Here is a 142,008-nt window from a genome sequence, read left to right as displayed (position 1 = left end):
GAGGTGGCCTGTAGGAGGGTGGCAGCTGGGCCAACTTGGGGACATCAGGAGCCCAAAGAAGAGGACATCTATTATTCGTGCTGGGATCCTAGCCAGCCGTAGGAGTTGGGGAGTTCAGATAAACTCTGGTTATTGAGACCTTTGAGAGCAGCCACGTTGGTGCCGCTGCCTTTGGGAACATTGTGACATGGTATCGAAAGTGACAGGATTTTGGCTTTGGCTGTGGAGACTCCTGTCCAGAAATCCAGGGCAAACCCTTCCTCATCTCTTCCCTCTGCCCCATCACCGTAAGGTCCTGGAAGCTTCACCGGAGCCAGTCTTACACCTGTCAGTTGAGTGAGGCACTGGGCCAGGCTCTATTTGACCTGGTTGTCCTTCTTATTGACTTAAAAGGGTTGGTGTCTCTAGAGACTTTGGGTAAGGGAGGGCCACTCGGCTCTGTGCAGGGCGGAGTGCTCACTTTAACTCAGCAGATGGTGTAGGACTCTTTTTTTTTTTTTGAGACAGGGTTTCTCTGTATAGCCCTGGCTGTCCTGGAGCTCACTTTGTAGACCAGGCTGGCCTCGACCTCAGAGATCCACCTGCCTCTGCCTCCGGAGTACTGGGATTAAAGGTGTGAGCCATCACACCCGGTGGTGTAGGACTCTTAGGTGCTCTAGGCCAGGCAGTAATAAGAAAGTCCAGGCCCAAGGTCTTTTCTGCTTGTCTCCTTGGGGTGCACCTTCTGGTAAACAAACACCAGGGGGCGCCACATGAAACCATGAGTTATGTTAGCTAGGCAGCAGTGCCCCCTGCAACTCATCTCCCCGATCCTGTGAGTCAGAACGGAGGACTTACACTATCTAGAGAAAGCCCTCAGCAGCCTGAGTGTTTGGTTTCAGACGGGGACAAGGGACTGAGGTGCATACTTTACACATCAAAGCAGCCCTGCCCTCCAGGTTCTCCCTGCATCCCTTAGTCCCTACCTGGCATACCCTGCCCCCACCTTAAACTTTCCTGCCCAGAGGCTGGGCTGTCCTTGCCCCAGAGGCTCCTCCCTATATAATCCAGACATTTTGGTCTCTTCTTCTCCTCTTCTCTCTCTCTCCCCTCCATCCCTTTTCCATGGCGACTTCCCTAGCCTCAATCCTTGGGGCCAGTGAACTTGCCCACCTGAGAGCAGCTTCCCAATAAACCTGCCTTTAATAGAATCTAATCTGGTTTAAATTGGCTCATTTCAGTGGCAGAGAAATAACTTATCACTGAGATTCCTCAAAAAATTAGAAAAAACACTACCCCATGAAGCGTCCCACCACAGGGAATGCACTCAAAGGAAATTATACCAGTATGTAAAAATGATGGATGCACTCCGAATGCACTGCCACCCTAGGGTTTTCATTTTTTTGTTTGTTTGTTTGTTTTGTTTTTCTTTTTGAGACAGGGTCTCTCTGTGCAATAGTCCTACCTGTCCTGGAACTCACTCTGCAGATCAGGCTGGTCTCGAACTCACAGAGATCCTCCTGCCTCTGCCTCCCGAGCGCTGGGATTAAAGGTATATGCCACCACTACCTGGCCAGCCCTATTCTTGATAGCTAAGAGAAATTAAATAAACCCACAGCACTGGAGGGTGAAAAGCTAGGCAGCAGGACTCTGCAACCAGAACAGAGCGAAACCTATCATTAGTAACAAGATGCACAGAACTGGAGATTTTTTATGTTAAGTAAGATGAGCCAGGCACAGAGAAATGAGCACAGCACTAGCCAACTCATACATGGCAGCTGAGATGTTGATCTCAGAGAAGGTGAAAGTAGAATGCTGTGGAACAGAGTTTGGGACCAAAGGGGTTGATCGATGGATGCTGAGGTAAGTGTTAAATAGCAAGAAGTGGTGATCTGCTAACACAGAGGATCTGTACTGACTACAGAGCATCTGTATTGATCACAGAGCATCTGTACTGATCACAGGAGATCTGTACTGATACAGAGGATCTATACTGATCACAGGGGATCTGTCCTGATCACAGAGGATCTGTCCTGATCACAGAGGATCTGTCCTGATCACAGAGGGTCTGTACTGACTACAGAGCATCTATATTGATCACAGAGCACCTGTACTGATCACAGAGGGTCTGTACAAGATTAGACAGGAACAGTAGGACAGGGCTGGAGAGATGGGCCAGTGGCTCAGAGTACTTGCTGCTCTTCTAGAGGATTCATGAAAGGTTCCTAGAACACACAGTGGGCAGCTGTCCCACCTGATTTAGATATTACACACCTGTACATTATCACTCCAGGGCTATCCCATAGTTATGTATAATCTTAATATACCAGTTAAAAATGAATTCATTTTATCATTTATTTAAAGTTATTTTCAAAAAAGGTTTCCTGATCCTTCAGCTTCTACCTCTCAAATGCCGGGACTTTAAGGGGTCTGCTGTCTGGGATACTTCCCCCAGACCCACGGGAGACTGAGTCAGAGTGTGCCCTCTTTTATTATTGGCTCAGGCCTGAGTGCATTACTCTAACCACGGTGGTGCATGGTCCAGAGGGTCCAGCTGGGAGCCAAAGAGATACTCAGCCACGTGCCTCAGCGGTAAGCACAAACGGCGAGGGCTAGTTAGGGATTCAGCTAAGATGAGTAGTAATGGAGGGGATGGAAATGGGTGTGGAACGATGGGGTTGCATAATGGTTTTGAGGCCTTATTTTAAGGCACTGAGTTTATTTTCAGATTTGATATAGGTGCTAGTTGAAAAACATTTGTGAATGTCTTAAGTGCCAATGTGGTTTGTTTTATGCTGTGTGAATTTAGCTTCAACAAAAAGAAAAAGAAAAAAAAAAAGGAAAAGAGGAGGTGAGGTGAAAAGTGGTACACGCCACCCTCTCGGAATGAAATTAATAAAAATTAACAGCAAACCGAAGGTTAAATTTCGCTTAGTGGCGTTTCTAGCTCTTGGCGCCCTCTGCAGGAGTTTATGTGTCACTACATCTGTATGTCTTTAGAGGTGTTTTGTTTGTTTGTTGTTTTTCCTTCCTTCCCTGGGGCGGAACCAGGGAGTTTATTTGCACAAAGTTCCCGTTGGCTCTCCCCATTTCCACTTGCAGCAGGTTTGCTCCTAAGCCCCTAAGCAGGGGCCTCTGAAGTCTCTTCAAGGTCCTCTGAAAGCGGTCCCCAGGCTCCTGGGTCTCACCAAAGAGCTCCACCTCGGCAGGCACAACGTCCACTGCACTGGCTTTCGCCATGTTTGTAGCAACTACAGGGTTGTGTCCTGAGCTCACCACTCACGCTGTGCTGAGAGCCCCAGGACTGTAGCTGCTCCTGCCGTGGGAACCTTGCTCTGCCAGATGGGTCGGTGAACAGAAGGAAGGGGAGTGGCGTGGTGTAGCTTCGTAGAAGTAGAACAGCCTCTTCACCGGGGAAAGTGTCCCGTTCCTAAGGTCCTCAGATGTTGCCCCTGGTCCTTGCCACTTTCCCTTTAGAGGACCTCCAGAGCAGGCCCTTCTCAGCTCACAAGAGTCTCAGTAAGCTGCTGCCTTCGTACATCGCAAAGATTCCCACCCCGCGCCCCCGGGTCTTCAGGGCCCTGCTGCCATGGGCTCACAGGTCCACAGCAGAAAGTACTGATGTCATCTGGGGATGCAGGAAAGAAGTTATTTTGTCCACCTAGGAAAGAATTAAAAGGAAGGACAGGCAGCAAGTGTTACCAGACACCTGGGGGAGTTCAGGAGGAGCCAATTATGATACCCAGGAAATCAAGGTCCCTTCTTGGGGTTCTTAATTTCATTAATAAAAGAATGGGCTCAAATGGCAGCTGGGAGACAGTTTAGGAGGTGAAGAAAAACCTCAGAATAGGCAAGCTGTAAGTCTAACAGCAGCCTAGAGGATAAGGGTGGAGCAGGGGAGAAAGGGCATGTGGTCTGAGATAAGCCGACCCCATGAGAAAAGAAAAAAAGTCTATCAAAGGTAGCTAGCCTACCAAGGGTCTATATTCCATAAACCTCTTCTCCTTTAACACCCCACCCCTCACCCCCAGCAGGGAAAACCCTTATTTCTCTAAGGTCTTGTGCTTTCTCAGTCTCTTTTGGACATTCAGCTCTGGACGACTGAAGGACAGATGGCAGGAAGCTAAGAGTTCACCACGGAGGAGTTACTAAGCTCCATGTCAGGCTTCAAGCCGGAGAAAATATTGTCAATGATTAGGCCTAGCACTGGATCTTTTAAATCCAAGGATGGCCAGGGTGGCCGGCTTAAACCAGAAAAGTCCCTCCATGCTCCCTAATAACTAAGGAACCATATGATGATAATAAACTTGCAAACAGCCGTTTGGTGGCACAGGCCTTTGTAAAACTGTTTGTGGAATTTCCTATGTTATGAATGATCCTGGAGGTCTAGACTCCTCTTGTAGTGGCTCCATCCCAGCCTAGTGGGCAGTGACCAGGAAAAGACTGGCAAATAGAGCACACACAACTAACTCTTCCTTTAAGGGATTCAAATGTTTGTGGACACTCTCAAATGATGGCTAGGTGCCTTCCCAACTGGATCTTCGAAGACTGGGTTTCTAGTGCCTTCCTTCAGGAATCTCATGCTTGGAGACATGGCTCTGAAAGAATCTGCCTGCACTGGGCAAGCTGTCACAACCGGCAATGCAAGCGACGTCAAAACACTTGGACTTGAAACTGAGACGATCAACTGTTGGGAATTGCAGCCTTTGTACTGTAAATAAAAAGTTTTACACTCTTACAGGCATAGTGGAAGCTTAATAGCAGAAAATACCTTTGGTGGGGCTTTTTGTTTTGTTTTGTTTTTTTGTTTCTGTTTTTTGTTCTTGTTTTTTTTTTTTTTTTCCCAGGGTCTTTCTCTGTTGCCTTGGCTGTCCTGGAACTCACTCTGTAGGCCATGTTGGCCTCCAACTCATAAATATCTGTCTCCTTCTGCCTCCTGAGTGCTGAATCTAAAGGCACGTAAAGATTGTGTTGTGAAACACAAACAAGTCCATCACTTCATTAGTATTTAGTATTAGTCTTTAATAATGGTAAAACTATTTGTATAATAAAGGACTTTGATTTTTTGTTTGTTTGTATTTTTGAAACAGAGTCTCATGTAGCCTAGAATGGTCTTGAATTCACAATGGAGCAAATGAGGCAGGGAGTCAGATACACTCCAACAGCCTATTGAGATTGACTTTGTCTGCCTCTCTGCCGCAGTTTTCTTTAGGGCGTGATCAGGAACTTAACGTTATCCTTCGCTCCATCCAGAGCAAACTTCTGTGGTAAATCTAATCAATTTAGAAACTCTTGAGATGCAGTCAGAGGTTTATCTCCTAGAGATGACTCTAGATCTGTCTAGTTGACAGACAAGATTAACCACTGGCCAGATGTGGTGGTGCATGTCTTTAAGACCAGCATATGGGGCTGGGGAGATGGCTCAGTGGTTAAGATCACTGACTGCTCTTCCAGAGGTCCTGAGTTCAATTTCCAGCAACCACATGGTGGCTCACAACCATCTGTAAAGGGATCTGTTGCCCTCTTCTGGTGTGTCTGGAAACAGCTACAGTGTACTCATACATAATCAATCAATCAATCTTTAAAAGGGACAAAATCCTTTAAACAAACAAACAAACAACAACAACAACGACGACGATGACAACAACCAGCATATGGGAGGCAGAGGCAAGTGGGTTTCTGTGAGTTCCTGGCCAGCCAGAGTCACATTGTAAGATCCTGTTTCAAAATAAACCAAAACCAAGACGAGATAAAACAAAAAGATTAAGGCAAGTTAATTCATTGTAGGAGGAAGCCATATCTCAGTGGCCTTTTGGCTCCTCTACAAGTTCTCTCTCGTCTCAGTCCATCTCTAAGTCATGCCCTTGACATACTACTGGCAGGCCAAGAGGGTATCTGCCTGGCCCTGGGAGAAGATTACTGTCTCTGTCAGCCAATTAAGGATAACGCTGGACAAAGCTAAGAAACATAAGAGAAAGTGCCCTCAAGGAATGGCTGCATTGGGAAGACACTTGAAGCTGACTTTCTTGGCTACTCCCTCTCCTGGGCTCACTTACTGCTATAATTCTTCTTTGTGTTTTTCAGCCCTGTTTGCTAAACCTCTTGGTAATATTGGTAACTTCCAGACTATAGGCCCCTAAGCTCCATATGATATTGTCTTGGGGACATCAGCCATGACCATTGGTACTGACAGCTCTCTCCCATCAGTGAGGGCCTCTCAGTGTCCACAGGATGTCAGCACCCAGTGTTCAATCTCTTCCAACCGTCGTTTTCTGCACCTCCTATGACAGTGTGACAGATCACTATCAATTAAATGCCAACTAGTGTCACCTGGTGCCCACGTCTCAGCTCTAAGGCTCTAGAAGACAATCTTTGTTCCTTATCAGTGGTTTGGTCTTGCTGATCTGTCAGAGGGAAGTGTAAAAACAAATGACCCAAAATAGAAGCAGAGGTTCCCACATTGTAACATCATCAGATCCTGGCTACCTGGAGCCTAACATCAGTGACTGTGAAGTCTCATGTGAACCTCTAGTGGTCCATGGTGCCTCCCCTGGAACAGCCAGTCTCAAGAAAGTACTTAACAATGTATCCACTCAGATTCAGGAGCCACACAAGTTACATAGAAGACTGAGTAACTTCTCTTATTCTAAAAGACTTCTCAGTCCTCGGAATCATCTGAGGATTTGCCTGCTGAGTCTCTCCTGGCAATGTATGAAGACAAAACAAACTTCTTCAGTAAATCTGTTTAACATTTGCTCTGACCCCTTAAATCATGCTTTGGCTTACATGCTCTTGGCTTCTTTGTCATCCCTGAAGAACAGTAGATACGTTGATTTACGACTTCCTTTAAAAAGTTACTACATTTATGTGTGCACATATTATGCATGTGTGTGTGTGCCACGTCACATGTAGAGATCAGAGGAAACATTCAGGAGTCACTTTTCTCACCCCACCACTTGGGTCCTGGGGATCAAAATTCCGTACTCTGGCCTGGAGGCAGGTGCCTTGGCCCATTGAGCCATCTCACCGGCCCCTAGGACTTTCTTTTTCCTTTGTGATGATAAAAGAATCATTTAAAAAGTTCCACAGTGCTCGGTGTCATTGGAGACAACATGAAGATGTGTTCCTGGACCACGATGCATTCATATTTGGCTCAAAATAAATGATCTCTTGCAGGTTTGTTGGTGTCCACTATACTTTCTGCCCTTAGAGGTAGTCAGGAGGATTAAAGAGTTCAAGGTTATCCTAGACTATAGGGGACCCCGTCACAAACACAGAGTGGGAGGAAGAAGGGAACACCCCGTCCCTTTATAGTGAGAGCTGTGTGCTGTGTTTTCATGGGTAATTTTCACTTCCTTTGTGTTGCTGGCATTAGATTCTTAGGGGATGCTCACAGGAATGGCGTAGCTGAATCACACGGTCTGTTTTCAGTTTTGTGAGGAATCACCACGGGCATTTCCACAGTGGTTGTGCTAATCCACATTCCTGCCGGACTGTGCCTAGCAGTCACTCCTTGGTCTCCCTCACATTTGCTTTCTTGATGGTAGCTAGTTGTTCTGCACTGGGTGAGATTAAATCCCAACATAGCTTGGATTTGTGTTTTTTTCTGAGGACTAAGGATTTTGAATATATTTTTCTGGTTTGTTTGTTTGTTTGTTTTTGCCATTATTTGTACTTCTTTTAAATATGGTTGGACCTGAGTGTTAGGAGTCAAGTTCTTCATATATTGTGGCTATTCATTCCCTGTTGGCTCTATAGCTGGTGAGCGTTTTCTCTCATGCCACACTGCTCACTCTGTTAGTGGTCTCTTGTGCTATGCAGTAGCTGTCGAATCCCATGCAACTGCATGAGTCAGCACTTGCTATAAATTCTCTGGTCCATTCTAGGACTTTCCACAAAGTCCTGGAAGTCAGCGGAGTCATGGATCTCCAAGCTAGTATGGGCTGCCATTAACACAAAGGCACAGCTTTTACCTCAAAGGGAAAGAAAATAGTTTATTCTGGAGCCAAATATCAGTGACCATGGGCCTAGGAACAGGGATTCGGTTTACTCCAAACTCTGTATTCTGGTACAGTAACAGAGCAAGAACAATCAAATCATGAATCAAGTTCTTTTTGTTTTCCTCACTGAGGAATACGGAGTCTACGGCTGAGAGTTTAGAGGGGGAGTCTCTGCTGTGGTCTTCAGAGGTTACCTGGTGACACCTCTAGTCTCTAATTGATGGAAACTAGAGAACAGTTAGTATATCCCCTAACGACCTACCTGACAGTCACAAAGATGCTGGTGTGGATTGAGGGTGACAGAGTCTTTCTCAGCTCTTGCTGAGCTTAACCCAGAGTGTCAGAGTGCCCATCCATCAACACTCATCAAAAGCTAGCGTGGGCCTGGCTTCTAGGTTTGAGTCATTGCCTCACACCTAAGAGTAATGAGATGCAGGTATGGAGGGAGCAGAGGGAACACAGATTTAAGGAGCTGTGAAATGGATTCCTGAGAGTGCTGGTGGTGCTTGGAGGGACTCTGTCCTGACCTGCCAACTGGCCTCTTAAGACTTATGGCAGGGACTGGATGGGGACATGGGGACTGAAGTCATCTTTATTGAGACTGGCCATTCTCATATGGGGGGGGGCTGAAGAGGGAAGAAGTGGGACCCAGAGGATTCTCAAGAGGTCAGAGATGAGTGGCTTAAGCCCCATAAGGCTTTGGAGGGAGAGGGAGTAGGTGAGGAAGAGGGAGAGGGAGAGGGAGAGGGAGAGGGAGAGGGAGAGGGAGAGGGAGAGGGAGAGGGAGAGGGAGAGGGAGAGGGAAGGTATATAGCCTAGGTGATATAATCAGTGGGCTTTGGATGTTTGGCTATAAAGGGGTTTTGGGTGCTCCATCTCCAGGGATCCATCTGAGAAGTTGATAAGGGAAAAGGTGTGTCAGGCTGTGTGGTTTAGAGGAGGAGAAAGCAGAGGAGGAGGAGGAAGAGGAAGAGGAGGAGGAAGAAGAGGCAAGTCTGGGGTCAGGTGCATTGGGAGGGAAGAAACTAGAGGCTCCGACTTTGGCTTAGAGGTCTCTTCCCAGTAAGGAGGCAGAACAGGTTGGTACCACTAGGAAGGAGTGGGTAAGGGGACTACCCCTTAAAGATACAACTAAGTGGTGGGGTTTGGAGAGGTTAGTAAGACTTTCCTTCTAACCCTGACAATAGGAGAGCAAGAGAGGTGGGTTCCCCAAACTCAGGACTGAGTAGGTGACCCTGGTGTCCAGGAGGAAGGAGATGTGTTGCCCTAATTCTATGATGACTACCCGGGGCTTCCTGCAGAAGATGATGGTGATTCAGCCAAGGGAGTCCAGGCCTCCTCCTTCATCAGGTCTAAGAGGTCAGCTAGAGGGCGATTTAGACCTGATGTCCTCATGATGTGAGGGACATGGGGGCAGTCAACAGCCCAATATCCCTTTTAATGGCACCTTGGCCATGGTCAAGGTGGTTTACAAGAGCTCAGGCAGGCCTAGGCCCCTTGACCTTTCTCACCACATTTGAAACAGGGACCTGGAGGTTTCCGGGCTTTTGAAAGTGAGGAGGCAGCTGCTATGGCTGGCTGAAAGGCCTTAGCTGCCCTCAGGTAGTTTTGTTTTGGGGCTTTAAAAAAATTTTTTTTCTTGTGGTACACCTTAAAGGGCATGGCTAAAACTTCTGTCTGTGGAGTCTAGGTTTTTTTTGTTTTGTTTTGTTTTTGTTTTTGTTTTTGTTTTTTGTTTTTTTTTTTTGGTTTTTCGAGACAGGGTTTCTCTTTATAGCTCTGGCTGTCCTGGAGCTCACTTTGTAGACCAGGTTGGCCTCGAACTCAGAAATCCGCCTGCCTCTGCCTCCCAAGTGCTGGGATTAAAGGCGTGTGCCACCACGCCCGGCTATGAGTCTAGGTTTTTAAGTTTGTCCCTAATGTCAGGGAAACTCTGAGAGAAGTAGGTCATAAGGAGTAGTTCCCCACTGGGGGTCTCAGGGTCCAGATTTGTGTATTGTAGGAGGTCCTCTGTAAGGCGGTCCAGGAATTGAGGTGGGCGTTTGTGTTAGTGCTGGATGACTTCTTGGGTTTTCTCAGAATTTACCCCTTTTAGGATAGCCTTATGGAGACCAGCCAGGAGGCAAGTTATAAACTGCCCTCTAGCTCAAATGCCCCCTGGAGTGTTATAGTTTTATTTGGGATTCTGGTCAGGAACTGGCCCCAGCCCCATTTGGGTGGTTAGTGTTAGTTTGATGGCTTTTGTCGAGCAGTAGCCGGTTCCCAGACTTGCCTAAGCTCTTCAAGGAGAGGGCTGCTGGTCAGAATATTGTGAATGTCTTCGAAGGTGAGACTGTAAAATTGGGTGATATAGTGGAAGTCTTTAATCAAAGTGGAAGAGTTAGTAGTATAAGACCCAAGCCTCTTTTCTGAGAGATCACTTAAGAAAGGGATGGGTACAACCCTGGCGACCTCACCCTGGAAGGAGAACTGTGGCCAGGTTAGGGTGGGAAGATGAACATAGAGGGAGTGCCGTGGTGGAGCAGGAACGAGCAGCGGGAGGACTTGGGGCTGCTGGTGGCCTGAAAGTGGTGCCAGGAAAGGTTGATTTGGGTGACCTTGTGGGCCTGAGTACCAGAGGTTTTTTTTTTTTTTTTAAATTTTATTTATTGATTTACTTATTATATGTAGGTACACTGTAGCTGACTTCAGACACACCAGAAGAGGGAGTCAGATCTTGTTACGGATGGTTGTGAGCCACCATGTGGTTGCTGGGATTTGAACTTCGGACCTTCGGAAGAGCAGACAGGTGCTCTTACCCACTGAGCCATCTCACCAGCACCACCAGAGGTTTTCAATGGAGACCTCTGGCCAGGCCTGGTGCGAGGGTTCTGGCGAAGGGAAGCAAGTGCAGGCAGGGAGACGAAGTCTCAGCCATGCCTCCAGGCCACTCAGTAACCCCGAGCCGCCCTGCACTGAGTCAGGTCAGGCTGGACCGATGAGAAGCCGAATATCCAGTGAGGAGTGCGTTGGAACCTCAGGCAGCACTTCCGGAGAGCAGATCTCTTCCCAAGTGTTGCAGCACACCTTTAATTCCCTGGATAAATTTATATACAGTTGGGGGTGATTCAGGGTTCGACCATAGGTACCTCTCATTGGCTTGGACTGAAGTTTGGGGGAAACTTATTTGCACGTGGGAAGGCTTGGTGCTGTTCCTATGTGACTGATGGCCACACACCTCTCATGAGTGGGGTTGCTGGGGCGGTAACTTCTACGGGAGCCAGGGGCGCAGGAGACATGATCGAACATCTTCTGTCCCATGTAGGTAGAAATCACCACCCATAGGGTTCCTGGGTTCCAGACCTTTGGAGACCAGGCTGTCTGTGAGCAGCCCACTGCCCCAAATGACCTGTCACTGGGAGAGGAGAAAGGGAAACCGAAAGGGATGAAGGAGAGGGAGCTGTGGGTAGAGACTGATTGCGGGCAGGCACATTAGCTGCATCAAAAGTAGTTAAGGCATCATCTTGTCCAGACTTCATAGCTAGAAGGAGCTGAGTTGGGGAACCGGAAGAACAGAGAGAAGGCTTGGAGTGGAGGCGAGAGAAATCTTGGACAGAGAGAATCTCTCTCTCTATTTCCTTGATTGCTCACAGCAGTTGTGGATATCGAATAATATCGGCATCTGGGGTGCTATCAGGTGACCATTTTGATAGATTATAGATAGGGTATCGAGGTCAAGTTTTACTGCAAAGGTGCACAAGTTTAGGGCTTTTCAGTTCGGGTGCTGAGGGGGAATGAGAGGGTACGAACGATACTGCTCCCATGGATAAGAGAGGGGGTAGGAAGGAAAAATGTCACCGTAGTCTGTAGTCACAAGCATCCCCAGGATTCAGGGAGGACCAGAGGAAGACACAAGCCAGGAGGACCAAGTCGTTAAGTGGGTTGTCAGCACATCCAACAGGGGCCAGGGGCTTAGCCTGGCGAAACCTGAGGAGAGACTTAGTACCAGGGCTGTTGTAGCAGCCCAAAGGTGAGGATGAGAACTAAACTCTAGAGGGAGGGGAGGGGAGTTGTCTCATCCACAGGGAAGAATCAGAAGCAGGGTCACAAAAGCTACGAGGCCCTAGAGGGGCTGTGTATTTATGATCAGCTCTGAAGGAAAGGTAGGGAAAGAAGACAGGAAGGGGCCCAATAGCTCCTGTGGGCCTAAACACTGCAAGATTGTAGCTCTCAGGAGGAGGGGGCAGGTGAAGAGAGCCAGCCGTAGCCTCAAAGACCGTGGCTGGGGGTGTGGGGGGGTACCTCTGCCTCCAAGAGTACCAGAGGGGCGCCAAATAACTCAATAGCCACTTCCGCAGACTCAGGGAAGTGTTTGAACTGACCGAATGGGAAATTTACCTAATGCCGCTGGTGGATGGGGCCTGGGGGGCTGAGAGGGGAGGCGCTGAGCTATCCGTGAGTCAGAACGCCAGTCTGCTGCAGATGGACTGGAGGTGAAGGATGGGTCCCAATATGGCTCAGACCCCAAGGGGGTGCACAGACAGGAGGAGGAGCCTCTTCAGGTCAGGACACCATAAATGTTACAGTTCCGAGGGGAAAAGTGTCCTGGCAGATGGGAGCCAAAGAACAGCACAAAGTCACACCACACAACAAACCTCACAACAAGAGATTTATTCGGACAAAACACAAGTAGGTAGCTGCCTCTGCTCTGGAAAGAAGTAGCAAGGAGCAACGGAGCTGGAGGTGGACTTTTTAAGGGGTTTCTTGGGGAAGGGGGCGGGCACAGAGCTTTCCAGGATGAGGATTGGTGGGATTTGAAGTCCGGATCTTGGGGCAAGCTCAGGGGTTGGTGAGATTTGAAGTTCTGAGCTTAAGGGTTTTTTTTTTTTTTCTTATGGGGCGGAGCTTAACCTGCAGTTTTGGCCTATAGAACGTTTTGTAGGTGGAGCCTAGTGGTTGGAGGGCCTCAGGGGCAGGGCCTGGCCACTGGGTGCTCTTTGAGGGGCTTATATTTCCTATTAATACAGTCAGATTAATTTTTCAATGTGAATTCCAGGAAAATTTAAATGACAATGTGTGTCACATTTTATTTGTACTTGACATTCTCGTTAACAGATAGTTTCTATTTGATTTCTGTCAGCTTCTCTATTCAAAAGTTCTGGGGCCAAAGATCAAAGACAAAACACACACACACACACACACACACACACACACACATACATACACAAGAAAACGTTATTTGAAATTTAAAAATAATTGTCATCGTTTTCTTTACATTTGTGAATAATATATTCCTATGTACAGTTCATAATTCACATGACATAATTCACATAATGAACTAAATGCTAATCTCGTCATCCACCTGGAGTGAGCTTTACCTTCGGACAAGGGGAGCATAGCGGTCAACTCATGTAATCTCAGCGCTTTGGAGCCCAGGCAGAGGGACTGCCATGAGTTCGAGGCCAGCGTGGGTTTGTCTTGAAAAACAAAATACAAAACAAAACTGAAAATATTTCGCAGCAGCCACTTTTTGGGGTAGTCTGCCTTTCTCAAGTCATCGATTGGTGCTATCTGTGGCCAATCAAGGCACGATGATGGGGCGGGGACTGAGGGGCGGTCCAATCAGGAGCGCAGCCCGGGCACAGGGGCGGGCCTTGGCGGGTTCGCTAGTTCGCGGGGGCTTTGTCTCGCGCCATCTTTACATTTGATCGGTCAGTTGAGCTGGGGTGTCCGGGTGCCTCAGGCCAGTCAGCTGCCGGAGGCGGACGGGGGCGCCATGGTGAGTGCTGCCCGCAGGAACCGGCAGGGTTCCGGTTTCCTCCGCTTTGCCCTGTGCAGGCGGTTCGGCTCTGCGAGGCCTATGCAGGGCTGAGCCCACAGGCTGTCTCCCTAGGTCTTGACGTGGCTGAGCCGCCACACTCCCTGACTCTGCAGGGACACTTGTCCTCAGCCGCACTCTTCTCTTGGTCCAGACTCCGGTGCCACAGCTGCTGTGTCCGGTGTCTCACTGTCAAGCAGTGACAGCCCTGGATGCTGGAGCAGCCTGAGGTGTGGCGTGAGCCTGGGCTGGGGCATCTCCTGGCCTCCGCATTATCAGCAAGGCTCTTACTGTACTGGCTTGTGTGGAGAGTGTAGTGAGAGAGCACGTGCAGCGTCTCTCTCTTCCACACTGGATTCACGTCCTTTGCCGTAATGATGTATCTGCTCCCTATGGCTCTGGAGACACCTATTTGTGAAGTGTATGTACTTGGTAACCAACTGTCAGCTCGATGGGATTGACTGCTGCCTACATTAAAAACACACTCTTGGCTGTGTGAGGGCCGTTCCAAAGGTGACATTCCAATGACTCTGGCCTCATGAGTAGATTAACCCCTGCATTACTGGTGGGGCAGAGTTGTAGGAAGTTAGTCCTAAGTGTGGCTGTGGGTATCAAAAGAATCTGTGCCCTTCTTTACAATGGGGCACAGAAAAATTTCAAACTCCATTTAAAATCCCCATTTCCCCTAACATCGTAAAATCTCAAATAGAACTCAAAACAGTTAGTAGAACAAGTCAGAATTCCTGCCTCTTTGACTGGTCTGTAGCTATAATTTACATTATATACCACGGAATCTATAAGTTTCAAGTTGATACTCTTGGAAGTGTCTTTCTAATACTATGTCATGTGGAAGGAAGAAACTTAAGTTTTTATAAATACTGTAAATGGTATAGCAAAGCTTGTGTCAGTACTTGGTGTGTTGTGATATTGTCTAACAATTGTTTTGAAGCATTTTCCAGCATTTACTTTTATGACAGCAGAAAGTTTGAATTGTGTACTGGGGGCACTGCATTTGCCAAGAGCACAAGATGACAGTGACTCCTTTGCTGGAGACGAGAGTGGGGTGTTGTTCCTTTGAATTTTGCTTTAGTTCATGTGTGGTTGCAGTGTGTCCGGCACAGAGGTGGCTCTAAGTCACTCACATGGCATCTCCAACATTGCTTTATAGAGGAACTTGCAGCCTGACAGTGTGGAGAACTCCTTGAGTCAACTCCCCAGTCGATGTCTTGAAACTAGAAAGCGTAAGAGAAGCTACAAGAAGAGGCCAGTCACCTACAGTTACTGGAGACGGACCCAGCGGAATAGAGCAAGAAAACACAAGGCACCAGTAAAGGTAAATGGGGAACTAGAGAAGGTCATGTATGTGCGTGTTATCTTCCTTATTCCCTTGCCTTATCTAGAAACAGTGGTATGAAATTATAAGTATGCAATGTACTCTTTATTTAAACATGATTTAGTGTAACACACCATAGCAATCAACAATTGAAAATCCACAAGAGTGCCGTCCAGATGGATCAGTGGGTAAAGGACTCAGTCCTGACGACCTGAGTTAGATCTCCAGGACCCTTATGGTGAGAGGAAAGAACCAGGTCCCACAATTTGTCCTTAGACCTCTGTATGTGATGGAGAGATACAACATTGTGCTTGTAATTAATGTCACACTTGATTAAAATAATCAGCATTTCTATTTCCTGAGACTAGAAATAAGACATCTCCATCCTCACCGCCTCTGTTGTCACTGTCCTAGAGGTACTTTCCACAACCTTTGGCAGCAGCCTAGGCAGCACGACTAAGGGTCATGTAAATTGGAAGGAAGAGGGTCATAACCGCATGCGTTTGGAGATGAGCTGGCACTCCGTTCATTACAAATAGGACCCATGAAAAAGTTGAGCAAAATAACAGGGGTCAGAAATAAAATCAACTGTGTTTCTCTACACAAAGGAACAGTCCAGAAATGAAGCTGAACAATTCCAGTAGTTGATATCAAAAGCAGAATATTCAAAAATATTAAAAAAAAATCCAAATCTTAAGAAAGATGTTACGTCTTGATTGTGGAAGACTAGACTATATGGTTTGTTTTGGGGTTGTCAGATGTGGCCTCTTCAGATTCCCTCTTGGCTCAGGGGGGCCTGCACTTGCGTAGGAGGAGGTAGGGATTGTGTTTTTGTCGTTTACGTCATTACAGATTTCCTCAGAATGAGCCCTACACACTCAGATGTGTGTTAGTGTCTCCACTGCTATAGTTAGAAGAACGAAGTCCACAGAGGGGGCATCTGAAAGTGGAGCGGCAGGTACTGACCTCCCACTGTCCTTACTCCAGGACCCCATCTGCTGGACCAATGGGTATTTAAAGAGGGGGATCTGGGATCTGAGGCCCTGAGCAAGGAGGCTGGGGATTCCCTGGTGTGAGGGAAGGCGGCTCTGAGGAGTTGTATCTGAGCCTCTCCTGTGGTCCCCATGCACACGCTCTTTGGTCAAGCCAAGCTAAGTGGGAGATTGTAAATCCGATCATTTGGATTGACTACAAGTAGGTATTTGACTTTTTCCATCAGAGGTAGGGATGGCAAGCTTGCTGTGGACAGATTTATATGGCCAGGCTGACCACTAAAAGCAAATGCCACTTTATCTAAGATAGGGCTCATTGAAGGTAACTGGTTAAAAGGATGCTAATCCCTGACCTGATGGGACTAATGGCCTTTAAAAGAAGAGGGAGGGAGATCTTCCTCACTCACTGCACTGTGTGAGGACACCTCAGGGAGGTTGCCTGTATAAGCAAGCTGGGAGGAGCCTTGGCAGGCACTGAGTCAGCTGCTATCTGGATCCTGCAGAACAGAAAATGTAGTGTATATTATAGAAACCCAGAGCTGCCAATGCAGGGAGGGACCTGCACTGGGGCAAACAGAGCCAGAACTAATCACACCCTATTTTTGCTTCTTCAGTTCTCTATAAGAATTCTGAGATACATTTATGAATTTGATGCTTCCATTGCACCAAATTAGTTTATTTATCTCCAGAGAGTCAGTGTCTTTATGATTATAAAGTTATATTCCATGAATATGGTACTCTCTTTACTGATTTTTTTTTAGAATATCCCTCACCTTTTATAAATATTTTCACATGTGGAGTTTAATATTTGTACAGTTTTAATTCATTAAGATTTCTATTGGAAATGCTTTACTGGAGAGTCTCAGGTGTTTTTACTTCTAAATGATAAGGACATCAGAACCCTCATCTTTCTCTTGACATTTAACTTGGTTGGCACATCTTATATGGTGCTGGTGCTCAGAGATGTGGCTCTTTCTGAGGATGTTTGAGTTTTGTAGACAGGGTCTTGTCTTTTGCTAGGCTCAAAATTTTGAGTTGAGGAGAAATGTCTCATTACAGGGGTTGGTGTCATTTGAGGATGTGTCTGTGGACTTCACCTGGGATGAGTGGCAGGACCTGGATGACAGTCAGAGGAAGCTCTACAGGGACGTGATGCTGGAGACCTACAGCAGCCTGGAGTCCTTGGGTGAGTGAAGTCCCCAGCAGTATTACAAACACTTCCTTTGTTAGTAAGAACAGTAACCACATCTGAAGTTTGTTTAGCTACACATTGTGTGTGTGTGTGTGTATAAACCTACCTCCAGAAATTGGCAGGTCTATGCAGACATCTCACATCTTTATATTGCAAGCATTTAAATCCTCTATTAGCTATTTTGTGGCACGGGATCATTTTAAGCATGGTCATGCTTCTGTGCTGTAGAAAACTGAAAGTTACAGGGCTATCCAGCTGCACCCCTGCGTGCATCAACCGTCTTCTCTCTGTCCCTCCCTCACACACTCTCATCGGCATTGTCACCCGCTCTTGCTTCTATTTCTGTGAGTGCCAGTTTGTCTTCCACATATAAACAAGGATGTGCAATGTTTGTCCTTCCATGCCTGACTTAGTTAACTTAGCAAAAACGTCCTTCAGTTCCAACCCGAGATAAGTTTGGGCTTGTTAGTAAATAATATTCCCTTATACATTTTTTTAACAAAAAGATTTATTTATTTATATATTTTATGTATATGGGTACTTTGTCTGCATATATAACAGAAGATAGCACCAGACTGTTGGGAGTTGCCACGTGTTTGCTGGGAATTGAACTCAGGTCCTTTGGAAGAGCAATGAGTGCTCTTAACCACTGAGCCATCTCTCCAGCCCATAAATAAATATATATATATTAAATATATATATATTTAAAAAGACAAGAGCTCATATAGCTCAATATTACCTTGAACTCATGACCTTTCAAACTACTGATTTCATTTTCTTTTAATATATTCAGTGATAGCCGAACCATAAAGGTGGTTCTATTTCTAGTTTTTAAAGGAACTTTTATACAGTTTTTCATGGTAGTGATTTTATATTTCCAGCAACAGTGAAGGATAATGTGTCTTTCTTTGTGTCCTCATTAGTGCTTGTTGCTCATGGTTTCTGGAATATTCCAGCTGCAAGTATAGTTACGCTTGGCTGTGGTTCTCATTCGCATTTTCTGACGTTTACAGTACTGACCACTTATTGGTGGGTTTCTGTGTTATCTGTATGCCTTTGGGAAAATACCTACTCAAGTCGTTTGCTCAACTTTATAGGACCTGTTTTTGTTTTTGTTTTTTTTTCCTGCTCTTAACTTCCTTATGTAGTCCAGGATTCAGCCCCTTGTATAGTTGCAGACCTTTTCATTGGCTCTGTAGGTTGACCTTCACTCTAGCCGTGGCTTTTCTTTATGGAGGGTTTTGTTTTTGAAACCCCAGTTGTCAGTTTTTGTGGTAGATGGCTGTGATTTGAGGTCCTGTCATCTTTGTCCTGGGTCTGATGGTGTTGGTCTGTGCTTCCAGCACCCTGGAGATCGAGGAGGAGGTATTACTTGTGCCCAGGACTTCCAGAGCCACCTGGCAACATAGAGACGCCAATCTCAAAAAGGGAAACAAATCTTTGAATCAATATTCAGCTTCCCTGTGTTTTCCTTCAGTAGCTTCAGATCTTGCATTTACATCTTTGATATATTTTAATTAGATTTCTGAATACGGGAAGACATAGGGGGTCTAATGTCTTTCTGCACACCAGAGAGCACAGCGCTTGTACCAGTTACTGAGGAGAGCTTCCTTTTTAACCGATCCTGCTGCCTCTGGTGAAAACCGGGTGGCCGTGAGGTCTGGATTTGTTCCTGTTGTTTCATTGGCTGTTTGTCTACGTTTATGCTAGTTCTGTGCTGTCCTACCATGTCCCTGTGTGCTGTTGCTCTGTCTTATGTCTTACTGTGTTCCTGTGTGCTGTTGCTCTGTCTTATGTCTTACTGTGTCCCTGTGTGCTGTTGCTCTGCCATATACAACAACTGATTTGCTTCGGTTTTCAAGGATGCTTTGACTGCCTGGGGGTCTTTTGTGTTTCTCTGTGAAGATTAGGATTGGCTTTTTTCTAGAACGATGAAAATGCTGTTGGTACTTAGATTCCATTGAATTGGTAAGTCAGTGTGAGTAGTGTGGACATTTCATCAATATTGAAGTTGTCCATTTAATAGTGTGTGTGTGTGTGTGTGTGTGTGTGTGTATGTTTTGTGTTGTAAAGATTTATTAATGGAGAATAGGCAGAAGAGATGTAGTACTTCTTGATGCCAGTGTGTTGGTCGGCTCCAGCTTCCTTTTGGCCCTGGTATGTATCCTCACACCCTTCTGGATGAACTTGAGTGTCCTTGGAGTGACTGCAGATCTGATGGGGTGCCACTCGTAGGGCAGAAATTGCATATTCCCACAAAAATGTGGTGTTCCTCTTGAGACGTTAGCACCATCAGCCATGACAGACATTGGCATTGTCAGCAGTGACTCCGCTTGTTCATATTCTTTCTCACTTTGTGGCCAACAGCTACGGCATAGCCTGGAGCCATGGCTGCTGCTCTGCAGTGGTGGCTACAATGGGACCCTCTTCATTTGAGTTAATTTTATATTCAGCTACTTCATTGAAGCTGTTTATCAGGCTTAGGAGTTCTCTGGTGGAATTTTTAGGGTCACTTATATATACTATCATATCATCTGCAAAAAGTTATATTTTGACTTCTTCCTTTCCAGTTTGTATCCCCTTGATCTCCTTTTGTTGTCGAATTGCTCTGGCTAGGACTTCAAGTACAATGTTGAATAGGTAGGAAGTTATTTTTAAATTTGCATTTTACTTTCTTTCATACTCATTAGTCATCTGGTAGGATAAAATTTCCAGTTTTATATGTCTATCTATCTCATTGTGATCAGAGAGGACATTCAGGGGTTTTGTTTGTTTATTTTTAAATTTGCCGAGACTTCCTTCGTTTCCTATGTTGTCCTCAGCAGTAATATGCACTCCTTGAGATAATGGTGCTCTCAGCAGGAGCTGGCAGCCTGTCAGTGTCTCTTAGGCTATTTTGTTCCACTGTGGGCTTTGATTCCAGCGCTTCTCTGTAAATTTCCTGTCAAAATGACCTGCCCTTTTGGTAGGTGATGGTAGCTGTTGTAGTTCTCAGATATTGTACTGTATATAGTCTACCTTTTCTGTATGACCTAATGACATGCGCTCTACAAACTCAGCGTTCAGCACGTGTGCATCTCTTTACACATTACTTACTCTTTGAATTGATCCCTTCTCCTCCTCTTCCTCTTCATCCCCCTCTTCCTCTTCCCACTCTTCCATCTCCTTTCACAGGTTTTCATTCTGTTTGAACTGGTTGCTTTGGGTCGCACTTGCATGCTAGGGCCATCCCTTTGGATTCGGTTCACATGTAGTATTTCTTAGTAAGTGGTTTCTGCAGCATGCCACTGAAATTGTTATTTTCATCTATTCAAACGGTTTACATATTTACTGGGAAATAGTTTTGTTTATATTTAAGAGTATTTTTGATAACTAAGGACATATTTCTGACATTTTTGGGTGGCTATATTCTGCATTCTTTTTTCCTCTGTGTTAATTTTTTGCTTAATGGTTTTCTGTATTGATATACTTTCTTCTGTGTATCTTGCTGTATTGTTTAATTTTATATGTTTCAGTAATGGTGGACATGATCTGTTCACTTACTATGTAGCATCTCTTAAGCCTGTGTAGTAGGTAAGGTTCTTTAGAGCAGTGGTTCTCAACTTGTGGGTCACAACCACTTTGGGGGCCAAGTGACTTCTTTACAGGGGTCACCTAAGACCATTGGAAAACACAGATATTTACATTATAATTCCTAAAAGTAGCAAAATTACAGTTATGAAGTAGCAACAAGAATAAAGGGTTGAAACATTAGGAAGGTTGAAAACCATTGCACTAGAGAAACAGATCAGTGTGTGTGTGTGTGTGTGTGTGTGTGTGTGTGTGTGTGTACGTGTGCATGTATGTATATGTATTAAAAGAGAGTTATTAGAATATCTTACAGCTGATAGGGAAGGGTAGTCAGACAATGACTATCTACATCCTGGAGAGCTTGAGAACCCAGTCCTTGTCAGGCCACCAGGCCAGATACCTCAACTGTCTCAGTCTAGTGTTTAAGGCCTGAAAGGATCCTGGAGAGTCACTGGCTTTCAATCCATTGTGGAAACTGAAGAAGCTAGGGTCTCATATCAGGAGAGAGTGCCACTGGCAGCAGAGATGAGCACACTCCCCAGCAGGGAGAGCAGGCAGGCAAGCAAACAGCACTGCTTTCCCCTCGGGCCTCCTGTATCTGCGCCTCCGACAGAAGGCGCTGGTTCCTTCTTTCCTCAGCTAAGCCTTCCTGGGAGGACCCAGGCGGATCCCTTCAGAGGCTTGCCCCTCAGTGATTCCAGACCCCATTAGGCTGGCAGGATTCATCCCCACAGGCTGATCTAGTGCTGATGAATCTCTGTAGTTTTGTTTTAGCAAGTCTAGTTCTCAGTCTTTGAAAGTTAACCTCTCTTGGTACAGTGTTCTCGGTTGGCAGTGGCTTCGTTTGTTTGTTTGCTTTAACTTTGTCAGCCAGCCTCTTATGCCCTCACCTGTTGGATTCCTCTTGCACTCTGGGGTTCCTCTAAAGTATGTTTTGCTTTCGACAGTCTTATTATCCATGAGATCCTTTTTGGGGGGCAAATCTAGATGTTCATATATTTGGGATCTAGATATTCATGTTTCCCTTGAATTTGGATTTTATTTGTCATTTATGTCACTGAATAATTTACTTATTTGGATTTTTGAAAATTTGGTGTGTGTATGTGTGTGGTGTATGTGCTTGTGTGCATGACGTGTGCAAGTTCATACACATGTCCATGAACATTTGGAGGCCAGAGGATAGGATGGTGTTAGGGGTATTTCTCTCCCCCTCCCTCTCTCCTTATTCCTTTGCATCTTAGTTCCAAAAGCAACTTGAGGAAAAAAATTTGGCTTACAGGTCACAGTTCATCACCAGGGAACTGAAGCAGAGGCCATAGAGGAGTACTGCTTCCTGGCTTGCTCGCCCAGGGCTCATTCAGCCTGCTTTCTTATACATCCCAGCACAGCCTGCCCAAGGGTGGCACAGCCCACAGTGCCTGGGCCTCCTCACATCAATAACTCTAACCAAGTACATTCCTGCAAGCTTGCCCACAGGTCAGTTTAATGGAGACATTCTTTCAGTTGGGTTCCTGTTCCCAGATAACTAGCTTTTGTCAAGTTGACAAAACCAAAAATCCCAAGCAGGGTCTCTCCCTGAACCTGAACTTTCCTGTTTAGGCTGGCTGGCAAACTCCTGGGATCCTCTTGTCTCTGCCTCCCAATGTTTGTTTTTTTTTGAAATAGGGTTTTCCCATGTAGTTCCAGTTCACTTGGAATTTGCAGTGTAGTCCAGGCTGGCCTCCAACTCCTGAGTTTCTTGTTTGAGCCGCCTGAGTGCTGAGAATTACAGGGGTAGTTCACCGTGCCTGGATGAATGTTTTGTTCTGGATTGGTTTTTATGTTCAATCTGTATTCTTTTTGGAACACCAGTCACACAAATGCTTAAAGCAAAAGTCTTAAAATTCCTCATTAAAAGTGTTTTTTTTTTTTTTTTTTTTTGTGGAGTGCTAGAGAGATGGCTTAGCAGTTAAGAGCACCCGCTGCTCTCCCAGAGGACCTAGGTTTGAGTACACACATGGTAACTCACCAACCATTTGTAACGTGGTGCATTGTTGAGGCCGGCTAGCGGCTCACTTGTCCGGGTTCGAGCCTGGAAGGCATCTTGGAATCTGGAAGAAAAGAGGGAATCTAGGCGGCGTGAGAAAGGATGGAGGTAAGACAAAATTCTGATCAAAGCTCAACTTTAATGTTGGCAAACACGCTTTATAAAGAAGAGGGGAGGCCCATTCCCAGCCACGCAAAGTTCCTTTGAAGTAGACAGATCAGCCTTTTAGTAGGAACTCAAGATCAGTTTGGTGTTAACTCCCGAAGAACTTGGCGAGCTGGTTCAGCCTCAGGCAGGTAGTGGCACATCAAAGGAGAGGAATGAGAAGCAGCCCAGCAGGTGGCTCCGCCTCAGTGGCAGATGGTCTGAGGCCAGCCTAGCTAGGCTGGAAGGAGGTAACAGTGCATAGACATACATGCTGGTAAAACATTCATATAGATAAAATAAAAATAAATAAAATTAATTTCTTTTTCCATTTAAAAATCTGACACGTCTTTAATCCTAGCACTTAGGAGGCAAAGGGAAGTGGGTCTGTGAGTTCGAGGCCAGCCTGGTCTACATAGTGAACTCCAGGACAGCCCGGGCTACGCTACATAGTGAGACTCTATGTCCAACAAACAAACAAACAAACAAACAAACAAAAAACTCAAACCAACCAACCAAACAAAAAACAAAAGTATCTAAATAACTTAAGTAGTACAAGCTCTGACATTATTCTAAATGTTATTCTGGCTGATTAGTTCTGCTGTTGAGACATCCACCTTTTTGTTCCCTTAGTTTTTGTTGAGTTTCAACAAATGCTCAGACTGCTTGAACATTTTTTAGAACTGTATACTGTGTTTATTTGTGAGTGTGTGTGTGTGTGTGTGTGTGGTGTGGTGTGTGTGTGTGTGTGTGTGTGTGTGTGTGTGTGTGTGTGTGTGGTGTGGTGTGTGTGTGTGTGTGTGTGTGTGTGTGTGTGTGTGTGGTGTGGTGTGTGTGTGAGTGTGTGTAGTGTGTGTGTGAGTGTGTGTGGTGTGTGTGTGTGGGGTGTGTGTGTGTGTGTGTGTGTGTGTGTGTGTGTGTGTGTGCTCGCGTGCGCACGGTCACACGCTGTGGCGTACACCTAGGGGTCAGAGGGCTAGGGAGAACTCAGACGCCAGCCTCTGTATCTGGTGCATTTACCTCCTACTGAGCCATCTCAAAAGCTGGATCACTTCAGTTTTCAGTCACCTCTGTCTCCTACATACCTGAGTCAGTCAGTCAGTCTGTCTTCCTCCCTCCCTCCCTCCCTCTCTCTTTTTATTCTGTCTTTCTTTCTTATTGAATTGTGTTATGTCTTTAAGTTTTCTTAAAATCATTCTTAGATTTCTTTTTTTTTTTGTTTTTTGAGACAGGGTTTCTCTGTGTAGTTCTGGCTGTCCTGGAACTCACTCTGTAGACCAGGCTGGCCTCGAACTCAGAAACCGCCTGCCTCTGCCTCCCAAGTGCTGGGATTAAAGGCGTGCACCACCACGCCCGGCATTCTTAGATTTCTAATTCCTACGCATTTACTCTTAGTGCTGGGGATTGATTGAAGACTTCGTGGATACTCGGCAAGTGCTCTGTCACTGAGCCGTATTCCCAGCACCCGTTTCATTTTGAGATAGGGTCTTACTAAGTTGCTTAGACAGATTTGGATCTGGTCTTCCTTCTGCCTTAGCATCTCAAGTAGCTGAGACCACGGGCCTGCAGGGGTCCCAGCTTTGCTCTCTTCTCAGGCCATTTCACTTTCCTGACTAAAGGCACGGTTCCAGTGCACGAGGGCTATAAACTTCTCACAGAATGTTCGGATGGGTCTAGCAGTCACTTGTTTCCCAAAGCTGTGATCTTTCTGCAGTGAACTTGACCTAGCATTTGATACAGCCTTACATTATTTCCCATCAACAGGCCACTGCATTACCAAACCTGAGGTGATCTTTAAGCTGGAGCAAGGAGCTGAGCCATGGAGAGCAGAAGACGTCCCAAAGCAGAGCCGAGCAGGTGAGTGAGTGCCCCTCGGACAGACAGGCGAGGGTGAGTAGACTCTCACAGACACTGGCCGTGCCGAGCTGTTCACACTCAGGCGCTGTTCCTAGTCTTGGGCACAGCTGCTGCGCTTCCTCACATAATTCCTGTGTGCGCTCTCCAAGGAGAATGTTCACGTGAACTTTTGTTCTCCTTTTTACTTTGCTGCATATATTTTCTTTAAGTGCGTGGAGCGTTATAGACAGCTTTGGTTCGTTGGTTAGCTGCTGTCTCTACATTCTCAGCTGTCTGTGTTTTCTACCCGAAGCATTTTTGGCTGTGTTCTTTTATCACATGGTATTTTGTTATCTCCTAAGCATTGCACTTCTAAAATTAGACATGCAAATAATAATAAATATATCTGCACATAAAGAGCTTACATTTTGTTGAAAAAATTAAACACATATAATATATGGTTGTAAGATAAGAGTCACAAAGGATGATTTATCATAACAAGAAATAGACTGTTTTATTCCAGGAAAAGTCTAAAGGAAAGGGAATTTTAAGGAGACTATTATTCATCTAGTTTAATCTTGACACTTCTTTTTTTCCAATATTTGGTATATCTAATACTTGGGTGGGTATAAAATATAGATTTGTGTCTTAGTCCTTACAAAGAAGGAAATTGGCAGCTTAATATAGATATTTATATCATAGTTTTTCAGACATTAACTAAGGGGTTGGTAAGGGAATCAGACAAAAAGGCCCAGCATCAGGTTTCCTGTCCCACGGGGTAGAATGCCTGTGAGTGAGGGAGAGTTCTCAGCACGGGAAGGAAGGCGAAAGCGAAGCTCAACAGGAAGAGTAGGGTCCGCTGTCACGGAGCGGAAGGGAAGCAGGGCTTTCGTGTTGACAGGCTGCAGTTTCTCTGTCGGTGTGGAAGCTGTCATCTGCAGTTGTCTGTAATGTAGAAGACAATAGACTTACACAGAAGACCTCATTTATAGTGTAGAAGACAGCTTAATACAAAACAGAAGCTTCCAGAAGCAGAGAATTATAAAGTATAAATTATTTATAAATTATAAAGTACAAACCTCCATCCTCAGATAGCTCGCTGATGAGCATCTTCCTGTTACAGATCAGAAAGAAGGAAGGTGGGACGCACTGTAAGAATGAGAGTGAAGGGTGGGAGGTAGGGGGAATGGCAGATGGAAACGTGTGTTTCAAATGAACTAAACACCTTAAACCAGTGAAGTGATGTGATTTTACATTGTAAACTCTACGTTACAGATCCACTGGAGACACACACACACACACACCACACACACACACACACACACACACACATATATATTTATATTATTGCTAAATCATAATGGGATGAGAACGAGAAGTCAGTTCTTCATTTTTATGCTGTAACATGAGCTTGGCGACTTCTTTTTTTCTTTTAGATGTACAGAAGATAACGGAACTGAACGAAACCAGCCAGGACAATGAAGAGAGACATCTGTGGCACCATGCAATTACCTACAGCAACAAGTCAACCGAGGAGAAAGTTAAATTAGGAAACATAGTTAATGTGAGCTCAAACTGTGTTTCAAATCTGACTGTAAAGAATGGAAACTCCTCAGGAATGAGGCCTGTGGCACTTACTGTGTGGCAGAGTGTCCTTCCCCCTAACAAGCCCGATGACACGAGGATTGGAGAGGAACTTGATGCCTCTCTAACTAGTGAGCCCCCCATACACGCAGAGCATCCTGGGTTGTATAGCAGAGCTCCAGGCACTGGACAGCAGTTTCAGTGTTGTATGCAAGAAGTGACCTGCAACACAAAGGCATTATGGACTAAGAGGTTTCACATTGCACATGGGTCCAGTAAGTTTGGCGAGTCCGAGAAAGTGCCTGATGAGGTAGCTCTTCATGCCCAAGACGTGAGCTGGGTACGGGCAGAAACTTTTGAATGTAGTATTTGTAAGAAAACATTCTGTACAAAATGTGAGCTCATGAAACACAAGAAAATACACAAAGGACAGCAATATTACACGTGTAGGGATTGTGAGAAAACCTTCATTAAGGAATCATACCACACAGACCAGAGGGTACATGCAGGAGTCGGGTCCCATAGATGTAAACAATGTGAGAAATGTTTTCACCAGAAGAACCAGCAAAATGTGCACGAAAGAGTCCCCAGAGAAGCCCGACTCTGGGAAGTTTATCAGTCTGAAAACAGCTTTGGCGAGAAGCCAAATCTCAGGCGCTATCAGAGGACCCGTGCCGGTTATAAGCCCTATGGATGTAACCTGTGTGGGAAGGCATTTTACCGCAAGTCACACCTTGGCAGGCACCAGAAAATTCACACGGGTGAGAAACCCTATGGTTGTGAAGAGTGTAAGAAAACTTTCTACCATAAGTCCTCCCTCACCATACATCAGAGGACTCACACAGGTGAGAAGCCCTACGAGTGTAAAAAATGCAGGAAAACTTTCTACTGTAAGTCGGACCTGAATGTCCACCATAGAACTCACACTGGCGAGAAGCCGTACGAGTGTGACGAATGTAGGAAAACGTTCTACTCTAAGTCACACCTTGTGATACATCAGAAAGTTCACACAGGCGACAAGCCATACGAATGTGAAGAGTGTCAGAAAGCCTTCAGCCGTAAGTCAAACCTTACCGTACATCAGAAAACACATACAGGGGAGAAACCTTACGAGTGCAATGTATGTGGGAAAACTTTTCACCGGCAGTCACACCTCAACATGCACCAGGGGACTCACACTGGCCAGAAACCCTACCAATGCGAAGAGTGTGGGAAAGCGTTCTACCAGAAGTCAAGCCTCAGAAGACATCAGAGAAACCACACGGGGAGCAGACCATATGCATGTGAAGAATGTAGGAAAACCTTCCTCCATAAGTCCTCCCTCACTGTCCATCAGAGAAGCCACACAGGCTACAAGCCATACTCGTGTGAGGAGTGCAGGAAAACGTTTTACAGTAAGTCACATCTCACCGTCCATCAGAGAACCCACACAGGCGAGAAGCCCTATGAGTGTAAGCTATGCAAGAAGGCTTTTCACCAGAAGTCATACCTTAACCGGCATCAGGTAACTCACGGAAGTGAGAAACGATTTGAATGTCAAGAATGTAGGAAAACGTTTTATCACAAGTCTTCCCTCACTGTACATCAGAGAATCCACCTGAGGGAGCTCCTGTGCGTCTGATGTGGGAAGCTCTGTCAGCAGGAACCATCAGCTGGCACCAGACAAGGCATGTGGAGGGCGTCTCCTATAAATGTGACAGTGTGGACAATGTTTTTGCAAGAAAGGACACCTTTGCAAGTGCTAACTTTACACAGGAAATTCTGTGTGGCACAAGTTGGCTGTCTTCTCTGGAACATAGTCCCCATTACTGAGGGTCTGTGTGATCATGTAACACACACACACACACACACACACACACACACACACACACACACACACACACACACACACTGCTTTCATTTCACTGCTTTCAGCCAGGCCCACAGAAATACTTTTTTCTTCCTCCCTAAGTTCTCATGAGCTCTGGGTCTGAGATAAATGTCACCCGTAAGATAGCCTTGACATCCATTGTCAGAAAGTCCCCCATTTAAGAGAAAAAGAACTGACTGGAAATCATTCATTTTTGTCCCCAACTACTCTTTTTTTTTTTTTTTTTTCAGTTTCAAGCTGTTGTGCATGGTGTTTTTGTAAGAATGCACTAACTCAATACAACTGGGAGAACCTACATGCTCTTTAATATTTCAGAGTTTGTACACAAGGGAAACTTTTACAAATTGAGAAAGTTTATCAAAGACGTTTCATTGAACAATTTGAATAAATCAAATGTGAATAAGTTAACAGGTGAAACTTTGAACAAAACTTCCATGTCAGAAGTTTGTAGTGAAGAAAAACCATCAGTCTTTGTAATTTTAATATTAACTTTCAAATGGAGCCACACATGTGCCAATAAATATGTGAGTGATATTATTGTCTGTCAGAGCACATTGTATCTGGGAACATTTGCGGTTATTGTAACTGGAGGCTGGAGTTGCTACTGGCATGCAGTAATAGGGGCCAGCCATATTTTTTAAACAACTTGTACTGCACCAAATATTCCCTCATTCACCTATATATTTTGGTATTTTAATGAAAAATTCCTTGGTGGGACCTAGATTAATTACAGGAAATGTGTTTGCTGTGTATATGTCTTGCTTTGTTAAACAGGGACTGAGGTACGCATGTAGCCCAGTGGTAAGATATATGTGTAACATTCATGAGACCCTGGTTTCAGCCTCACCACATACATGCATAAACTCAAACCTACAAATCTCCACATCAAATACCACTCTAGCATGTGTTCATATTTTCTCAAATATTGTCCTATGCACCTTCCCCACTTTGTGCCAGTGCAAATAAGTATGAGTGGGAATTGCTATTTTACCACCCCTCTAGTGTATGATGCTAATATAAAGCCTGCCAATTGATCTAATGGAAATAGTATTCATATAGAAACGAACAAATGAAGTCCCTGAATTGTTCACAGCTGACACTTAAAGAGCCACAAGCAACAGTTCTTATGTCGGCTTCAGTGCTCTTGGTGAGCAACAATTTGTTGTCCACTTATTTGTGCTCCCCTGGTCCTACACTCCATCCTCCATATGAAAGCGTTGAACAGAAGTGGTCTGTTTTAACTTACCTAGTTTGCACTGAACATTGCTGTGTCACCGACAGCCTAAGTCTTTTGTCACTACACATTTTGCTCTAGCTCTAAAGATGTTTTTACCCTATACATAACTGCCTTGAATAAAAGACTTTGTGTCTAATGTATGACACCATTTTCTCTTATAAATTGCAAGTCTTGGTATTTAAAACTTGTGTCTTACTATCAGTGTGTTTGAGATGCTGATGGGAAAATCCCAATTAGCTTCTCTGGTACTGTGGTAAAACACTGACCAAAAAGCAACTTGAAGAGGAAAGGTTTTATTTGGCTTCCATGTCACAGTCTGTGACTGAGGTAGTCAGGGCAGGGATTGATACAGAGACCATGAAGGAATGTTGCTTACTGGCTTACTCTCCATGGCTTGCTCAGCCTGCTAAGGCATGGTTGAGACTGGTGTTATGGAGGATGGCTGCCCACTGATAGCTTTGTGTGTGTGTGTGTGTGTGTGTGTGTGTGTGTGTGTGTGTGTGTGTGTACAGCATTTTGCCTGCATGTGTGCTTGCAGGCCAGAAAAGGGCACTGGATCTCATTATAGATCATTGTGAGCCACCATGGTGGTGCTGGGAATTGAACTGAATACAAAAGCTGAGGCTAACGTGGTTCAAGGGGGTTAGGATTCATGCCGAGCTGACAGAGGAATTTGGCAGTATCATCCACATGGTATGTTGGCTTTAGAGAGTGACAGGCTTAAGGATCCTTCCTCTGTGGTTTCAGAGAGCTGCTGAGGCAGACAGCATGTGTCAGGGTAGTCCTGGAATGAAAGTCCTGAGAGGGAAAGGGGCCCTGAGAGATCACGTATGAACCCATGGGAATGAATCCCAGGCTTTGGTGAAGACCCTAAGATGTAGGAGATGCCAGAGCCATGAGATTATCTGGCCAGGAGAGTGATAGACAGGGAGTGGAAGCAGCCCAAGAGAAGATATGCATGTTGCAGGCAGCAAAGCTGAAAAGATAGAGCCATCTAAACGTTTGGAAACTAAAACGACGGGACATTGAACTACAGGAGTTGGGATTTGCCTTGCTGGGTTTCAGTCTTTCTTTGGTCCAGTGTTTCCTCACTGTGGCCCCATTACTCTCTTTTGGAATGAATGTATATTCTGCCCCATTATATGTTGGAAGAATGTAATTTGCTTTTTGATTTTAGGAGTTATAATTTTGAGAAGTGTCAGGAGTCTCTGAAGAGACTTAGAGGCAGTGTTAAAACCTTTGGTGTTAGACTAAACACATTTTACATTATAATACAGCAGTGAGCCTATGAGAGTCAGGGAATGGGATGTGAGAGTTTGAGTAAATGCCCCCCCCCCCCCAATATGTTCAGGCATTTGAATACTTGGTCTCCAACCCATAGCACTGTTTGGGGAGGTTTAGGAGGTGTGGCCTTGCTGAATGACATCATTAGGGGCAGGCCTCATCCCACTTCCTGTTCACTCTCTCTGCTCAATTCTTGTTGAGATGTGATCCCTCAGCGTCCTGCTCTGGCTGCCATGACTCCCTGCTATGATGAACTCTTATCCCTTTGGAGTTGTAAGTCAAAACAAATTCCTTTTTCTATAAGTCCCTTTTGGTCGCGGTATCTTATTTTATCATAGTTACAAAGAAGTAACTACCACACATGTGATATCTTTCACCAAGCCTTGGCTTCACTGATGGGACCCAATGGCTGCCTAAGAATCTCTGGTGATCTCCTTTTCTGCCCTCAGCAGTAGGACTGCAGGAAGGCACCATGACGGTTGCTGGGATTTTGACATCAGATGAGGGTCCATGCAATGAATATACTTCTCAGATGAGTCATTTCTCCACCCCACTCCACGAGTTTCCTGTATCTGTGCTCCCTCATCTACAGACCCCAATACTGAAGACCATGAATACATTTTAATTTCAGAGAACAGAAAGAAAGGAAAATGTTTCTTAATGTATTTCAATAACCTGGAAAATAGACTTAAGTGCTTTACAGATGAAATCTGTTACACATAAAATCTGAATGACTTATGATTCATAAGAAATAACAGAGCCACACTAATGATCTTTTATCTCCATTTCCTATTTTGTCCAATTAACATACATGCATTGTCTGGTGCCATTATTAACCTGTTCAAACTAATGAGCTGGGCTTGGTGGCACATGCTTTCATTTCTAGTACTCATGGAGGGAGGCAGATCTCTATGAGTCCTATGCCAGTTTGGTTTACATAGAGTGTTCCAAGACATCCAGGGCAACAGAGACCACATCTCAAAACAACAGAACAAAAATCCCTACTATAAATAGCTAGTAATGGATACTTCTACAGTTACAATCTTCTCCATGTTAGTTCTCATTTTGTATTGTACTCATTTATTATTCTTTTATTGTGGGTACATCATATGAATACTACAGTACCTGTGGAGGTCAAAGGACAGCCTTTGGGCATCACCTTTTTTTTCCTCCTCCCACTACGTGGGTCCTGGGGATTGAACTCAGGTCCTCAGGATTGGCCATAAGTGCCTCTATCTGCTGAGTCCTCTCAACAGCAGAGATCTTTGTTATCCTAATTTTCAGTAACTTCCTAAACTCATACTCCAAGGAATTTTTCAAGCATCTGAAAAGGTTCCCTTCAAATGTTTTCAATTCTGAAATAAGATTTTGTCCCTATAATAAACTATTCTCTGGACAATTTATAATGTGACTACATTTCATATTGTCTTTTGTACACAACTATTCTTCCTTTTAAATTTGTGCATGTATTTAAGCTTTGTCTTCAGTCGTAATCTCAGAGTTAAAGCAAGGTGTCACCAGGGACAGTAGGGCTACTTCTAGGGAAGATGCGGAGGTGATGGCTGGCTTCTCTGTGATAACGTGGGGAGGGAAGGCATGCAAGAGCATGTGTTTGGATAGACTGATTCCCTGGACACCATATGTCGCCCTCGAAGGTACAATCTTGAATCAGCCTCCCAAATCCTGGCACTGTGTTCAGAAAGCTTGTTAGGGAGCAAGTGCATGCCTGTGGCTTATTTACCAACAGAAACCTAATGTTTTCCGTATGTGTCCCAAGTCCTTCAAAAGCAGTTTCCTCACTGGCAATGTATTCCCCTCCATGGCACCACTCACACTCAGACATGTCTCCATGTCTTCACCCGTCTTCTGGATCTCCCTAAGGTGTTTTGTCTTCTGGATCTCCCTAAGGTGTTTTGGAACTCCCACTCCACCCCATCCCCGTATGCTCATAGACATGGCTAGGTCACATGCCTACCTTTAAAAAATTGGAAGATTGATCTCATCTAATTATAAGAAGTGCAACTGAGATAAATCTCTGAGTAAGTATCCAGAAGAGAGACCAAAGCCAAATCACACTTTGGCAAAGTATAAGATGGTGCTGTGTGGCCAAAGAGCATTCTGTTGCAACCTCCTACCAAATTATTGATGCGTACTTGTAAACTGTAACTCTCATTACTGTGTTGAGATGTTATACTGTCTATTAGTTCCAGGGAGCACTGACAGTATCTACCCCAGGCATGCCATGTTGTTGGCTGAAGCAGGCTCCATGCTCTTATGCAAACACACACACACACACACACACACACACACACACACACTCACTCTTTGGTTACACAGCATACACTTAGAGCTAGGTTGGTGCCCAATTTGAAAGCATGGGAAAGAATAATGGAGAGGAGCTTATCCTAAGCCTGTTTCTCTCAGAGGCTAGAAATGAGTACCGTTTCTTCACAAAGGTCTAAATCAATTCAGAAGATGGCTGTGAAAAATATCTTTATTCATGTTTTCCTACCCTAATACTTACTCTCTTAGAAATAATGGTTCACTTTATGAAATCACTGTTAGAAAAACACTAACACCTATAATTGGCAGATAGTTGGTGACAAGCATCATATACAGTTATATTTTAAAAGATTAAGAGAATACAAACTGGAGGCTTACAAGACAGGAACAGGCTAGGATAAAATTTAATGAGGAAAACCTTAATGTAAATCATAAAATATTTTACACAAAGTTTATTTCCTGCATGCCCCTGCACACAGGGAACCCCTGCTAATGTGGTAAAATCATACGCACAAACCTTACCCCAACCTTACCCATTGCAGGGTCTGTAGTGCCTGATGTGTAGCAGTTTCCTCTGAATGAAAACAGTCCATCCTGGGGGGATGCTCATTAAGACTCAGAAATAAAACCCGAAGTCTCACAGAGCCCTCAGAATGTATAAGATGCACAATGCCCACCCCTTTCCAGGTCTGTAAAACAGGAAGGGCTGCTGGGGCGGGGGAGGGCCCCTGACATGGTATGTACCCGCTGAGCTTCCTGCAAGTGTCCCACTTTTCAGTCACCCCGACAATGCGGTGGGGTTTTCAGTGATGCAGCTGTTGCGACCATACTCCTGTAAGCTCAATAGGCTCACCGGATTCACCAGATTGGAGCTTGACAGAGCTGTTTCTTTGGTCTGTTGTTGGTGGCCTATCTGGGCTAAGAAGACACCTGTTCGTGCCTCCTCAGGAAAAGGACAACCATCCCTCCGGCCAGCTCAGCTGCATCCTTGCATCCTGGTAGCCACCAGAGTTAGTTGCAATTCTTAAACTTTGGTTGTGACAAATATGAATGTCCCCAGATGTAGACCAAATCTATCATATTCAACAATTGTTTTGTTTTTTGTTTTTTTTAAAGTTGGGGGTCTTGCTGGGCAGTGGTGGCGCACATCTTTAATTCTGGTACTTGGGAGGCAGAGGCAGGCAGATTTCTGAGTTCAAGGCCAGCCTGGTCTACAGAGTGAGTACCAGGATAGCTTGGGCTACACAGAGAAACGCTGTCTCGGAAAAAAAAAGGGGGGGTCTCATTATGTAGTCCTGCTGGTCTAGGACTCTCTATGAAGACCAGGCTGGACTCAAACTCAGACATCTGACTGTCTCTGCCTCCTGAGTGCTGGGATTAAAGCGCATGCCACTACACCCAGCTCAAACATAATTTTAGCACTTTTAACACTTAGAAAGTGACAATGCCATTTTAATGAATAATTTCCGATACATATGAATTTTAATGTTTTATGGATATACATATGGAACACACATGAAAAGAGCTTAACTATCTTTTTAATGTAATGCTTGTGCCAGGTAAGGCATTTAGAATTTATTGAAATGTCATGGTTCTTTTTATTCACAAAATGGCTTGAAAATACACAGGTTACAAGAAGGGTCCTCTCCTGAGTGAGCTTTCTAACATGAAAGATTCTGTTTGAAATGTTTTCAAAATGATTTTGTACTACATTGCAAAAAGCTCATATAGAATGTTCTATCACTCATATGAACAAGAGATTTATAAACACATACGGAGGCTCTGCTCTCTCTAATAAGACATGTCCTTAAATCAGTGTCATTTGCTATGCCCTCTTATCAAAGATAAACTCACCTGCCTTTCAGGCCATGAGGACAGATTCAGGGATAATGTATTCAAGCATTCAGGGTTGAGGCCGGGAAGAAATGACTCATGACAAATGTTAAAACTCCCATAAGACCCAGGACATGTTCTCGCCATTACACTACACAAACAGGCTGCCAGGTCCCAGGAAAAAGAAGCAAAGCAAATCTTAGCACACGAGACCTGTGCATATAGGACTTCTCACAACGACATTTTTCCATATCGATAACCATTCTAGATATGCGTTCCCACCTGACAACAGCATCCCCTCTCTTGTGAATTCTCCAATGTGGAGTCAACTTCCTATAACAGTGTTGTCTATATACATTACATCCAGGTACTTCCAGCCCGTGAACTCTCCAAAGTGTTCCCACTGGGTAAAAAAATGTTATCTATTATATATATCACACTCTGTGGTTTCTCGGGAGTGAGGGTTTTCTGACGCACACATTTCTCTTTATGTTATACTTACTTGTGTGTGTGTGCACAGTTACCTATGTGAGTTCTTACACATAACTCAAAAATATGAAATATTTTCTACATTCTTTAAATTCACAGGGTTTTTGTTCTTTTTTCATTCAGTTTTTATATTCACGGGGTTTTGTGTTTGTGTGGGTCTCTAGTGGAGGCAGATGTCTTTGTCTTACAGAACCAAGTTTTTGCACACACATTAAATTGCTATGGCTTATCCCATGTGCCTTCTTTGGTATGCAGTAAAGGATGCCTTACAGCTGAAGGGCTCTTCACCTACGGACTGCTGAGGTCTGACATCTAGGAGGTTTCTCCGCATACACTGCATTCACCACAGACTTCTCAGCTGTGTGTGTGTGACATGCAGTGAGCTACCTGCTGTTGGCACTCCCTCCCCTTTCTACCTGCAGAGCTTTTCTACTTGAGGGCCCCGCTGCACCTTTGTTGGAAATGCTTCCGAGTTCTTACACTCGTAAGGCCTCTCATCGGTGAGACTTCTCTCTGATGTGTATCTAGGGTTGAACGGTGGCAGGTGACCGTTCTGTAGATTACACTGACAGGAACCTCTGTGACAAACGTGGCAAGGGGACAAATGTCTGGCATGCTTTGCTGCATTCTTTATATTCACAGGGCTTCTCACCAGCGGGAAGCCAAAAGCTTCTTAGAGATGGAACTTCTGACTAAAGGGCTTTCCACAGAGCTACACTCAGGGTTTCTCTCAGTACGGATTCTCCAGTCTTACTGAAGACTGACCCAGACCTCACAGTCAGAGGGTCTCTCAACTGCAGCCTTTCTCTGATAGCTAACGTCTGACATCTGGCAGAGGTCTTCTGAGCACATCCTACATTGGTAGGTTTTGAGCTCACTAACTGATGAGACCTGACTTTAGACTCAGAGTCTCTGTCACCTTTACGTGCCCAGGGGTCATCACCTCTCACCTCTCTGCAGCACATGGGGAGAGGATAAACAGCTTACGCTTTTTCTCCATTCTCTGTGTGCACAGAGGCCATTTCTGACCGGTGTCCGCGCTAGGATGTCTATGGAGGTTTGTCTGCTCACAGAAGGCTTCCCCAGACTTCACGAGTGAGGTTTCTCACCCACGTGAGTTTTCTGATGGATAGTGAGATAGGACTTGACACTAAATGCTTTGCTACATTCTTTGCATTCAAAGGGTTTCTCACCTGTGTGGATTTTCTCATGTGTGGAGAGATTTGACTTCTGGTTGAAACGTTTCCCACAGACACTGCACTCATACGGTTTCTCACCCGTGTGGATTCTCTGATGTACAATGAGCCCTGACTTTATACTGAAAGTTTTCCTGCACTCTTTACATTCGTAGGGCTTCTCGCCTGTGTGGACTCTCTGGTGGATAGTTAGGTCACACCTCCTTTTAAAGGCATTTCCACATATATTACACTCATAGGGTTTTTCGCCTGTGTGGGTTTTCTGATGCACACTGAGATTTGACTTTACGCTGAATAGTTTCTTACACTCTTTACACTCATAGGGCTTCTCCCCAGTGTGGGTTCTGTGGTGTAAATAGAGATTTTGCGTGTGTTTAAAGGCTTTCCCACATACTTTACACTGATAGGTCCTCCCACATCTGTGACGTCGACGAGGCTGGCTGTTGATTTTTACAGGTGTACTGGACTCCTGGGGCTTTTTACCTGTATGTGGCCTCTGCTGTACACTCAAAGTTGAGTCTGGGCAAAATGTTTTCACACAATTACTCTCTTTACTGGAGAAGACACTCTGATTCGACCTCGGTTTCGGCATCTGATGCACACACTTCTTGTTGTCGTTACACCCACGCGGTTTTCCCCACGAGTGCAGAGTGTGCTGAAGGCCTGCTTTCGCACGGAATGCTGGCTCGCCGTCAGGACACTTACCACACTGTTTTTTCAGGTGTGGTTTTAAATGCCGAGTGTGGTTACACGTGTCAGAGAATGGCTTCTTACACATGTTACAATCAAAAGTTTCCTCCCTTATGTGAGTCCCCTCTTGGGCAGTAAGAGCCAACTTATCAAAGGCATTCGTCGAGCTGTCTCCCAAAGGAAACACTGTACGCGTCCATACAGTGCGCACATCGAAGGCTTCGCCATGCTGGGCACACTGGCCGTGCTGTGGTCCACGTTCAGCACTGAAGTCCAGACTAAGAGGCGCGGGAGGTCTGGGTAGCATCTTACTTGGATTAAGATGATCAAGTTCCTCTGTAGCCTGCATCTCAATGGGCCCACCAGGGAGATACACATCTCCCCATGTATCAAGCACCTCAGATCTCATTCTAGAAGTGCTCCTAGTCTTAAGAGCCAGGTGCAAAACATGGTTTGAATTCATACTAAGTATTTCCCCAAGTCTGCCCCTCTCCTCAGCTGATGCACTGCCAGTGACTAGCAGGTGGCTCAAATGTTTCTTCCCAGTGTCCCTTCTGGCTTCCTTCAGACTCTTCATAGGCTGCAGAGCTGAAAGGAAATAAACGTGGCCCCACATGAGCAACACAGAAGCCATTCTGACAGAATCCTAATACAAAAGGGAGCAAGTACCTCACTAATGATGAATATTATAAAACAGGGGCTGGAGAGATGGCTCAGAGGCTAAGAGCGCTTGCTGGGTTAAACTTTCATAGCAAATGCTGCACAAATCTGCTGACTTAGAGCAAGTCCTACAGTGAAAAATGTTGAAGACCAACTAGGTATTACAATCTCCTCATCAAATAGGAGCCTTTCAACACGGCCCTGTTTATTGGCCTACATGCCTGAGATCTCCTGGACCTTGGTTTACCCTACTTGGAGTCTTTACAGGTGCTCCCTGAATTTCTGGTATTTTGGTATAATGGTTAGATCTTGGCCATCTCTTTTCATGTTAGGATTCCGCAGGTGAGCGCCTGAAACCTATCTTTTCAATAATGACTTAGAAATACTGTTTGTTACTTTGGAACTGCTAATAAACTCCCAACCACTCTGAAGGCTAGAACTCCTATCAACCTATGAGTTATGCACCAAACTTGTAAGTCTCAAAATTAATCTGAAATTAACTTTAAAACAATCTTCTCAAAACTCTTTGGCCTTTCATTCATTTGCCCAGCTAAAAGAACCTATTTTTGTGGTTATTACACTCTTTAAACAAGGCAAATTTGTTGGATCACCAGTATTGGTCGCACATAGCAGACCAAAGTCTCTGAGAACTCAAATAAAAGTGATGAGTGCATTAGTCACCCCGTGAACAAATGCTTCAAGTGAACGATCACGTCAAAACAGAAGGGAAAAGGACGAGATTTAGAATAACTACCTACTGAAATGTTTAAGAGGAGTGAGCAGAGTTTGCTGAGCCTGTGGAAGTACATAGCATAAACAGGAAAGGACAATGAGAGCTTCCCTTGGATGTGATCCATCAAGCATCTGAGTAAGAAGTTAGTCTCAAGATTGGAGATGGCGAAACTGAATAAAAAGAACTTCACCCACCCACTATCTGATGAGCCTGGACTACGCACTATGGACTGGTGCCCAGGGCACACTCACTGACCTGGGAGGCTCTGGTCTGGGGCATTGTCTTCCTTCCATGGCCCAGCTCCTTGCTCCAACTTCAGGATCAACTCAGGTTTGGCATCACACTGATCTATTAATAGGAAATATTGTACAAGTTGTCCTTAATTATAACATACTGGCTTTAGACTCTCAGTGATAGGACCAATATGAACACTCTATGAGAACGTGGCATTTATAACCAATGGCGAGGACATGAAAAGAAATACATACAGAAAAAAAAAACATGATTCTGCCTGACCACCTGGATCAAGATAAAAAAAAAACAAAAAGTGAAAAACTTAAAAATGCATTGAGTCAACAAAGATCTAAACCTCCTCCACCGGACACTGCAGGAGTTGGCAAGATCGGTAGCTGGGAAGCAGTGTGCTCTGACTGTCCCTTCCCCCCAGGTTCCCCGCAAGAACCCCATAACAGGAAGCAGAGGGAAGAAGGAGAAAACAATGGCTAAGAATTTATTACAAACAAAATAGCAACAGAGCACCAACAATAAGAGTTATTTTCCTTTTTTTAGTGATAAAAATCTTTTGGTTTCTTAGATTCAGATTCAGTCTCTGCTACTCTGCTCTTGGTATCGCCAGATCACCTTACGGCACTAAAATGAGGTAAGAAGAGATGACTGGGGAGAAGCCTTTTCTTGGAACACCACCAGGAGACACAGCTCAGAAGGGAATCTCTCAGTCAGCTCTCCAAGTGGGCAGATCTGGCGGCTTTGTACACAAGCAGGAAGCCAGGTTGTAAATGAAGCAATGTCCGTACCAGTCAAAGCATCCGTCAGGCCACAAGGGAAGCGCTCCCCTTCTGTTCCCTAGGAGACTGTGACTGCAGAGTCACCCAGAATTCACCAAAGCCCATGAGAGCAAAAGTCAGTTAGAAACTTTGAAACCGTGCTGGCTTGTCCTGCACCTTCAGGGGGAGAAAGCAAACAGCTCTAGTGTCCTCACAGTGCCCCAGGGACGTTTAGAGCAGCTGGTACTGCCCCGAGAGGAGTTAGGGCAGCTATCAGCCTCGAGTCCTTTTACTCAACCAGGGAAGTAAGTAAGTCAGACTATCCAATTCACAAAAGTTTGTTTCTTATAGGACACACACACACACACACACACACACACACACACACACCAAACCCTGTGCAGTTAGTGCAGCATCATGTACAGAAGACATGATACCGAGTCTACCTTAGTGTTGTCCACCTTCAGATGAACTGATAAGAAAATGTGCTAAATATGGAGAGGGCGACCTCATCCAGCTATGGAAAAGGCCCCGAATTTCTCCCATAGGACCACTGAAGGACACGCATCAAGTGAGGGAGCTCATCGTGGTCGGCCATGGGAGCCTAAGAACTGTGTGAGGGAAGGAGGGAAGGAGGGAAGGAGGGAAGATAGTTGACAGATGCAGAGAACAGCGGGATGGAAACATAACTCCCACTGCCCTATAGTGCACAAAGCTAACTGTGGTTGAAAGTAAGAGAGAGGCTTTTACAGGGCTTCAGAGATGGCTCAGCAGGTAAAAGCACTTATTTTTCTTACACAGGACTTGGATCTGGTTCCCAGCACATACACGGTAGTTTACAACTATCTGTAACTCTAGTTCCAGAGGATCTGACATCATCTTCTGATCTCCTTGGGCACCAGGCACACAGAGAACACAAACATACAACCAGGCAAAATATTCATATACATTAAATAAATAAATAAATAAATAAATAAATAGGAAGAGGGTAAGAGGGAAGGTTTTAAATGTTCTCAATAGACAGAAGTGATATATCCAAGTTTACAGACTTATAAAACATTTTTATCATCACATATACTACACAGATACTGAAACGACCACTTTGATTATAAATATGGAGCCACTCTGCGTCAGTGAAAAGCTTGGCGGCAGTGTGCTTCTTAGATGCACAAGGCTCTAGGTTTGGGCACAAGCACAGAGAAAAAACAAAACCAACAACCACCACCCACTGCCTTAAGTGGCTCCTGTATTTACCAAAAAGGAACAGGCTTCTAATAGCACTCCAGGACTTTCACTCACTCAAGGACAGCAGGCTGCTGTAGGTCTCCAGCATCACGTCCCTGTAGAGCTTCCTCTGACTGTCATCCAGGTCCTGCCACTCATCCCAGGTGAAGTCCACAGACACATCCTCAAATGACACCAACCCCTGTAATGAGACATTTCTCCTCAACCCAAGCCTTCAGCCTTAGGTCAGAGACAGGAATATGTGAGGCACTCCTCTCCACAGGCTCCTCTTAAATGAGACTCTTTATTAAGGAAGGACCCCCCCCCAAACAAACAAACAAAAAAAACAACCAACCAAGACAAACTACAAAATGCCCTGCACACTCCTAGCTTAGTGATGAGTGACTAAGGTAGTATGTGCACATTATTATTATTCCTTTGGTTTTTTTACTTAAACACATACCTCAACACCAAAATTGTTATTCATAATATACTTCCAAATTCATTTTCATAGGTAGCCTTATACATCCTTCCTAAAACCAGAAGAGTTGCTAATATCTGTAAAGAAATACACATCACCAGTGTCCTATAATAACGGGCAAGTTGGCCGGGAGTACCGATGTGCACCTTTAATCCACGCAGGCAGAGGTGGGGATCTCTTGAGTCTGAGGCAAGCCTGGTCTACATAGGGGGTAAACTGAGACTAGGGGGAATGACAACCACTGCAGTGGGCAGGAGTTACAATGATCTCAGACAGGCTTATCTGGAGTTCTGTGATCAAATGTACAGATGTCTAACAGGCAATTGGACAAACAAGAGCTTACAACAAGCACTTACAAAGAACATAAAGAATTAGAAATGTCAGAGGCAGCTAGCGCCATCAAACTGAGTTTAAATTGCTTTAAAGCAACTTAGGACACTAAACAAAGAATGGAAAATATACTTGTATTCAGTGACTGAGGAAAAAACGCAGACATTGAGAACCGTACAAGACTTTAAAATTTATTCTGGGGAAACAAGAAAGTTCAATACTAGACAATTTACTTATACTTAATGGTGTATTCAGGCATGGTGGCTCTTATCTGTGATCCGAGCACTTGGAAAGGGAAGGCAAGATGAATTCAAGTTCAAGGTCATTCCAGGACACAGGAGAGACTTTGTTTCAAAACAGGAACATGAACATGTACACACACACATACACACACACACACACACACACACACACACACACACACAGACACAGACAGACAGACACACACACACACACAAACACACACACACAGACACACACAGACAGACAGACAGACAGACACACACACACAGAACTTACGTAGAGATGTGTATTCAAACCTATTTCAGAATAAACATATATCTGTGGAAAAACTACACGGCCAATCCATGAGCATAGGAATTCTTTCACTCTTACATTTTCTTACTCAATTTCTTTGAGAAGTCTTCACGATAGAGGGCTTTAGCCTCATAATTCAGTTATTACATTATTAGGTTTACTGAATTTATATTATAAATGTGACTGATTTCTTTCTCTATAAGACGGTTACTAGTTAATGGCTGATTTTCTATTCTTGACATACTGTTCAAAGTGTTTTAAGATGTGAGAATTTCCTGGCAGTGTTTGGGGTGTGGGGTGTATGACCACACCACCTGAACATGAAGATGATTCATTTCTGCCTTTTCTAACAGTATCCCCTGTCTTTCTCTCTCTTGTCCCACTGCACTGGCCAAGACTTCAACCACTACCCGGTTTGAATCGCCTTGTCTTGGAAATGAGTTTAAAGGAAATGTTTCAGCATTTCCCATTTACTGCATAGTGGCTCGGAGTCTGTCAGAAGCACAGGCAGAATTGTTTGAAAAAGACTTTAAAAGCTCTGGAATCTATTACAAGAATGGACAAATTAAGAGAGCATGAAATTAAGAATATTTTGCAAGGCAAAGAGCCTACAAAACAGGACCAAATTGTTGCCAGTGACATATTTAACAGGAACATCTACAATACCTCAAGAACTCAAAAAAGCAAACATAAAGCTCAGAAACGAGCAGATAAGTATTCCTCACGTGACGAAGTGTACATGCCCAATAGGTAGATGAAAAAAGTGTTCTGTCATTAGCTCCCAAGAAAATGCAAATAAAGCCGGGCGTGGTGGCGCACGCCTTTAATCCCAGCACTTGGAAGGCAGAGGCAGGCGGATTTCTGAGTTCGAGGCCAGCCTGGTCTACAGAGAAATCCTGTCTCGAAAAACCAAAAAAAAAAAAAAAAAAAAAATGCAAATAAAATTGACAGGAGCATCGCAATTTCACCCATGAAAGCATTTATCAATGAAAAACACTGATTGTGGCTGATATCTAAGCTAAGGTAGCCACTGTAGAACCAATAGGGAAGGTCCTCAAAATACTAAAATTATAAATAGCATAGGATTCAGACATTCCACTCCTGGAATGTCCCCATAGGAGTCTGAGCCAGCAGTACTCGGGAGGCAGAGGTGGGTGGATATCTGAGTTCGAGGCCAGCCTGGTCTACAAAGTGAGTTCCAGGACAGCCAGGGCTATACAGAGAAACCCTGTCTCAAAAAACAACAACAACAAAAAAAAAACAAAAAAAAACAAGGAGTCTGAGCCAGGCTCTTACAGAGACGCATGACCGATCATCCGTGATTGTTGTGGTAATATTCACTTTAGAAGAACCAGCCTGAGCATCCCGCAACAGATGAAGAAAATATGATACAATGGAATTTTATGCAGACACGAAGAATGAAATTATAGCATCTGTTAGGAAAATGGGCGGAAGTAGAAGTAATTATTAAGTTGAAAGAAGCCGGAGTCAGAAAGACAATCCTCACATTTACTGTCATGTGTGGAAGCTGGACATAGATACACACCACACATACATCTGTATGGAGACCTGAGACCAGTGCGTTGTAAGTGCTGTGTAAATCATCCTTACCCAACAGAGGAAGAAAGCCATCTGTGTCTGTCCTGACCAGACAGCCACTTTCCATGAGTGTTTTTAGTTTGCAGTGTTTGAGCGCGTGGTTGCAATAAGGCAGAGGCTGTGAAGAGCAAGGGCCGTGTGTGCATCATCCCTTGCTCCTGCTTCCCCGGGTGTTGAGTCTAGCCATTTGATAATACATCTCTTATAATCGCTGTTTGGAGGTGAGGCTTCACATTCCTGTTTATATTTCTGTATGGAGACCTGAACGTGCACTGAGGAGTGGAAGGAGACAGACGGGGGTGGGGGGTGGGGGGTGGGGGGTGGGGGATGGGGGTGGGTTAATGAACACAGGTGACACTAGAGCAGGTGATCCACTGGAGGGGGAAGGAGACCAGGAAGAGGTGGGGCTAGGGAAACAAAGACAGTCGCGTGGTAAAACAAGAACAAAATATTATGTCATGGGCACAGGGGTGACACACATGTGAATTCGCAACTCCAAAGCTGGAGCTGTTGTTTACCAAAACACCACCACACTTAACATCCTAAGAAATGCAGACAGCAGACACCAGTCAGAGAGGATCGTTCTGGTTTACAGAAGACACCACAAATCCTGAGGCTGGACACCGATGAGCGCCTCAGCACACGGTAAGCAGCAACTACATACGTGTATGAAGTGATATTAAATGCATGAATAGCGTGAATAAGTGTCGTGGAGATACAAGCCAGAACGACTCTGTGTGTGTGTGTGTGTGTATGTATGTATATGTATGTGTACATACATATACATACATACATACATATATATATATACATATATATATATACACACACACACATATTTATTTTTTATTATTTATTTATTTATTTATTTATTTATTTGGGAAAAAAAGCCTTTCTAAAATAAACTACAGGTTAATAATGATGTAACTAGAAGTCAAGAAATTTGAGTGCATGACCAAAGAAACAGCAGTCGCAAGAAAACTAGTTGCTTTCTGTAAATGAAACTAAACTTTACTTCTGGGCTGGTGAAATGACTCAGTGGGCAAAGGCCTGCCACCAAGCCTGGTGACTTGAATTCAGTCCCTAAGCCACATGGTGGAAGGAGAGAACCAACTCCTGCAAGTTCACACGGATGCACACGCACACAAACAAACAGCAATGTGAAGCCTCACCCCCAAACAGCGATTATAAGAGATGTATTATCAAATGGCTAGACTCAACACCCGGGGAAGCAGGAGCAAGGGATGATGCACACACGGCCCTTGCTCTTCACAGCCTCTGCCTTATTGCAACCACGCGCTCAAACACTGCAAACTAAAAACACTCATGGAAAGTGGCTGTCTGGTCAGGACAGACACAGATGGCTTTCTTCCTCTGTTGGGTAAGGATGATTTACACAGCACTTACAACGCACTGGGCACTGGAGAGAATTTAGAAATGTTTTCAAGTACGCAGTAGGGAGCTCTCTAGGGGAGCATGAATCTCTCCTTACCTTCAGGCCTTGTGGACTGTCCCTAGGCTTATGATGGTAGCAGGCATTTGTCAGGACAGACTAGGACCAGGCACTATCGACTTGAACTGATACTTGCTAGGCAGGAGACTAAGGGCAATCAAGGTGGTCAATAACACCTATGTACTGAATCCCAAGGAAGACTAAACATATTGGTTAGGAGGAGATTCACTGCTTGCCAACCGTTTGTGGCAACTCTCCGTACTGTTGTGTGACATCACGGGCCACTGACAGAAGACAGCAGGAGTTTCTACAAGGGCACTGGGACCTCATTAACTATTGTGAAACCCTCCCCAAGCATAAACACTAACCACGAGTGCAGTGACATTTCTGAATTCTCTAATTTTTTTTCTAGGTACTATAAAACTTGCGGATGAGTTGGGGAACCTCAAAACTTGTAGGTAGTGACCAACACTTTTCTTGGATGAAAACTAAACATTTTAAATCAGGAAACAACACAGAAGTTGGCACAGTGGAGGCCTATGACATAGCCATTAATGAGCGATGGAAAAATTGATTTTCATAAGTTGCTTTCTGATTTTTACATACACACACACACACACAGTTGCTTTCTGATTTTTATACACACACACACACACACACACACACACACACACACACACACACACGTTAAACATAATTTTAGGACCTGGAGAGGTGGTTCAGTGGTTAAGAGGACCTGCTATTCTTACAAAAGAGCCCCGGCTTAGTTCCTAGCATCAATATGCTGATTCACAATTATCTCTAACTTCAGTTCCAGGGGATTTGACTCTGACACACACATTGTACATACATACATGAAGGTAAACACTCTTACAATAAACTCTGAAAAAGTAAAATAAATTTGGAAATGTAAAATAATTTTTAACAACAAAAGAAGGACAGAACAAAGCAGCACACAGGAAATCCGAGTCTAGGGCAGAGGAAGAAGCTGATAGAAAGACAGACGGTTTCGTGGACAGCAAGTCTTAGCAGGCTTGGATGGGAACAGCAGTGTTTACCAGGTGATTAAAAACAGGAAAGAAAAATCCTACAAGCTCTTAGGTCAGAAACAAGGAAGGAGGAATGGCGGGCTTCTGAAGGTCATTGGAGACCTCCCCACAGGCTTCTCAGTGCTACACAACACAGTCTGGCTCGCTGGCCTTGCCAGTACACCAACTCCCTTCTGAAGTCACCCCAGGTCAAAAGAACAGCACGGTCCAGGCTGAAGTCATACCCACAGGCTCAACAGAATCTGAATTGTGGCTCTTGGGACAAGCACTGCCCTTCTGCACCTAAGACATTCAGGCCAGCAGGGCACAAGGTCACTTGGAATAGAAACCAAAGTGTTCCCAATCCCCGGGCTCCACGTGCTAGGTCCTTTGCTGCAATCACCTTCTGGGGAGGTGTAGAAGGGCACACATTGTTACTCCTTCCAGTGTTTACAATGGTATGGCTACATTCCTGTCCCTTAGATATCTCAGGCCTCAGTTTTCCAACCATGTTCCTTCCAGGCTGCTGACCACGAACCCAGACCCCTGGGTAGGTTGGTATGGGGAAGAGTGTGTGGAACTCTCAACTTTACCTCCTGATTCCCACACTCTGGCTTCTGCCTATGAGGAAAATATCCGTCATTGTACTGGCCCTAATTCAGTATACATATAGCTGTGTGGAGAACTCTGCTCCTACTCTGTGGGGACAGCAATCTAGGTGCCTCTGCATCTTGTGTCTTTACAGGGTCAGTCCCCATATTCTGCACCAGGGTCAGAAGCGTCAGGAAGGTAGACAAGCGCAAAGCCTGTGAATTTAAGGGTCTGGGCCCAAGCCATGCTTGCTGCCTGTGAAATGAGTTGTTCATTAGAAGTCTGGAGCTCTTTGAGAACATGTTGAGATATTTTTGATATAGAAACGGATAATTTTGTGTAGTCTACTGCCATGTAATATCCAGATCTGTGCTCCCACTTTTACTTGGTCTGTATGCTTTCCTCATGACTCAAATGGCATCCCACTGCCTTCTTCTCCCGCATACTCTCAAGGCCTTCACCATGTCCACATATTACCAGCACAGCTTATCAGCACTCGGGCATCTGTACTGGCGAAACAGAACCTTCCAGTCTGGCAGAGATGGAGAGTTCCACTGTGAATAAGAAAGTATCCACTTGTCTCTAGGCAACCACGTTTTCTCCCCATCCACGGCATCACATGCTGCCACTACCTTAAGAATGAACAGCATGCGTAGCCAGTAGGATTGCAGCCCATAATGTTAGACCTCCGTGAGCGAAGGACAGCGAGAGAAGAAGGAAGTCCAGGAAAAAATACCCTTACAGTGTAGGGTAAAAGCCATCTGATTTGTTGTTATCGATACCATATGGAGGGAAAGAACGGAGGATGTGAGTTCCATTTGACAAGGGGAGCTTGGGGTGCCTTTGCATATCAACAAAGGAGTCCAACTTATAACCTGAAAGCCGAGCAAAAGGGTCAAGCAAGCTACATGGAAATAGTTAAGGATATCAAACCCCAGAGGCCTGAAGCACAAAAGTCTATGGTGGAACGGAAGGGACTGAAAGCACAACACAAGGATGATCATACGTTATCAGCGGGGCCATGACAGAAACTGAAATTCAGGGCCATGGAGGATAAAATGCTTGCTGTGTAAGACCGGAGTCCTGACCCCTGGAATCCACATTAAAGCCAGGTGGGTATAGTGGCTGCCTATAACACTAATACTTGGGAGGCGGAGACAAAGGATCCGCAGGGTAAGTGGGCAGGCTAGACCAGCCTGAAATGTGAGACCCGGCCATATAAAGAAAGTAACCAAGAAAGACATCTAACATTGTATTAGGCCTCTGCATGCCCACATGTGCACTCACATGCACATCTGTCCACTTGTATAAATATTCTCTCTCCCTCTCTCAATCTCTCTCTTTCACAAACACACACACATGCAAAAACATGAAATGGAAAATTTCCACATGAAGATCCCAGATAGTAGTTTCAAATATAGCAGTGATTTCAAGTAAGGCAGCTAGAGAATCGTGTTACCATTTAACTACAATTTAACCTTCCTTTGAAACACACGTGTCTGAGCAGCATTGGACAGTGACAAGTACGAATGCTATGCTCACCCCTGGGCTGGGGCTGAAGCACTGTATACCTCAATGCGCATGTGTTCATGAAGCCTGCTTAGGTGCCACAGGCCATGAGAACTGATCACATTCTCTTCCGGGGGTCATTTCAAGCTCGACCACAAATGGCCCAGGATCAGAAAAGCCAGTGACTAGTTGAAATTCAAATGACTCTAAGGCCTTTACATTGTAGTTATATATCAACATTATAATCTGAGTATGTCTGTGTATGCTTCTTTCATGTTTATTTTTCCATTTTGATTTTAGTTATCTCACAACGCACTTAAACCTCCATGTGTAACACACGGTCAGGGGCGACACCACTTACCACAATACTGCTCATTCTCCTCACTCGCCAAGGCACATGGAGTGCCCAGCAATTGTAGCTGGAGAAGCTGGGCAACAGAAGTGAGAAGTGAGGTCCTCGCTACGCCTCGTTTGTGGATTCCAATATCTCTACATAGTTGCTGAGTCAAAAAGCCAGAACGGTGCCTTACAGGTGAGCGCCACCACGGCAGATCTAAAGAACACAATCAATGAGAAATTAAACCTGCAGTTTATGCAGAGCTTAGTGAGAGTAGCTGCTGCTTGCTTTTTATTACCATGAAGACGTACCGCAGTGCTGTAGGAATGGGTGTTTAACGGGCATGGCGTGAATCATGAACGTGATGCAGGAATTACAGAAAACACTTGAACAGGGTTTCCTATTTCCCGTCAGTGCAGAGGTACCACACAGGACTCCATCCACAGCTCCTGGTTCACATATTTAAGTTTCACGGACAAAATGCTTTGTGCAATCTAAGCTTTCAGTCCAGGACTGTACATTTAAATGAACATGGCCCTGATTTATTGCACTACCTTGGAAATACTGTTGAAGCGGTGCCTGCCTGTGGTGTTTACAGATGGTGTCGCTCCCTCCCACAATGCCCATTAGCTCTGCCTTTTCATGTGCTCTGGCCAGCAGGGCCTCAGTGGGACAAAAGTATAGTTTTCAAATGAGGTCTCTCATGCTAGCGGGCTATGGTTATATAGTTCTGTGTTACCATGCCCTGTTCATACATCGAAATTTTAATCAAGGCTCCTCAAAGAAACTAAAAGTACAAGAGCCACAGGATCCAGGAATCGCAGGGACATTGCATGTTTCTACAAGTAATGCAATCACACTGTGCAAAGCAGCACGCTCCACAGCTTACCACTGTACTTGTGGCTTCCCTCTGGGCACAACACTATCGCCTCTCTCCATCTTGGAGCTGAGCCTGACCAGAAGTCTGTAACAATGACTCCACGAGGTACTGCAATAAACTGCAAGTAACACAGGTCTAGTGGTCATGGAGCTCAAGTTATACAAATCTAGTGGTAACTGTTACACTCTTAGGTAGAAGAGGAGTGGAGCTAAGGACCTTCATCTGGGATTCCAACCATTATCGCCCATGACACTTCTCACCTTCCTAGTGAGCTAGAGTATGCAGGAAATTACAAGTTAGCTGAATGTGGGGCTCCATGAGGTCAGCATCTATACTGGGTTAGGACGTGGTGGTCTGGGAGTCATCCATTCTCTCTGTATAAGTCCAACAAACTCACTGGAGAACCAAGCTGGGCTGTGGTGGAGTCCTTTCCTTGGTCATCCCCAAGGGCCCACCTGAGGCGAGCAGACATTTGTTCTTGCTGCAGTAAAAAGTCTGTGCAATTACCGTGCACTCTCCACAGAAGCCAATACACACAGGAGCCTTCCAGATAAGGGAGAGGCCAGGGGATGCCCCAGCACAGGTTCACCCCACACGTCGGGCTGCTCCAGGATCTAGGACTGTCACTGCCAGACAACGGGACACTAGACACGGCAGTTGTGGCACTGGGGTCAGGAGGAGGAGGAGGAGACGAGATACGGCTGAAGACAAGTCTCCTTGCAGCATCAAGGACCGAGGGCGACAGAGACTGGGAACTCAGCCCCGCGCAGGGCTCCCCGGATCGCACCATTTGCACAGCGCACGGCGCCCGCCCCTGCAGGCAGAAGCCAGCGGTACTCACCAGAAGGCAGGTGTCTGACTGCACACAGACGCCCAGACAGGCTGGCACAGGACTGAGGCCACAATCCAACCCCCTCGGAAACCGGAAGCAAGATGGCGACGCCGGAAATAGACCGGAAGTTCGCGGGAGCCGTCCGGAGTTCAGAACCTGTGAAACCGCCTTGGGGGCATATACAGTTTAGGGCATCCCGGTCACTCGTTAGTGACATCGTTGCATTTGGAATACATCGAAGCTCTAAAGTGGATGCTTTGTGAGGCCAAACCCAGAAACAACTGCTTTATGCCAAAAGAAAAAAAAAGTTTTAGCTGGGTGGGCGTGGTGGCACATACCTTTAATCCCAGTACTGAGGTGAACGGATCTCTGAGTTCCAGGCAGAGACCCTGATTCAAACGGGAAAGAAAAGGAGACAGAGAGGAGAGAAAGGAGCGGGGCGCGGAGAATATAAATAAATAAATAAATAAATAAATAAATAGATAGATAGATAGATAGATAGATAGATAGATAGATAGATAAATAAATAAATTCATTCTAGTGTGGCTGGAGACATGGCTCAGCGGTTAAGAGCACTATTCTTCCAGAGCATCCAGGTTCAATTTCCAGCACCTACATGGCAGCTCACAACCAGCACCCACTTAGGGGTGAGGGGAATCAAGAATTCTCTCAACTCTAAGGGCATTACACACCTATGGACAGACATACAGGCAGGCAAAACACTCATACATAAACTACCTATTTAGCCTCTACCATGCTCTCAGTAACTTTGGCCTTGCCTTTTTTTTTTTTTTTTTCGAGACAGGGTTTCTCTGTCTAGCCCTGGCTGTCCTGGAACTCACTTTGTAGACCAGGCTGGCCTTGAACTCAGAAATCAGCCTGCCTCTGTCTCCCGAGTGCTGGGGTTAAAGGCGTGCACCACCATGCCCGGCTCTTGTTTTTAAGACTTATATTTTATGTGTGTAAGTGTTTTGCCTGTATGTCTGTAATTGTACCATTTGCAAGTCTGGTGCCAGAGGAGGTCAGAAGAAGGTGCCAAAATGCCCCAGAACTGTAGCAAAACATAGTTATATAAATAGCCATGTGGGTGCTGGGAACTGAAGCCCTGTCCTCCTCAAAAGCAACAAGTGTTCTTAACCACTGAGCTACCCCTCCAGTCCCTGCTCTTTAATAGGAAACACTGTCGATGGGTAGATATGAAATCCAGAGCTTTGCAATCCTTGAACAGCATTCTAACTTTGAGCTACTCACCTGACCCAGTAATGAAGTTCTTAGGCGCTGACACTGTCAACTCCGTCTGTTTGCTTTTGAGACATTTCACACAGCCCAGACTGGTTTCAGATTCAGTATGTGGCTGCAGAAAACATTGAAGGTAACGCTGAGCTGATCCTCCAGCCTTCACAGGGCTATTAGGCTTGAGCCATGTTCTGGGATTATAGGCATTTACCACCACACTTGCTTTTTATAAATATATGTATATTTTACATATGCATGCATATTTCATTACAGAAAAATATACACACAAAACCATAATAGATGTTTTACAGCTTCAACAAGTACTTATGCATCTTTAAACTTTATTGCTTTAGTCCATTCCCTACCCTGTCTATCCATATATATTATTTTTAATTCCTCTGTTTGTAGTCAAGATGTGCATACATTGAATCTATAATTTTAAAAAATGTTTTATTAATTATGTGTGTGATAGGATATGTGCATATGCATAAGGTACTCAAAGAGGCTGGAGGCATCCATTTGAGTCTCTCCCCACCCTCAGAACTGGAGTTATGGGTTGTCAGCAATTCAAAGTGAGTACTGGGAATTGAACTCAGGTCGTCATTGGAAGAGCGGCATTGCTCTTAATTGCTGAGCCCTATCTCCAGTTCAGAGCTTACATTCTTTTCTTTAAATTTATGTCTATATATGCCTGTTTGCCTCTGTGTGCATCACCTGCATCCAGTACCCACGGAGGCATTAGATCCCTTAGAATTGGAGTTACAGGCAATTTTGAGCCATTAAATATAGGAACCAACCCTGAGTCCTCTGTAAGAGCTCTTAGCCACTGAGCCATTTCTCTAGTCTCAAAGCTACAATTCTTTTTTGTTTGTTTTGTTTTGAGATTGCATTTATTATTTAGCTCTAGATGTCCTGGAACTCCCTGTATAGACCAGGCTAGCTTTCAATTCACAGAGCTTCATCTGCCTCTGCCTCCCAAATGCTGGGTTTAAAGGTGTGTGTCACCACCACTCCTGGCTTATGAAGGTACTTAGATGTCTGCACTGATGTGTGAGTGCATGGACCGGGTGGGGTATGTGCACATGGCTGAGTGTGAGGCGAAAGGACTGGATCCCTCTAGAGTGGAGGTATAGTGTGCCACCCAGTGTGGATGCTGGGGACTAAACTCAGGCCCTAGGCAAGAGCAATATGTGCTCTTAACCACTGAGCCATCTCTGCAGCCTTCATTCTCATCTTGAAAGCAATGAACACAGACAGGTTTCTCAGTGTAATCTTGTCAGTTTTATGTGAGAGATCAACACCTTCTGTATCTGGTATTTCTAGGCCCTGTCAATTGTGAAGGCTTTGGCATAAATGCTTTTTGTTTTGAGGGTGGGGGCCTGGAAAGGGTTTATTCAATTTATACTTCCAGATTATAGGTTATCATTGGAGGAAGTCAGGACAAGAGCTCAAGCAAGGCAGGAACCCGGAGGCAGAAGCTGATGCAGAGGCCATGGAGGGATGCTGTTTACTGCCTTGCTTCTCATGTCTTGACCAGCCTGCTTTCTTATAGAACTCAGGACTACCAGGCCAGGGATGGGACCACTCACAATAGGCTGAACCCTCCCTGATTGATCACTAATTGAGAAAATGTCTTACAGCTGGATCTCACGGAGGCACTTCTTCTTTGATGACTCTTGCTTGTGTCAATTTAACACACAAAACCAGCCAGTACAGTAGGGGCTGGAAATAAGAATGGAGGTCTAGAGACAAGAGGTCAGGACAGCCCAGGACAGGCCCCCTTTCTTCCCAAGGATAGAAGTGGGGATAGGAATGGCAGAGAGCCCCACTGAACATCTCCACATCCACGCCCCCCCCCATAAATGATTTAATGTACCCACAGACTGTGTGAAGACAACTGGTACTTGGCACATCTGTGGAAGGCAAGCCTCAGAGTTTGGAAACAGCACCAAATATGTGGCTTTGAAGCCCCATCTTCCTTTAGCCTTTCTTAGGTTTGTCTCCTCTTTGCTTTCAGCTTCCAAGATGTGAAAACATACCTCTGGCATGCCTCCCTCCACAATTACTGCCTTGCTATAAATGTAAAAGACAGTCAACCATCAATTGGATCTTTTGCAAACCTGCGGCAAAAATCAGTGTTTCTCCCTAAGTTGATTTCCTTGGGTGTTTTCTCACAGTAATGTAGATGGTGATCAACACTGGGAACACAGAATGTCTTCCTTTGTCTTTAACCAAGTAAGATAGATTTGGACTGAGTGGGAGAGCAGTACCCCAGTCAGCACACTTCCTCCAACAAGGCCACTCCCCCTAACCCTTCTAATCCTTCTAATCCTTTCAAGCAGTTTCACTCCCTGGACTAAGCATTCAAACATAGGAGCCGGTGGGAATCATTCTCATTCAAACCACCACAGAAGTCTTGGCTGTGCTACAGGCAAGGGAGACAGTGCTAGGGGAAAAGCTGGTTTCCCCTGCAGACCTCCTGGGGAAGAGGGTCAGGGACCAGGAGTAAAGGGAAGATTGACAGGTACTGGACAGGCAAGATGGGAACCTCTTAAGGCAGCCATTCTGAGGCAGTATTGGAGTTGACTCTGGCTACCCAGCAATGGGACTCCACATAGTCGAATGTCTGCTCAAGTAAAACTACCATGCCTTTCACTTAAGAAACATTTTCTTCAACTATATACTTTCTCCTCAATGTCTCCTCTAGCCCTCCTGTTCTAAACACAGAGCTCTAGCTCCAATCTTGCCCCCTTGAGCATTTTCCTTTATATACTAAGAAGTGCTGTTAAATACGATTTATGGGTGTTGTATCAGTGACTGTTTTAATATTCCACAAGTATATATTCTGCTTTGAATCTAAAATGCCACCGTGAATTTGGCAATGTTGTTTCCCCCTTTTGCCTCATCATTTCCCTTTTATATTTGCACATACGATAGTATTTATTTGACTGTCTAGTAGATCTAGAACAGGAACCTACTGGGGAGGTTGGCAGACATGGTGGCAGAGATGCTTAAGTCAAACCAATGAGTTACAGGTACAAGTGTGTGTGTACTGGGGAGGTTGGCAGACATGGTGGCAGAGATGCTTAAGTCAAACCAATGAGTTACAGGTACAAGTGTGTGTGTGTGTGTGTGTGTGTGTGTGTGTGCGCGCGCGCTCTCTCTCAAGTAGTGTATGGGTTGGAAGTGACTCCTTACACAGGCATCAAACTCAACACTGCCATTTCCTCCCAAGGGCTACAATTTTGTGCAAGCATCACAGTTCCAAGAATTCTTATGTTGCTTTGTAACTTGGTGACTATTTCCTACAGCCCAAGAGAAACACAATCCTGTAAGTAAATGGCCCCCTCCCAATGAAAACTCCCCTAGTTCTCACATCAGCTGTTCCAGTGGTTCTACACAACACTACAGATAATTTATGGGACCCACTAACAAAGGACCATTTGGAACCTGAAGCTCTGCCTCCACAGGTCAGTGTACAACGGAAGGCTTACTTCTTTCACGTCTCCATTTGTCTTTCTGGTACATTCTAAGCTATGTCATGGAACTCTCAACATTCTGTTGTAGCCTCCTACCAACTTTTTTTTTTTTTTTTTTTTTTTTTTGGTTTTTTTGAGACAGGGTTTCCCTGTACCCCTGGCTGTCCTGGAATTCACTTTGTAGACCAGGCTGGCCTCGAACTCAGAAATCCTCCTGTCTCTGCCTCCCGAGTGCTGGGATTAAAGGCGTGCACCACCATGCCCGGCTGCCTCCTACCAACTTTTAAGACAGTTGTATATTAATTCACTGTAATGCTTACAGGATATATCTTTCATCACATTCCATGTTACACGGCAAGTATTTTATCTAATCTCAGCATATCACATTGAGACAGGTTCAATTTTTTTAAATGGAAATTAAGGAAATCTCAGTTACAGAGCCTTTGCTGCGGATACTCACACCTATGCTGATGCCCATTTCAAGGTGTGAGAAAGAAACCTGCCTGAGAGTGGAAGGGGATGGGCACTACAGTCCCAACAGTCCAAAATCAACTCACATGCTGGCAGTGAGCCAAGGTCCTTCTCGTGTATAAACTCTTCACTGTAAATACTTTCCCTATCAGATGCAGAGGCCCACTCGGAGATGTCATGTTAGAAAAACAGTTATCTTTATTTACTTGAGGCTGTAATAACTGTCATACACATTTAGATGTGCTACACGACTAAGGAAGTATCTAATACAACTGTGTGAGGCTAGAGGACGTGAACAGGCCAGAATGGCCCCAAATGCGGGAAATATCAATGTATATCGCAAGTCCCTTCCACCGAGTTTCATCATGGAACATGATTGATATGATATAAGCCATACATACATGAGTTATTATCCAACATAGTGTAGGCTGTTCAGCTGTATCCCTATATGTGCCATTGGCCACTGAAACTCTACTTACATCACAAATGTCCCCAGATGGAGACTGAGGCCCACTGATAGGCAGTCTCTCCGACACTCCTCTCCTGGTGTGCAGATTTTTAAAAACAACTGGAATATGAGATTTAACATTTCTCTCCAAAACCTTAATATACAGATTCCATAGTGACAACTTTCCCAGATCAAGGATTTTTGAAACCTTTTTTATTAGGTTTCACACATTAACGGAATGGGCACTTCATGCTGTTTAATGGAGGATCCCGCTGGGAACGCACTCAGGATTTATGCAAGTTTTATCAAGATTTCTTCTGCCCCACAAAGCATCATGAGAATGCTGGGTGGCAACAAGGTTCTCTCTCCTGAGAATTTTCTAACAAGACAATCATCTATTTGTCTCAACCACCTTTGAAAGTGAACGAATGGCTGTGGGCCTGAGTATTACAAGATCTCTCTTTATACACTTTCAAGATGGCAGAAACGCAGGAGGACCAGAGCTCTGGACAACACATATGCCTAAGCCACAGTGCCCTTCTATACACGGCTCCCAAACATGCTAGAGGTTATCTACACTCAGGCCAACTACGGATGGCTGCCAGGTAGAGTCTGTTTTAAGATTTGGGACAGTGGGATAGAAATGAATACAGCACACGCATTTGTATTCTACTAGGAGGTTAGTACAGATCTAACAGGAATGGACCGCACACACAGGCTGCGAGTGCAGGGAAGGCAGCACAGCTTGGTGAGCACACGGCTCCCTGCCTCCTGGACTTCTGGCCCTTGTAGGAATTTGTGCTGCACTTCTTAGAAACATTTCTCACATCATTACCTGTTTTACAGTGTCTCCAAATGTAACCTGAGGGCGTATTTATGTGACTCTTTCAGATACAGTGACTACACTGGCAGGAGTGAAGGTATATTTCTCACGTTATTCATGTGCTTCCGACAGACATTCAGAGAGGTCTGCCTACTGAAAGAAGCATTTCCGTGTAGACTGCTCTCTTAGGGTTCCTCAACAGTGCAAGTTCTTTAATGTGGAGACTTGTCACCTCTCCAAGGGTTCTCTGCATACCTTATACTCACCAATGTAGATATGGTTACTCACCTATGTGACTTCTTCCACATACAGCAACAGATGGCTTATGGTTGAAATATTTTCTACCATATTTACAGTCATAGGGTTTCTCAGTTTTGAGTTTTCAGGTGGACACGGAGGTTTGTCTCGAGTGTTTTCTGCACATAAACAACATTCATAGAGATGTCCCCATGTGCCTTCTTTGGTATGCAGTGAAGAATGACCTATGGTTGAAGGATTTTCTGCTGAATTCACAGGGTTCCTTTTAGGGTGTGAACTGCCTAATGACTGAGGAGATATGGCATGTGGAGAAAGGCTTTTCTACATACATTATGCCCAACTGTATATTTTTATATTACAGCCAACTGTATGTATTTGAATGAACAAGTTGGATCTTATGGTTGAGACATTTTTTACATTTATATGTTCTTAAGGTTTCTCATGTTTGTGAGTTCTCTGATCTATCTTTGGCTGAGATATTTTCTTAGTTTTTAATTATAAAGGTCTGTCACCTGTATGACTTCTCAGATGAGTGAACCCGCTTGACAGCTGCCAGGCCTTCCCACATACATAGCACTGACAGTTTCTCACCACTGAAGCCCTAGTGGGCAGAGGATTAGTGGTACAGAGTTGCTGTAGACCAACTCTTCCCACTCCGAGGGGTGAGTTCTCTGAGGGACACAGGCATGAACTAGCTTCAAGGCTCATCCACATACATTTCACTGATAGTGTTTCTCACCGGAGTGAGTTCTCTGATGCCTAGTGAGGTGGAATTTCAAACTAAATGACTTCCTACATTGCTTACACTCATAGGGTTTCTCACTGGTGTGGATTTTCTTATGTGTGTAGAGGCTTGGACTCTGCTTGTAACTTTTGCCACACACGATACACTCATAGGGCTTCTCACTTGTGTGAGTTCTCTTGTGTGCATGAAGGTGGGAATTTTGCTTAAAGGATTTCCCACAGACGTCACACTCATAGGGCTTCTCGCCTGAGTGAGTTCTCTGGTGCACAGTGAGGTAGGACTTGAGAATGAACGACTTCCTACATTCTTTACACTCGTAGGGCTTCTCGCCTGTGTGGATTCTTATGTGTGTGTAGAGACTCGTCCTCTGCTTGAAGCTCTTCCCGCACGTATCACACGCAAAGGGTTTCTCCCCCGTGTGAATCCGCTGATGGACAACAAGAAATGACTTCAGTCTAAAAGACTTCCCGCACTCTTGGCAGTCATATGGCTTCTCACCTGTGTGGGTCCTCTGATGTGCGTGTAGGTGGGCTCGCTTGTAAAAGGCTTTTCCACACACATTACACACATAGCGTTTCTCCTGCGTGGGAGCTGGCTGGCTCACCACGAGCTTCGACTGCTGACAGTCTTCACATTCATAGGGTTTCTCAGCTCCCGAGGGTGAGTAGACATGTGGTGTGTGACTAAAGGTTTTGCCACATGCACTACATTCATACACTCTCTCATATCTGTGAGGTGTCTCCAGCTGATGGAGGTCTGACTTCCTAACTGTTTTCCCAGCTAGACTGAACTCGTGGGTCTCCTCATGCTTGAGAGGGTTCTGCTCAACGCTACAATTTAATTTTGAGCACTCGGTCTTTCCACACACAATCCTTCCGTCACCTATGATTTTCTGCTGAACGCTTTTTCCTGACTTTGGACGAATGTATTTCTCATCACCATTACATGTATAAAGTTCTTCTCCCGCACGCAAGCTCTGGTGTTTTGGGAGTTTCGGTTGTATATTGAGTATTGGCTCACAATTACTACCTTTATAACATCTCTTTTCTTTGTGCATTTTTAAATGCTGTGTGAGATGGGAATTTTTACAGAATAACTTCCCACACACTTTGCATTCAAAAGTTTGTACCTGTGCCCGAGTCTCCCCTTTGGCAGGAAGAGCTAACTTTTCTAACTCTTTCCTGTAGTCTCTCAACTTACTGGAGGGATTGCTCATAGGGAATGCTTTTTGCAACCACACTGGCTTCACGTGGAAAGCTTCACTGGGCCCACAGTACTGAACATGCTGTTCTTCACATTCAGTACTGCGATACAGACTAAGAGGCTCAGGAAGTCTGGGGGACACCCTGGTTACATCAGGAAGGCCAAGTTCCTTTCTAGCCTGCATCTCACTGGGCTCCCTAGGGAGAAGCATACGGTCCCGCATATTAAGTGGCCCAGGGCTCATTCCAGAAGACGTGCTGTTCTTTATGGCCAGATCTAAAACACGGTGTGAGCTACTCAATGCTTTTCCTGCTGGAGCCCTCTCAGCTGACACGCTGCTCTTGGCAATTACCAGACTGCATCTGCGTATCTTTTGGCTGTCTTGACTGACCTCATTCCGGTCATCCACATTCTGCATATCTAGAAGGAAATGAAGAAATGGAAGGTTTTCTGGTTAGTACCCATATACAGCAAATGTAGTATTCTTGTCTGTTATCTAAGGAAGAATTTCTTGACAAAACGATACAGACACCTCCAGTGATTTTCAAATACTAATGATCTCGCTTCATATGAGGTAGTATGAATTATGTTTGTTTGTTTGTTTTTTGTTTTTTCGAGACAGGGTTTCTCTGTGTAGCCCTGACTGTCCTGGAACTCACTTTGTAGACCAGGCTGGCTTCGAACTCAGAAATCCGCCTGCCTCTGCCTCCCGAGTGCTGGGCGGAGTATGGATTCTTAATACTCCTAATTTAATCTGAATTAAATATAGCACATATAAAAACTGCAAAATTTGGTCCTAGAAGGCAAGGTGTACCCACAATACTGGAGATGTGAGATTGCCGCACAGGTCTGACATTAACAACTGGCATTTTCCCAGCTGTGTAAATGCATACGTGCTGACTCATAAAATCACGCTGCTCCACGTCTTTATTTGGGCTTTAGAATTTTGACTTGTTAAACTTTCAAAACGAATGGACTTTCCTGCATAAATTCATTACATATGTTGAATTAGAGTGATCTTCACAGAGAAAACTAGACGGCTACTTACTTAGTACAATCCCTATGCACACATCCTAAGCACACGAAATCTGAGCCCAGAAACAACCATTTGACCTTCAAGTCTAAGGTCTCCTCGGTGCCACACTAAGCCCCACATGCACCCCATCTTTGAGGTATGCTCGGTGCTCCTCAGGATCACAAATTCTACCTTCATATACATGACTTCATTTTCTTATATTCGTATCAGTCTTAGTGGGCTGCCTAGAGAACTATGTTTGCAGCATTGGTTTCAAACTATTAATATCAAAACTGGGTTCTTAACGAGATAACAAGCACTCCTGAGAGTTCACGTCCACCTACACATTGCATACTAGGTTTAGAAATCAGTGATCTACAATTTAAACCAAAAGAAAGTAGTAATCTTAAGATTCCATGTTCTTGAGACGTGAACGATTTTTCTTCTTCTTTCATTCAGGGAAGACTCTGGGGGAAGGGTGATGGTCCCTTTAATTCCAACATTTCTGCTTCTCAACACACCGGAGTTCTTTAGCCTGTTGATAAACTTGTTGATTCACCAATGTTTGTTCCAGAGAATCATACAAGCATACAAGTGGGATATGCTCAAAACAAGCTATAAAGACGAGGAAAGGACAAATAAGAACTTCAGTCGAACACTCTCCACCATAAGGAAGTGTAATCATGCCTGTGAAGATGGAATAGACCAACAAACACATCTAAGAACAACCACAGATTGAACAGAATTTGTTTAGCTTAAGGAAACAAAAAGCCGTAATCAGACCCGGGGAATGAAACTGATATGTGAAGGTCTGAACTGGGTTTGCTAAGCCTAACATAATAGGTGTCAAAAGCAGCAAGAGCGGTATGGTGGCCAGTCTTGGTTGTCAACTTGACTCTAGCTGGAGTCAACTAAACCCAAGTGGCTGCACATATCCACGAGGGGTTTTCTTGATTAAATCATTTGAAGTGGGAAGGCCTACCCTAAATCTCAGGCAAACTTTCTGGTGGCCTAAATGAAAGGTCATGGAAGCAGAGAGCCTCTGCGTTTTTGCCTACGTGCCCTTCCTCTCATTGGCAAGTGCATCTGTCCTGCTGCTGAGGTGCTACTTCACTGGGCTACAGGAGTCCAATGGATGCTGAAGACAGCTGCTTTCTAGGATCCTTCGGGATTCCAGGACCACATTGGTGCTGCTGAGACATCCGTCCCACTGACTGAACAACTACCAAATTCTCTCTATTGGGATAGTCTTTTTTGGATCACCTGGACTACAGCCTGTAATCCACTCTAATAAATCCCATGCGTAGTATGTGTGTGTGTGTTCTTCCTGTTCCTTTAAGAAATCCTAATATAAGTGGCATGCATTTCCATGAGAAAGCTTTCCCTGCAGCCTGGATACACTGACTGTTGGATGAGTGAGCTCAACACAGCCACCAATTCATGAGCTCCCTCAACCTGGCATCTTTGTCCAGGGTGCAGTCACTGACCTGGGAGGCTCTGGTCTGGGGCATCGTCTTCCTTCCATGGCTCAGCTTCTTTCTCCAACTTCAGGATCAACTCAGGTTTGGCATCACACTGATCTATTTAATAGGAAATACTGTATAAGTTTTGGCTAACTGCTAAGTCAGGTACATTAAATAATGACGAGACACTGGGTGGGAGAGACAGCTTGGAGGTTATGAACACTGGTTGCTCTTGCAGAACACTTGGGTCTTCTAATTCCAGCACCTAGATGGAGGTTTACAACTGTTTCCAAGTTCAGTCCCAGGGGAACCAATGCCTTCTGGTGGCCTCCAAAGGCGCTGCACTCATAACACAGACATGTACACGCAGGCAAAACACCCGTACACATAAAATTAACATATATATTATTATGGGCTTTGGGGGGTGACAGGACCAGTGAGAATATTTTATAGGAGCTTTAAGAGTATCCACAGATTTAATTCAAACAGATCAATCCCTATGGTGTAATACATTCAACTATGAAATGTATAAAATAAGACTGGAAAGATGGCTCAGCAGTCAAGACAGAGTGCTTCTCTTGCAGAGACCAGAGTCCAGTCCTAAACAGTAACATCAGGCTGATCAAGGATGGTGAGCCTTTTGCCACACACCTTTGATAAGATGAGGTGAGAGAAGAGCAATAGAACAGAAGCAGTAAGTTTGAAAACGGAGAGACAGAGAAGGATAAAACACCAAAGCAGAAGTTAGTACAAAGAAAGAATATTAGTGAGGGCCTACAGGTAAAAGCTCATCAAACACAGAAACCAAAGAGCTGTGACAGGAAAGGGTGTGTGTGTGTGTGTGTGTGTGTGTGTGTGTGTGTGTGTGTGTGTGGATTGTTTATAGAGTCTCTATGTAGCTTTGGCTGGCCTGGACTCACCAGGTAGACCAGGCTGGCCTCGAACTCACAAGAAATCTGTCTGTCTCTGCCTATCACAGGTGTATATGACTATGCCATATACACAGGAAGAGTTTTTTTTTTTTTTTTTAAGTAAACACAAAACTTTAGCTTCCTCTGCTCAATGTGACAGTGTGATGCTCTCTCTGTCCTTTCCTGCTTCTCACAGAATGAACCGCTCAGGCTACTCTACTCAGTGAGGCAGAGGGAAGGAGAGCTGCTCCCTGAGCCTAATGCTGTACGGCTGGGGAGGCAGGACATCATCAAATGTAGAACCATAATGAGCCTGTTAAAAATACAAACGGGCTGGATGTGGTGGCGCACACCTTTAATCCCAGCACCCAGGAGGAAGAGGTAGTTGGCTCTCTGTGAGTTCAAGTCCAGCCCGATCTACACAGTGAGTTCCAGGACAGCCAGGGATATGTAGAGATCCTACCTCAACAGACAGACAGACAAACAAACAAACACCAAATAGGGGCCTGGAGAAATGGCTCAGTCATCAAGACTATTTGTTGCTGTTCACAGAGGACCTAGGTTCAATCGTCAGCCACATGGTGGCTAACAACTCTGTAGTTCCAGCCCCAGAGGATCCAATGTCTTCTTTCTGACTTCTTTGGGCGCTGCATGCACATGATGCACGTACATATATGGAAGAGAAATAGCCGTACGTATACAAATAAAGTAAACCGTAAGGAAACATGAACACCGGAAGACTGAGCTCAGTGCTGGCTGCTTACCTGTACTGCACAAGACCCAGTTCAGTCACTAGCACAGAAAACTATCCTTAGAAGCGGCTCCTGTATTTGCCAAAAAGGAACACGCTTCTAATAGCACTCCAGGGATTTTCACTCACTCAAGGACAGCAGGCTGCTGTAGGTCTCCAGCATCACGTCCCTGTAGAGCTTCCTCTGACTGTCATCCAGGTCCTGCCACTCATCCCAGGTGAAGTCCACAGACACATCCTCAAATGACACCAACCCCTGTAATGAGACATTTCTCCTCAACCCAAGCCTTCAGCCTTAGGTCAGAGACAGGAATGTAGGAGGCCACTCCTCTCCGGAAGGAAAATCATCTGCAAAATGCCTTACAAACATACTAAGTTAATTAGGATGAGATACAAAAGGCAGAAAAACCAATGCAAGCAAGTAATAATGTTTGGTTTCCCACTTAAATGCATCTGACTCCGACAACTACAATACCAAGGAGTCAGTGTTGTCCGTAAGTTATGTATAAAGTGCAGTCGTATATATGTTTAAAAGAACTGCTAGATCCAACAGAAGTAACTATCAGTAGCATCCTAGGAGGCGATATATTAACAAACAGAAGCCAGTGAAAACTGGTTAGCTCAACACCTTGACATTCTGAAAGTCGCCCCATGAAAGGAGAAAGAGGGGGGCCCTAAGAGGGGAAGAATCACTCCAGTTTCCAGACTGGGAAATACACTACTGCACTAAGAACGCAGACTGGAAGCCGTGCAATGTGGCAAGTTCCACAGATCCCACCTCCAGAAGGCTAAGGCATGGGGACCAAGAGTTGGAGGCCAGACAGTGATGTACTGGCAGAGGTTCAAATAAGGATTTGGGAACTTATTGCAAAAGGAAATGCAAAGAAAGACCAGAAAAGAAAAAGAATAGGGTTTTCATTAGTTTCTTTGGTCTTTTGTTAAGATGCCAGTTTGTTCCAAGCTCTAGGCAAGTGAGTGGGAACCGATGCTTTACGTGACATGAAAGAAGGGGGTGCTTGTGGGAAGGAATCAACTGATCCTTTTCTCCTGTGGTTTTGCTAACCGGTAACATCTCTGTTTTCCCATAATTCACTTCCTAATTTCTTTTGGAACACAGGCAAATTAAGGTGGCATGCACACACCCAGGACATAATACACACTTCCATTCTCTCACTTCCCCAGTCAAGACTAGTTGACACTGCCTAAGGAGATACATGCTCTGCCATCTCTGATGGCCTTTTTGAGCTGGTACCTAGTACCTGGTTTAGACAAGAAGCAGCATTTGAGAGTTGTGAATGGGAAAGAGGGAAAGGGCTGCTTGTTCTCTGAGCATGATACATAAGAAAAGCTTTGATTCACTATCACCAAACTATTCACTAAGACCGAACTTCTTGGGAAACACAATGAGAAGTTCCTAAAGAAGAGACATGAGCTTGGAGACTAATGGCCCAGGAGCTATCAGGGTGCGGAGTCAGAGCCTCATCTAGGGAAGTGTCCAGTGTTCAGGGTTAAGGCCATTCACCAAATCTGCCAAAGACTCCAAGACTGTAAGAAGATGGTGCATCTCGAGGGTCGCCCCTTTGGCTTATTACCATCTGCTATACTGTAATGTGCAGGGTAGGCTGAAGCAAGAGTAGTCATAATGGGTATTAAATGAATTCCTGCCATTATTTTGAGACACAAGGTAGTAAGCACAATATGCTAAAAAGAGAGTACCATGGATATGCTGGCATACACGTGGCCACCGTATAAGGAAACATCTGCAGAAGTGACATGCCACCTCTGACTACCTTTTGCAGCTGGCACTTGGTTTTCTATTTTTTTCCCCTCACTGATCAACAAATTCCAAGAAGGCGCCTCTGAGAAGTGATTGTGGCCACAGATGGGATAGGCACCTTGCTTATGGAACATCACCCAAGTTGGAGATGTTGCTTACCAAAACATAACCTATACCCCAGATTGTGACACCCAAGAAACCAGAAAACATCAGTTAAAGACCCAGTCCTGAGGCTGGACCAGGGAACACTGCACACAGATATTGGCACATGCACACTGAACTGAGTTTCCGGCTCTCACTGACGGGATACAAGCAAGACGGAACTGTTCTTCTCATTTTCACTGAGACGAGACCTTTCTAAAAGGAAGTTGAGTCAATAAACACACAACTATAACACAAGCTGAGAAACTGAATTCAAACTTCAAAATTAGGTCCAAAGTCCAAGAAAGAACATCACAAAAAGACTCAGTCACAAGCCGGGCGTGGTGGCACATGCCTTTAATCCCAGCACTTGGGAGGCAGAGGCAGGCGGATTTCTGAGTTCTAGGCCAGCCTGGTCTACAAAGTGAGTTCCAGGACAGCCAGGGCTACCCTGTCTCGAAAAACCAACCAACCAAACAAACAAACAAAAAGGAACACCCAAACAAACAAACAAAAACAAAAAGAGTCAGTCACTTTTAAAAGATGTTTACTTCCTGAGGCTTAGAGAGATGGCTCAGCTGTTAAAAGCTCCGACTGCTCTTCCAGAGGTCCTGAGTTCAATTCCCAGCACTCACATGGTGGCTCACAAACCATCTGTAATGGAGACCTGACACCCTCTTCTGGTGTGTTTGAAAAACAGCTACAGTATACTTGTATAAATATAATAAATCAATCTTTTAAAAAATGTTTACTTCCTAATTATATACCTAAGAACTTAAAAAATTAGCATCCAAAATATTTGCCTGATACATATGAACATACACAGAATTGTTCCTGGAAAGTGATTTACCATAGCCACATCCCCAGCCATAAGCAAACCTGTTCTAGAATAGAAATAATCTACATAGCTAGTCTTCATTTCTATAACTGGTTGTATATGGGTATATGTGAGTGCAATATGTATGTAATATATGTATGTATGTACGTATGTATGCATGCATGCATTAGTTCTATTACTAATTCATTTTTCCCCAGCTTTCAGCAAATGTCTCAGCAGACCTTGCTTCTTTGCTAGGAGAGTAAAGATATAGTCATAACTTGAAGTATCTGGAATATTTGTAGTCCTGCCTGACAGGGTTGGCTTGGCTACAACAGGGCGTAGTTCTACGAGAGATGCCCTCAGGGACCTCTTGTACTCTTAGACATGCTCTTCCTTTCAGGGTTTGAATATGGAATGTTCCCTGCAGGCTCACTCTTGTCAGCAGGTCATATAAAGTGTGTGGCGCAACTTTGAAGGCTGTGGAAGGTTTGGGAGGCTGAGTCTGGCTGGTAGAAGTAGACTAGAAAGGGGGTGTCTTGGAAGGTTATACCTGCCCTGGTTCCCACTTCTCTCTCAGGTTCCAGGTCTGCCACGGTGTGAACAGCGACTCCTCTTCACACTCTCACCTCCACTGACGGAGCCACTCCCATCTGCCATCATTGCCATGACAGCCATGAAGGACTGATACCTCTGAAACAATGAACCAAAATAAATTTTTCCTCTCCTAAGTGGTTTCTTTCTGGTATTTGGTCACAGCAAGACAAAAGTCATTAACAGCCTCCCTTACCTCCACTGAAGACTAATCTAAGCTCCTCTTGGTAATCAAGATGACTCTCAGCCAAACCAGCACTGTAGCTCCTTCCCACCTACTGCCTCGGAGTCATAAGGAGCAAAGTGCTCACGATAAAATCAGTCCCTCCAGCTGAGCAGACTCAAGGTTGTGGCTCCTTCTCAATACAAGTCAGCTAGGCCCGTGGAGCGTGAGGTCATGGGGAAGGGAAATGAACAATGGTCCCAGCAGCTGGGTGTGGTGGTGCACACATGTATGCCCAGCATCTGGGAAGCAGAGGTAAGTGGTTTGTGAGTTCAAGACCAGCATGGTTTACAGTGCAAGGTCCAGGCCAACTAGGGTTCCATAGTGAGGCCATGTCTTTAAAAAGGCCACACTGCTAAGTACTTTACGTATAGAGTCCTCTGATGACATTTAATAGGAGACACAATTACCTTTATCTCTTTCTACCATCCAGACAGCGTGTCAACCCTCCTGTTCCCAAGTGTGTTTGGTCTCAAGTTTTGAGTCCAGTGTTCCTTCTAAGCTACTGACTATGAGCCTGAACTACTGTGTAGGTTGGGCCAGTGCAGGCAAGAGTGCACGGTACTCTTCTCGCCTCTGCCTGCTGATTCCTAGACTCTGGCTTCTGTCTATGGGAAACGGCAGGGAACTTGTTGAGCCTGTAGAGAATCTTGTCCCAACCATGGAGGGGCTGAAATTTACTTGTTCATGTTTCCTGTGTTTAAAAAAATTATGTCCAGACACTTTTGAGCAAGGAATAGATTTTGCATGACCTACAAACTCCATGGAAGCAGTGAAGTGGAATTCATGAACAAGCTATGTACACTGTTCAGATCTGTGCTTCTGTTTCCCTTATGCTCTGTGGAGCGTTCTCATGACTCTATAATTAAATGGTGACCCACTGCCTTCTGTTTTCTCATCTCAAGTCCTTCACCATGCCTGCCTGTTGGCAGTATGGCTCATCAGCACTGGGCATCACCAGTGAGGAAACAGACCTTCCCTTCCAGTCTGGTAGAGATGGGAAGTTCCAATGTGAGTAAGAAAGTACCCATTTGTCTCTAGGCAACCATGCTCCCTCCCCATTCACTCATCACAGGCTGCCACTGGCTCAAGAATGAACAACAAACAAAGCCAGCTGGATTGCAGCAAATAACGTTAGACCTCAGGGAGCAGAGGAGGGAAAGCTGGGAAGGGAGTAAAAGAGAAGGGTCCAGAAAAAACAATCCCCCTTTCAGTGCAGTCATCAAGGACACAGGTAGGCTGGTACTAAGACCATATCCAAGGAACCACTGGAGGATGTGATTTCTGTTTTGACAAGGGGGGGCTTGACTTTGCAGATCAACATATGATCTGAAAGCTGATCGAGGGGTCAACACTACAGAGACATAGTTACCAAACTCCAACCAAAGTGCTGGACCCCAGAAGCCCTCTCAGATGGAATGAGTGGGGGAACTGAGTGGAACAAAGGCATAAGCTAAGCTATGATAAGGAGAAAAAGAAGTCAGAACAGAGGTGAAGAAAGCAGCAGTCACTCCCGGGCAGAAACCAAAACGCAGACCTTGGGGGGGTGGGGGGGAGAGAAGACGACGGGCGGAACTTTGCAGCATGGCGGAAGACGTTAAGTAAGGCAGCTGGCAGAGAAGTGTTCTCATTCAACTGTGATGAGGTGTTGAGAATCTGAACCAAGAGTCCAGTGAGTAGGAAAAAAAATGTAAACGGTAAAGACAAGTTATTACTAAAACATGCATGGACACTGTCACGATCTGCATATACACACAAGCAGAGAAAAATGCAGGGGAAGAAATGGAGGCCCTGCAGGACAATGTCTCCATATATTCTGGGCCTCATCTGACATAGGCGGCGTCTCCCAGAAGCTGTCTGGAACTATACAACTTTAACCAGCAAAGGAAAGTCCTTTAAACAGCTCTGAGTCCCAGCACTCGTGAACTGACACTGTGGAATGCTGTGTTTGTCTCCAGGCTGGGAATGAAGCTCCAGCCACATCACGCACGTCCATGGAGCCTACTTAGACGTCACAGAACATGTCAAGTTGGCACCTTCTCTTTGAGTCAACCTAAACCCTAAGACAGATCTGTGTCACCATGTCAGGGGAAACAGAGACCCATCTGCATGTGACTCTATCGTTCTCCAAAATGTGGCTCTGTCAACATATCCAGTGCTATCATCTGCAGGTCTCTATCTTACATTAACTTTATTCTTCCCTTCCAATTGTCAAAAGTCCTAAGACACAATGTAAAACAAGACATAACTATACAACGTACCTCAGATGTATCCATTGTCTTAACTCTTTCAGATCTGAGAGGACCATCAAACCACAGCTGGAAGAGAAGGCCAACAGAGAACAACTCACTAGATAATTCCAGTGTGCAAAGACAGTCACCAAGGGTGAAAAGCTACAAGACAACAAAAACTGCCACAATATTGCTGAAGGAGTACCATTCATTTTATTAAACGGTGGAGAATCATCAGTTATGCACAGGGTGATGGAAATATTTGCTGCTTGTCATTTCAGAACAACTTAGTTATTCTGAAATAAATCATGCAATGTTTTAAGGATGGGTGTTTAATGAACATTACTGAGTCACGGAAATTAAACTATAGAAAAATACTTAAGCCACACTGCTTAGCTTCCTGTCAGTGAGGTACAGTTTAGTACAAACACACATGGTACTTACTACACCATTAGCATACTGAGTAACACTCAGAAAACTAGTTTGACATATTTAAATTTTGTAGGAAAAATGTCTCATCCAATCAGGATGGTTTTCTCCCAAGACTACATCAGAAAAACTGAACACTGAGTGTGTATTTACTGCAGGACTTCAGGAGTGATGCTTCGCCATGGCTGGTCTCCCAGCTGTCAGGCCTTGGTGTAGCTCCCTCCCACAAATTCCCTTGCTCTCATCAGTGCAGCTACAATAGATGTGACCTGTACAGTTTTTAAAACGAGTTTTCTCAGGGGAACTGGCTGAGTCGACCACTTTTTCTACAGTTTGCCTCTACGCCGTTTTAAAAAAAAGAGTAGTAAGGCTCTTCTGAACACTCGAAGTAAAACTACCATAGGCTCCAAAGGAGCTGAAACCACAGGAAGACAGATGTGTTCCTCCATGAGCTATTGCTGTGTCATAGCTTTTCCCTCCAGACACAACAGGTCCCCACTGCCACGGAGGAGTAGAGATGCTCTTGATGATGAAGCAAGTACGCAGTAATGGCTATGTCTGTGTTAACTGTGGTCCAGCTGATTAGCACCCCAAAAGTCAGAAGCCCCTCACCTAGGTAGGGTTCCAGCTATCGCTTCCTTCTCAGCCCCCCCCACCCCGCCCCCCAGCTTCTCCAACCCTCGTCAATTGGTCAAAGGACTGACTTCTCAAATGCCTGCCTTCCTCTCTGATGAAGCCCTCACAATAAAAGATGACAGTGACAGTGTGCAAAGTCCTTATGAACTGCAGCGTGGGGACACACACTTGATCACCCGGTGGAGGGAGAGGTAAGTTCAGGAGCCACAGGAGATGGATGCAGGAATCAGGGCCCAATTAGGGGGCCCTGGGGCAGGACCAGGCTGAGCACAGCTTCATGGAGAGAGACAGGCGGTAAGCTCAGACCCGCGCAGGTTCCCAGCCTCGCACTGTCTGCACGCATAACAGCCGAGGGGATAAGGGCCGACCGCAGCCTGCTCCTGCCGATTCCCCAGAAGCTGCACTCACCTCGGTGCCAGATGTCAGCCTCCCGGTGCCTTTCACCGAAATACAGCGTAGAACCAAATAGCCAGGGGCGGACCTCGGCGGAAACCGGAAGCAACAAGGATGGCGGAGCCCAAGACAAATCGGGATAACACACCCCACTGCGGAGCATGAGCCTGATTGGGCAGATCCAGACCCTTAGTTATGATTGGATAGAATCCTTTGAGTGACAGTACACCTAACCAATCGTTGGTAAAACAAGGCTGACTGGCGGGTTCTAATTACCACTTTATTCTGTAACTTCGACTTTATCCATTTCATTCGGTGACATCATTAAGCAGGTTTCTTTATCTGGCTATTCCACTTAGTATGAGCTCCTTCAGGTTAATCTGTGTTGTCCAAAGTGACAGAGTTTCCTATTTTTGGTATGCATTTTATTGTGGATAGTCACATTTTCCCCCTACACCTATGGATGAATAATTTCCATACCTTGACTCCTATGAATAGTCCTACAATAACTATTACATGCAGAAATCAATAGCACACTGACCTGGACCCTTTTAATTATATGTTCAGAATTGGAAGTGTTGGTTGTTACAGTAGTTGCATTTTAATCTTTTTGAGGAACCTTCACATCTTCCATAACAGACATCCATCCATCCATCTATCCATCCATCCATCCATCCATCCATTTTATGTTTCTCATCTACACACATTCTCAACAACAATGTCAACTTTTCTGTTACTGTTCTGATAGGATCACTCATACAAGTGGCATCTTATTGTGGTTTTAATTTGCATTTTCCTGGGATTTGATGATATTAAAGTTTTCCCATTAGCATACACACTTAGCCCCAATTTGGCCAGTTTATATTTTATATCATACACATAAAACCATATAGAACTTTTCCTCAAAAAGGTAATATCCACTGTATTCTTTCTTATAACATATACCTTAAAGTTTATTTGTTGTTCAAAGTATCTCCATAGCAGTTTCATTCAGATATAATATATTTGAACAAAGTCACATCACCCCCATTTCTCTTATTTGTTCTGCTTTTCTCTTGACAAACTTCTGTTACTCTTTGTAAACATTTCCCTCTATTTTCAATACCTAGAAACACTTGCTGAGCCTTCAGACGACCAGCCCAGAATCTACATGGGAGAGCTTAAAAGCTAATATAATGGCACTTCCAGAGAATCCAGTGCTATCTGTCTTTCATAAACACACACACACACACACACACACACACACACACACACACTGTACTCTGACACAAAGCACACAAATAAAACCGAGTTTTCACTTCCGAGAGAAATCATGCAACATTTGTTCTTCTGAGTCTGGCCTTCCTTGCTTGTGCATAGAGATGTCCAGTTCCAGTGTTTTCATTAAACATGTCTATGTCCTGCATCCATTTCAGCTTACATGTAGGCAAAATGTTTTGCCTAATTTTAACAATTATTTTAAAAAGTATTTACTTGTATGTGTATGCACACTGTGTAGTGCACAAGCCTTGGAGGTGAGAAGAGATGTCTGACTTAACAGATGGTTGAGGGCTGCCATGTGGGAGCTGGGAATATGTTCATTTTTATAAAGTGAAATAATTATGGATTTGATCAAAAGAGTGTAAGAGAAGGGAGCTCACCTGCTGCTGAACCCTGTCTTCCCTTCTTTTTCCTGTCTGAAGACAGTGTTTCTAGTAGCAGTGGTATGAACAGGAATGGCGCACATCGACTAGTGTGTGTGAATGCTTGGCCATGGGGAGTGGCACTCTTGGGTCCTTATTAGAGTAGGTGTGACCTTGTTGGAGGAAGTATGTCACTGTGGAGATGGGCTTTGTGGTCTCCTATGCTCAAGCTAGGCCTAGTGTGGCAGTCTCCTTTTCCTGTCTGAGGAGCAAGATGGAAAATGCTCAGCTTCTTCTCCAGCACCATGTCTACCTGCATGCCGCCATGCTTTCCACCATGATGATAATGGACTAAACCTCTGAAAAGTGTAAATGAGCCTCAATGAAATGTTTTCCTCTAAAAGCATTGCCATGGTCCTGGTGTCTCTTCACAGTCATGGAAACCCTGACTAAGACACTAGTGAATGAAGATGCAGTTCTGTAGAACTTTCCCTCAGAGTGACAGATGTCTCCACATGGAACAGGCTGTTTCTAGTGTTTGAGCCGTGGTGCAGGACCAGGCACAGCCCTTGTGGGCTTCTGTGATCCACTTCACATTCTGAGCACCATCCTTACATTATCAGATCACCTCATAGTCCATGTGTGACAAGGTTCAATGGGAATGCAAGGATCTGTACCCAAGCCTGGGAAGGGTAGGAGTAGAGGTACAAAAAGAATGCTCAAAATACATCTTAGTTTCAGGGTCATGACACATGGATCTACAATCTAAACAACCTGCCTGTATCCTAGCCATCTTATCCATTCATAAAATTGTGATACAAAATGTATCATTGAAAGGTGGGGGCCACTTCTCCAAGGGGGAAGGCAGTGAGTAGGCTAGTTAGAACAAAGCTTCTTGTGGCTTATTTGAGGTAGAAAGTTTGTATGTCTACCTGAGATATGGTTCTTTAAGCATTGAGACAATCTCAATGTTTGCTTCTGGGGCAGGGATTTGATAAGGAATGGGTCTAAGTTGATATGTTCCTCTAGACCACATAAGCGAAGAAAAACAAGGACAACAAATGACATCAGATGTGATCATGGGAGAATCTGTATCCTTGTATGTTTTTTCTCGAAAAGTGAGTCTGATAGTGTCTCACTGTGTTTCTGCTGTTTTTCTGGTTGGCATGTATGTGTGTATGGTGTGCATGCATGAGTGAATGCATGTTTGCATGTGTGTGAGTGTGTGTATCGGTGGATGGAGGTATTTACCATCTGAGCCTTCTTGCGAGCCCACACATTCCTCAATTCCTCAACTTTTAGTTTGTGTGTATTTATATATTTATTTAAATGGATAGATAGAAAATAATTGCATCTTTGAAAAACTAATATATATATATGGCAGGGTATTATTCTGTAGTCCTGGGTGCCCTAGAACATACTATTAGACCAGGCTAAATCCCAAATTCACAGAGGTCTACCTGTCCTTGCCTCCAAAATGCTAGGATTAAGGGCATGATCAATATTGTACAGCTACTCTGTCTTTTAACAGTCTATTTCGATAATTTATACTTAAAATAATTATTGACCAAATTAGGTTTAACTATCATATTTGTAAATGTTTCATAATGATTTTCCACTTCTCCTTTTGTCTTCCATTTTTTCTTTTGTTCTTTTCTTTTAGCACATCAGTTATACGTGTTCTTGAGTTTTCAAAATGCTTCTTTTCTTAAAAAAATAACTTAGGCCAATTTTAAAACAACACTCTAGGGCCACTTTGTGTGTAATACAGACACATAAGAGAATATCCATCCCACTTCCTCCAAATTAGAGAAAACATCACCAACCAGGAAGCACTAGTAATGAATTGTGTGCCTTCACATTCTCCATGTCGATTTGATTCTGTCAGATTGACTACCTGGGAAAGCATGTTTATTTCTGTATAATGTGATAGCAATCTAAGACAGGGAAATGGCCACACACTATGGTTATTTAACATCACAAATTATGGTCAAATCTCGTATGAGAAGAAAGTTAATTTTCATTTATTTTAAATGTAAGATTTTAGATGTTTGAGTTGAGATTCAGTGTCCAACACTATTTTCAGTTTTGAGAAACAAACTATAATAAAGAACCGAAGATCCTGATCTGGAGTGCCATGATTGTCACAAATTAAGAATCAGAACCCAGCCTTCCTTCTGAGCAGGACACTCTTGTGAGTCCTCCCAATGAGCACCACACTTTGAAAGCTGAAGCAGGAAAAAAGTTCAAGTTCATTCTTGACTACATACTGAGTTTGAGGCTCCTGGGATATTTGAAGTCCTGTGTTATAATGAGAACCAAGAGCCCAGAGAGATGGGCGAGAGCATCAGCTGCTCTCCCAAAGGAGGGTAGATTGATTTGCAGCACTTACACGGAGCGTCACAAGCATCTGTAACTTCATCTCCAGGAACTGAGGCTGTCTTCTGATCTCCACTGACCCAAGGCAAAAAATAGTGCATGGACACGTATGGAGGCAAAACACACATTCTCATAAAATAAAAATAAATTAAGGAAAAGAGAATTAAACCAAAAACAACAGCAAAAGAGCAATCCTAGCAGTGTATGGGAAAAGGCTGATTTGAGTGAATTTTTAATTAGAAAGGAATTGAAGTATTTCACTGAAAACAGAAGGACAGATTCCAACTATAAATACATACACCCAAAGGCAAAGCCCAGAGCCAGGAGACAAATATCTATGAGGAAAAAAATCACATTGGTGAGCCTGTTGGGAGACAGTGAGATTGGCAGTGAGAATGGCTGTTCCTGAAGTGTGCAAAACCCACAAGGCACATCTGAGAATCGTGGTGACAAGGCTTAGCACTGACATAGGACACTCCCTCTTCTGGGTCGGCAAAGACCTCCAGTGGAAATCCAACAGGTGTATGGTATTCACAGCAAAAGAGAGGCAGAGACACAGGATGTGGTTATGGAGAGCAAGTCTGTTCCACAAGGGGACTTGCCACTCACTCAGTACACACAGTGCTCCTGAGAGTTCTGCCATAGCTCCAGAGCCTGGGATGAGGGTGCCAATCAGCCCCAGCTGGCTGGACATCTCCTTGTGTACAAATCCAGGTTCTGCAAACAGAGACGAGAAGGAGAGAGTGACTGTCTAGGCCACCATGTAGTATAAAACTGGGTATCTAGAAAGCAGGTCAGTTGAACACGATCTAGCAAATAGGTTCGTCAACTGAATATAGATCAGACAACTCTGGTGGCTGACAATTTTTTTCCTCATATTTCTATCTCAAGAATCTATCTAGGTATAAATTTTTCATGTGATGTAAGTCATTCATTTTGGTTATTTTAGAATATTCTGAGCTGAGACTCATTTTTTTTAACGTTTCTATGTATATCATAATCTATATGTAGGTAAGTGCACATGGGTCTAGGTGCCAATGGAGGTCCAAAGAAGGTATAGAATACATTGGAGATAAAATGTCACTGCAGGGACTGTGGTGGCTTCTGGCATGCTCTGGTACTGGTTTTATGAGCAATGTCAAGGGTCCCAGGAGGGGAAAAGGGTGCTTGTGAATGAAACACTTGGACCCAACAACAGCCTTCAGAGCCACACACTGTAGGCTTCAATGTCTCAATACTTTCTCCCACAGTAAAGTTTCTGTAGAGCAAACTTCATATCTTTGTTCCTCAGACAATAGATAACTGGATTAAGAGATGGTGTGACTACAGAGTAGAAAATAGATGCCAGGGGATCCAGGGTCGGGGAGTACTGAGAGGCAGGCCTCAGATACACAAAGCTTCCAGTTCCATAAAACAAGATGACCGTGGTCAGGTGAGAGGAGCAGGTAGAAAAGGCTTTCCACCTGCCTTCTACTGAGGGGATGTGAAGAACTGTGGCCACAATGCCAATATAGGAGACCACTGTGAGGGCGAAGGAGCTCATGATAATGCAGCCAATGACAGCAAAGCCCACCTCCTCATTGAGATGGTAATCAGTGCAGGACAGTCTCATGACTGGTGGCATGTCACAGAAGAAGTGATCAACAACATTGGGTCCACAGTAGGGGAGGGAGAAGGTGTTAAATGTATGGAAGGCTGAGTAGATAGCCCCACCCACCCAGGCAGTGACCACCAATGCAGAACAATATTTGTGGCTCATGATGGTTCCATAGATCAGTGGTCTGAGGATGGCCAGGCACCGGTCATAAGCCATGGCCGTGAGCAGAAAGCATTCAGTACCACACAGTGTGATAAACATGTAGAGCTGTGCTACACACTCTTGATAGGAGATGACCCCTGAGCCTGTGAGGGATATCACCACTGCCTTGGGGATGGTGGCTGAGGTGTAGCAAATGTCCAGGAAAGACAGATTCTTCAGGAAGAAGTACATGGGAGAGTGGAGCCGACTGTCTCTTATCACAGCCGTGATGATGGAGAAGTTCCCCAGGATGCCGAAAGTGTAAAAGAGCAAGAAAAATGGGATGAGCACCAATCTCAGCTGTGGGACATCTGAGAAGCCCCTGAGGATGAAGTGAGTCACTCTTGTGTGATTGGCCATGTCTGCTCAGATTGTGTTCAGATGCAGTGCCGCACACAGCTGAGGGAGGGGACAAAAATAATAGGCAGGCTCAGGACATGTGTGTGCAGGTCCAGGTTGACTATGGATGTATGGCTTTTATCAGAAAACTAAGTCGATGAAGCAGACTATGTGAGTGGAATTGGGGAGAATGAATTAAGCCCAGGGAGCTTGGATAAGGGAGGCATAGGAAGGCTGAAAGCAAATAGAGGGAGGCAGAGAGAGGGAAGAACAAGAAAGAGAAAGGAGAAGAGAAGTGGAGGAGAGTGAATTGGGGAGCTGTAAAAGGAATAGGAGACATCAGTCAAACTTCTCTTGCTCCTAAGTTTTGAATGGCTTCAGGTTAGAAGCAATCTCCTGTATTCACTGAAAACTTTTTTACGTTTATGTGTGTATGTATGTATGTACTTGAGTCTCTCTATGTATCAATATCAATATCTACATATATCTACATATCTATATAAACCCACTTTTTAATATATGTATTTATGTCTATGTCTATCTTTATTTAGATATTAGGTTTCCAAATAGAATAGAGTTAAGCCAGAGGAGAAGAGCTCTAATCTTGGCATCCAGTATCTTTGTGCCTTCTGTTTAGGGTATTTCTAGGTCCTGCAGGAGGTTGAGTCTGCTGCCTGAGCTCAAGCAGAGTAGAGGTGTGTTCCTCTCATGGGTGGGCTCCATTTGGAGCTGTCTACGATGGCCTTGTCTGAGTTCTTCCTTATCATCCTGTCTCCTGCAGTGCCTTGACACACAGGCTACATTCTCATTCTGTTGCCACCTCAGCCTTCCACCTCAGGCTTTCAAGTAAAGACACACTGCTTTCCCCTTCATGCCCCCAAACATCTCTACAAAGACTGAATGTTGATCCAATCTTGAGGCACTCTCTGTACATCCCACCACCAGCTACTCAGTGACCCCCAGCCCTCAGGAAACTAGTCTAACATGGATGTGAGCCTTGCTTCCTCTGCAGAATCCTCTGAGGACCTGACAGCTTCAAAAAGCAGCTGCTGTGTTGTACCCACTTAATACATTTGTTTGATTTTTCCTCTGTGATTTCTTTCTTTCTTTTTTTTTTTTTGAGACAAGTTTCACCCTATGGCAGCGGAGTCAGTCCCTACCATACTTTGTGTGTGAAATGCACATGAGGCCATGTCCTTCTTCTGCTACTGTGAACCAGAGAAAGCAACTCATGATCCTGCAAACTCAGGTGGCTAACCACTGACATCTATGAGTACATTTGAGAAGATGGCTCAAGATAAAGTCTTACTGAGTTAGTCACTAGTTAACTGGCCTTGAGTGCACTCTCTGGTCATGAAGGCCTTAAACTTGCAATACCCCTGCCTCTGCTTCAGAAGTAGCTGGTCTGACAGTCTTGTACCATCAGGCCACTGTAAATATTCTGTGCTAGATGCAAGACACTTGCATAACTTTAGAAACGAGCTTTAGAGCAGCTGGCATTGCATCTAACCAAGCCTGCTAAGCAACAAGTATGTGCCTTGTCTTGTGCCCAGCTGATGGTATATGCTATGACACCATGGTGAAATTATACTCAGAGCAGTTGTGATAGAAAAAAAATGCTTTCCTTTTTAATAGTTTTTTCTTCTAAATTAGTAGACCTTCAACTTTCCTAAAAGAAAAGAAGTTGATTGACACACAGAGTGCACATCTTACAATTAGACACAGAGGAGGTTGGTTTTTTTTTTTTTTTCTCACTCAGCTCTCACCTGGTGGAATGATGCTCACTTTCTGTGTCCAGAGGTCATCAAGTGGTGAGATGGACAGTAGGACCATCTGTCAGGCAGTAAGGCAGCTGCACTGGCAAGGACTTGCTTGAGGTGTGGATGGATGAAGTAGTCTCATTCCCTTTGCACATTTTAAATGTTGTGAAATGATTCTCCTGCCAGTCCATCTGGGAAAGGAGAGAGTGTGCTTTGAGCTGTCTAGGGATCTGGCTCTGGGAATTTGTTTGGTTCCTGCCAGGTCCCATGGACTAAGACTCCTCAGGGTCCCTGTGGGTTATCTTGGAGAACTAAAACAGAATGTTTTATGAGGCCACATGAAAATAATAGTTGGCACACTAAAACCTGGTTTGATTTAAAAGCCTCAGGCTTGAGTCTTTGAGATGGACATTTATTTTAAGACACAAATATCTGTATACTATGGAGACCACAATTATGACATTAAATGTCCTGAACTTGTCATTTTCTTTGTTCAGGTTCTTAGGGTACTTAGAAGCATCAACCAAGCTCATTGCACCCTTGCATCTGCTACTGTGACCCGTGACCCCAATCATTTATTCACCCAAATCCTTGTATTGCCATACATATGTTCAGATGGCATATTTTAATTGACAAGTTTGTGCATGTGTGCCATAAACTGTCACCTGGAGCCTAAAGCTTATTTCCTTTCACTTACAACACTTCACAATGCATCTAGGTTGGGGAAGAGAAAAGAGAGCCTGGCACTGATGGGGATGGAGAGGGGGACTATGAATGTGAGACCAGCCTGGGCTATAAGCAGGGTCCTGTCCAATGGCAGAGAAATCAAAGTAAATAAGTGGTGTGTGTGTGTGTGTGTGTGTGTGTGTGTGTGTGTATGTATTAATGCCCATGTGTTATTGGTGCTTTCTCTATAGTATCTTCTCTGGTCCAGTTCTTGAATTTTACCAAGGCCATCATGGAAACAGAAGTACAAAAGGGAACACATGCAAATCTGGAGTGTAAAGTCTGTGAAGTTTAGGTGTGTGCAGAAGTTCATGTCAACAAAGCTCTGATTAAGTCAAACATGAGCATGAGCTCAGGTGTCTTTCATTCCTCCTCCCAGTCCATGCACCTCCATGGAGGGCTGGAGGAAATCCTCCAAGCAGGCAGCCATAGTTACTCATCTGCTCTGACTGACTTTTGCACCTGGCTTCTTTCACTGACACTGTGCATGGGAGACTCATGGACATTGTCTATCTACCTAACATAGATCTTCATGTATCTTTACGTTTTTTATTTTTGAGAAGGGCATATTTATAAACATTCAGACATTTAAGCAATTCTATGTATAACAAGAAAAAAAGTTAAGTATTTGCAACATACCTAAATAGATATTTACCAAAAGACATATACATGCCAATTAGAAGAGGGAAACACCCTCAAATCAGCACTAGGGATAGATTATAACATTGTTTCTTTTCATATTAAAACTTGCTAACATTTTATCTCTTTTGTTGATTGGATTCTTTCCCTCCTTCACTGTGCTGGGTATTTTTGGTTTGCTATAATCTTACTTGACCCTACTTGCTTAGCTGCCTGTGATTTTGCCCGTGATTGATCAGGCCTAGCACCAAACCATGGAGTTTTTCTGTATATTTTCTTTCAATATGTTCACAGTTTGGAGGCTTATATTTAACACTACAGTTCATTCAGGCTGATTTTTTGGATGCAGATGAGATTAAGTGTCTAGTTTTATTTTTCTCCATGTGTATGTCCTTTCTCCCAGCATTGTTTTTGAAGAGAACACTTCTTCCCCATCAAATGGTTTTAATTACAGCAGTTTTATATCATGAGAAAATATGGTCTGATGCTGTTGTAATTAATCCACATAGTACTTTAAAGAAAGAGCCCAGGAATGAATGGAGGCATTCACAGTAAACAGATTTCCAACACGGGGCCAAGATACATGAAATAAAAATGGTACCTAGGGCTTGGCTGTAAGCAATCAAAACAAAAGCAATCCTGTAAGTCTGTCATGTCTGAGTGGAGAGACTTCTCACATTTCAGAGAAGTGTAGTGAGCAAACAGGCCCCACCCATGAGGAGAACAGGCACTACTGGATAAAGAGATGTCCAGTTCTAGTGTTTTCATGAGCCATGCATATGTCTTGCATCCATTTTCAGCTTATAGGCAGGTAAGATGTCTTGTCTAATTTAAAAAATTGTTTAATTATATGTGTATGCACACCATGGAGTGCATTAGTCTTGGAGGTGAGACGAGGCATCATACTTAACAGATGGTTGTGGTCTGCCTTGTCGGAGCTGGGAACATGTTCATATTCATAAAGTGAAATAATTATGGATTTGATCAAAAGAATGCAAGATAGGAGAATGGGTAGATTTAGTCCACATGAATGAAGTTAAACCTTCATTCAGGCCTCACTCCCGGGTGCTTGTTGGTCACACATCCATCAGTATCAACTCTAGATAATGACTTTGAAGGGAGCCCACCTGCTGCTGAACCTGTCTGAAGTCAGTGTTTCTAGTAGCAGTGGTATGAACAGGAATGGCCAACATCGACTAGTGTGTGTGAGTGCTTGGGTCCTTATTGGAGTAGGTGTGACCTTGTTGGAGGAAGTATGTCACTGTGGAGATGGGCTTTGTGGTCTCCTATGCTCAAGCTAGGCCTAGTGTGGCAGTCTCCTTTTCCTGCCTGAGGATCAAGATGGAGAATGCTCAGCTCCTTCTTTAGCACCATGTCTACCTGCATGCCGCCATGCTTTCCACCATGATGATAATGGACTAAACCTCTGAAAAGTGTAAATGAGCCTCAATGAAATGTTTTCCTCTAAAAGCAATGCCATGGTCCTGGTGTCTCTTCACAGTCATGGAAACCCTGACTGAGACACTAGTGAATGAAGACGCAGTTCTGTAGAACTTTCCCTCAGAGTGACAGATGTCTCCACATGGAACAGGCTGTTTCTAGTGTTTGAGCGGTGGTGCAGGACCAGGCACAGCTCTGTGGGTTTCTGTGATCCACTTCAGGTTCTGAGCCCCATTCTTAGATTATTAGAACACTTCAGAGTCCTTGTGTGACAAGGTTCAATGGGAATGCAAGGATCTGTACCCAAGCCTGGGAAGGGTAGGAAGGGAGGTACAAAAAGAATGCTCAAAATGCATCTTTGTTTCAGGATCATGTAACATGGGTCTACGAACTAAATAATGTTCATGAATTCCAACCTTCTTATTCATTCATGATATTGTGATACAAAATGTATCATTGAAAGGTGGGGATCACTTCTTCAAGGGGGAGGACGGTAAGTAGGCTAGTTAGAACAAAGCTTCTTGTGGCTTATTTGAGGTAGAAAGTTTGTATGTCTACCTGAGATACAGCTCATTAAGGATTGAGTAGCACAGATTACACTCAGACAATGTTTGCTTCTGGGGCAGAGATTTGATAAGGAATGGGTCTAAGTTGATATGTTCCTCCAGACCACATAAGCGAAGAAAAACAAGGACATCAAATGACATCAGATGTGATCATGGGGGAATCTGTATCCTTCTCTGTTTTTTTTTCTTTCTTTTTTTTCTGGAAAAGCGAGTCTGTTACTGTCTCACTGTGTTTCTGCTGTTTTTCTGTTTCATATGTTTGTGTGTGTGGTGTGCATGCATGAGTGCATGCATGTTTGCATGTGTGTAAGTGTGTGTATCGGTGGATGGAGGCATTTACCCTCTGACCATTCTTGCTAGCCCACACATTCCTCAATTCCTTAACTTTTAGTTTGTGTGTGTATCTATATATTTATTTAAATGGATAGATAGAATATAGTTACATCTTTGAAAAAACTAATCTATCTATATATTTTTAAGGCAGGGTCTTACTTTGTAGTCCTGGGTGCCCTAGAACATGTTATGTAGACCAGGCTAAATCTCAAATTCATAGAGGTCTACCTGTCCTTGCCTCCAAAATGCTAGGATTAAGGGCATGATCAATATTGTACAGCTACTCTGTCTTTTAACAGTCTATTTCGATAATTTATACTTAAAATCATTATTGACCAAATTAGATTTAACTATCATATTTGTAAATGTTTCATAATCATTTTCCACTTCTCTTTTTGTCTTCAATTTTTGCTTTGGTTCTTTTCTTTTAGCATATCAATTATACTGTTTAAAAGCTCCAGTATATGTTCTTGAATTTTCAAAATGCATCTTTTTAAAAAAATACATAGGCCAACTTAAAAATGACACTGTAGAACCACTTTGTGTGTAATACAGACACATAAGAGAATACCCATCCAATCCCCCCAGCATTAGAGAAAACATCACCACCAGGAAGCACTAGTAATGAATTGTGTGCATTCACATTCTCCATGTCGATTTGATTCTGTCAGATTGACTACCTGGGAAAGCATGTTTATTTGTGTATAATGTGATAGCAATCTAAGACAGGGAAACGGCCACACACTAAAATTGTTTAAAATCACAAATTACGGTAAAATCTCATATGAGAAGAAAGTGAATTTTCATTTATTTTAAATGCTAGACTTTAGATGTTTGATTTGAGATTCATAGCATCCAGCACAAGTGTCAGTTTTGAGAAATAAACTATAATAAAAACCCCAAGTTACCCAGCCATGATTGCTACAAATTAAGAATCAGAGCCCAGCCTTCCTTCTGAGCAGGACACTCTTGTGAGTCCTCCCAATGAGCACCACACTTTGGAAGCTGAAGCAGGAAAAAAGTTCAAGTTCATTCTTGACTACATACTGAGTTTGAGGCTCCTGGGATATTTGAAGTCCTGTGTTATAATGAGAACCAAGAGCCCAGAGAGATGGGCGAGAGCATCAGCTGCTCTCCCAAAGGAGGGTAGATTGATTTGCAGCACTTACACGGAGCGTCACAAGCATCTGTAACTTCATCTCCAAGAACTGAGGCTGTCTTCTGAATGCCACGGATCCAAGGCACAAAATGGTGCATGAACACACATGGAGGCAAGACACACATTCTCATAAAATAAAAATAAATTAAGAAAAAAATGAATCAAACCAAAAACAACAGCAAAAGGGCAATCCTGGCAGTATATAGGACGAGGCCACATTTCCCATGAACTGACATGAGTGAATTTTTAATTAGAAAGGAACTTAAGAATTTCACTGAAATGGATTCTTTGTTTCATTGAGGTTGGTCTTAACTGTGTGATCATCAAAGAATCCATCTCAAGAAATTAGCAATATAACTACCATATGATCTAGCAATTGACATACGGATAAATTTTCCAAATAGTTGAGGACAGAACTTTTTAAAAAAAATGTGACTTCATATAACTCTATGAAATTTCATGTAAGTACTGTATTCACATGTTTTCTCACTACCCTCGTCTCCCACAACCTTCTGAGTCCTTTTTAAATTTACTTCGATAATTAGCATGTGTGTATGTGTGCACTATTCACAGTGACCAAAAAAGGGGAGGGAATCCATTCACATGTCCATGAAAAGATGAATACAACATGATATATGTATCCAATGAAACATTTCTCATATTTAAAAAGAAAGGAAATCCTTTAAAATGGATGAAGCTTGAGGTTACTATAAGTGAAATAAGAGTCTCAGAAAGGCAGATCGTGTATCATTGCTTCTTTTAGGGATATCTAAAGTAGGCAAATTCATAGGAACAAAGTCAGACTGATAATTTCCACCACCTAAATGGAAGGATTAAAGGGAGTTTTGAATTTTTTATGGAGATTCAATTTTTTAAGACATAAAAATTTTATAAAACAGTTTCACAATAATGTGAATATTCTTAATACTCTGCCACTTTAAAATGATTAAGAAAGAGGCCTAGAGAGGTGACTCAGAGACTAAGAGCACTGATTGCTCTACCAGAAAACCTGGGATCAATTCGCAGCATCCATATTGACAGTCACAACCATCCTTAACTCTAGTCTCAGGCAATCTGATGCCTTCTTTTGGTTTCTTTGGGAACCAGGCACAGACATGGTGCAAACACATGCATACACACAAAACACCTATACACATAGACTAACATTTAAAAATGATTAAGAAGTTAATGTTTGTTTTGTACCTCAAAAACATCCAAAAAAAATTAAAAAGTCTCTGGGAATGCAATTGAAGCAATTATATTCTAAACAACTGTAGAGTGATCAGAATTTTGCAGAGAGTGTGGGTCTAGCTAGGTATGTGATCACCAAGAAATACATGGGAAACAACTAGTAATTGATGAACTGCCTTTGAAAGTGTTAAGCTAATATAAAAATATATTGTGTTTTGCAAAATAAAACGAAATGAAAAATTTGAAAAAAACTTCACTGAAAACAGAAGGACAGATTCCAACTATAAATACATACACACAAAGGCAAAGCCCAGAGCCAGGAGACAAATATCTGTGAGGAAAAAAATCACATTGCTGAGCCTGTTGGGAGACAGTGAGATTGGCAGTGAGAATGGCTGTTCCTGAAGTGTGCAAAACCCACAAGGCACATCTGAGAATCATTGTGACAAGGCTTAGCACTGACATAAGACACTCCCTCTTCTGGGTCGGCAAAGACCTCCAGTGGAAATCCAACAGGTGTATGGTATTCACAGCAAAAGAGAGGCAGAGACACAGGATGTGGTTACGGAGAGCAAGTCTGTTCCACAAGGGGACTTGCCACTCACTCAGTACACACAGTGCTCCTGAGAGTTCTGCCATAGCTCCAGAGCCTGGGATGAGGGCGTCAATCAGCCCCAGCTGGCTGGCCATCTCCTTGTGTACAAATCCAGGTTCTACAAACAGAGAGGAGAAGGAGAGTGAATGACTGTCTAGGCCACCATGTAGTGTAAGACTGGGTAGTTAGAAAGCAGTTCAGTTGAACACCATCCAGCAAACAGTTTTGTCAGCAGAATATAGATCAGACATCTCTGGTGACAGACACTTTTTTTTTTTTTGCATGTCTTTTATTATATAAAAAAATCCATCTAGGTTTAAATTTTTTACCTGGTATCAGTCATTTAATTTTTGTTCTTTTTAGAACATTCTGAGATACATTGCTAATTTTTAAAAATGTTACTATATATGGGTATGTCTATATACGTAAGTGCACATAGTTCTGGGTGCCCATGGAGGCCAGTAGAGGGTGTAGAACCCATTAGAGAAAATATGTCACGGCAGGGACTGTGGTGGCTTCTGGCATGCTCTGGTACTGGTTTTATGAGCAATGTCAAGGGTCCCAGGAGGGGAAAAGGGTGCTTGTGAATGAAACACTTGGACCCAACAACAGCCTTCAGAGTCACACACTGTAGTCTTCAATGTCTCAATACTTTCTCCCACAATAAAGTTTCTGTAGAGCAAACTTCATATCTTTGTTCCTCAGACAATAGACAACTGGATTCAGAGATGGTGTGACTACAGAGTAGAAAATAGATGCCAGGCGACCCAGGGTCGGGGAGTACTGAGAGGCGGGCCTCAGATACACAAAGCTTCCAGTTCCATAAAACAAGATGACTGTGGTCAGGTGAGAGGAGCAGGTAGAAAAGGCTTTCCACCTGCCTTCTACTGAGGGGATGCGAAGAACTGTGGCCACAATGCCAATATAGGAGACCACTGTGAGGACGAATGAGCTCATGACAATGCAACTACTGACAGCAAAGCCCACCTCCTCAGTGAGATGGTAGTCAGTGCAGGACAGTCTCATGACTGGTGGCATGTCACAGAAGAAGTGATCAATAACATTGGGTCCACAGTAGGGGAGGGAGAAGGTGTTGAATGTGTGGAAGGCTGAGTAGATAGCTCCACCCACCCAGGCAGTGACCACCAATGCAGAACAATATTTCTGGCTCATGATGGTTCCATAGATCAGTGGTCTGAGGATGGCTAGGCACCGGTCATAAGCCATGGCCGTGAGTAGAAAGCATTCTGTACATGCAAATGTAAAAATTATGTAGAGCTGTGCTGCACACTCTTGATAGGAGATGACCCCTGAGCCTGTGAGGGATATCACCACTGCCTTGGGGATGGTGGCTGAGGTGTAGCAAATGTCCAGGAAAGACAGATTCTTCAGGAAGAAGTACATGGGAGAGTGGAGTCGACTGTCTCTTGTCACAGCCGTGATGATGGAGAAGTTCCCCAGGATGCCGAAAGTGTAAAAGAACAAGAAAAATGGGATGAGCACCAATCTCAGCTGTGGGACATCTGAGAAGCCCCTGAGGATGAAGTGAGTCACTCTTGTGTGATTGGACATGTCTGCTCAGATTGTGCTCAGATGTAGTGCCGCACACAACTGGGGGAGGGGACAGAAATAATAGGTAGGCTTAGGACATGTGTGTACAGGTCCATGTTTACTCATTGAGGCATTGTTTTTTTTTTTTTTGTTGTTGTTTTTCATTAGAAAAGTAAGAAGATGAAGCAGCCTACTCAAATGGAGTTGTGATGAATTAATTAAGACCAGGGAGCTTGGATAAGTGAGGTGCAGGTGGGGTGAAAGCAAATAGAGGGAGTCAGAGAGTTATAATAACAAGATGGAGAAAGGAGAAGATGGCAGAGAGGGATGAGTTGTAGGAAGGGGGAGAGGAGACATCAGACAAATTCTCTTGCTCCTAAGTTTTGAGTGGCTTCAGGTTACAAGCAGTCTCCTGTATTCACTTAAATTTTTTTTACATTTATGTGTGTATGTATGTATGTATGTATGTAGTTGAGTTTCTCTCTGTATCAATATCAATATATATTTATATATCTACATCTACATATCTATATATCTATATAAGCACACTCTTTTTTATATATGTATTTATGTCTATGTTTATCTTTATCTAGATATTAAGTGTCCAAATAGAAGAGAGTTAAGCCATAGGAGAAGAACTCTAATTCTGGCACCAATTATCTTTGTGCCTTTTGTTTAGGGTATTTCTAGGTGCTGAAGGTTGCTTTAGTCAGTGATCTGATCTCAAACAGTGTAGAAGGGTGTTCCTCTCATTTGTGGGCTCCATTTGGTGCTATCTACAATGGCCTTGTCTGAGTTCTTCCTTATCATCTTGTCTCCTGCAGTGTCCTGACTCCTGCTCTTTAGACACAAAGGCTATTCTCTCATTCTGTTGCCACCTCAGCCTTCCACCTCAGCCTTCCACCTCAGCATTTTAAGTAAAGACACACTGCTTTCCCCTTCATGCTCCCAAGCATCTCCACAAAGACTGAATGTCGATCCAATCCTGAGGCACTCTCTATACATCCCACCACCAGCTACTCAGTGACCCCAGCCCTCAGGAAACCACATCTAACGTGGATGTGAAACTGGCCTCCTCAGCAGAATCTTCTGAGACTCTGACAGTTTCTAAAAGTGGATACTGTGTTGTACCATCTTAATTCATTTGTTTGATCTTCCCTCTGTCAATTTTGTTTTTTGGAGGCAAGCTTCATCCTATGGCAGCAGAGTCGGTCCCAGCCCATTTGATCTGTGAGATTCACAGGAGGCTGTGGTTTTCCTCATTTTTGTTCACCAGAGAAAGTAACTCATGATCTTGCAAACTCAGGTGGCTAACCACTGACATCTGTGAGTACATTTGAGAAGATGGCTTAAGATAAAGTCTTACTGAGTTAGTCAATAGTTAACTGGTCTTGCGTTCACTCTCTGGTCATGAAGGCATGAATCTTGCAATGCTCTTGCCTCTGTTTCAGAAGGTTTCTGGTCTGACAGTCTTGTACCATCAGGCCACTGTCAATATTCTGAGCTAGATGGAAGATACTTGCATAACTTTAGAAACAGAGCTTTAGAGCAGCTGGCATTGCATCTAACCAAGCCTGCTAAGCAACAAGTATGTGCCTTGTCTTGTGCCCAGCTGATGGTATATGCTATGACACAGTGGTGAAATATAAACTCAGAGCAGTAGTGATAGAAAGAAATGCTTGCCTTCTTTGTAATTTTTTCCTCTAAATTAGTAGACCTTCAACTTTCCTAAAAGAAACAGAAGTTGATTGACACACACAGAGCACACACCTTACATTTAGGCACAGATGAGGTTGGTTGGCTTTTTTTCCCCTCACTCAGCTCTCACCTGGTGGAATGATGCTCACTTTCTGTGTCCAGAGGTCATCAAGTGGTGAGATGGACAGTAGGGCCATCTGTCAGGCAGTAAGGCAGCTGCCCTGGCAAGGACTTGCTTGAGGTGTGGATGGATGAAGTAGTCTCATTCCCTTTGCATGTCTTAAATGTTGTGAAATGATTCTCCTGCCAGTCCATCTGGGAAAGGAGAGAGTGTGCTTTGAGCTGTCTAGGGATCTGGCTCTGGGAATTTGTTTGGTTCCTGCCAGGTCCCATGGACTAAGACTCCTCAGGGTCCCTGTGGGTTATCTTGGAGAACTAAAACAGAATGTTTTATGAGGCCACATGAAAATAATAGTTGGCACACTAAAACCTGGTTTGATTTCAAACACCTCAGGCTTGAGTCTATGAGATGGACATTTATTTTAAGACACAAATATCTGTATACTATGGAGACCACAATTATGACATTAAATGTCCTGAACTTGTCATTTTCTTTGTTCAGGTTCTTAGGGTACTTAGAAGCATCAAACCAAGCTCATTGCATCCTTGTATCTGCTACTGTGACTCGTGACCCCAGTCATTTGTTCACCCAAATCCTTGTATTGCCATACATATGCTCAGATGGCATATTTTAACTGACAAGTTTGCGTGTGTGTGCCATAAACTGTCACCTGGAGCCTAAAGCTTATTTCCTTTCACTTACAACACTTCACAATGCATCTAGGTTGGGGAAGAGAAAAGAGAGCCCAGCACTGATGGGGATGGAGAGGGGGACTATGAATGTGAGACCAGCCTGGGCTATAAGCAGGGTCCTGTCCAATGGCAGAGAAATCAAAGTAAATAAGTGGTGTGTGTGTGTGTGTGTGTGTGTGTGTGTGTGTGTATGTATGTATTAATGCCCATGTGTTATTGGTGCTTTCTCTATAGTATCTTCTCTGGTCCAGTTCTTGAATTTTACCAAGGCCATCATGGAAACAGAAGTACAAAAGGGAACACATGCAAATCTGGAGTGTAAAGTCTGTGAAGTTTAGGTGTGTGCAGAAGTTCATGTCAACAAAGCTCTGATTAAGTCAAACATGAGCATGAGCTCAGGTGTCTTTCATTCCTCCTCCCAGTCCATGCACCTCCATGGAGGGCTGGAGGAAATCCTCCAAGCAGGCAGCCATAGTTACTCATCTGCTTTGACTGACTTTTGCACCTGGCTTCTTTCACTGACACTGTGCATCGGAGATTCATGCATGCTTCTGTCTATATTTCTAATATGTATCTTCACATATTTTTAAGTTTTTTTTATTTTTGAGGAGGGCATATCCATAAATATTCAGACTTATAAGCAATTCAATGTATAATAAGAAAAATTTAATTATGTGCAATGTACCTAAATAGATATTTATCAAAAGACATACACATGCCAATTAGAAAAAGGAAACGCAGGTCCACATTGGGAAAGAACTTGGTGCAAGTTTCCATGGTCCCCAGAGGACTCTCCATGCCACAGGCACCCTAGCATGCCCAGGATCTTAGGATCACTGGTGACTCCAATGCAACATTTGTTCCTAAACAGCTGTGAGAGACACAGCTATCCCTGAGCCAGCAGGAGCAGGGACACAGGAATCCCGCTTGAACAACAGCTCTGGTTCCTTCTGGTTGGTGCAGGTCCACCTTAGTTTGAACACAATGGACAGCCCTAAGGTCCCCCAGAGGAGGTACCACTTCCAGGTGCTGTAAGATGCCCAGGATCTTAGGATTGCAGGATTCCAGGATCCCAGGAGCTTGGTCACACCAGGATCTCAGGGTCTCAGAGGAAGCTTGACTGCCAAGAACTCTGACACACTCAGAATCTCAGGTTCACAGGATCCCGGAATCACAGTATCACAGAATAAGATGGACTCTTACAGGAATTACAGTAAGGGCAGGCTCCAATCAGATATACTGAGGGCATTGAGCACTTGAGATAATCAGATGGCAGGCAGGAGGCAAGTTTAAGAACAGAAGCAACAGAAACCAAGTTTACTTGGCATCATCAGAACCCAACTATCCCACCATAGCAAGTCCTGTATACACCATCACACCAGACAAACAAGATATGGATCTAAAGTCACTTCTCATGATGATGATGGAGGACTATGAGAAGGAAATAAATAACTCCCTTAAAGAAATACAGGAGAACACATCCAACCAGGTGAAAGAATTGAACAAAGCCATCCAGGATCTAAAAATGGAAGTAGAAACAATAAAGAAATCACAAAGGGAGACCACTCTGGAAATAGAAAACCTAGGAAAAAAGTCAGGCGCCATTGATTCAAGCATACCCAAGCGATAGAAGAGTGAATCTCAGGTGCAGAAGATATCATAGAAAACATTGACACAACAATCAAAGAAAATGTGAAATGCAAAAAGATTCTAACGCAAAACATCCAGGAAATCCAGGACACAATGAGAAGACCAAACCTAAGTATAATAGGTATAGATGTGAAGGAAGATTTCCAACTTAAAGGGCCAGTAAATATCTTCAACAAACTTATAGAAGAAAACTTTCCCAACCTAAAGAAAGAGATGCCCATGAATATACAAGAAGCCTACAGAACTCCAAATAGGTTGGACCAGAAAAGAAATTCCTCCCATCACACAATAATCAAAACACCAAATGCACAGAACAAAGAAAGAATATTAAAAGTAGTAAGGGGAAAAGGTCAAGTAACATACAAAGGCAGACCTATAAGAATTACACCTGACTTCTCCCCAGAGATTGTGAAAGCCAGAAGATTCTGGGCAGATGTCATTCAGCCCCTAGAAGAACACAAATGCCAGCCCAGGCTACTATACACAGCAAAACTCTCAATTACCATAGATGGAGAAACCAAAGTATTTCATGACAAAACCAAATTTACACAATATCTTTCCGCAAATCACAAAGGATAATAGAGGGAAAACTTCAACACAAAGAGGGAAACTATGCTCTAGAAAAAGCAAGAAAATAATCTTTCAACAAACTTAAAGAAGATAGCCACATGAACAGAATTCCAACTCTAGGAACAAAAATAACAGGAAGCAACAACGACTTTTCCTTAATATCTCCTGATATCAGTGGACTCAATTCCCCAATAAAAAGACATAGACTAACAGACTGGCTATGTAAACAGGATCTAACTTTTGCTGCATACAGGAAACCCACCTCAGGAACAAAGACAGACACCACCTTAGAGTAAAAGGCTGGAAAACAATTTTCTGAGCAAATAGTCCCAAGAAACAAGCTGGAACAGCTATTCTAATATAGAATAAAATCAACTTTCTAACTAAAGTTCTCAAAAAAAAAATAAGGAGGGACACTTCTCATTTATCAAAGGTAAAATCTACCAAGATGAACTCTCAATTCTGAACATCTATGCTCCAAATGCAAGGGCATCCACATTCATTAAAGAAACTTTGCTAAAACTCAAAGCACATATTACACGTCACACAATAATAGTGGGAGACTTCAACACCTCACTCTTATCAATGGACAGATCCTGGAAACAGAAACTAAACAGAGACACAGTGAAACTAACAGAAGTCATGAAACAAATGGATTTAACAGATATCTACAGAACATTTCATCCTAAAACAAAAGGATATACCTTTTCTCAGTTCTTCATGGTACCTTCTCCAAAATTGACCATATAATTGGTCAACAAACAGGCCTAGGCAGATAACAAAAATATTGAAATATTCCCATGCATCCTATCAGATCACCACGGACTAAGGTTGATCTTCAATAAAAACATAAATAATAGACAATCCATATTAAAAATCCATACATGTGGACGCTGAACAACAATCTACTCAATGATAACTCAGTCAAGGAAGAAATAAAGAAAGAAATTAAAGACTTCAGAGTTTAATGAAAATAAAGCCACAACATACCCAAATTTATGGGACACAATGAAAGTAGTCCTAAGAGGAAAGCTCATAGCTGTGAGTGCCTCCACAAAGAAGCTGCAGTGAGCATACACTAGCAGCTTGAAGCACACCTGAAAGCTCTAGAACAAAAAGAAGCAAATTCACCAAAGAGGAGTAGATGGCAGGAAATAATCAAACTCAGGGCTGAAATCAACCAAGTGGAAACAAAAAGAACTATACAAAGAATCAGTCAAACCAGGAGCTGGTTCTTTGAGAAAATCCACAAGATAGATAAACCCCTAGCCAGACTAACTAGAGGGTACAGGGACAGTATCCTAATTAACAAAATCAGAAGTGAAAAAGGAGACATAACAACAGAACCTGAGGAAATCCAAAACATCATCAGATCCTACTACAAAAGCCTGTATTCAACAAAACTGGAAAACCTGGATGAAATGGACAATTTTCTATACAGATACCAGGTACCAAGTTAAATCAGGGTCAGATTAATGATCTAAACAGTCCCAAATCCCCTAAAGAAATAGAAGCAGTCATTAATAGTCTCCCAACCAAAAAAATCCCAGAACCAGATGGGTTTAGTGCAGAGTTCTATCAGACCTTCAAAGAGTACCTAATTCCAATACTTCTCAAACTATTCCACAATATAGAAACAGAAGGTACTCTACTCAGTTTGTTCTACGAAGCCACAATTATTCTGATACCTAAACCACACAAAGACCCAACAGAGAAAGAGAACTTCAGACCAATTTCCCTTATGAATATTGATGCAAAAATACTCAATAAAATTCTCGCAAACCAAATCCAAGAACACATCAAAATGATCATCAATCATGATCAAATAGGCTTCATCCCAGTGATGCAAGGATGATTCAATATACGGAAATCCATCAATGTAATCCACTATATGAACAAACTCAAAGACAAAAACCACATGATCATCTTATTAGATACTGAGAAAGCATTCGACAATGTCCAACACCACTTCATGATAAAAGCCTTGGAAAGATCAGGAATTCAAGGCTCATACCTAAACATAATAAAAGCAATATACAGCAAACCAGTAGCCAACATCAAACTAAATGGTGAGAAACTGGAAGCAATGCCACTAAAATCAGGGACTAGACAAGGCTGCCCACTCTCTCTCTCTACCTATTCAATAAAATACTTGAAGTCCTAGCCAGAGCAATTCGACAACAAAAGGAGATCAAAGGGATACAAATTGGAAAGGAAGAAGTCAAAATATCACTATTTGCATATGATATGATAGTATATATAAGTGACCCCAAAATTCCACCAGAGAACTCTTAAGCCTGATAAACAACTTCAGCGAAGTAGCTGGATATAAAATTAACTCAAATAAATCAGTGGCCTTTCTCTACACAAAGGATAAACAGGCTAAGAAAGAAAACACCACCCTTCAAAATAGTCACAAATAACATAAAATACTGTGGTGTGATTCTAACTAAGGAAGTGAAAGACATGTATGATAAGAACTTCAAGTCTTGAAGAAAGAAATCGAAGATCTCAGAAGATGGAAAGATCTCTGATGCTCATGGGTTGGCAGGATTAATATAGTAAAAATGGCTACCTTGCTGAAAGCAATCTACAGATTCAATGCAATCCCCTTCAAAATTCCAACTCAATTCTTCACAGAGTTAGTAAGGACAATTTGTAAATTCATCTGGAATTTAAAAAACAACAAACAAACAAACAAACAAAAAAACTAGGATAGCAAGAACTATTCTCAACAATAAAAGAACCTGTCGTGGAATCACCATGCCTGACCTCAAGCTGCACTACAGAGCAATTGTGATAAAAATGGCATGGAACTGGTATAGTGACAGACAGGTAGATCAATGGAACCAGAATTGAACGACCCAGAAATGAACCCACACACCTGTGGTCACTTGATCTTTGACCAAGGATCTAAAACCATCCAGTGGAAGAAGACTGCATTTTCAACAAATGGTGCTGGCTCAACTGGCAGTTATCATATAGAAGAATGTGAATTGATCCATTCTTATCTTCTTGTACACTCAAATCTAAGTGGATCAAAGAGCTCCACATAAAACCAGAGACATTGAAACTTATAGAGGAGAAAGTGGGAAAGAGCCTTGAAGATATGGGCATAGGGTAAAGATTCCTGAACAAAACACCAATGGCTTGTGGTGTACGATCAAGAGTTGACAATTGGGACCTCATAAAATTACAAAGCTTCTGTAAGGCAAAGGACACTGTCAATAAGACCAGAATGCAACCAACAGATTGGGAAAAGATCTTTACCAATCCTAAATCTGATAGTGGGTTAATATCCAATATATAGAAAGAACTCAAGAAGTTGGACTCTAGAAAACCAAATAACCCTATTAAAAATGGGGTACAAATTCGGGTGTGGTGGCGCACGCCTTTAATCCCAGCACTCAGACGGCAGAGGCAGGTGAATTTCTGAGTTCAAGGCCAGCCTGATCTACAAAGTGAGTTCCAGGACAGCCAGGGCTATACAGAGAAACCCTGTCTCAAAAAACCAAAAACAAAAAAAAACCCAAAAAAACCCCAAAAAACAAAAAACAACCCCCCCCAAAAAAGGGGGTAAGATGTAAACAAAGATGTCTCAACTGAGGAATACTGAATGGCTGAGAAGCACGTTAAAAAAAAAGTTCAACATCAGGGAAATGCTAATCAAAACAACCTGAGATCCTACCTCACACCAGTCAGAATGGCTAAGATCAAAAACTCAGATGACAGCAGATGCTGGCAAGGATGTGGAGAAAGAGGAACACTCCTCCATTGCTGGTAGGACTGCAATCTGGTACAACCACTCTGGAAATCAGTTTGGCAGTTCCTCAGAAAATTGGACATAGTACTACCGGAAGATGCTCCAACATGTCATAAGGACACATGCTCCACTATGTTCATAGCAGCCTTATTAGTAGTAGTTAGAAGCTGGAAAGAACCCAGACATCCCTCAACAGAGGAATGGATAAAGAAAATGTGGTACATTTATACAGTGGAGTACTACTCAGCTCTTAAAAACAATGAATTTATGAAATTCTTAGACAGATCAGGCCTAGCCCCAAACCATGGAGTTTTTTTTTTTTGTCTAATATATTCACAGTTTGGAGGCTTATATTTAACACTACAGTTTATTCAGGCTGATTTTTTGGATGCAGATGAGATTAAGTGTCTAGTTTTATTTTTCTCCATGTGTATGTCCTTCCTCCCAGCATTGTTTTTGAAGAGAACACTTCTTCCCCATCAAATGGTTTTAATTACAGCAGTTTTATATCATGAGAAAATATGGTCTGATGCTGTTGTAATTAATCCACATAGTACTTTAAAGAAAGAGCCCAGGAATGACTGGAGGCATTCACAGTAAAAAGATTTCCAACTCGGGGCCAAGATGCTTAGAATGAGGATGGTACCCAGGGCTTGGCTGTCATCAATCAAAACGAAAGCAATCCTGTAAGTCTGTCTTGTCTGAGTGGAGAGACTTCTCACATTTCAGAGAAGTGTAGTGAGCAAACAGCCCACACCCATGAAGAGAACAGGCACTACTGGATAAAGAGATGTCCAGTCCTAGTGTTTTCATGAGACATGTCTACATCTCCCATCCATTTTCAGATTACAGACAGGCAAAATGTCTTGCCTAATTTTAAAAGTTATTTAAAAAGTGTTTACTTGTATGTGTATACACACCATGTATGTGCACAAGCCTTGGAGGTGAGACGAGGCATCACACTTAACAGATGGTTGTGGTCTGCCATGTGGGAGCTGGGAATGTGTTCATTTTTATAAAGTGGCATAATTATGTATTTGACTAAAAGAATAAGATAGGAGAACAGGTAGATTTAGTTTCATTTCCACGTGAAGAATGTTAAGCATTCGTTTAGGCCTCACTCATAGGTGCTTGTTGCTCACACCTTCATTGGCAACATTTCAAGGTCGGGATGTGGAAGGGATCCCACCTACTGCTTAATCCTGTCCTGTTTGAAGACCGTGTTTGTAGTTGGAACGGTATGAACAAGAATTGCCCCATAAAACTGGTGTGTGAATGTTTGGCCATAGGGTGTGACACTATTGGGATGCGACCTTGTTAAAAGAAGTATGTCACTGTGGAGATGGGCTTTGTGGTCTCCTATGCTCAAGCTAGGCCTAGTGTGGCAGTCTCCTTTTCCTGCCTGAGGATCAAGATGGGGAATGCTCAGCTCCTTCTTTAGCACCATGTCTACCTGCATGCCACCATGCTTTCCACCATGATGATAATCGACTAAACCTCTGAAAAGTATAAGCGAGCTTCAATGAAATGTTTTCCTCTAAAAGCAATGCCATGGTCCTGGTGTCTCTTCACAGTCATGGAAACCCTGACTAAGACACTAGTGAATGAAGATGCAGTTCTGTAGAACTTTCCCTCAGAGTGACAGATGTCTCCACGTGGAACAGGCTGTTTCTAGTGTTTGAGCCGTGGTGCAGGACCAGACACAGCCCTTGTGGGCTTCTGTGATCCACTTCAGGTTCTGAGCCCCATTCTTAGATTATCAGGTCACCTCAGAGCCCATGTGTGACAAGGTTCAATGGGAATGCAAGAAGTTGAACCCAAGCCTGAGAACGGTAGGAGACAAGGTACAAAAATAATGCTCAAAATACATTTTTGTTTCAGGATCATGTAACATGGGTCTACAAACTAAATAATGTTCATGAATTCCAACATTATCATTCATTCATGATATTGTGATACAAAATGTATCATTGAAAGGTGGGGATCACTTCTCCAAAGGGGAGGACGGTGAGTAGGCTAGTTAGAACAAAGCTTCTTGTGATTTATTTGAGGTAGAAAGTTTGTATGTGTACATGAGATACAGTCCTTTAAACGTTGAGTAGCACAGGTTACAGTCAGACAATGTTTGCTTTTGGGCCAGAAAATTGATAAGCATGGAGTCTACATTTTATACCCCCCTGGTCCCACAAACAATGAAATACGAGGACAAGCAATGACATCAGATATGAGCATGGGGAATCTGTATCCTTCTATGTTTTTTTTCTGGAAAACTGAGCCTGATAGTGTCTCACTGTGTCTCTGTTTGGTTTTTCTGTTTCTTGTGTATGTGTGTGTGGCGTGCACATATGAATGCATGCATGTTTGTATCTTTGTTAATGTATGTGTCTGTGGATAGAGGCTTTTTACCATCTGAGCTATCTTTCTAGTCCCCATATGCTTCAATTCCTTAACCTTCAGATTTCATGTATCTATCTGTATATATATTTAAATGGACAGATGCAATATAGTTGCTTGTTTGAATAATAATCTATCATTTTTTAAGGCAGGGTCTTACTTTGTAGCCCAGAGTGGCCTTGAACTTCCTATGTAGACCAGGCTAGTCTCAAATTTATAGAAGTCTTCTTGCCCTTGCCTCAACAATGCTGGGTTTATGGGTATGATCAGTTTTGCAGGTTACTCTGTCCTTCAACAGTATATTTTGGTAATTTATATTTAAAAATTATTACTGACAGAATTAGATTTAACTGTCACATTTGTAAATGTTTCTGAATTATTTTCCACCTTTCTGTCTTCAATTTTTTGCATATCAGTTATACTTCTTTTAAAATCTCCTGTATATGTTCATGAATTTTTGAAATGCTTCTTTTAAAAAAATCACTTAGGGCAATTTAAAAATGACAGTGTAGAACCACTTTGTGTGTAATACAGACACATAAGAGAATACCCATGCAATCCCTCCAGCATTAGAGAAAACATCACCACCAGGAAGCACTAGTAATGAATTGTGTGCCTTCACATTCTCCATGTCGATTTCATTCTGTCAGACTGACTCCCTCGGAAAACATATTTGTTTCTGTAAAACTCGATGATGATCTAAGAGAGGGAAATGTCCAAACATTGCGAATGTTTAAGATCACAAAATATGGTCACATCTCTTATGAGAAGACAGTTAATTTTCATTTATTTTCAATGTTAGATTTTACATGTTTGACTTGAGATTCATAGTATCCAACACAAATGTCACTTTTGAGGAACAAACAATAATACAGACCCCAAGATACTGAGCTGGGGTGCCATGACCCAGGACCCTGAACAGGAAACTCTTATGAGTCCTCCCAATAACTGCCACACTTGGGAAGCTGAGGCAGAAGAGCAAGTTCATGGTCATCCTTGACTACGTACTGAGTTTGAAGCTACGGGGATACTTCAGATCCTGTCTTTAAAATGAGACCCAAGAGCCAGGAGAGATGGGCAAGAGCATCTGCTGCTTTCTCAAAGGACCGCTGATTGATTTGCAGCACTTACACAGTGCCTCGCAACCATCTGTAACTTCATCTCCAGGAACTGCGACCCTCTTCTGATCTCCATGGACCCAAGGCACAAAACGGCACAAGCACACACATGGAGGCAAAACACCCATACACATAAAATAAAAATAAATTAAGGAAAAGAGAATCAAACCAAGAACAACCGCAAAAGGGCAATCCTGGCAGTATATAGGACGAGGCGACATTTCCCATGAACTGACGTGAGTGAATGTTTAATTAGAAAGGAACTTAAGAATTTCACTGAAAACAGAAGGACAGATTCCAACTATAAATACATACACACAAAGGCAATGCCCAGAGCCAGGAGACAACGATCTGTGGGGGGAAAAATCACATTGGTGAGCCTGTTGGGAGACAGTGAGATTGGCAGTAAGAATGGCTGTTCCTGAAGTGTGCAAAACCCACAAGGCACATCTGGTGACAAGGCTTAGCACTGACATAGGACACTCCCTCTTCTGGGTCGGCAAAGACCTCCAGTGGAAATCCAACAGGTGTATGGTATTCACAGCAAAAGAGAGGCAGAGACACAGGATGTGGTTATGGAGAGCAAGTCTGTTCCACAAGGGGACTTGCCACTCACTCAGTACACACAGTGCTCCTGAGAGTTCTGCCATAGCTCCAGAGCCTGGGATGAGGGCGTCAATCAGCCACAGCTGGCTGGTCATCTCCTTGTGTACAAATCCAGGCTCTACAAACAGAGACGAGAAGGACAGTAAATGACAGTCTAGGCCACCATGTAACATAAGACTGGGTATCTAGAAAGCAGGTGAGTTGAACACCAATCAACAAACAGGTTTGTGACTTGAATATAGATCAGAGGTCTCTGATGGCAGATTTTTTTGCTTGTCTTTTGTTAGCAAGAATCTATCTAGTTATAAATTTTTCACCTGATTGCAGTCATTCAGTTTTGTTACTTTTAGAATATTCTGAGATACATTATTTTTTTTTAAATGTTTCTATATGGGTATTATATATACAGGTAAGTGCACATAGTTAGGTTTGCCCATGGAGGCCAGAATAGGGTACAGAATCCATTGGAGATAAAACGTCACTGCGGGGACTGGTGTGGCTTCTGGCATGCTCTAAAACTGGTTTCAACAGCAATATCAAGTGTTATAAGAGTTGGAAAGGTATGTGTGGGTCAAACAGTTGGCTCCAAAAACAACCATCAGTGTCACACACTGTAGTCTTCAAGGTCTCAGTACTTTCTCCCACAATAAAGTTTCTGTAGAGCAAACTTCATATCTTTGTTCCTCAGACAATAGACAACTGGATTCAGAGATGGTGTGACTACAGAGTAGAAAATAGATGCCAGGGGACCCAGGGTCGGGGAGTACTGAGAGGCGGGCCTCAGATACACAAAGCTCCCAGTTCCATAAAACAAGATGACTGTGGTCAGGTGAGAGGAGCAGGTAGAAAAGGCTTTCCACCTGCCTTCTACTGAGGGGATGCAAAGAACTGTGGCCACAATGCCAATATAGGAGACCACTGTGAGGGCAAAGGAGCTCATGACAATGCAACTACTGACAGCAAAGCCCACCTCCTCACTGAGATGGTAGTCAGTGCAGGACAGTCTCATGACTGGAGGGATGTCACAGAAGAAGTGATCAATAACATTGGGTCCACAGTAGGGAAGGGAGAAGGTGTTGAATGTATGAAAGGCTGAGTAGATGGCCCCACCTACCCAGGCAGTGACCACCAATGCAGAACAATATTTGTGGCTCATGATGGTTCCATAGATCAGTGGTCTGAGGATGGCCAGGCACCGGTCATAAGCCATGGCTGTGAGCAGAAAGCATTCAGAAGAAGAGAATGTGAGAAATATGTAGAGCTGTGCTACACACTCTTGATAGGAGATGACCCCTGAGCCTGTGAGGGATATCACCACTGCCTTGGGGATGGTGGCTGAGGTGTAGCAAATGTCCAGGAAAGACAGATTCTTCAGGAAGAAGTACATGGGAGAGTGGAGTCGACTGTCTCTTGTCACAGCCGTGATGATGGACAGGTTCCCCAGGAGGCCAAATGTGTAAATGAGCAAGAAAACTGGTATGGCCATCAATCTCAGCTGTGGGATATCTGAGAAGCCCCTGAGGATGAAGTGAGTCACTCTTGTGTGATTGGACATGTCTGCTCAGATTGTGCTCAGATGCAGTGCCGCACACAGCTGAGGAAGGGGACAGAAACAATAGGCAGGCTCAGGACATGTGTGTACAGTTCCACGTTGACTACAGAGGTGTGGCTGCTATCAGAAAACTAAGTCGATGAAACAGCCTATGTAAATGGCATTGGGATGAATTAACTAAAAGGAAGAGGATTGGATTAGGCAAGAGCAGAGGGGTGAAAGTGAATAGAGGGAGGGAGAGAGAGGGAAGAACAAGAGGTAGAAAGGAAAAGAGGAGCGGAGGAGAGAGGGTTGAGGAGCAGGAAGGGGAAGAGGAGACATCAGTCAACGTTCTTTTCCTCTTAAGTTTTGCATGGTTTCAGGTGAAAAGCCATCTCATGTATGTATGTACTTTAAAATTTTTTACATTCATATTTATATATGTAGTTCAGTCTCTGTGTATTAATATTCATATATGTGTATATCTACATCTTCATAAGTATATAGCTACATAAATACCTTCTCTCTGTGTCTCTATCTCTCTGTCTACATCTATGTAGAACTTAGGTTTCAAAATAGAGTTAAGCCAGAGGAGAAGAACTCAAACCCTGGCACCAAGTATCTTTGTGTCTTCTGTTTAGGGTATTTCTAGGTCCTGGAGGAGGTTGAGTCGGCTGCCAAGAGGTCAAGCAGAGTAGAGGTGTGTTCCTCTCATGGTGGGCTCCATTTGGAGCTGTCTAACGATGGCCTTGTCTGAGTTCTTCCTTATCATCTTGTCTCCTGCAGTGCCCCGACCCCTGCTCTTCAGACACAAAGGCTACGCTCTCATTCTGTTGCCACCTCAGCCTTCCACCTCAGCCTTCCACCTCAGCCTTCCACCTCAGCCTTCCACCTCAGCCTTCCACCTCAGCCTTCCACCTCAGCCTTCCACATCAGCCTTCCACCTCAGCCTTCCACCTCAGCCTTCCACATCAACCTTGCACCTCAGCCTTCCAAGTAAAGACACACTGCTTTCTCCTTCATGCTCCCAAGCATCTCCACAAAGACTGAATGTTGATCCAGTCTTGAGGTACTCTCTGTACATCCCACCACCAGCTACTCAGTGACCCCCGGCCCTCAGAAAACCATGTCTAACATGGATGTGAAACTTGCCTCCTCAGCAGAATCCTCTGAGGACCTGACAGTTTCTAACAGCAGGTGGTGTGTTTTACCATCTTAATACATTTGTTTGATCTTCCCTCTGTCAATTTGCTTTTTTGGAGGGAAGCTTCACCCTATAGCAGCAGAGTCAGTCCCAGCCCTACTTGGTCTGTGAGATTTACAGTAGGCTGTGTCCTTCCTCTGCTACTGTGAACCAGAGAAAGCAACACACAGGCCTGCAAACTCAGGTGGCTAACCACTGACATCTGTGATTACATTTGAGAAGATGCTTAAGATAAAGTCTTACTGAGTTAGTCAATAGTTAACTGGCCTTGAGTTCACTCTCTGGTCATGAAGGCATTAATATTGCAATGCCCTTGCGTCTGCTTCAGACGGTTCTGGTCTGAACCATCAGGTCATTGTCAATATTCTGAGCAAGTGTAAGGCACTTGGACGACTTTAGAAACAGAGCTTTAGAGCAGCTGGCATTGCAGTCTAACCAAGCCTGCTAAGTAACAAGCATGTGTTGTGTTCTGTGCCTAGCTGATGGTATATGCTGTGACACAGTGGGGAAATTATACTCAGAGCAGTTGTGATAGAAAAAAATGCTCGCCTTTTTAAATATTTTTTCCTCTAAATTAGTAAGTAGACTTTGAACTTTGTTAAAAGAAACAGAAGTTGATTGACACACAGAGTGCACATCTTACAATTAGGCACAGAAGAGATATTTTTTGGTTTGTTTTACTTTCACTCAGCTCTCACCTGGTGGAATGATGCTCACTTTCTGTGTCCAGAGGCCATCAAGTGGTGAGATGGACAGTAGGACCATCTGTCAGGCAGTAAGGCACCTGCCCTGGCAAGGACTTGCTTGAGGTGTGGATGGATGAAGTTGTCTCATTCCCTTTGCACGTCTTAAATGCTGTGAAATGATTCTCCTGCCAGTCCATCTGGGAAAGGAGAGAGTGTGCTTTGAGCTGTCTAGGGATCTGGCTCTGGGAATTTGTTTGGTTCCTGCCAGGTCCCATGGACTAAGACTCCTCAGGGTCCCTGTGGGTTATCTTGGAGAACTAAAACAGAATGTTTTATGAGGCCACATGAAAATAATAGTTGGCACACTAAAACCTGGTTTGATTTCAAACACCTCAGGCTTGAGTCTATGAGATGGACATTTATTTTAAGACACAAATATCTGTATACTATGGAGACCACAATTATGACATTAAATGTCCTGAACTTGTCATTTTCTTTGTTCAGGTTCTTAGGGTACTTAGAAGCATCAACCAAGCCCATTGCACCCTTGCATCGGCTACTATGACCCATGACCCCAATCATTTGTTCACCCAAATCCTTGTCTTCCTGTGCAGATGCACCGGTGGCATGGTTTAAATGACAGGTTTGTGAGTGTGTGCCATTAATTGTCACCTGGCACCTACAGCTCATTTGCTTTCACTTACAACCGAATCTATCACACTTCCCAATTGGGGAGCAGAAGCAGAGCTGATTAAGCAATCCCATAAAAAACATATAAAAATTAAAATTCACATTTCAATGTAACCTATATTTAAAAATAAGTCATGTATTTTTTCAGGGACAACTTTTTATATGATATTTGTATTAATATACAATTTATATTTTATCTGGTTTCATTACTATGGTAATAGATATTTTCAGTGTTAATCACAGCTGTAGCAGCCAAATAATTTTCACTTGAAAATTTATATTGATGGTTTTCAGTGCTGAGATACATACCCTCTGAATTTCTTTTTTCTTTTTAAGTCTTATTTAGCTTAGGCTAGACTGAAACAATACCAGAGAATGACCTTGAACTCCCGAAACTCCTGCTTCCACTGTACAAGTGCTAGAGAATTGAGAGGTCAAGGTCATTCTCAGTTACCTCTCTTCACCACCACCACCACTTTCTTCTTCTTCTTCTTCTTCTTCTTCTTCTTCTTCTTCTTCTTCTTCTTCTTCTTCTTCTTCTTCTTCTTCTTCTTCTTCTTCTTCTTCTTCTTCCTTCTTCTTCCTCTTCCTCTTCTTCTTCTTCTCCTCCTCTTCCTCCTCCTTCTTTTCTTTTCTTCCTCCTCCTTCTTCTCCTTCTTCTCCTCCTCCTCAATCCTCCTCCTCCTTCTTCTCCTCCTCCTCCTCCTTCTCCTTCTTCTCCTCTTTTTCCTTCTTCTTCTTTTCCTCCTCCTCCTTCTACATGAGGATATTATTTCCTCAGCGACAAATATTCCTTAGATTCAAATACCCATTAATTCAATACTTGAGAAAATGGAGACAAAGAATACATGATAATTGACTGCAAATTATAATAGACCTTAAGAAAACAGCCCAGGGCCTGCTTTCAAGTTTAAAAGGACAGTTAGCATGTGATTTCTTATTCGATAGGATTGAAAATCATGACCAGTTATGTACCTGTAAACAAGAGACATCAGTACACCAATGGGAAACACCTGTACCTTGTACACATTGCAGAATTATTCACAATAATGGAAACATAGGACCAACCTGAGTTTCACTAATACACCAGTGGGTGTACTGGCTGGTTTTGTGTGTCAACTTGACACAGGCTGAAATTATCACAGAGAAAGGAGCTTCAGTTGGGGAGGTGCCTCCATGAGATCCAGCTGTGGGGCATCTTCTCAATTAGTGATCAAGGGGGAAGGACCCCTTGTGGGTGGGACCATCTCTCTCGGCTGGTAGTCTTGGGTTCTATAAGAGAGCAGGCTGAGCAAGCCAGGAGAAGCACCCCAGTAATGAACATCCCTCCATGGCCTCTGCATCAGCTCCTGCTCTCTGACCTGCTTGAGTTCCAGTCCTGACTTCCTTTAATGATAAACAGCAATGTGGAAGTGTAAACTGAATAAACCCTTTCCTCCCCAACTGCTTCTTGGTCGTGATGTTTTGTCCAGGAATAGAAACCCTGACTAAGACACTGGGTAACAAGTATCATAAACCATAACTTCTTTGGGATGCTTTACATCCTGAAAAGGCAAAAGAAGTCCAGCTGGAGTGTCATGAATTATCAGTAGGAATAGCATACATGAAACTAAAGGACATTATTATTACAAGCATCAGAAAACACCACATTTTCTTAATTATTGGACATTTTAAAAAGTTGGAATGTTGAATGCATAGAATAAGAAAAAATGTTTACCAAGGGCTAGAGGAGAAAGGGGCATGGGAAAATGTCTGTCAAAAGTATGAAGTTTTAGTTAGTGGCTGGAGAGATGACTCAGCCTCAGTTAAGAAGATGTACTGATATTACAAGAGACCAGATTTTGGATCCCAAAATTGATGCAGTGACTCACAACTCCCTGTCACTCAGTTCCAGGGCATCAGACACCTTCTTCTGGCCTCTGAGGGCACACTGTACTTGTGTGAACATACCCCCAGACACACACATGCATATAACATAATGACTATAGTTATAGTCTATATTCTAAAGTGGTTGAGCAAATTTTATTAGTTTTTTTCCCCCAGTGAACTGAAAATTTAAGTAAAAATGCCCAAAGTTTGGTCTAGCTATCCTACAATATGTATGTTCTGAAGCCACAAATTGTATGCCATGTACACACATATGTATTTATCTAGAATATATAATTTGTAAAAAGTCTTATTTATTTTAAGTTTATGTATATTTGTGTTTTGCCTGTGCACTATGTGCATGCAGTGCCCTAAGCAGCCAGAAGAGGGCGTCAGATCCTCTGGAACTGGAGTGAGCCAGCATGTGAAGGCAAGAGCAACTAGAGCTCTGGATCCCTGAGCTCTCTCTCCAGCCTCATAGAGTTTTTATTAACTAAGAAACAATCAAATACTTAAGGGATAGAATAAAATAATACCCTGATAGTGTAGAGAATATTAGAGTCTATTCATCTGACAAAAGATTATATATATGAAAGTACCAGGAGAAGGGAATGTATGTATGTATGTATCATCTATCTATCTGTCTGTCTGTCTGTCTGTCTGTCTGTCTGTCTGTCTGTCTGTCTATCTTTGTGTGTATCTATGTATCTATATATCTTTGTATATATGTATGTATGTATGCATGTATGTATGTATGTATGTATGCATGTATCTATCTCTATCTATCTATCTATCTATCTATCTATCTATCTATCTATCTTTTTATGCTTAGTCAGATCAGGTCTTACTATATATCTTTGTATCTATGTATCTATCTATATATGTATGTATGTATGTATGTATGTATCTATCTATCTATCTATCTATCTATCTATCTATCTATCTATCTACCTACCTATCTCTATATATTTTCATGCTTAGTCAGATCAGGTCTCACAATATAATCCAGGCCAGCCTGGAAAGCAAGGTTCATGAGCATGACATCATGAATGACTTTAACTCCCCCAACGTGACAGCTGAGACTTCCATTTTTAGTCCTTCTTCTTAGAGCTGCCTTGTATCTCTGTAGTAGTGACTTTCCTGTGGGTTGTTTGGGGTGTGGCCTCTGCTGCCTTAAATGAGCCTGAACGTGCCTGGTATCATCAGCTATTGCATGAAAAATGTTAGCTTTTGAATTGCATGCACTATAGCCACACTTCTTTGTATGTTTTAGTAGACACTGATTTTTGAGCAGGCAAAAGTCAATGTGAAAATTCTAAGTAAAATCAACCAAGTCACTAACTGGTGTCCACACTCCCCTTTTGGGGGAAGATTTAGGAATACGTTTGACATTGCTGTGTTATTCCAGCACTAAAATTGTGTAGAGGGCTTTCCTATAGACAGCCAGCTTGTGTCCCCAACTCTCCCTGCAGAGTCAAAGCACCACATAAGAATGTGGCATGATGAGGAAAAGCCAGAGGCTTTAATGGCTGCCATAATGAGGTGAGGCTTTGACATGTAGGAAAACTTTTTGTAAATGAAGTATTTGGACAATAGTCATGGGACTCATTAAGCTAACAAGATGACAACCTCCTGGGACAGGTTTTTAGAGTTCCTTGGCGAGTCTTGTGAGTTACAGCCATAGGCAGACTTCTGATGAAAGTTGGGATCTCTGGGGAAATTAAGACTAAAGAGTGAATGTCACCCTGGGGTTAAAGACCGTCATTTTCCCAGAGCGTCTTTGGGAGGGACCCACCAAGAAAGGGAAGCCCCAGTAGATCTGATGTCGCTGGTAAAGCTAGAGCTAGAATAAGCTGCAGAACCTTGGTTCCTCAAGTCTGCTTTGGAAGAATCAATTTGATTGGAAACATCTCTCCTTTAAAAGATAGAATGAGGGAGGGACCAAGGAGGGAAAGGGGGGGAGGGAAAAAGGGGGACAGGATCAGGTGTGGGAGAAGATGGGGGAGAAGTTCAGAGGTTCAGGAAATTGAAATGAGGTGTGTAGCAGTGGGGGATTGGGAAATGGAGGTAGCCATTAGCAAGTCCCAGATACTAGGAAAGCAAGAGGCTCCCAGAACCCAACAGGCACAACATTAGCCTAAATAGCCAACCAAGGGGAAAGAACATGTAGAGACCATATCCAGAGGTTAGGCCTGGCTCCCGGTTGAGAGATGGGGCCGCCTACCCATCTGAAAAACATTAACACAGAATTGTTCCTGTTTAAAGGAAATACAGTGGAGCAGAGACTGAAGGGAAGGTCATCTAGAGACTGCCCCATCTAAGGATCCATCCCATCTGCAGACAGCAAACCCAGACACTATTACTGATACCAAGAAGAACATGCTGACAGGAGCCTAGCATAGCTGTCCCCTGAGAGGCTCTGCTAGGACATGACCAATACAGATGTGGATGCTCACAGCCAACCATTGGACTGAGCACTGGGTCCCTAATGGAGGAGTTAAGGGGAGGATTGAAGGAGCTGAAGGGGTTTGCAACCCCATAGGAAGAGAAACAATATCAACCTACCAGATCCCCCAGAGCTCCCAGAGACTAAACCACCAACCAAAGTGTACACATGGATGGACACGTGGCTCCAGCTGCTTATGTAACAGAGCATGGCCTTGTTGGGCATCAATGGGGAGGCCCTTGGTCCTGTGGAGGCTGGATGCCCTAACATAGAGGAATACTAGGGCAGTGAGGCAGGAGTGGGTGGGTAGGTGGGAGAGCACCCTCATAGAAGCAGGGGAGGGGGGATAAGATAGAGGGTTTGTAGAGTGGAAACCAGGAAGCGAGATAACATTTGGAATGTAATAAATAAAATAACCAATAAAAAGGAAAAAAATAACAAAAAATTTTTAATAAGATCCGAATAGGAACCATCTCCACCATGTGGTTCCCATATTTCCATGCATAGGTTTTGTTGTGGACATTGGCTGTTAATCAGATTTCAAAGTTGTGTGCTACACAAATTGGGGCCACAACTGTGCTTCCTCCTGTCTGCTTTCAACAAACCCTCTGCCCTCACCCTTAATTCACTGGCAGGATTGTTCAGTGAGGAGAGTGCACAGCAGGCAGGAAGCTTTCAGTGTGCGTTTAACTTCGACAATGACACATCCAGATCTTGAAAACCTAATCTCCCATCTACCTCCCGCCAAAACCAATGAAGTAAAATAAATAAGCCTCGTGTGTGTTATAAAGCTTTTGTACCAAGCATATCTATAGATTCAACAAAGAACCAAAAAAGTAAAAACAAAGGTACTCATTAGAAATAAGAAATTACGGGAGAAGACACAAGCTTGCAAAAGACGAAAGAAGCAAAAAGCCGTTTATATAGAAGGGAAGAGAACTGATCATTTAAGGAAGAGTTAAAAATATTTTTAAGATAAAAATTGATAGATAAGATAGATAGATAGATAGATAGATAGATAGATAGATAGATAGATAGATAGAGGATACCAGAAATGATACTAAAATCAAGAGATAAACTGTGGCATTTCAGGTGTTGGTTTGGCATGTCTACATATTGTCTTTTAGAAAGATTGCATTTGGGAGACATATTTCTCTAAAAGCCTAAGGAATCTTAATATGTTTCATTCATCCTAAGACTTTTAAAACTTTGTCATTGACCAGCTTTGCCCACTTTTGATTTTACAACAGCTAGTCACTTGCTGTAAACCTGATCACTTTTAGGGAAGCTGTCTTAGTTAAGGTCTCCATTTCTGTGAACAGATCCCATGACCATGACATTGAATTGGGCCTGGCTTACAGTTCAGAGGTTTGGTCCATTATTGCCATGGTGGGCAGCGTGGCAGCACCTGGGCAGACATGGTGCTGAGAGCTCTACATCTAGATCAGCAGGCAGCAGGAAGACAGTGTGACACTGCCTGGCTTGAGTATCTGAGACCTCAAAGCCCACCTCCTGTGACACACTTCCTCCAACAAGGCCACACCTCCTTATAGTGACACTCAATATGAGTCTGTGGGGGCCATTTTTATTCAAACCACCAGAGAAGCTGTTTTGGGTCAGATGATCTGGCCTGCTTTTTCTGTTGTTCTCAGAAAAGCCTTCAATGGTTTTAAAATGAGTTTGTCTATATGGGGAAGAAATCCCATGCAATACAAGTTTTTGTATTAATCTTTATTACAGTGTTGTATAAATTAATGGAATTTACTGAAATTTTCATATGTGTATCTGTCATGAGTTGGTCAAGTCTATAAATACATTCCTTGACACCTCTGCCATTGCCTCTTAGTATCCTTCCTAGACCATAGAGGATATGCTCTGAATTCATTTCTGTTCTTTCCCACTCCTTACTTCCCCTTCTAGTGATCTGCATTCCACTGTGTACTTTTGTAAGACTGCCTTATTCTTTTCTATAAGTGTGTAAGAATGTGTGGTATTCATCTTGTGGTGTCTGGTTTGTTTCACTCAAGTGCATTTTGAAAACTTTTGAGGCACCTTGTTTGACCTGCAGATGAGTAAAATTAACATGTTGCATCTTCTACAAAAAAATATTGTCTTAGGTTTTATTGCTGAAGAGACACCATGACCGTGGCAACTCTTATAAAGGACAACACTTAATTGGGGCTGGCTTACAGATTCAGAGAGTCAGTCCATTATCATTATGGTGGGAAGCATGGCAGCATCCAGGCAGGCATGGCACTGGAGGAGCTGAGAGTTCTACCTCTTGCTCTGAAGGAAGCAAGGATGAGGGTCTTAAAGCCCACCTTCACAGAGACACACTTCCTCCTACAAGGCTACATCTCCTAATAGTGCCACTTCCTAGGCCAAGCATATTCAGACCACAATTATCAAATGTTAAATGTGGCAAAAAAACTTTTTTAGAAAAAAAGGAGAGAATGCTCCTCACCCAGGCTTTTCTAAAGGATTCTTAAATACGACTCAGAATAAGTGAGCTGCCACATATTTTAAAAAAAAAGCAGTTTATAGTCTACTATATTAACAAAATAAATCGAGAAGGATGGTCAAGAGATTAAATGATTTATTCATCAGTCCAAGCAACTGGAGAAAATGTCTATAGAGTGTATATCTGACAGTGCTCTGGAGCCTGACTATGTCAAAAATATCTATCAACACCAAAATAAAAGTACTGTGATTTGGAAAGGGACAAAAGATGGAGTTTGTGTTATAGCAGAATAGGAAGCTATTCTGTATAGGAAGCTACAGGTCCTTGCTTCCATGAAGTAGTCCATTCAGCAGTTCTTAGACTCAGATCTTCTGTGAGGTTCCAGAAAACAGAAGTTGCCATAATCAAGTCCTATGGTAGAAGTCAAAGAAGAGCTAGCTGTCCCCTGAGAGGCTCTACTAGAGCCTGACCAAGACAGATGCGGATGCACGCAGCCAACCATTGGACTGAGCGTGGGGCCCCCCATGGAGGAGTTAGAGAAAGGACTGAAGGAGCTGAAGGGGTTTGCAACCCCATAGGAAGAGCAACAATGTCAACCAACCAAATACCCAGAACCCTCCAGGGACTGAGCCACCAACGACAGAGTACACATGGAGGAACCCATGGCTCCAGCTGCATATGGAGCAGAGGATGGTCTTATTTGGAATCAATGGGAGGAGAGGCCCTTGGTCCTGTGGAGGCTTGATGATCCAGTATAGGGGAATTCTAGGGCACTGAGGTTGGAGTGGGTAGGTGGGTGGGGGAGCACCCTCATTGAGGCAGGGGGTTGGGAAAAGGGATAAGGGGTTTGTGGAGGGGAAAATGAGAAGGGGGATATCATTTGAAATGTAAATAAATAAAATAACCAATAAAAATATGGAAAAAAGAAAAGAAAAAATTTCAAGAAATAACATTTTTGTATTTTACTTTCAAATTGTATCTTTACTTGCAAATGTTCGTTGCAATGTATCTGTCATTGGTCTGTTTTGAGGCCTCTGGCTTCTGCTATACTATCAATACTGGATCCTTATAAGGACTCCTCTCAGATATCCTGTTGTTGCCCTGTGTCATGGAGATCATGAAGCCTTGGGTCTGCAGGATGGGCCCTTTCACTCAGTCTAGCAGATCACAGATGAGGTAGATGTTCAAGTTGGCCAACTCAAAGCCCTTGATCTGGGCCTGGGAGTTGGTCAGCCTGCCAGCTTTCCCAGGTCTGTACCACCAGATAGAGCTCTCCAGCACTGCCCCAAGCTAGCTCACCCAGTGCTTCAGCTGTGAAGAGGTAGGGTCCTCTCTCCTACTCTCATGTCCTCGGGGCCAGCTCACCTGCACATCTACCATCAGGGGCAGCTTTACTATACTGCCCAGGAAAGGAACAGAGCCTACTCAGCCACTACAGCAGACAGGGCCAAAGAGGAGCATCTCTCATCCACATTGCCCCATGGCAGATGAGGGGTAGCGCCAGATCTCCTGAGTGCTGCAGCCAGTGAGGGGCAGGAGCAGGCATCCTGCTCTCGTGACCTCAGGGCATCGGGTGAGGGGGCAAGGAGGGAGAAGGGCATCTCTTCCTCACCCATACCACCACACAGGGGGTGAAGAATGGGGTCAGCTCTTTTGTTTCTATCTTTAAAAACTATATATTACTGATGTCCCTCAACTTAAAGTAGGGATGTACTGAGATGAGCACATCATAAGCTGGAAGCTTTAATTCTTTTCTTTTTGTTTTTGTGTAAAAGTGTGTGTGTGTGTGTGTGTGTGTGTGTGTGTGTGTGTGTGTGTGCTACCTCTCTGTAAGTGCCTGCAGGGGCCAGAAAGAAGATAGTGGATCCTCAGGAACTGGGGTTGTAACAGATGTGAGCTGTCTGATATGGATGCTGGGAGTTCAACTCAGCTTTTCTGAAAAGCAGCAGCAAGCTCTCTTAACCACAGCATTTTTTTTCCAGAGAGAAAGTGGAGAACGTAAGGAGAGTGGGTTGAGATGGATACAGATTTTGACCCAGAAAGAGATGGTTCAAAATTCCCTTTGCTTTTCAAACCTGAGCTACAGATACTTTAAAAAGCCTTCTCTGTTCTATCTATCTATCTATCTATCTATCTATCTATCTATCTATCTATCTATCTATCTATCTATCTATCTATCTGCTTATCTATCTATCTTTTTATCATCTGTCTGTCTGTCTCTGTCTACCTATCATTGTATATATGAGTGCTTATCCATAGGAAGAGGGCCAAGAATAAGTAATATACATATTTAAAGACAAAAACAAATCATCTGTCTTTGGTTTTTGTTTTTTTTGCAAAGGGTGTTTGAAAGTGTTTAACGATTTTATTTCTAGCTGAAGTAATTTCATCTTCACTTTTATTTATTTTTTTCAACTGTAATTTTATAGCAATATATTTAAAAATATTTTACTTCAAGCTCTAGGACTTCTGTGGAGAACAAATGCTACATTTAAGCCCAAAGTCAATTTTTCTAAAACACATGAGTGACTTATGTGTTCCTGTGTCTCTGTCGTGATAAATGTCCTCATTGAGGTGACCTGCCCAGCCCTGCCATGCTCTGCTGAAGCCTTCATCCTCGAAAACTTCTTCCCAAGAGTCAAGTGTTTTGTTGACAGACATAATACAGTAACTAAACCAGCTTCCTAATAAAACATCAACCATCAATAACCTAAAAAGTTTACAGTATCATTGAGAGGTCTGACTAGGGGGACAAGCACGAGGCTATGAAGATGAAGTTCATTTCACAACTGTCTCAGGGTGTCCATCATTACTTCTGAGCACACACACTCCACAGGAAACTTTGGCCTCCTGCCTGCCCCACCATGAAGCCTACCACCCTTCCCAGTCTGTCAGTGCCGCCGTGGCCAGAATTCCATGCTCTCCAGGCTATGTGGTCATTATTTTCCAAGTCCACCTTGTGCCCTGGAGATCATTAAGCATAGATAAGCACATGAAGCCATTTCTCCAGGAATCTCCTTGGGGCATTAGCCCCTGAGCAAACTCAAACAGTATAGTTGGTGCAGGGTAAACAGACACAACTGATAAACTCTGCCTTGGAGAACAGGTTAGACATTCAAGGTTTCTTTTTATTATAGGCTTAGAGCTCTCTGAGAATGTAGTTTAAACAAAGAGAGGTCATACAGGATCTATCCCTGGAGGAATAGAACTCAGGAAATAAGATAGATTGACTAAAAGAACCTTTTCCTACTTTATAGCATAGATGATGAAATGTATACTAAAAGAATTTAGGTGTTAGTATCTGCCATTCATTAGAAGACCAGTTTAGGTAATTTCTGTTTGTCTGGAGTGCCTTAAAACAACAGACATCGCTAGCCTAAAAGCAGGCTGTCACATAATGTATACATTTTCTTGGGAGGTGACATTTTTTAGATTCTTTAAATTGGAGTTATAGGGCCAATGATAAAAACAAAAATCTGTTCTGTTTGTATTTTCTAATTGTAACTGAACTTGTAACCCTGGACATGTAATGAAAAAAAAATCAATCGCATATTCTGTAGTACCTGGATAATCATTAATCTTTGATCTGTGAGACCTGCAGAAATAAATCGCCTGGTTGCTAATCACCCTGAGCACCATGGCCTGACTCCTCCCCCTGCCAACCCCTTATCACCTCCACAGGTTGACTGCCCTGTTAGCTTGGACCCTCACTGGGAAAGGTCCCTGGCACTGAATATCCCATAAGCATCACATTTTACCACTCAAATTGTTCCTTCGAAGTCAAACTATTCTACTGGTCCAGACACTCGAACCAGCCTCTGATTTTGCCCCATGCTGGCGAATTTTAAACATTCATTTCCTTTTCTTTCATCTAAATAGCCATCTTCATCTCCCATGCTCTAAAAATAGCTCATTGTGCTTTAATAGCCATCTCTTCTTAGGCTAGGATTCCTTCCTCCAGCCCTGTATGGAGCGTCCCAGATGCTAGGCTAATAGTTCAGGGTAAAGGACACTGTATGGATGGAGTACAAGCGAAATCTTATAAATTTTCCTCAAACAAACCATGTTGCTTGGAAGACTTTATTTCTTCTTACTTTCAGGAAGTCAGTGAAGACTCCAAGAGGCTGTTTTTAGCCTTGCTTGGAACACAGGGGCCAGGCATGGGTCACAAGGGCAATGCATTGATCTACTTAAACCAGTGTGATACAATCATCTGAATGTTCTAAGGGACTATATAATATAATGATGCAAGCAAACAGAACTGCAGACACCCAGTCACACACAAAACACCAAACACATACCTGCCTCTACTGTGCTGGGGACTGGGAATGTGGTGTGAGGGTGGGGGGAGGGGAGAGGCGGGAGGAGGATGTGTCTCACCTTAGGTAGCTTAGGCATAAACAAGTACATTTAGTGAAGTAACTAAGTTTGCAATAAAGCACCAACAGAGAAGGACTCTACAGCCTGCTAAGGCTTTTGAAAAGCGATTGCATGTGAGCTCACATAAATGTGGGGTATCCAAGAGGCAAAGAGCCCAGCAGGCTGAGGAGAAAAGCCGAGAGAAAAAAACTATGATGTCTTCTATAGATGTGGGGGATTGGGCAGCAATGGCCGCACACCTAACGAGTGCAATACTGTCTATCACACATCGAACATTCTGGGTCATAAATGAGTGAATGGATAAAAGATCACACGTTTTAGCATCTGTGTTTATCTGCTCATCAAAGCCAGGGTGGATCCTTTCCCTACTGTAGGTTACTTATGGCTATTTAAAAATAAATCATGTTATAGAAGATGCTTAGGGGTTGAACATAGGAATAAAAAGAAAGGTGGTGGTTGTCAGTTGAGTGGGGTGTCAGAGGACAGTTGCCTAAGGGTGAGTTTTAGAGCTGGGTTTCACACTATGCCCCTACTTCATGCAGCTGGACCGGATGCTTGAGAATATCGAAGACAGGAGATCTTAGAAGATGTGCATTTTACCACAACCAATCATTGAAAGTAGTTGGGTCTGGTGGGGCAGGCCTATTATCCCAGCAACTCAGCAGGCGGAGGCAGGAGGATTGCAAGTCCAACCTCTGCCTGGGCAACTTAGTGTGGTCCTGTCTTAAAATAAGAAGGGAAGGGCTGGAGATAGCGCTCAGGGCTGAAGCAGCTTCGCAGCATGCAGAAGCGCTGAGTTCAACCCCTAGTGTTGTAAAAATAATGAAATAAATCATTAAGATGTCAAATTACTTAGGTTAGGAAGGGTAGTGGTCCTGTTTGTTTCCGTGTACCAGTCAGATTATTTTACTTTCTGTTTCCCCACCCACCAGTGTGCATGTGTGTGTTAGAGGTGGTTTTTGTTTATTTTAATTCTGAGCACCTACTTTCAAACCTATTGGCTCTGGCCCCTCCCCAAATCATCTCTAGGAAGCGACCAGTCATGCTGAGGTGCACGTTTCAGCCTCTTCTTCCTGGGTGGTCCAAAGAAAGGCAGCTCTTTCCTAGCAGCGCACAGGACACAGGGGTGACTCTAGATCCAGAGGCTGAATCTGGGTCTGAGGACATTGGAGGAGGCCTAATAGATACCAGCAGCCTGAGAGCTGGGAGGGGTGGAGTGGACAGAAGCCAGGGAAAGGCTTTCTGGGCAGGTGGTGCTCCGAGCCTGGGCGCTGTTGCCTAGAGACAGAAAGGACGCTGTGGCCTGAACACAAGAGGAACATCCGTTGCCTGGAAACTGTAGAAGACGACCTTTCTCCTGGTAAGGGCAGGGCAGATAGCTTGACTTCTCAGAGCAAAAACATGGCCATGGCAGGACGTGTGGGGCAGATGAAGAATCAGGATGAAGTTCACCAGAATCAGATCTTGCGGGAACTCTTTCTCAAAGAGCTACGGGCACAGAAGCTGTACACGCAGTATCACGTGAATCCCCTGCGCAAGGGTGAGCTGGCCCAAGAGGGTTGGGAGGGGTGGGAGAGCACGTGTCCTCTGCCTCAGGTTATCTCTTTAGAGTTCAGACAGCTAAGCTTTGAGGGAATCGCTCCCCTTGTCACCCCAGGCACAAGAGATACATTAAAATGCATCCAGAATTAAACATTTTAGATGTAGAATAAAGAGAGATGATTAATGGGGTAGTTTTGCTTTTCAAACAATTGCCCAGGGTTTTTAATGTCTGCTTTTTGTTAGTAGTTTGGTCTCTTCCTAATATACCCAAAGGGGTTTGTCTTTGTATGGTTTGTTATTATTGCTTTGATTTTTTTGCTACAGCCCTCCTTAAGACTTAGAAGTGGTGGGCTACCAGGTGCAGAGCTTGACCATCCTCCTCACCCTGACCCCAGCAAAGTCACCCCTCCCCCTGGCCTCCCATGGCTTCCCTCCTCTGGGACTTCACAGAGCTCTGTGAAAATGCTTCTGGGCCTGAAACAGACTTATGTGTCCCACCACCTCCCAGCTGCCTTCTCTGGAGCAGCTGGGTGAATCTCTCCCATCCTCTGCTGCAATGCTGGCCTGGTTTAATCATCCTGTGTAAGCAGTTATTCGGATACCACTTCACCTCATTGCACATGCTGGTCACCGCCATCCCACACTTCTCCCAATTAACATCTGCACAGCCCAGTAAAAGGTCAGAATGCACACACAGACCTTCTATCCATTTAGGCCATTCACCTTCTTTCCTTTTCTTTTTTTCTTTTCTTTTCTTTTCTTTTCTTTTCTTTTCTTTTCTTTTCTTTTCTTTTCTTTTCTTTTAGATATTTTCTTTATTTACATTTCAGATGCTATCCCCTTTCCTAATTTCCCCTCCATAAATCCCCTATCCTTCCCCCTTTCCCCCTGCTCCCCACCCACCCACGTCTGCTTCCTGGCCCTGGCAGTCCCTTATACTGGGGCATAGAACCTTTACAGGACCAAGGGCCTCTCATCCCATTAATGACCGACTAGGCCATCCTCTGCTGCATATGCAGCTAGAACCACGAGTCCCTCCATGTGTTTTCTTTGATCAGAATACCCAAGATACAATTTGCAAAACACATGAAACTCAAGAAGAAGGAAGACCAAAGTGTGGATACTTCCATCCTTCTTAGAAGGGGGGAACAAAATACCCATGGAAGGAGTTACAGAGACAAAGTTCGGAGCAGAGACTGAAGGCATGGCCATCCAGAGACTGCCCCACCTGGGGATCCATCCCACAAACAACTACCAAACCCAGACACTATTGCAGATGCCAAGAAGAGCTTGCTGACAGGAACCTGATATAGCTGTTGCATGAGAGGTTCTGCCAGTGCCTGACAAATACAGAAGTGAATGCTCACAGTCATCCATTAGATGATGGAGCACAGGGTCCCCAAGGAAGGAGCTAGAGAAAGTACCTAAGGAGCTGAAGGGGTTTGCAGCCCCATAGGAGGACCAACAATATGAACTAACCAGTACCCCCAGAGCTCCCTGGCCATTCACTTTCTAATAGAGTGTTTGAAGCCCCACAAGGGTTTGAGATAGTCTGAGGGACTCTAAGCTACTCTCCTCCAAGCAGCAACCTTCCACCCACCCCCTCCCCCACGCCCCACTCCTATTTTTGCTACATATATTAAAAGACCAGAGAGGACTAGTCACTTTGTAAACATTTTAGTTGCCTCCTGCAGTTTCTGAGCAGAATTTCAACCCACCAGCCTGTAAGGTTCTATTGGTTCTGGCTCTGGTTCCTATCCAGCTCCACCCATTCTGAACACCTACATGGAGTCGCATCCATCCCATGCTACCCAAGATCCTTCAGTAAAGCCCTAGTTCCCACTCTGCTCTGTAGCAGACCCCGCCCCCACAGTCCTTCCTCCTTTCATTTCTGTAGAAATAGATTTTCTAAACGTGTCAGACCATCTCCTATATGTACGTGTTCCTTGTCCCCAGTGTCTGCCCCTCCTTAGCCATAGTGCACAGCAGCCTGGCTGTCTGCAGAAAGTGCGGAGACTTCACTTTGCCCGTCTGTAACCTAGTTTTCACCAGGATCCCTGACCACTAACGTCAGGAGGACTATTCTCCAGCTCTGTTTAAACATTGTCCATTCTAAGACTTAAGATGACAGCTTTCTCAGACACTGCTGTCTCCTGGCCCAGACTCCCTGGGTCCACTGGAATAAAATGGGAATTCACTGCAGTGTGTTGGTGCTTGCTGTCCTCCATAAGGATTTTGCTAATATACTGGACATGGCAAAGAGAGTGACACAAATGCATATCTTAGGTGTCGGGATGTGTGGCTGGGAGGAAAATGGCCAATGAGGTCCAAGACAAACTGGATCCCATCTCCTTGCTCATTCCCGTTGCTCTTCACCAGCTCCCTCCTCCTCTCCAGCATCCCCTGTCACTCATCTTCCCACGTGTTCTCACACAGTGGACCCCAACTCCTTCATTCAGGACTCACAAGCATCTCCTTGGGATACTCACCACACACCCATGCCATCCATCACCTCTAAGCATGGAGCTTGCTCTCAGGCTCTCCCTCACGTGTTATCCCATGTTGATGTGCTGTCAGTCAACACGCGTAGAAGGTTCCTAGAGCATGCCTGTCTGCAGTGTTCCCATCAGTACCAGGAAGTGGAGGATATGGGCTCAGTTCTTCCTATCAATGGACTTCTGTGTGTCCATCCCTTCTGGTTCTTGGGAACTGGCCTTCAGGTATATTTGCTTCTCTGCCAACCAGCACGGACCAGGGAATGGTTTTCCATGCTGGAAACTAGAAGCCAGTATCCACCTGGGACACTTGGAGAGTGTCCCTGTGCTATGAATTGACTATTAGCTGTGCTTCATTTTGGTCATCTCAGGTCCAATAGACACTCCTGGCTATGGTACTAGTGACATGCTTGCTGTAAGGTCTTGCTCCTTAGTGTCTAGTACAGTTACTGGCATATGTCAAACTCCTCAGTGAATGCTAAGCAGGGGGACCTGGTTGCAGGTGAGTTTAGGACAGATGTCACCTGCTAATGTCAACTGTGCTGCTTGTATTTTTTTTTTTTTCTAGTTCACACAATTACCAGGAAGCCCATGTCTTGGCATGATAACTTGGAGGAGCCAGAAGATGGTAGGTGCTGGGCTCGAGAACGCCAAGGTTCAGAGCACAGAGGGGCAGGCAGGCTGGTGACACCTCTCAGGGTTCTGCCACCTTGGGGGCAAGTATAGGGTCCTCTAAAACTAGATTTAACCAAGGTCACGGGAGACTGACTTATTCAGCCACAGTGCCATGTTATTAAGTATGAAGCCAACAATAATGTTTCCAATGCCCTAACCATCCACCCATCCACCCATTCACCCATCCACCCATCCACCCATCCACCCATCCACCCATCCACCCATCCACCCATCCACCCACCCATTCAACACCCTGAAGTCATATTAACTGGTTTCAAATTTCAATCCCACCACCCACTAAGCAATTGTCTTTGACCAGTGCTCTAGTTTTACTCTGTTGCTGTGTAAAACACTCTGACCAAAAGCAATTTGAGGAGGAAAGGGCTTATTTCATTATATATTTCCAGGTTTGTTCCCCTGAGACAAGCCAGGGAAGGGACTCAAACAAGCTTGAAGCAGAAGTCATGGAAAAGGCTGCTTGCTAGTTCAGTTTCTGGCTCACTTGTTTACAAGCATATGTTCAGCTAGCTTTCTTATACAGCCCAGGACCACCTGTGTATGGTTGGTGCCACTCATAGTGGACTGAACCCACATACATGAATTATCAATTAAGATAGCCCACAGGTCTACCTGGTCTAGGCAATTCTTCAGTCTAGGCTTTCCTCTCAAATGTCTCTAGGCTGTGTCAAATTGACACTTAACCTATGACAACTAGTTAGCCCCGTTTTTTTTTTGTAAACCTTTCTGAAACAATTTTTAGGGTTATTATGAAGTCTAGGCAAAATAATACAAGTACTTGGGATGGGGTGTGATATGTGGTGGTCAGTGAATGTTGGTCATTTTTCTCATAATTACCACGTAAGAGAACATGGAATGGGGCTAGGAGGAGACTCTCATTATGAAGGAAAAGGTAGTAGGTTTGTACACTCCTGGAGAAGCCTTAGGGAACGGGATACATGTGTTACAGACTGGTGCTGCTGTCAGGCAGTGGCATTTTGGAAAGAGTTCTCAGACTCCAGGTAGATAGAGAGCCTCCCGGGGGAGCCTGTGTAAGGACAGTTCCGTTGCCGGATTTTCCCTGTCCAGTTACATTTAGGGCAGCAGGAGGTCTGTGATTGGACAGGGAAAAGGGAGGTGGAGTTAAGAGTTGCAGGGACAGAGAGTGTCTCAGAGGTAAGAAGGAAGGCAAAAGTGGCTTTAACCAGCCACAGGTAGTTATGATATCATAAGGATTCTAACCTTCTAATTGGGATAAAGCTTTTATCATCTTCAATTGGTTCTGAAATTATTATATTGGATTCTTAGAAATTGAGAATTTATTGATACATAAATCTGACTGGTTGATTATAAGGCTTAAGAGTTTTGCTTTACTTGGTGACTGGAATGTGGGACCACCAATGGCAGAGGGAATTAGCAGCTCCAGGGACAAGTGAGCCAGACACTGCAGCGGCTAGCTGGAGAGAGTTGCTGCTTGCTGGCGGCAGGAGTGTGGGAAGCGTGCTGGCTCTGCTGGGGAGTTGGCGGACTGTGAGAAGGAGGAGTGTGGAGAGTTGGCGGTGTGTGTGTGTGTGTCTGTGTGTGTGTGTGTGTGTGTGTCGGTTTTTAATATTTCCTGCAACACATTCCATGCTTTGTGAAAAGCACAGAAAGCAGAGGCACCAGCAGTGTCTGCAAACTGCACAGCGTGGCTCCTGTCCTTGTTGCCCACAGAGGGCTTTCCACCTGTCTTGCCCAGGGCACTTGGCTAGTTTTCCAGTAGCAGGTCGGACTTCCTTCCTGTTGAGCAGGCCTTAAAACCAACATTACAGTTGGCTGTTGGTTATCATCACAGGTATCCACGCCACTCCTGCATCCTTAGGTTTATCATGCCATGTGGGTGGTTGGAGTTTCTGATTCCTTTTTAACTGTGCCTCATTTTTAACTTTCCCAGCCAAGTTCCTGAACCTCATTCACCATGCTGCACAGGGTCCAAAAAAGAAATATTCAGAGACACAGACCGAAGCCCAAGAAATTGGATGGGACCCAAATCCCTTGGTGAGCATGGCTCTTTCACATAATGGTACCTGAGAACATGACAGCAATGACAGTGGTGGCCAAGAGGACAGGTTGGGGAGGCAGTTCCACCTGGATTTGAATTCTGGGTTACATTCCCTAGCATGTGTGACCTTGGGCAAGTCACTAAGTTGCTTTGTGACTCCGTTCCAAAGTTATGAGATGGAAATCCTGTAGAATCCATCTCATAGGGTTTTTGAGCACGAGGAAGAAGGCAATATTTGTAAGGTACCTAGGACCGTGCCTGGCACATAGACACATTTCAGTAAACCCAGGGTGGGCTACTGTAATGTGGATGGGGACAATCAGAAGGGGCCCAGAGCACCTCTGAGTCCCAAGTCATGTGGTGACCCTGGTTTCTTGGCTTGATACCCATTGTCTTCACTCACTAAGAGCCTTTCAAGCATCTCTTACTCCCATGAGGCCTCTGTTTTATGTGTCTTCCTCCTATACAAGGGGCAAGGCTTCTCACCCACTAAACAGCTCTAGTTCCAGCAGGTGGCGCTGATGCAGAGCCACCTCCTGGGGATTCCTTTTACTTTTTGAATTAATTAATTAATTAATTAATTAATTTATATTAGATATTTTCCTTATTTACATTTAAAAATTTATCCCCTTTCCTCATTTCCCCTCTGAACTCCCCCTATCCCATCCCGCCCCCCCCCCAACCCACCCACTCCCTCTTCCCTGTCCTGGCATTCCCCTACTCTGGGGCTCTTCACAAGACCAATAAAGGACTCTACTGGGTACTGTCTAGGAGAGAGAATTCTTCAGGAAATGGGAGAAAGATGTCCCCAGGGCCTTAGAACTTACACAATGAAGGCTGAATTTAAAATGGAGAGAAGGGGATGACTAGAGTTCTGGAGAAGCAAAGACCACTCAGAGCAAAAAGGCAAGGGGTGGGAGAGGAAACTTATTGAATGAGGGAAGGGTATGAAAGAAGACATTATTAATGACGTTACTGAAAATGGACCAAAGAATCAGCTTTTGAGGGGCTGTTTAAAAAAATGCAGGGAAGGCTGTATTTAGATGGGCAAATGTTGCTGTGGTTCTAGTCCAAGACTGGGATTTGCAGTGGACAGAAGTGGGCGGGACTGTGAAGACAGTGGACAGGTGAGAGCCTGAGACTAAGGGCTAGACTCAGGGTCAACAGATGGAGATTGCCAACGGGTAGCTTGGGGATGGAGGAACTCAGGTTGATCTAACTTGAGAGGATCCATGCTGAAGGCAGAAAAGGTGAGCATACTTCACACGTGGGAAAGTGGAGACAGTGGGCCCTGGTGGAACATGCCACTGAGGATGGTGGCTCTTGTTAGCAGATTTAGCAAGACTTTTGCCAGGCCTGGACCAGACAGGGATGGATATGGGAGTTCAAAGAGGCAGACCTAATTAGAAAGAGCTCAGGCCAGCATAAATAGTTTGATTGCTGAGAGAATTGTCTCCACACCAGAAGAAAGGTTCAAAGGAAAGAAAATTGTTGCAAAGGTAGAAATTATGTTAATTAGATAACATATCAGTACAGTGAATTGTTAAAAAGCACAAATTATTTAACCTAGCACTCCTCACTCCCCCCCCCTCTTTTTTGAATTTTAGAGATAAGTTTATTGTATATTCTTTGATAGTTATAAGAGGGAGTGTGTGTGTGTGTGTGTGGGGGAGATAGTCAGTCTATTTGCACAGTGCAAGTAGCCCTGTGGTGCGGAGCGGAGCTTTAAAGAAAGAGTGAAAAGGCCCAAAGTCTCAGAGAAAGCAGGCAGAGGCTCTGGCCAGCATCTGAAAGATAGAGGTGGAGAAAATGGGAAATTCATGCCTCTCTGAGTCAGAGGCAGATCTCAGGGAGGCCCCTGGCCAGTCTAAAGCATCCTATCCTGTTTTTTATTTTTAAAGACTAAAGATATAGATCCTTTGGATTCAAAGTGTCCAGTTGAAGTGTGTCTTTGACCTCCTGGTAGGCTGGGCCAGCCAGACATGCCTTGCTCATATCTTTCTAGGTCTTGCAGATAAAACACATCTGCAAGGCATCTGCAAATGGTCCTTTCTGTTTGTCACCATGGCCTTGAGATAATGCCATCAGGTGGGGCTGTTGATGTATAAAGCAAGTACACATCCCAAGATGGACTTCATCACCATGACAACACATGAGAAAACTTCATAAGTAAGGTCATATTTTGGCCCAGGGTCTCAGAGGTTCAATCCATGGTGGCTTGTTTTCATTGATGCTGGACCTGGGGTGAGGGAGAACACCATGGCAGAATAAGGCTGGATTTAGACCCATCTCCACAGTATGCAAACCTTGGCCTGCTCCCTCCCTGACAGACTTTTCTGATCCTCACGGCAGCCAGGAAGTACAAACAGTATTACAGGAAGGGACCACATGAGCTCTAGGCCCCAAGGACATACCCCAGTGATTGACTTCCTCAGGCAGGTCTCAATTTACCACCTCTCAGTGGTTTACTCAAGATTTGTATCCACCAGTGGATTACTGCAGTCAGAGACCCAAGCTCTCTCCCAGAGGCTCACCTCTGACAAATGCTTGGATGGGTGTCTTAGGGTTTTATCGCTGTGGGCATATACCATGACCAATGCAACTCTTAGAAGGACAGCATTTAATTGGGACTGGCTTAGAGGTTCAGAGATTCAGTCCATTATCATCAAGGTTGGAGTATGGCAGTGACCAGGCAGGCATGGTGCAGGAGGAGCTGAGAGTCCTACATCTACATCTGAAGGCTGCTAAGAGAAGACTGACTGACTCTCACGTGTTTAGAAGGGTCTCATTGCCCACACCCACATGACACACTTCCTCCAACAAGGCCACACCTCCTAATAATGCCACTCTTTCGGCCAAGCATTTCAGGGGGGTGACACTTCCCATCCAACTGCAACCCCCTCCAAACCTATTAGATCCATTCCTGTGGTATTACAAAGGGCATTAAGCTGCTGTTCAGAGTGACACAGTTTGGGGCAGAAGAAACTTGACTGGCCACCAAATGCCCTCTCAGGATCTCTTCCTGCTCAGGCAGCGACCTTGACTTCAGAATGGGGCCATTTGGGAACTCATGATTCGGTGAGCATCTCTCATCCTCAGGCCTTCAGATAAATGCTGAAAGTGTGCTCTTTAGCTACACTGTGTAGCTCTGAGAAGATTTACATGTCAGAGGACTGACTTTAGCTCCAGACTCCTTCAACAAACTCGAACTTTGGTTAAGCAGCCCACGCTAGGTGCTGTCCGAGTAGCTTGGCTTCACTAATCTATACTAGGCCTCTCCCCCATGAACTGCTGTTCAGTGATGGTGAAACCTTAGGCATGGCCTCCTTCAGGCAGCAGTGAGGGGATTACCTCAGCCTTGATAGGTTACTGCTCTTCAGTTTTTCAGTCTTTGATGTAAGTGTTCAAATCTCCAGGCCACAATGTAGGATTTAGCAAGGAAAAGGCCCCAGGAAGATGGGGCTTGATTCAGACCTAGCTCTCTACCATTTAAACCCTGGTGTGCTCCATCTCTGACAAACTTCTTTCTGACCCTGTCTACTCTCCTTTAGATCAACCCAGACCGTCAGGACCATAGGCTGAACCACTTCAGAGTCTACCACGACATCACTCTGTACAAGGCTAAACTGTGGAGCTTGGGGGAAGACGATCACCAGAAGTGACATTCTCTTGGTGGAGTGAACCTGCACACTGAATTCCCCAGTGTATGTGTTTCCTAGAGAAATAAATGCTACTTCAGTCAAAATCTACAGAAGACTATGTCACAGATTGTAACGTTATGATGTAGGGTCAGGCAGTGTCTGAGTAAAAATGATTCAGGAGGCCTTGCAACATCACCTAGGCAGAGGGAAAAGGAGGCCCCACAGAGAAGCGAGGTAAAGATACAACCTGATTGGTTATGACCTGTGTCCATCTTATTTGTAATGGTTGGAACAGCTGACCACTGGTGATGGGCTGAAGCTTAGATACTTGTTGTGAGAGAAGGTCTCAAACAAAACCAAACAAATTGAACAAACACAATATTGGGTGGTGGTGGCAAACACCTTTAATCCCAGAACTCAGGAGGCAGAGGTAGATAAATCTCTGTGAGTTCAAGGCCAGCCTGGTCTACAGAGTGAATTCTACAGAGTGAGTTGTTCTAGGGTAGCCAGGACTACACAGAGAAACTCTGTTTCAAAAAAACAGAAAGAGAGAGAGAGAGAGAGAGAAAGAGAGAGAGAGAGAGAGAGAGAGAGAGAGAGAGAGGGGACGGGAGGGGGAAGAGAAGAGAAGAGAAGAAAGAGAAGAGAGGAGAGAGAGGGAGAGAGGGAGAGAGCAAGAGAGAGAGGCAGACAGACAAACAGACAGGGAGAGACAGGGAGACAGTCAGAGACAGATGGGCAAAGAGGTAGAGGGACAGAGAGCCAAAGATAGAGAGACAGAGGCAGAGAGACACAGAGAGACAGGTGAGAGATAGACAGAGAGAGATAGAGAGACACAGAGAGAGATAGAGAGAGACACAGAGAGAGACAGAGACAGAGTATGTTGCATACCAAGTTAGGTTGAAGTTCATTACTGTGTTCCAATCTTATTTCTGTTGTCATGATAAATACTTGGCAAAACTCTGCGTAGTGGAGGGCAGGTTTACTTGGACTACAGTTCAGTCAGTTCAGAGACTCGAGCAGCTAGTCAGTCCCATCTGATCCTCAGTCAAGAGCAAAGAGAAACCTGCTAGAAGTGATATAGCTCTGCTCCACAGGGAAGGTTTCCTCAATGCAAGCGGAACAGCTCTGCTGGGAGAGGTATCTTGGCATTCAGGATCCAAGACCTACCAAAAAGTTACACTGCAAACAAACCTCACACAATAGATTTATTGGGAGGGAAAACCAGGAAAGGGTCCATCAAGACCCAGCAGCTGACTCAGCAGCAGGCAGGGTGCATATAGGGTCTCTTGGGGATGCTGGTGGAACTTTCCAGGATGGCCTGGGATTAGAGGGATTTTGTGGCCTGATCTTGAAGCTCAAGGTCTTTTAAGGTCCTGGTATCAGGGTTAAGTCAGAATTTTCCTTAGCGATTTACCTTGCACCTCTGCTCCTACTTGCTGCTCAGTTTGGCCATGAAATGGTGCTGCTCCCCAAATCTAGGGGTGGTCTCCCCACATCAACAATCAACACAATTCCCACAGACATGTCAACAGACCAACCTGATCCAAATAATCCATCATTAAGCCTCCCAGGAGATTCTAGATTGTGTCACGTTGACAGACTAGCCAGCATGCTATAGTGAACTGTCAACAACTGACAAATGAAATTTTGCAAAGCAAATGAATCAATTAACTGAAAAGCTTGCCCACATAGTGACAGAGAATCGCTCTCATCTGTACATCTAGCAGACAATCAGTATCTAGAATATACCAATAATTCAGAAAATTAAGCAGATATTAAATAATCCAATCGACAGTAGAAATGGACAGTTCTTAAAAATGGAACAAAATGGCCAGTAATGCATGAAAAATGTTAAGTGTCACTAGCCACCAGAGAAGAGCAAATTTGAACTACACAGGGATTCCATCTTACCTCAGTCGGAATGGTCACATTCAAGAAACAGAAGCAAATGCTGGCGAGGGTGTACACCAGTCTTGGCCACTGTGAAAGTGAAGACAGCAATGACTAAAGACACTGAGAACAGAGCAAGTGCCCAGAGGATGACAAGTCAGCATCACAAAGATGACTCATCACTTTGCACACTCGATAAACCGTGGAACCAACCTCAGTGTCTACGATCAGAGCACTGGACAGGAGGAATGTGGTTTGCATACACGGGAGTCTTTTACAGTCACAAAGACAAATGAATACACAGTTTCCAAGGAAATGAATAAAACTGAAAATAGTCATATTAGTGAATTAAACCAAACACACAAAGACAAATATTGTATGTCTTTGTCATAGGAAGTTCCCAGATTTTAAAGAGAGACATAAACTTATGTATGTATAAGTGAATTTGCTCAGGGAAACTCGAGGGACTCACTGATGGGAAGAGAGGTGAGAAAGGGCAGCGTAGGGAATTTGGAGGAGGATTTGCTCAAAGCACAGCATATACTTGAATGAATATGTCCCTGTGTAACACACTACCATGTATAATGATTATACACAGTGAAGCTTCCTTCTTATTAATTACTATTATTTTGATATTGAATCCTATTGTGTCTCTATGGCTGGCCTGGATGGAACCTGTTATATAGATCAGGCAGGCCATGAACTCACAGAGATCTATCTGTGAGTTCATCTTCTAAAGACAGAGTGTAAGAGGAAGTGATACTGATGAAGTAACAGGAACCAAAAATTAACGAAAGAGGCTCCACCTGAAGACCTGTGCTGTACAATAAGAAAGGGAGGGGAGGAAGAAAAGGGGTTGTCAAGATAGGTCACCTTCTGTGTATCACTGCACAGAAGAAACGTTTATCCATGTGTGCTTCCTGCTTTGGTTTAGCACTGGGTCTGCAGGGCATCCCAGAACATGTGGTATCTCTCTATAAGGCTTGGCCTTTAACATTCAGCAGTTAGAGGCAGGCAAATCAGGAGTTCAAGTTCAAAACAACAAAATAAAACAAGAAACGGACAATAACAAAAAGACAGAAAAGAAGAAGAGGAGGAGGAAGAGGAGGAAGAGGAAGAAGAGAAAGAAGGAAGAAAAGAAAGAAGAAAGAAGAAAGAAGGAGGAGGAGGAGGAGGAGGAGGAGAAGAAAAGAAGCAGCAGCAGCAGCAACAGCAGCAGCAGCAGTGTGCTTTGCCCTAATAAGCTGTCTTTGTTTCCATAGTGACAGTTAGCATCAAACCTGGCTAAGGATGTGTTAGTCATCACTAGAAGGGGAAATAAGAGCCCAAAGCAAACAAATGCGGTGCAAAAGCAAGAAGTGAGTGAAAGATCCATCCAGGTTAAGGCTACACTGAACTACTGAATGTATCTTAAAGATAATGTAGTAACTAAATACCGTGGTTATCTCAGCAAGTGTCCCTGTGTCGTAGGAAGCACTGTATTTACATCACAAGTGGGTTGAGCTGCATCAGTTTCGGAGGCCTTTCCAAAACCATTGCAGGACCTGCCGAGCTGGATCACATCATGCCTTCCTGTTCATCCTGCGTAGAGCCTGCTTAAGATGCTCTGTGAGATGTGCAGGACTTCATTAATGATGTGGGAGAAAAGAGAGTGTGCGGGAGAAGGGTTTCAGATGAGGACAGAATTAACACAGCTAACCAAAGCAAAGGGATAAAAGGATTAATTGTTATATTATTATAAAGCAACACAAAAGAGTTGCTTTTGTGTTTGTCCTGTCTTTGGAAAACGATGCATTTATAAATATTTATAATGTATTAATATGTTAATAATTGCTTGTAAAATGATATTTTGAAAATGTACCAAATTTATGATCTGAAATTGCGGTAGGCTTATAAGTAATCATGGAATGAAGGGATGTGTGCCCTGCCATCTAAAGCTTAATCTTTAAACACTACTTTCACCCTTCACCTGAAATGTTGTACCTCAGGACACTGTTCTTTATACGAAAGGTGTCAGGTTTTTCAGGGCCTGAATACCTCTATGGAAGTAAAATGGATGTTGTAACATAGCTGAACCAACTGCAAAGGTTCATTGCTTCAAGTAAAGTGGAAATGTTTAAAAAGGAACCCCCAAGTACAAACTAAGTTTAAAAAAGAGTCTCCAGACATTAAATACAAACACTCTAACATGCAGTTCTATTTTCAAATTCCAAATACTCCTTTGAATATGTGAGTGAACCACAAATTGTTAGCTGTGGAAACAGCAATAACTTTTATTTTTTATTTTTTTATTTTCCAAGACTGAAATACAAAGTTAACAAAAGAAGGCATCTCACCTAGCGTAAATCAGTATAAAATCATTGAGCGTCAACAAGCACCAGGAAGCTACATACAGGAAACAGAACGAGGTACTGCCATGCTCAGGAGACTTCCTGAGCAGAAAGGCCTGGTGACGCCCGCCCAGGGCAGCTGCACCCTGTGTGAACTTCATGTGGGAATTGGAAATCAATCTGATAAAAAAGGGTCATCATTATCCACCAAGCGAAGGGAAAGCATGTACCTCAAAAAAAGGTCGAAGGTCAGCCACATGTCTATCACGAACTAGGGAACAAATGGTGCTTTTTAAAATACTAGCTTATTATTAATTAAAAAAAAGAATAGAGTGTGTAAAAATATAGAGAATCTTCAGAAAGGAAACACACACACACACACACACACACACACACACACACACACACGCACGCACACACTCATAAAACACAAGTACCATTGGTACCCAGCAATGGAACAGGATAGAATTGGATTGAATCCATGGACAGATTTTCATTAGAAATGGGCTCAAAGGAGTTCTGTGTCCTTTTGAGTTTTGCATCTTTTGGTGACAGGTACAAGGGAAGAGGTCAGTAGAACTGGCTGGAGAGTGCCCTTCAGCTCGAAGCTGTGCTTCAGTCACTCCAACGCAAAACAAGGTGGCAGTTAGTCCTCAGGGTTGCTCCATTCTTTGATGGTGGTGTATTAAACATTCTTGTGTGGGGAGGCATGAGAACGTGTCACCGAGAATTTGTGATTTTTTTTCAGTCTTTTGAGATTTTAGTTTGAAATGAGAAGGTGGCTCCACAATCAGCTGCCAGCATGACGTTTAACCAAAACCTCAAAGGAACAGAGCAAATAACCGAGACACAGGGACAGGTGCACACACACCCCTTAGGGGCGGCTTTGCTTTCCATGATCACAGCTACTTGCGACAATTGCCAACTGAAAAAAACGTTCCAGAAATAGTCAACTCATCCCCCTACAGTGCTGCCTTCTGAGTGCAGATTGATATTTCGTACAGTCCTGGTACCTACTTCTGGCCCGCGTATCCACTCAGTATATGCTATCCATCTATCTGTCACGTAAGAGCTACCTCAGTTCTAGTGATCTTTAATTTCATCCGGTAAATGCCTCAAAGTGCAAAAATCGTGATACAGAAGTCTCCATGTTAAAGACAAGCTGTAAAGCACTTACTAAGTTAAACTACAGAAGCTTTCCATTATTACTAATGGGAGAAATAGTCTGCTAGGTTTTGCTAACTCCCACAGTAAGAACAAACGGATCTATGAAACCGAGAGGCAGGACAAAGAAACATAGTGTTACTTTTGCTGAGGCTCCTCAGGTTCCCCAAGTTCTAGCCACAGGATAGACGTGTCGAGTTAAGGTGGAAAAAAAAAATCAGCAAGAGTTTGGAATTCTCAGTGGCTCCAGGTATCCACTGGGCATCCTGAGACATAGCCTCTGTGTTGAAGGCGCTACTGTATACCTTTCCCCTTTGTACCTCCAGCTAGGTCCAAGCCAGCCAAGGCATCCTTACTAGTTAGGGCAGCACAGCGGGTCACGCACTTCCTCAGGCTACCCTTGACTTCACTGTTCCGAAGACTGTAGATGAGGGGGTTCAGCATGGGGGTGACGATAGTATAGAATGCTGACACTACCTTATCGTGGTTCGCTGACCTGGAGGATGTGGGCCTCATGTAGCTAAAAGTAGCCGCTCCATAAAAGAGGCCCACTACCGCCAAGTGCGAGGAGCAGGTGGCGAAGGCTTTCTTGCGGGCTTCTGTGGACCGCATTCGGAGGACAGCGGCCAGGATGAGACCATAGGACATCAGGATGAGGGAGAAGGGGATCAGAAGCATCAACACACAGCAAATGTACATGAAAAACTCAAAGGCTGATGTGTCTCCGCAAGCCAAGCGCAATAACACAGGGGCCTCACAGAAGAAGTGATCTATTTCATTCCGGCTGCAAAACTGGAAGCTCAGGGTGGCAGCAGCTTGCATGGCTCCATCAGCTGCTCCCAGGAGCCAAGACGCCACGGTTAGTCTCAAACATAACTGCCAGCTCATGAGAACCGGATAGCGCAATGGGTGGCATATAGCCACATAGCGGTCATAGGACATGGCTGCTAAGAGGAAGCACTCTCCACCTCCCAGCGTGAGGAAGAAGAAGATCTGGAAGCCACAGCCAGCGGCAGAGATGAACTTCTTACCCATTAAATAGCCAGCTGCCATTTGAGGCACTACCGTGGAGACCAGCATCATGTCCATGAGGGAGAGTTGGCTCAGGAGAAAGTACATGGGTGTGTGGAGCCGGCGGTCCTGGTGAATAAGGAGAAGCAGGAGGGCGTTGCCTACCACAGAGTTGAAGGCCACAGTCAGAACCAACACAAAGAGGAATAAGTGGGCCCTGGTGTGGTTAAAGAGTCCTAGGAGGACGAAGCCCGCTGTGGTGTTCCCTCTGTCCATGGTTTACAGTAGGAGCAACACTGTGAAACAAAGGACAGAGGAGTTTCCTCACCTGTGATGCTGTGTGAAGTACGCATGCCCAGAAGGTTGCTTGTGAGCAAGGATGAACCCACTTCAAATCCTTCATCCATGCTTGCAAAGTATTTCATGGTCACAAAACTAACATTGATTTTTTTTTCTCATTTCCAAGGCTTACCTGTCAAACATCTCGCCAGAACAGTGAGTGAATTGGCAGAACAAATCAAAGTTCTCTGTAAGTAGCAAGTGACTCGTGACTTTCCATTACCTAATACCTTCATAAATGGTTGAGGACAATTTGACATTTTTATTTTCTCATACATTATATTTTGCATAATCAAATCTTAGGTGCTTAATTAAATTAAGTAGATATTTGTTAATACAACTTAGGGATTTGTTAATGTAGGCAGCACATTTATAATATATCATTTTGCTTGTTTGTTTATTTATTGAGACAAGATCTCCTGTATGCCAGGCAGGCCTTAAATTTCCTATATAGTAGAAAATGACCTAGGAACTTCTGATCTTACTGGCTCTTCCTCCTGAGTGCTGAGATCACAGGCATGTGTTACATGTTTGGTTTATGTAATGCTAGAGATTGGAACACAGGGCTTTGTGCACGGCGTGCTAAAATCTACCTAAACCACAGAGTCCTGTCAAAGTTTCTTAAAAACACCAAGGTCACGTAATTCCCTCTAACACTGAATAGCAGATGTCTTGCCAGACAAAAGGATGTTTGCTCTTAGGTCTAGAAACAGAAAAGACAGAGTCTGTGGACAGAGCTAAATTCACCCTGGATGGGAGCGCCCTACGTTCTGTTTACAGAAGCTGACACTTCAAGAAACAATGCCTCTCTTAGGTGTTTCTACAGTGTGAAGCTGGAATGCTAAATGCACACTTTAATGAACTCTTTGTTCCAAAGTATGTTTCCATATCAGATAGACCCTCCCTCTTCACAATCGTGCAATCTCACCACTTCGTGGATAACTCGAGTTTTTTCCCAACTGCAGAGAAAAAAAGAATGATTCCTGCTTCCGAGACTTTAAATCTTTACTTTCATTTTGTCTTTGACTTGCTGGTGCCCTGGCTGTTTGACTTTATTGAATCGAAATGTCCACAGCTGCAAAGATGTGGATATTAATTCATTCTCAAGAATGTTGTCTAGTTCAAAGGTCTGGAGGCAGTCTGTGGCCTCCACAGTACTCCTTATGTCTCTCCTTAGGTCAAATCACTCCTATGGCTGAAACAATGTCTCCATGACTCTCTCAGCCCCAGGCTGAGTCCCTGAGCATTTTAGTTATTTGATTGAAAGATAAATATTTGGAAAATGATTTTACTTTTTGAAAGTTATTTTGAGAGCATCTTCTCTCGGCTCAGTGCATGGTTGCCCACTTTTGGCACTTTATCATGCACTTTTTACTCCAGAAGGATATGGTACCACAGCCACGGTGCTCAGTACATCACATGCTGGAGACTTAGACTTCCCCCTCCCCCACTCATCTTTTCTTTCACTGTTCCAACCTTTCATTATTGAAGATAGGAGAAACATTAAGGTTGGGTTGTTGCTATGTGTTCACTGGAGAGCACATAGCAGCTCTTTGAACTACTTTCTACATTCACATAACTATTTTGTATACATAGTCACTATGGTGTCAGCAGATACCTTCTCCACTAGAATCCGTCTTCTAAACTCTCCTAATGCCTCCAAATGAGAAGTCAGCCTCACTCAGCAAAACTTCCCATCCCTCCCCATAGCCACCCCCTCACCCTCCCCCCCATAGCCATCATTCTCTGTCTTCAGTCATATGTGACACTGGGAAGCTTGGACTCTGGAATCATCAGGAATAGTGTCTGTGACTTGACCTGTCATCTGTTGGTGGCCAGGGCAGCAGGCATTTCCCTCCCTTTGTTGAAAGGTATGCACCAATTTAATGAGATGCCTGGCAACAGATGTTGGAGTTTGTGTTTTGACAAAGAAATGATACCACACACAACAGCAGTGATGAATATTTGTCTAGAACATGCAAGAGCGGTGCATGTGTTCTCAGAGAGTTGGTTCTACCGCTGCTCCACTTCTCTGTTAAAAAACTCAACACTTTTTTATTTCTGTTTTGTTCTGTTTATACAATGCTGGGGACTGAACACAGGACCCCATACATGCTTGGCATGCCCTCTACTATGGATTTATATACCCACTCTTAAGATATATATATTGTGCAATTTCTACTTACATTTAATTTTAAAATCTGCTCAGCTTTTTAGTGCAGAGAGGCGATTGTGTGTACACTTTAAACGTAAAATAAATGATTAAAAGTGAGCAGTCATTATGAATCTAATTGTATGGTCAACTTGTTATTATTAAAATCATTACCTATATCTTTATATACAAACGAGGCAGGTTACTACTAGTTTAAGTTTATAAACCTCCACGGAGTAGACTATTGGGATAAGTTCCTAAAAAAAATCTGATCATGGAAGTAAATCATGGTTGGAATTGGTCCTGAATCGTTAGCTCGTTAGGGTAAGGTGCTAACCTCATTACTGAGATGCCCAGTCTGACTAGTAAGGGAATGGGGAAATGTTTCACCTGAGAACCAAGGGCTTCCTTCTACTCTCTGTGTTCTGTGTCCACAGAGTTAGATCCCTCAGTCCTGCCTGCCCACGTTTTCTCTTAGAATGCCGTGAGTGCTGTGACGTCCCTACTTACAACTGCACTCCCCGCTTTTGCATTTAGTCATGGACAGAGATAGATGGCTGCCTTTTCTTCTGACAAAGGCCCCTTGAGAAACCACAGACAAGTCAGAACACACAATTTCCTTTCCACGTTTTCCCAAATTAATTGTTAATCTGTAAAATTTAAAGTCCAAATTTCTGGATACTGAAATGAAAATCGATCTGCTTGAGAAAAATTAGGCAGCAACAGAAAATTTTATATTGATAAATTTATGGGTCCTTTTCAAAAGAATTCACCAAATGCTAGCACCCACTTGCACACATTTTATCAGGTACCAAGAAGTGTAAAAGGGGGAGTCTTCCTTTGTAAAATGGTGGCATTAGAGTCTATGTAACCAAGGCTCCTTGTTTCCCCCAAATTATGGGATCTGGAATTGTATTTTCTAGAGTTAAATTTCACAAACAAATAATCAGAGATGAAGAGGTTGGCACGACCTACCTACAAGAGTCAAAACTGCCGCCCAGCAGGCCAGATTGTACCTCAGGGTTGCATCTGGATATCCCACCTAGAGAGAAGGTCTGCTTTATCCTGTTCCTCCACCCACCTTATATCAGTGCCTGGGCTGAAGTGTCATGAGGCTGGGCCCACTGCCAACCTGGGCTGCAGACACTCTCCTATCAATACCCAAGATCTTCCAGGGTGACAGTTCGTTTGCCAGAAGTGTTTACTGTGCTGAGAAATTTTTAAAATTCCCAGGAGACTTGAGAACTTTCTACACATCTCTTAATACTGTGAATTGTGGAAATAACAGAGAATCACTTAAGAGAAAAAAGATGCAAATAAATGTCCTTGGAATGGGATTGCGATGTCAAGTGTATGAAGCATGAAGTCACTCGATTCTGGTGTCATGTGATTCTGGTATTTCCTGCACAAACCTCAGCAGATAGGAAGGTTAAGGTGTCTGCTACTGAGACCAGCATAGTTGTCAAACAGCAATGGAAATAAAACAAAGCCTGTGGCGGGAGTTAGCTGCAGAGTTTGTTTTGTTTCATTTTTTGTGGGGGCTCTTGTTGCTGTTCTTGGGCTCGACTTGAGACAGTTAAGGTTGGATGGGTGTATGCATGTGTTTGTGTGCATCTGCGAGAAACTGTTTTACTTTGGTTTCGTGTTTGCATGTTTGGGTCTTCAGAGTATAATGATGATAATGATGGTGCAGGTGGTGATGACGATGATGATGACAATGATGATGATAGCAGTGACAGCATCTCCAGGCTCTATTCACATTGATGTCACTTTGCAGGTTCAATGTGTCATGAATGTATTTCATGATATTTGGCCATTTGCTTTGAATGTTTCTGTTACTGGGAGTCCTGGACACTTGGATCTGTGCCTTGCAAAACTTCTTAACTACCTACTGCCACATAGAAACCCTCAATTCTACAACTGGAAACAGATAATTGGAAACAAAACAAAACAAAAATTTTAATAATTGATCACATGTAAGGGAAATGAACCTGATTAAAGAAAATGGACCTGATTTAAAAATTTGGCAAACTGCAATTCACATTTAATTTTATTTAAAGGAAAGTGCAGATTTTAACATCATTATTTATTTACTTATTTATATTAAACTGAGTGTTACATAGCTCAAGGTGTCCTCAAACTAGCTGAGTAGCACAGGTTGGACTTGAACCCCTGATCCTTCTACCTCCACCTTCTAATTGCTGGGACTGTAGGTACTTACATACAGTGGATTTATATCCTTAAAACCCACTAAGACCACCCATCCTAAAGATGGACTATATCTTTCAAAAAGTACAGCTAAGAGGCCAGGGCACCCATCTTAAGCACAGGAGGGATACCTACTCTGCTGCTGTGTTCCTCACTCAGAGGGATCTCCTGGGTTCCCTGGAGAATACACAGGCAGGGGCAGACATCTGGGAAGTTGACTGGAAGAACTCTTAGGGTCACCACCTAAATCAGACGTATGCAGAACTGAGCGAAGGGTGAAAAGGAAGAGTGACGCCCGAGGCTAAAGCCTCCAAGCTCCTGAGAGTTGTGGCATAGGCTCTGAGAGTCGTGCCGTGGTCACATTCTTCTGCTTTAGGGTCACTGTGTGGACACTGGCTGTGGTTTGCTCCCAGGAATGGACCGTGACCTTGATCTTAGCAGATTTTCCCAGCAAGGAAAAAAAAAAAAAACCAACCTTGAGAGGGACTCAACTAAGCACTGCCAGATTCCAATATGCTGGGCAGCTCTGGAGCAGGACTTCAAATACTAAAGTTGGGTGCTGGGTGAGGGTGATATGTAGCACCCACCACAGAAACCCAGATACTGCACACAAGCCACTTCCATAGGACATGGAGGTGGAGGCTATATTAGTGTACATAGAAGACAGATAACAAAAGTCAGTCGTCCACCAAAATAGAGGGGTTCCCGAGAGCATCAGCATGAGAGAAAGATCGGAATCCGACTGGTATTCACACACTAAGTGCATGGCCCTACTCCTGGCAAGCCCTGAATTCAGTATTCACATCTTAAAGGTGCAGCAGAGAAAGGTTTTTCCACTTTGGGGACAGGAAGGGGATATAAGAATGGTTAGGTCTGCCTTTAGACAGAGTAGCTTCAGGTCAGCTCACACTCGCTGCCAATAGTTCTCACGAGATCCATGACGTGGCTCACCCAGTGTGACTTTGTTTTGTTGAATGTTGTTAGTCCTTTGGTAGAAAAGACAGGTACACAGCAAACACATATATGATACAAATTGTGGAACCTCCTTTGTGGACCCACCCTCAAGGACGCTTGTCTGTTTGCCATATGGCAAGCTCTGAGACTGAAAATTGATTCAGAGCAGTCAGCAAGGTGATGGACTGTGTCGTTTGCCTGTGGGAGGGGCCTGGGTGTCCTGTTGTCCTTCCTATCCCTAGACTCTGTTGTGTCCATGAATCCACCAGTACTTGGTGTCTCCTTCCATTCTGTGGGACCATAGCAGCCATAGGAACGGTACTGCTCAGTGTTCTGTAGTGGGGAAGTCAAACTCAAGGGTCCTAACCTGCCAGGGACCTGCTTCTCTATCATGTGACAGATGGTGGAAGGACAAGGAATGGTAAGAGGAAGCGGGCAAGGAAAGTTCTCAGAATGGACTGAGCTTTCGAGACCGTTGACCGGTGCTTCAGTGATTTTGGAGAGATTGGAATGTTGTAAATCGCAAGACCAAATTACCTTCAGCAAGCAACCTTTAGTCTTTATCTGAATGTGACCCAACATGCTAAGCAAATCCTTTGGGATACGCAGAACACTAGCTGCCAACAGCCAAAGGGCCAAGAAGTCCTAGATAGCACGGGAGCCTGTGCCTGAGGCGTGCCTTCCTCACTCTGGGCTGCCTACTTGCCACTTTCCCTAAATGTGTTTGAAGAGTGCCTTGATCTCTGTATTTTCTTTATTTGATTGTCTTAAGAACCCCCCCCTCCCCAAGCTGGCACCATGTTGGAACATGGAATCTGGGTCACCTAAACCCTAAAGGGCCATGGTCACTCATGTTTGACTCCAGAATAAATGATCTGTTATTCCTTCTGAGATGAGTTGGTTTTGGATGGTTGCTTTTGCTTGTTGATTTGTTTGTTTGTTTGTTTGTTTTATATGGGAAGAGTCAGTCTCACTACTATTTCATTGTATTCTTTGAGACAGGGCCTTACGTAATCCAGGCTGCCCTCAAACCTACAGTTCTCCTGCGTCAGCTTCCCAGGTGCTGAGATCACAGGTGTTTGTCACCATGTTGAGCGAACTCACATTTTTATAATGGCATGAATGCCCTCCTGTCATGAGAGTGGAGCCCTTAGGCCTAATCACTTCTTAAGGAAATCATCTTTAAACACTCTTAAATGAAAATTTGGAAATGTTATTAAGCTTGACTTATTTTTTTAGGCAGTGGTATTTGTTTTGTTGTTTAAAATGTTAAATATAGCTATGTTGAGTGATAATTTCTTTCTGCTCACCTCTGAAAGGATTTTCTAAATTTTAAATAGTCTCAAATTATTCCCCTTGAAACATTCTTGACACATGGTTTATACAATTATGCTTTATGTTTAGCAAGTCTTATTGATTACACACTTCATTTACAAGGTACTTCATAATAGCAAATTCAGTCCTATGTTTATAAAGTTATCATCCATTTGTTCCTCTTTCTCGTGACATTGTCCATCCTATAGCAACAACTGAGTTACATGATTAAAATCTAGATAGCCAGGCCTGTGTCACTGGTGCCCATCTCTACGACCCTATTTAAGAAGTAACATAGTGGCTAACACAGGGGGCACCAGAGGGGCAAATTGATTTTCCAAACGCTTTGTTAAAATTAGAATAGAAAATGTCAAAGGAGCATCAAAGAAGTTAATACAACACAAAAGAATGCTCAATGGATCAGAGAAGCTGAGTCTGTGAGTGAGGCGCGCCTGACTTGAGTGGAGCTCGTTTGTGGAGTTTTTATCACACTGTCTTCTGCAGCCACTTCCTCAAGGCTCCCTTGACCTCCTTGTTTCTCACACTGTATATGAGAGGGTTCAGCACCGGCGTGAAGATGGTGTAGAAGGCAGACACCACTTTGTCACTCTTGCCTGGCTGGTGGGACTTGGGTCTCATGTAGATGAAGATGATGGCCCCGTAGAACAACCCCACCACAGCCAGGTGTGAAGAGCAGGTGGTGAAGGCTTTCTTCCGGGCTGCGGAGGATCGCATGCGGAGCACCGTGGCCAGGATGAGCGAGTAGGAAGCCAGGACGAGGGACAGCGGGATCAGGAGCATCAGAATGCAGCAGATGTACATGAAGAACTCAAAGACTTTGGTGTCTGCGCAGGCGAGGCGCACCAGAGAAGGTGCCTCACAGAAGAAGTGGTTGATTGTTCGAGAGTGGCAGAAAGGGAAACTCAGGATGGTGCCCGCCTGCATCAGTCCATCGGCAGCTCCCAGGAGCCAGGACCCCACTGTCAGGTATGCACACAACTTGGGGTTCATGAGGACATGGTAGCGCAGGGGAAAGCATATGGCTACGTAGCGATCATAGGACATGGCTGCCAGGAGGAAGCACTCGCCCCCTGCCAAAGTGAGGAAGAGGAAGATCTGGGAGCCACAGCCTGCAGGGGAGATGGATCTCGTGCTCGTCAAGTAGTTGGCTGCCATCTTGGGGACAATGGTGGAGACTAGCATCATGTCCATGAGGGAGAGCTGGCTGAGAAGGAAATACATGGGCGTGTGCAGCCTGGGGTCCCTGCAGATGAGAAGGATCATGAGGGTATTGCCCATCAGAGAGGCGGTGAAGATTACTAACACAACAGAAAGCAGGAGCGAGTGGGCGTGTGTGTGGCTGAAGAGACCGAGAAGAATGAAGTCCGCCTCTGTGCTGTTACTGGGGGTCTTCATAGCTCTGACCAAACCTGAAAGACAGGAGGATGCTTGCCTGTTTTTTGTTTGTTTGTTTTGCTTTTTTTTTTTTTTTTTAAGATAGGCTATCCTGGAACTACTTCTGTAGACCAGGCTGGCCTTGAACTCACAGCGATCCACCTGCCTCTGCCTCCCATATGCCACCATACCTGGTCTGAGGATGATTTTTTTTTAAAGTGACTTGCGAGTTCCAGGCCAGCCAGGGCCACACAGAGAAACCCTGCCTAGAAAAACACAACAAACAAAACAAAACAAAACAAAACAAACAAACAAAAAAAAATAAGAAAAAGAAAGAGATTAAAAAAAGTGACTTGCAACCAAATGATGGAATATCTCAATATTTCAGTTTAGTGGGATAATTAATTTTTTTTCTACCACTTAAGGTTGAAGTTATGGATCAGCGAGTGAGAGCACACGTTTGAGTTTGGCTCTCAGAACCGATATAAATAGTTAGATGCAGCTTCCATGTGTCTGCACCCTTAGCTCTGTGAAGGGTAAGGGATTCCTGGGGTTCCCTGTCCTCCAGTCACCCCTGCCCCCCAAATGCAAGGGCCTGGTTCAGGGAGAGACTCAGCCTCAAATAAATAAGGCAGAGACTGATAGAGGAGGGCATTAACACTACCTCTGGCCTGCCAGTGAACCCATACCACGCACACGGGCACACACACACACACACACACACACACACACACACACACACGCACACGCGCACGCACACACGTGCGCACACACACATGCACGCGCGCACACACACACACACAAACACACACGCACACGCGCACGCGCACACACACAAACACAACTCAACTACCTAGTCTGTTTGTCTTAACTGTTCACTGTCTACCTTTGTTGTACCATAGTATAATTTATAACTGAATTAAAGAAAACATAGAACAAACAGTCTAGTGCCTCGGAATGTGTTTAGCCCTACGCTTATCTTAATCACGGCATGAAGAAGCATTAGTGTGTGGTCCGAATTTCCTACAGTTTGGTATTTCTCAGTTGAAAGAACCTGACATTCTTGCAAAGTTGTGAACACTGCTATGAGCTGACTCATGATCTTTGCACTTAGCTGTCAGTTTAAAGCAGTTACATATGAAGTAAGGAAAAACCTCCTGCCATGATGGAAACCCACGTGGCTGATCCTATCTGCTCCTGTGTGAGGTGCTGCTGTCCTATGTAATATGTAATGACCACAGATGTCCCACTCCTCAGTACAGTGGCTCACGGCATCGTGATTTCTTTCCAAATGAGAAGGGCCGTTGGTCCATGGAGATTCCTTTTCACACTGATTGCTTACATTTAGCGAGTGCCCTCACAAAAATGAGACTAAATTCCACCAAAGATTCCTGTAGAAAATTGACAATTTCATGAAGACACGGGAAGTAGGAGGCATAAATTGTGTTACAGACTTTCACACTTGCAGTTGTCTATGAGTTTGAGGCTAGCCTGGTCTACATAGTGAATTCTAGTGCAGCCAGGGCTGCACAGTGAGATGCTATTATGAAAAAAGAAAGAGAGAGAGAGAGAGAGGGAGAGAGAGAGAGAGAGAGAGAGAGAGAGAGATAGAGAGAGAGAGAGAAGAAAATTGACTATGTGTAGTATGTCCATTTGTGTATATCTTCAATCTGTTTCATACATTTTAAGCAATAGCTTACATCGTTAAAGTATTAGATCATTTTAAACATGTTATATGTGTTTGTGATTCTTGCATGTTACTGTTTCTCAGATGTTGGGTTGTGTTTCACTGGTGCAGTACTGGGAAGGCTAGTAGTTATTAATGCATGAATGGAATCTATGATCACTGTAAAATTGATATTACTGATTGATATAGCATTGTAAACATATTGTGACACACATGAGGCCCCCTTCTAGATACACACACGAACAGACACACAGACACACACACACACACACAGACATGGACACATACACATGTAGACACACACATACATATGCACATACACACATAGACACAGACATATACATATATAGACACAGACACACAAAGACACACATAGAGAGACACACACACACAGACACACTCACAGACATATAGACACAGACACAAGCACAGACATACACACACATATGAGAGAAAGAACTATTACAAAATAAATTTAAATAAAAGTATTTTTCCAGGGCCAGCAGTGCAGCTCTGTGGTGGAGTGTCTGCCTTCCATGTGTAAAACCCTGAGTTTGGTTCCCACAACCACAGAAAAACATCACAGTGATCTGAGAATAGATGTTTCATACTCAAATAT

General features: G+C 43.9%; 9 protein-coding genes and 1 long non-coding RNA gene across 17 annotated transcripts; 2 read left to right on the top strand and 8 right to left on the bottom strand.

Annotated features, from left to right (window-relative positions):
• Positions 1-10,779: 10,779 nt before the first annotated feature.
• Gm12257 lies at positions 10,780-13,506 on the bottom strand. 2 transcript variants are annotated; one of them, XR_879896.2, is made up of 4 exons: positions 13,337-13,506; positions 12,357-12,563; positions 11,197-11,945; positions 10,780-11,055 (listed from the first exon to the last, which is right to left on the bottom strand). It is a non-coding gene; the product is annotated as a predicted gene 12257 (long non-coding RNA). The 2 variants fall into 2 exon arrangements; XR_879895.2 differs by having other exon boundaries at positions 11,197-12,563.
• A 120-nt stretch (positions 13,507-13,626) lies between these two features.
• Positions 13,627-29,699, top strand: Zfp39 (zinc finger protein 39). The gene is made up of 5 exons (NM_011758.2): positions 13,627-13,737; positions 14,945-15,109; positions 17,161-17,287; positions 24,798-24,890; positions 26,306-29,699. Exons 1-5 carry the CDS (start codon positions 13,735-13,737, stop codon positions 28,072-28,074), a joined length of 2,157 nt encoding a protein of 718 aa, NP_035888.2. The 5' UTR covers positions 13,627-13,734; the 3' UTR covers positions 28,075-29,699.
• A 3,623-nt stretch (positions 29,700-33,322) lies between these two features.
• 2810021J22Rik (RIKEN cDNA 2810021J22 gene) lies at positions 33,323-57,368 on the bottom strand. 4 transcript variants are annotated; one of them, XM_030246293.1, is made up of 7 exons: positions 55,264-55,285; positions 51,785-51,887; positions 50,543-50,922; positions 48,846-49,037; positions 41,032-41,158; positions 38,984-39,076; positions 33,323-37,923 (listed from the first exon to the last, which is right to left on the bottom strand). In XM_030246293.1, exons 4-7 carry the CDS (start codon positions 48,858-48,860, stop codon positions 36,539-36,541), a joined length of 1,620 nt encoding a protein of 539 aa, XP_030102153.1. In that variant the 5' UTR covers positions 48,861-49,037; positions 50,543-50,922; positions 51,785-51,887; positions 55,264-55,285; the 3' UTR covers positions 33,323-36,538. The 4 variants fall into 4 exon arrangements, with proteins under 4 accessions (XP_030102153.1, XP_030102152.1, NP_765991.1 ...); XM_030246292.1 differs by lacking the exon at positions 55,264-55,285 and adding an exon at positions 57,279-57,368 and having other exon boundaries at positions 33,514-37,923; XM_030246294.1 differs by lacking the exon at positions 55,264-55,285 and adding an exon at positions 57,279-57,368 and having other exon boundaries at positions 34,648-37,923; positions 40,987-41,158.
• On the bottom strand, positions 55,895-70,690 carry Gm12258 (predicted gene 12258). Of its 2 annotated transcripts, NM_001372582.1 has the most exons (6): positions 70,593-70,690; positions 69,150-69,206; positions 66,625-66,764; positions 63,466-63,592; positions 61,699-61,791; positions 55,895-59,616 (listed from the first exon to the last, which is right to left on the bottom strand). In NM_001372582.1, the coding sequence occupies exons 4-6, from the start codon at positions 63,497-63,499 to the stop codon at positions 57,968-57,970; spliced, it is 1,776 nt and encodes a 591-aa protein (NP_001359511.1). In that variant the 5' UTR covers positions 63,500-63,592; positions 66,625-66,764; positions 69,150-69,206; positions 70,593-70,690; the 3' UTR covers positions 55,895-57,967. The 2 variants fall into 2 exon arrangements, with proteins under 2 accessions (NP_001359511.1, NP_001359510.1); NM_001372581.1 differs by lacking the exon at positions 66,625-66,764.
• Positions 70,691-75,809: 5,119 nt separating this feature from the next.
• Olfr311 (olfactory receptor 311) lies at positions 75,810-76,736 on the bottom strand. Its single transcript, NM_146537.2, has one exon. It carries the CDS (start codon positions 76,734-76,736, stop codon positions 75,810-75,812), a length of 927 nt encoding a protein of 308 aa, NP_666748.2.
• Positions 76,737-85,769: 9,033 nt separating this feature from the next.
• Olfr312 (olfactory receptor 312) lies at positions 85,770-86,696 on the bottom strand. Its single transcript, NM_001011819.2, has one exon. The coding sequence runs from the start codon at positions 86,694-86,696 to the stop codon at positions 85,770-85,772; it is 927 nt and encodes a 308-aa protein (NP_001011819.1).
• A 13,154-nt stretch (positions 86,697-99,850) lies between these two features.
• Olfr313 (olfactory receptor 313) lies at positions 99,851-100,924 on the bottom strand. The gene has a single exon (NM_146536.2). The coding sequence runs from the start codon at positions 100,840-100,842 to the stop codon at positions 99,916-99,918; it is 927 nt and encodes a 308-aa protein (NP_666747.2). The 5' UTR covers positions 100,843-100,924; the 3' UTR covers positions 99,851-99,915.
• A 14,706-nt stretch (positions 100,925-115,630) lies between these two features.
• Fam183b (family with sequence similarity 183, member B) lies at positions 115,631-133,960 on the top strand. Of its 3 annotated transcripts, XM_006534386.4 has the most exons (5): positions 115,631-116,091; positions 119,157-119,216; positions 121,194-121,297; positions 124,853-125,005; positions 131,807-133,960. In XM_006534386.4, exons 1-4 carry the CDS (start codon positions 115,953-115,955, stop codon positions 124,961-124,963), a joined length of 414 nt encoding a protein of 137 aa, XP_006534449.1. In that variant the 5' UTR covers positions 115,631-115,952; the 3' UTR covers positions 124,964-125,005; positions 131,807-133,960. The 3 variants fall into 3 exon arrangements, with proteins under 3 accessions (XP_006534449.1, NP_083559.2, NP_001156350.2); NM_029283.3 differs by lacking the exon at positions 131,807-133,960 and having other exon boundaries at positions 115,892-116,091; positions 124,853-125,050; NM_001162878.3 differs by lacking the exons at positions 119,157-119,216; positions 131,807-133,960 and having other exon boundaries at positions 115,892-116,091; positions 124,853-125,050.
• On the bottom strand, positions 130,583-131,713 carry Olfr314 (olfactory receptor 314). The gene has a single exon (NM_001011760.2). It carries the CDS (start codon positions 131,614-131,616, stop codon positions 130,624-130,626), a length of 993 nt encoding a protein of 330 aa, NP_001011760.1. The 5' UTR covers positions 131,617-131,713; the 3' UTR covers positions 130,583-130,623.
• Positions 133,961-138,765: 4,805 nt separating the features above from the next.
• On the bottom strand, positions 138,766-139,763 carry Olfr315 (olfactory receptor 315). The gene has a single exon (NM_146538.2). It carries the CDS (start codon positions 139,721-139,723, stop codon positions 138,794-138,796), a length of 930 nt encoding a protein of 309 aa, NP_666749.1. The 5' UTR covers positions 139,724-139,763; the 3' UTR covers positions 138,766-138,793.
• Positions 139,764-142,008: the final 2,245 nt, after the last annotated feature.

This window comes from Mus musculus, chromosome 11 (genome assembly GCF_000001635.26).
Source record: "Mus musculus strain C57BL/6J chromosome 11, GRCm38.p6 C57BL/6J".
In the NCBI taxonomy this organism is placed as follows: Eukaryota; Metazoa; Chordata; class Mammalia; order Rodentia; family Muridae; genus Mus; species Mus musculus.
Note: the sequence above shows the minus strand (reverse complement) of the source record. Positions and strands in the feature narration are given on the sequence as shown.

Excerpts from the sequence above, each read along its gene's own strand:
- Zfp39 (NM_011758.2), top strand. Across the intron at positions 15,110-17,160 it reads AACACAAGGCACCAGTAAAG|GGGTTGGTGTCATTTGAGGA; the intron begins GTAAATGGGGAA and ends GTCTCATTACAG. Across the intron at positions 17,288-24,797 it reads CAGCAGCCTGGAGTCCTTGG|GCCACTGCATTACCAAACCT; the intron begins GTGAGTGAAGTC and ends TCCCATCAACAG.
- 2810021J22Rik (XM_030246292.1), bottom strand. Across the intron at positions 39,077-41,031 it reads CAGCAGCCTGCTGTCCTTGA|ATCAGTGTGATGCCAAACCT; the intron begins GTGAGTGAAAGT and ends TCCTATTAATAG. Across the intron at positions 37,924-38,983 it reads CCCAGACCAGAGCCTCCCAG|CTCTGCAGCCTATGAAGAGT; the intron begins GTCAGTGAGTGT and ends ATTTCCTTTCAG.
- Gm12258 (NM_001372581.1), bottom strand. Across the intron at positions 61,792-63,465 it reads CAGCAGCCTGCTGTCCTTGA|ATCAGTGTGATGCCAAACCT; the intron begins GTGAGTGAAAAT and ends CCTATTAAATAG. Across the intron at positions 59,617-61,698 it reads CCCAGACCAGAGCCTCCCAG|ATATGCAGAATGTGGATGAC; the intron begins GTCAGTGACTGC and ends ATTTCCTTCTAG.
- Olfr311 (NM_146537.2), bottom strand. The coding sequence starts at position 76,736 with ATGGCCAATCACACAAGAGTGACTCACTTCATCCTCAGGGGCTTCTCA.
- Olfr312 (NM_001011819.2), bottom strand. The coding sequence starts at position 86,696 with ATGTCCAATCACACAAGAGTGACTCACTTCATCCTCAGGGGCTTCTCA.
- Olfr313 (NM_146536.2), bottom strand. The coding sequence starts at position 100,842 with ATGTCCAATCACACAAGAGTGACTCACTTCATCCTCAGGGGCTTCTCA.
- Fam183b (XM_006534386.4), top strand. The coding sequence starts at position 115,953 with ATGGCCATGGCAGGACGTGTGGGGCAGATGAAGAATCAGGATGAAGTT. Across the intron at positions 119,217-121,193 it reads CTTGGAGGAGCCAGAAGATG|CCAAGTTCCTGAACCTCATT; the intron begins GTAGGTGCTGGG and ends TAACTTTCCCAG. Across the intron at positions 121,298-124,852 it reads GATGGGACCCAAATCCCTTG|ATCAACCCAGACCGTCAGGA; the intron begins GTGAGCATGGCT and ends ACTCTCCTTTAG.
- Olfr314 (NM_001011760.2), bottom strand. The coding sequence starts at position 131,616 with ATGGACAGAGGGAACACCACAGCGGGCTTCGTCCTCCTAGGACTCTTT.
- Olfr315 (NM_146538.2), bottom strand. The coding sequence starts at position 139,723 with ATGAAGACCCCCAGTAACAGCACAGAGGCGGACTTCATTCTTCTCGGT.